This window comes from Pecten maximus, chromosome 7 (assembly GCF_902652985.1).
Source record: "Pecten maximus chromosome 7, xPecMax1.1, whole genome shotgun sequence".
Classification (NCBI taxonomy): Eukaryota; Metazoa; Mollusca; class Bivalvia; order Pectinida; family Pectinidae; genus Pecten; species Pecten maximus.
Window position 1 is genome coordinate 41675610 of NC_047021.1, and position 144179 is coordinate 41819788.

Consider the following 144179-nt stretch of genomic DNA (forward strand, 5'->3'; position numbering starts at 1 on the left):
CATGGTATATACTCAAATGTGATTGGTCGAAAAATTCTTTTCATTCTTCTGTGAAAGAAATTCCGAGAATGGCGCGAAAAATGTGACGTCACAATACGACAATTGACGTTGCGTATTGATTTGAGAAAAAGAATCCCAAATAAAACCCGTAAAATTGTACATAAAACATGTTTTGAATAAGAAAAAGACAATTAACTGAAATTAATTATAAGCATTGAGGTTGATTTTTAAATTTTCATCGGGGTATAGAAAGAATTTTTTTTGCAAACTTTCTGCAAAGTTTGCAAAAAAATTCTTTTCATACCCCGATGAAAATTTAAAAAATCAACCTCAATGCTTAATAGTTTGAACATCAATATTTAACATGTCTATAATGTATACAGAGTGCTTCCATGCTACATGCATCTAGTGAAAGTGCTTTTGGAAAAAATATTGAAATTTTAGTGAATTTTGGGGTTTATTCAAAACTTACTATACAGACAAGTCTGGACATGCAGACATATTTTTACCTGTACCTCCGTAATTCTTGTACTAAAATGTGTTATTGCTGGTTTATATTGTTCATGTCTTTCATATAGATATATATTTGTAAATTGCATGGTTGAGAATTAATAAAAATGTTGCTGCAATATTTTATATTGTATATTTCATCATGAACTGAGATTTATGATAGTTAAGTATCATTAATTAGTAGATAAAGAACGAAGGATATGTTTAGAAAATGTACAGTAGGACTGTCTGCTCTCCATTCTAATGACCAAGTATTTTATCTTCTGTATACAGCTATTCACACTTGAGATTGTTCATTGTTGGAGGGGCCACGGTGGCCAAGTGGTTAAGGTGTCCCGACACTTTATCACTAGCCCTCCACCTCTGGGTTGCAATTCGAAACCTACGTGGGGCAGTTGCCAAGTACTGACCGTAGGCCGGTGGTTTTTCTCCGGGTACTCCAGCTTTCCTCCACCTCCAAAACCTGGCAAGTCCTAGCTGTTAATAGGACGTTAAACAAAAACAAACAAGTTCATTGATGTTACTGTCAAACTTCATCATCTCGAAAATCTGATAATTCTACGACTCAAAGTAAAAGTTCAGGTCCAACATCGAAAAATCTTTATAAAATAAACTCGAATATTTGTGATATCTCATAATCTCACTGACTTGCAATTTTACATTACTTTTGGACAAGCCATAATGAAGACTGAAGGTGTCCATTTTCCGATCATTTCCATGTGATATTTCATAACCATTACTTTGTTTTCTGTTAAGGGGCATTCCTTCGTTTGAATAAAGTTAAGGTCGTCAATATTAAACTTACTGGAATATATGTATCTTTCCAAGTAGTAAAAGTTATAATCTTTACATTAATAAGGCAATTTTACTCTCAAGATGAACCAAAGTTCTTTGAGTTTTATGTACTGAAAATTCTTAATTCGACCCGAAGTATCACTAATTACCGCAAAGACATACAGTATTTGTATACGATGCGCCTTTTCCCTGTACATTTCACAGCGTTAATTTCATTACCTGTAGGCACAAACACTCATTTAATCATTGTTCGGACATAGATTTCATCAATGGAAATTGTACCTGATTCTGATGTCCGAACAAAGTAATGCCCCTTTAATGTATATGAATTAGCTTAGTTATCAAAGTTAGTGTTTTCCATCAACTTCCCCTGTGTGTGTGGATAATCAATATAATGTTTTATCATCCATATTATAAGATATACTTATTTTCTGTATTATAACCCAGGACAGATTTAAATTCATAATTCACAAAACACTTTTGTTCAGTATTATAGTTTGTATCATTAATAGTTTATTATCGGCATAGACATTATTTTCTCACATACTTCACAGGGTTATCCGGCGGTTGCTAGGGAAAAGATAAATCGATCTTACACAGGGTGGGATAAAGACAGCTGACACCCGCTATATGACGCTGCTCACAATAACGTAACGTCATCATTTTACGTTGAGTAACCAAGTCATAAATGATGGCTTATCAATTTTGATGCACATTCCATGGAGGATTGATGATGGTGCGATGAAAAACTTTCATAAAAACTTGCATTTGCTTGCAATTATGTGAGAAAAATAATCAAATATGGGTCTGTTCCTCGAACAAGGAAAGCCTCGTGCTGACTGGCCAAACTCTTACACTTGGGTTGAGATATCCCTGCCCACAGAACAGACCCATGTTAGATTCTATCTATCATTGTAGAATAAATTAGGGATACCGGTATGTAATCAGGAAAAAACATAGGATTGGGTGATTATATAGAAGGGATTTTGGTATTTTTTTTATTTTTATAAGTTTAAATTCATTCATAGATTTATCTTATGTTCATGTAGGGCCCTAGTTTCATGAAAGTCTTATTGCTCAATTAATACAAGTTTTGGAATTCAGGTAATTGTCAGAAAAATCCTTGATAATCTGCCCGAGTGTTCCAGTGTTTCTCAGGTGTTGCTCCAAAATATTTATCAATATGTCATGTATAGATAAGTCAGGTTTATTACATTTTTACCAGTGAAATATCTGAAATTGCCAAATTGGTAAATATCTATTACAAGGTATATCTTTTCACATCATCAGTAGTGTTAAAACTTTTCGTATGAAACATTCGCAATGATGCTTTCTATTGAATCCACCAATATTTTGGTTCAGATGTATGGAGCGTCATATGAATTCAGATATAATGCTGCTGTTTTCCGTACGACTAGAGTATTACTTTATGTTTCTGGACATTGCATCAAAATGTCTGGCCGTGGTGGCCGAGTGGTTAAGATGTCCCGAAACTTTATCACTAGCCCTCCATCTCTGGGTTGCGAGTTCGAAACCTCCGTGGGCCAGTTGCCAAGTACTGACCGTAGGCCGGTGGTTTTTCTCCGGGTTCTCCGGCTTTCCTCCACCTCCAAAATCTGGCACGTCCTTAAATTACCCTGGCTGTTAATAGTACGTTATTAACAAAAACAAACAAAGCATCAAATTGATAATGTCCGATATTTCAGTGGTAAAAATGTAATAAATATATAATAAATGTGAACACTCTTCAATTAGCTTTTGAGATTGACAAATGATATTGACCATTGTCTCCTACATCTATTGAATTTCTACCTCGGAGGATATGAATTATATTTCAGATGTATTTACAACTAAAAAAGATACTGTAGGTGAAAAATTTGTAAGCATTAATTTACATGCTGAAATGTGGTTCAGCAAGGTGTTCAATTTGGTTCTTGTTCAGAAATATAGGGTTCTAACCCAGTTCTGTTTGTGAAATCTCTGACAGAAACAGAAAACAGAAAAAAAATTTTTTCTAATTTAGAATTTCTACGTACTGTGACTATGGATGTTTCTTGTTCGATGTGTAATGTAACACTCTGGTACACTGTGTTATCAGAATATCATTTTAAGGAAAATAATCCCTAGAGATCACAGATTGTGATGGATACTGTACCAGATAGGCCCAAGGGCCAGAACATAAATGGATTTATGGCAGGAGTCACTGAACTATAATATACATCGGAGGCTTTTTGCTGGATAAAGACAGCAAATATTTCATTGTATTATGTATATTTGCATTACAAAACATAAAATTTAATTATATTTATGTTTCATAATAATAGGAAATTTAAATTAATTTCTGAAGTTTTTATACAAAACATTATATACCTGTCCCATTGTTTCTTCTTTTTTTGAACAAAAACATTTAATTCTCATGTAATTTCTGTTTGCTTTATAACTGTTCCCTTGTAAAATATTGAAATATTACATTAATTTTACAGTTACTTATAACATAACGTTACCTATAAATAAGGTTATATAGATGTGTAGTTACCTGTAATTATGTATTGTCATCTATAGATACAATTATATAAATGTGAAGTTACCTGTAATGATATAATTATACTGTTACCTGTAATCATATGATTATACTGTTACCTGTAATCATATGATTATACTGTTACCTGTATTATATAATAATACTGTTACCTGTAATTATATAATTATACTGTTACCTGTAGTCATATGATTATACTGTTACCTGTAATCATATGATTATACTGTTACCTGTAATTATGTATTGTTATCTATAGATACAATTATATAAATGTGAAGTTACCTGTAATTATATAATTATACTGTTACCTGTAATTATATAATTATACTGTAACCTGTAATTATATATTGTTACATATAGATACAATTATAGATGTGTAGATACCTGTAATTATATAATTATACTGTTACCTGTAATTATATAATTATACTGTTACCTGTAATTATATATTGTTACATATAGATACAATTATAGATGTGTAGATACCTGTAATTATATAATTATACTGTTACCTGTAATTATATAATTATACTGTTACCTGTAATTATATAATTATACTGTTACCTGTAATTATATAATTATACTGTTACCTGTAATTATATATTGTTAAATATAGATACAATTATATAGATGTGTATTTACCTGTAATTATATAATTATACTGTTACCTGTAATTATATATTGTTAAATATAGATACAATTATATAGATGTGTATTTACCTGTAATTATATAATTATACTGTTACCTGTAATTATATATTGTTACCTATAAATGTATAGATGTGTAGTAACATTTAATTTTACAATGTGCAACAGGAAGTTGATTTCTGTAATTAATTTGAAAAGACAGAGATAAACTCCACAAGGCTATTCTTCCGTACTGTATCAGAATTTTCTTTGTCTTATTAACCCTGGACCAGTGTTGACTTTTGCAAAATTTGTACTTAAAGCTTTATTTATTCTCATTATTAAATGTTCAGAGTTAAAGAACCGTCTTGTTTTTATCATTTCTAAGACATTTAATATTTGTGTAATTCACAAAAGATTTTCATTCTAACATGTCTACTGACATCATCTTGATGCCACCTCAACTCTCCAAAAATGGCGGGAATAGCCAATATCTTCAGCGTCAGGTGTCGACATTGTCAGGGTCGGGTGTCGACATTTTCAGGGTCAGGTGTCCACATCGTCAGGGTCAGGTGTCAACATCTTCAGGGTCAGGGTGTCGACATTGTCAGGGTCAGGTGTCGACATTTTCAGGGTCAGGTGTCCACATCGTCAGGGTCAGGTGTCCACATCGTCAGGGTCAGGTGTCCACATCTTCAGGTTCAGGTGTCAACATCTTCAGGTTCAGGTGTCAACATCTTCACGGTCAGGTGTCGACATCTTCACGGTCGGGTGTCGAACATCTTGAGGGTCAGGTGTCATCATCTTCAGGTTCAGGTGTCAACATCGTCAGGTCGGGTGTAAACATCTTTAGGTTCAGGTGTAAACATCTTCAGGTTCGGGTGTCGACATCTTCAGGGTCGGGTGTCCACATCTTCAGGGTCGGGTGTCCACATCTTTAGGGTCGGGTGTCCACATCTTCAGGTTCAGGTGTCCACATCTTCAGGGTCAGGTGTCGACATCTCTAGGGTCAGGTGTCCACATCTTCAGGGTCAGGTGCCAACATCGTCAGGGTCAGGCTCTAGTTGTCCAGTTGGAGCAGTTATTTATCCTGAAAAAGACCTGGAAAGCAACAAAGAAAATTTTGCCAGAAATGCAATTTTCATAAATGGGCTTATTAACAGACATGCACTGTTACTGTTAACATTCATTCTTATCTGTGTATATGGGTAGGCTGATTTCCAGACATGCGCTTGTTTCTGTATAATTATGATACCTTAATGGTTTTGGGTGCAAATAAGCTGTAATCGTTGACAGAGAAAGTTTGTAGATCATCCTTAGTTAAAAATGATAACAATAAGCCATTGTTTATATGTTTTCTTTATTGGTACATGTAGATAATGACAGTAGTGATCCAGTTACAAGGATTAGGCTTCCACAAAACGGAAAGGGAGATAATTTGGGTAAAACGGCTAAACATTTACCTCCAGCCCGGCCATCGTAGATATCTATTACACATACTTGTTCTACCATTCCTACTCTTACAGTATTCAACAAAAAAAATCATAATAATGATTTCTATGATATTCTCAAATAATTCCCTCTAATTATTTTAAAACTGCAAACATTTTTAGTTTCATTGATCTAGGTTATTTGCTTACGGCAGATGGGGACTACTCCCTCCATTTTATGGAGTATTCTAGTTAGAATGGCTGTGAGTCTTGTCTTTCAAGCTGAGACAAAAGTGACAAAAGTGACAACAATCTATGGTTTAACAAGACATACTACACTTTAATTATTATGAAGAGTACATCACAAGCTACTACAATGAGTTACTTTATCTTGGATAGATTTGATACTCTACAATATGGGATAAGTCTCATATAATCTGAAATGTCAGTTTTCCAAAAAATCACATTCATCAAACAATAATCATTTCTTATATAATTTTCCGAATAAAACTTGTGTATTCTCCCATTTTGTCTTGTTTAGGCAAAAAAAAGTGTTCTGTTGCGTCATATTAGACAGGTTTATCTGACCATAATGTTGTGACCAACAAACTGTCAGGTTAATTAATTTGTCATGCCTGGTGTTGACCCCACGACCTTTAGACCTAACGTGCCTGGTGTTGACCCCTGGCCTTTAGACCTTACGTTCCTCGTATTGGCCCCTGACCTTTTAACGCAACGTATCCTCCAAGCAATCCAACAAAAAATAACCACTCCCCATGTATAAATCTACAATGAATATGTCCCGATCAAGTACACGTTATCATATACAGCTATGCCTTCAAATCCTTTTCCTTCCTGCAAACGAGCACGGGTACATGCGCGTGATGAACTATATAGTCGCTAACACTGCCCATGACCGTCCTCCGGAACTTTCCCTGACCTCTGGTCCCTGTCACAATCATTCCCGCCTTTTCTTCTTCAGCAATCTTTACGATTACCTCCCCTGGTTTTCCTGATCCAGTCCGGAATCTTCCTTGGATCTGATTAAACAAACACAACACAAAGTCTATTTGTTTGCCGGGAAATTATACAATAAGACATTGTATTTTCATTAATTTATATCCAATGCAGGTTTAAAATGGATCATGTAAAACAAATTAATGTGATTTATAAATGGTTGTTAGTTTGGATTCCGTTCCCTCCCAATTATTGACCTCTCACCTTGCCCTCGACCTTTGCTCTGTACTTGTCCTCGATGGCCTTGACCTTAACTTCGAGTTCCTGTAGTATTTGTTGTACCACTCCTGGGCCTGTAAAACCATAAATATCGGACGATGTTGTGTACAGATGTCACCGTAGAAACAAGATACGTTAGGGCAAGCTTTAAAAAAGCCCGAGTTTCCTCTGACCATGCCACCAGACTCAGAGATCCGTCAGGCATGCCCTGACACCAGACTTATACATTCAGACAGACAGATGCCTGTCCTAATGTCCAAGTCTACTGTCAGGGTCAGAGGCCTGAAAATTTTCACTTGAAATTGACCTGAATTGACATGCAAATATTTTTCCTGTGTATTAAATGGTCAGTTATGGTTTTGATTTTTATTATTATGTCAGAATTTTTTTTTCAATAGTTGTGTCGTGAGGTGCACATATAGAGCTTATCTTGTGTTGTACTTTTTAATATATCCGAATTGTACTGAACGAAATTGTTGTTTTGTTGATAAATCCTACGCCCATTCCATATGTATATCCCCTCTTGCCTTCCCCATAACCCGTTACTTTTTGTAACGTGTTGAACTAGTGTAGACAATATGCAATATTGGGAAACTTCGGTACTTTCCGTTCCTTTTACGGAAAGTATCGAAGGTTCCCGATCGGGAGATATTGAATAGAAAAAGAAAACGATGAAGGTGAAATACCTACTTGCTAGATGAAGGTCGTACGACTCTGGAACATGTATCAAAACCAGTTGGTCGTTTTCTCGACGAATGTGGTCCATATACCCTGGAAAGAGAATTTTGAAATTTGGAAAGTGGAGCCCAGTTCGTCTAATGTGAACTGTGAACAGTCAACTATTTCGCACCAAAACAACTTTTATCCTTTTTTAAAATTTTATTTCTCTTATTTTATCTTATAAAACAAGAGTACTGAAAACCACATGCAACCGAAAATTGTTAATAGTTTATGTGTATTTGAATTACTATAGTATTGAAAAAAGAGTGATGTCATTTTTACCGAATTTTAACCTTGAACACCGAATGGTGTCATTCTTACCGAGTTCTAATCTAGCCCCTAAAACGTCTGAAAATGTGCTATATACACTAGGGAAGGTTCGAATGTACGTATTCTTCTATAATGAATTGTAGAAATGTAAGAAATCGGAAGATGCATCTAATTAGACACTGAAACGGGGTCATTGCCGTCGGGCCAAAGGTAAGATTTTCAGAAAAATTGCGATTTCTCTGAATCGAAATAGCTTTATATTCTCGACTTCCTGTTTTAGGAAGTGGTGTATTTTCAAACTTGATATTGTAAATCATTCCGGGTACAGTTTAATTTTATCAAATTTATCAATAACTGCACCTTACTGCCGTGAACATAACTGTATATGTTGTATTCTTTCTACCATTAAGTTGGTTTTACACCACAAGTTTATTAATCTTGAAACCTTGAAGTTTATATAATGTTTGCTTCGACGATGAAAAATGGCGAGAAATAATGGATCTTTCCACCAACGAAAAGGTTTCATTCCTACTACCAACTAAAAATCCACTTCTGTCAAAGTTTGAGATTTTTCGAGCCGGTGTTTGTGTAGCAAGATATATTTTACTTTCAATTTCATCATTGTTGAATCATTAGTCAATCAATGTCGCTATGCCACGCCCCGAAATCGGTATTACATGTCAATCAAAATGGCGTGATGTTTCACGAGACGAGTTAATATCTATTGAGCATGCGTGGAATTCTTAAAAGAGTGTCGTCTGCACAAAAAGGTAACCATCTTTAAAAGTTTTGAATCGTCAAAGTTTGAACGAGAAGACGAATAGAAAATGGGTCACTGAAGACATCGAACAACATTCTGCCAAAGAAAAAAGGTAAACTGTTTGAAATTATCATACTTTTGGAAAGAATATAATTATCTTAGTGTTGAAAACAAGTGTTCCGAAGTTCTTCTACATTTTCAAAACGATCTTAATCCGAGTCGAGCTGTCTTTAACGCGAAGGCAATTCTATCTAATTCCAAACGAGTTTGATTCACTAGACTGTCATCCCGCAAATATACGACATACTGGGGTTTATATCAAATGTCGTTTTATAAAAGGGACGCATGTCTCGTGACTCAAACTTTTGGTAATTTTAATTTCAATTACCGGCATTGGAGCTACATTTGTACTTTAATTAACAACACTTCCATTAATATCTAATCATTGAAACTAAAATAGATTAACAGTCCCTTTGTTCCTTACTTTACAATGTATTAATAATTAACCAATTACTTCATCCTGGTTGAGGTGAAGTGTGTGTGCGGGTTTTTTTTTTATCGAAATAAGGGAAAATAGCACGCTAATACCTCTTAAACCGGTCTTGGACACTGTTACACGTATACAAATCTTGGACATATGTGTAAAAAAGAACAAAAAATGAAGGATGTAAAATTTGAGATTATTTCCTGATGTTATTAAGGCCAAGAATCTTTACTGTATTAGATCTAGTGCAGTACGAACTATTAGCAACACATTAGAGCTCTGTAAAGTTTGTAAAGTTATTGAAAACGAAATCCAATTTTTCTATGAATGTCCTTTAGATGATGAAGTTAGAGCAATATATCTCGATAAAATGAAATAAAATATGCCAGAAGATGAAAATCTGATTATCATTTTGTCAGTTGATAACTCCTGAGATTATACAAAGAACTTCATAAAACAGTCATTAGAACAGAGGAGAGTGGACTTGCATCCTGTATAATCTAATACTCTGCTTATATTAATGTTGAACCGTTTTGTATGCTTGTATTTTATATGTATTGTCATCGAATTACTAATATGTTATCAGAATTGTGCAATAAACAATTTCACTGAATTGAATCTGCCGTGTCTTTGTGCACGGAATACAGCATCGTCGGGAATCTGGCGTGCAGAAAAAAGCATTGGAGCCCTTAGTTACGAACTTCCGCATGCATGCCATCGTTTGTCAGCAGTGTTGGATGCTGATTGCCGAACTAGAGCAAATGTGTGTTTAGCAGAACTGTGAAAATGGCATGTGTTGAGCTCAACAGAAAGTTGAAACGTAAGCCCTACATGTGAACGTCTTCAATGGTGTAATTGGTGGTCATCGATTTGTCATCACGTAGTTCTTTACGATAATTGATCGTATTTGATAAACGCTTTTCATTCTCCCAACTCCCGTGTCCTGTTTATCATTATATATCTGACTTTATGTATTTTACCATGTTGTACAAGTTCCCGTCAGACCCAGGAGTTGTATCGATCTAACCTCACCTTGGCTTTGTCATTGCCGCGGCGGGGTAAGGTTACTTCAAGTTTATGTGCCTATCCGGCTGTTAGTCGGCTGCGATATCGCAGCTTCTTCAAATCGATATAGGTACCGTTTTGCATTTTATGATCAACGCACGAGTCAACTGATTAAACATAATTATGTTATATAAACATATACAGTCGTTTCGAATTTAAATGGGAAATGTTTACGATCGAGAACAGAAAAAATCCAACTCGTGTCGAACTACCATAGCATTACATGTGACCTTTTGACCTTCTGTTGTAGATTACCGTCGATGTACAAGTAATTACACAAATATCATGTCAGTTTCATCAATATCATTAAACTCTCTCTTCCAGACCAAATTAACACGTCTGCCTCAGGGAAAATGGAGCAGTACACCGGGCGATGTTTGCACCTAAGGTTGAGCACGAGATGCTTCAGATTAATCTAAATCTGTGATGGGAGAGATAAATATCCATCAGAGCCCACAGCAGTAGTAGCGATACATTCTTCGCGCCATGGTGCATCATTGTTCGTGACTGTAATTTAGGCATAAGGTTATGACTACGGTATAACTTTGTCATTGGGACTTTGTCTGCAGGATAGAAACATTGCAGATGCATTTTCCCTCTCCCCGAATCGTTTTAGGAGGGTCCGGGACATAATCCCTCGATAAAAAAATTGAATGTGGATTCTCTCTGTTGCGATTTCCTGTGTTCTGAGAGCAAAACAAACTTCCTTGTTTTCATTTTGTTTTGAAACTGGATTTTTTTCATATTTTTAACAAAATGCATATTTCAAATTGAAATAGCCATCATTCATTGATGAATTCCGATAAACTCTAAAAAAAAAATGTATCAATCAGGATATAAGATTCACGCCCTGGAAGACCATGCGCGCTATGATGGATACGGACCATTAAGAGTGTTTCGTATAAAAACTTAGTTGTTTCGCAATTGTAAAAATGAATGACATGGACATACCCCGACATGTGTAACACCACTAGACGTTTTCGGTACGTCATGTTGTGGTGTAACTTTTATTAAATTTTGATCCAACCTGACGCCCAATAATTATGAGTGGGTATTGCAATCAATTTTCATGTTGCAATATATTGCAATATTTCAAGGGATATTGCGATATATCACGATGTATTGTATTTCGGTAAATTTGAATGAATTTTGAAGAACAAACGGATAAAACACGAACCATAAGAGAAACAATTGCTTGGTTTAATTCAGTGATGTACCAAACACTGCCTTATTTTGATGTCATACATACACCCAAAAGTATAACACATCCAGCAAGTTAACAAATATGTATAACACATCCAGCAAGTTAAATCGAGGTTTAGATAGAAAATTATCAGTGCAATGTTCCAAATTCTGCTATTAAAACCCCTGAAATAGTTAAGAAATTTGCTGCAATATATTTCGACACTGAAGATCATATTGCAATATAGACATGTCTATTGTCACAGAAAAATATTGCAATATTATATTGCCTTTCGCAATATTATTGCCCACTTCTACCAATGATGTATAACAGATATGTACACATACACCTAGACTTCAGCAAATTCTCAAGTCCCCTTGACATTGCTGTTGTTTTGGTTAACCGGTCTCTCTCTCTATCCTGATGGATTCCGACTAGATGAGGTAGAGTGATTCCGTCGCGGCAATTTTCTCTCCTAAGTCCGTAATATCCATTCTGTCACGATTTACAGTCAACATTGTAAATATTCATTGTTTTATTACAATTTTAAATGAGAGTTTTAATCCACGTATGAATAAATGTATGTATGCTGATTGGTATTGCTGTCCTTCTAAGGCACAGACTCTCAGTAACGATAACTATTGAATCATTATATACAGTCTGTAATATTCCTCCGTCTCGGTACATACAGAAGGTGCATTAACCATAAATGTTACACTTAATGTCGTCTTAGGATGGAGATCTTTGTTTTCTTCGACAATAAATATTCCATAATGTTGCGGACAATATATATACAGTGTACTGTATTTGATACCGAAGCAGGCTGCATATTAACAATATACCAAAAACAGTTGTCAGTTACAAATATACAATATTTTGTAACTGAACCAGAAAAAAAAAGGAAAAAAAAAACAGATACCAAAGCAGTAAAGATGTTTCTTACGAAAACAGCGCAGTGTAAAATGAATACATGTATATTACATACAATGCCTTAGATACCGAAACAGAAAGAAAAAATAGAAAGGAAAAAAAAAAAAAAAAAAACACGAAACAAAACACACAAAGTAGAACCTGGACGTGTTAAATAATCCGTAATTTTAACTGAAGATTGAAACAAGACCAAAATATGAACAAAACATTGATTTAAACATTTGAAAAAGAATCAGACCAGGTGTTCCGGAATAGTAAGTACCTTCTGTTAAGCAAATCTTAAGACCGGAAAACGGATGAAGTTAGTACCTTCAATTATATGTTGACGTGTTGTATTTTATCCAGTTTTATCGGGAGCTTGTGATATTACTGCTGCTGTTTTGTGCTAGACATCATAATCATAGTCCTCACTTTGTGAAAAGTTTGTTACGTTGACATTTATTTTTCGAATTAACTGTCCGCGATACTGCGCTACATGTAGTGTCGACATCTATACCATTATCTTGGGAATATTTGAGGAGCATATTGTATAATAAAGAAAATTAAAATTGATAACCACGTTTGGTAACTATAACGTGTGAGTTCTAATCAATACAGAATCGGGCCTAGTGTGTTGTAGCGCAGAAATAATTTCTCATTAATATCTCTGTTGAGACAAGCAGTTTCTGGAAAGCTTTCCAAGTCGCTAGCTGTTAAACTGCTATACAGTCTTTTCAACTGAATATCCGCGTAAGATTCCGAGATGGATGGAGTTATCACCAGTTTATCGAACAGTAATGTTTTCCAATGTCAAAGGCAATTAATCGTCATTATAAAATGCTCGATTTGATACTGCGATGTTCATAAAGTTATAGCTGTCGTGCCAAGATTACGAATATCGATTTGAAAGCACGCATGTTTATACCAGACATTTTCTGTGTTGAGAATGTATGCATTAAACTAGTGATTTGTGCAGGAATTAATATCTACCTTACATATTTATCACGCGATTCCCTTTAAAAAGAAAAAAAAGCCGTGGTACCAGACCGGGCCTAGCATATATATATAGCTACTTCATTATGTTGACAAACCGGATCGTCCAATTTTAAATCTTGACGGAGCTGCCCACAGTGAATTGTGATAGACTATAACAGCCCATCTATCATATAGGTTGCAATGTATTGTTCATCCCACGTGACAACAGCAATACTCATCGGTGTATTTAAGTGACAACATTAGTACTTACGAGTGCCTTAAGGCGACAACAGCAGTACGCATGGTTGTCTTTTAATTGGTACAACAGTACTCTCGGGAGTCTTTGCGTGACAACAGAAGTACTCACGGTTGTCGTTGGGTGACAATAGCAGTACTATCGTTTGCCTTTGGGTGACAACAGCACTACTTACGATTGTCTTTGAGTGACAACAGCACTACTTATGGTTGTCTTTGGGGGACAACAGCAGTACTCAGTTGCCTTTGGGTGACAACAGCAGTACTCACGGTTGTCTTTTGGTGACAACAGCAGTACTCATCGGTGTCTTTGGGTGACAACAGCAGTACTCATGGTTGTCTTTTGGTGACAACAGCAGTACTCATCGGTGTCTTTGGGTGACAACAGCAGTACTCATCGGTGTATTTGGGTGACAACAGCAGTACTCATCGGTGTATTTGGGTGACAACAGCAGTACTCATCGGTGTCTTTTGGTGACAACAGCAGTACTCATCGGTGTCTTTTGGTGACAACAGCAGTACTCATCGGTGTCTTTTGGTGACAACAGCAGTACTCATGGTTGTCTTTTGGTGACAACAGCAGTACTCATCGGTGTCTTTGGGTGACAACAGCAGTACTCATCGGTGTATTTGGGTGACAACAGCAGTACTCATCGGTGTATTTGGGTGACAACAGCAGTACTTATCGGTGTATTTGGGTGACAACAGCAGTACTCATCTGTGTATTTGGGTGACAACAGCAGTACTCATCGGTGTCTTTGGGTGACAACAGCAGTACTCATGGGTGTCTAGGCGACAACAGCAGTATCCGTGGGTGTCTTTTTGTGACAACAGCAGTACTCATAAGTGTCTTTAGGCGACAACAGCAGTACTCACGGGTGTATTATGGTGACAAGAGCAGTACTCATAGTTGTCTTTGGGCGACAATAACAACATTGTTTTGGTTGTTCTCGAACATATGAAAAAGGTTAGCTTTCATATGAGAGACAGATCGCGAGACATGGTCCTGGGTTGAAAAATAGATTATTAGGTCAAATGACGTAACAATGTCCATATCATGCATTTAATGACGTCATAAAATTTAATGAAATTAGTGACATCATAGTTTTGATAAATAATAATACGGCATTCAACAGTGATATGCAGAAAGTTTATCTTGGGTATTTTATGAATATTAATGAATACCCACCCCCAACCCCTACAACTTTGATTGAAGTATTATAGCAACATGAAGAACCGTCTCAAAACGACATCTTGTTTAATTTGAAGTAGTTTGTAATTTAGCAATTTCCATTGCAGTAATTGCAATGCCAAAAAGCAATCACAACGTCATGACCAATTCCTTCAAGTCTCGCCAACTCCGTTAGGCCTCAGAATTGGAATTATCCGGCCTTGATGGAATTGGTCTAGACGTTGAAAATACACGCTAAATAAACCTTTGAAAAGTAATGGGAATGATGTTTGACTTAGCGTTAGAAATCAAATAAGGCATGGCTGATTCCATCAACATCATGACCACATTAAAAATACATTGTGTAAACACTCCTCAATATAGATAGCAAATTGCAGATTTTATTGTAGATTTTATTATCAATAATGCAGTGAATGGTAAGTCATCAAATCGAAATTCCAAATCTGTCTACACGAACTACTGAATCAACTGGTCATGTATAAAATGAACCTGTTCAATACGGTATCCTATTACAAGATAGTATAGTATTCCTTATATTAAATGATTTTCATGAATGAACCATAATTTGACGTGAAAAGCATGGAAATCACTTTACAAATTTGTTGCGAATCGGATGTCTTGAAATTTGTGACAAGGATTGTATTTAGTAGCATAAGGCCTAACAAAATGCCCAGAAGCATTAATCACGGTTTACACACAGGGGTTCGTTACAAATAGTATATATAATTCGTATATGTACGTCCCATCTCATATACCATGTGTAATTAACCCGTGGTTTACACGGTGGTGATTTGACTCTACATCACGGCAGTATTATCACAGGGACACATCCCGACCTACGGTCTTCATACGAATATATACATTATGGACTAGGGGTTGATAATTTGTACCAAGATCTTGTGAGTAATAAATCACAACAAAATATCTCACAAACTTAAGGTGGTCGATCAATCCGTTGGAGCACAATTACATATCGAACGGTCTTTACAAGTTCATGTATTACTAAATACTCAACTAGTAATTGCCAGTGTTCAAACAATTAATGAGATGAAATGTAGACGTGACTAGATTTTAATAAACTATTTGACAAGATTACACTTACCACAGAACAGATTTCGTCCTTAACAATAATCTCCAAAAATAAATAAAAAAAAACACTTCAAGAATAAGGATCCAACCACTGGCGCCTACCATTGTTTATTGGTTCTACGTATAAATTGTCTTTTAATGTCCTCCCCATCCTCTTAATGACTCTCTGTGTGTTTGTCTATAGATATACTTTATCAAGCTAAACTTCATAATCCCCTATGGGTTTATTTTCATTGTATTTCCTTCCACTCTGCTCATGCAGTCATGTCAATAATCCAGTAAAGAATGTAATAAACATCTAAAATAGAACGTGAACCCAATATACCATCATCAGGGCATATATTCTATCATTCAACATAATTTTGTATGTCATAATTTATATATTAGGAAAAGACAGAGGCTTTAATCCTTTACAAGATAGACTGTCATTTTACTGTTCAGTCCCAAAATCGAACATTCACACCTTAAAACAAAGAGCGTATAAATTAATTTCCATAAATTTAAACTATCAAAATCAGTAGAGAAATAACGAAAACAATTTTAATTATCAAAATCCAAGGTGGCTGCCTGTCCACTCCATGGAAAAAGCGGAACTTACATGAAATTTACTTTTGAGAATGACCTATAGGAACTTTCGGAGAAATAGCGAAAATAAGCCTCCCCCTGTCAAAACTCGAAATGGCGGCCTTTCGACCATTTAGTTTTTTCATTAGTCTCAGAATCAAATGGACATGGGCTTAAAGAGAACATGCATATTATTAAACTTTGGAAAGATCATTCTGGTAACGGCAAGGATTGTTGACGGACCAAGGACAAAATGCGATTTGAACAGCTTACCATCTATATATGGTGAGGTGAAATTGATAGTATCTGTAGATAGCTCTGTCAATCTCCCTACAATCCAACGTCTTCACATTTAACCATTTCCTAAAGTATCTGGCGTCAACAGGGCGTTCGCTTAGGGGAATCATCAGCGGCGGAAACAGTCAGCCATTGTCACGCGACTAACAGGCCAGCGTGTTTTATCCAACACTGAATACAATAAACCAAGTATTTGATGTGCACAGAATTGATGTTTGTTTAGAACATCAGGTTTCGTTATTATGTCGGTATTCTTTGTTGCTAACACATTTTATAAATTTCATTTAGAACTTGAATGGTACCAACTTAAAGGGCTGAATAGGGCGGGTACATCTCGACACGACACCTCTCCGGCGCGGATCCAGGAATTTGAAAAGGAGGAGGGGGGGTGCAGGAATTTTTTTTTGGCGACGGGTCTGAGGGCTAAAATTTCGGAAAATGCTTTTGATATGAAACGTAACTGGAGTTCTGTACGTGCTATCTATCATACCTGACTGGGTTGTAGCATCAGGAATTCTCATCTCAACAGTCCATATAAAGTATGTATTTTGATGCATATGATACATATACGACCCTAGCGTTGGAAGTAATTGTAGCAAGTCTCTTTGGGTTGTAGGGGACTGTAAGATATGGTGGGGGTGACATTTTCATCCTTCCGATCGGAAGGGAGCATTGTAGCGCCGTCGTCCTCTCGTCATTCTGTCCGTCGGAATCGCAATTTCCAAGCAATACCTAAAGGGGGCCAATCAAACCCAAACTTCAGTTTTTTTATAGGGGAGTGCTTTCTTGGGATTTCTTTTCAGTTCAAAACATCAAAGGTCATAGTCACTTTTTTAACAATTAAACTAAGTTTCTGGACAATAAGTTCAAAGTGTATCGATCAATCTCAAACTTCGCATACTGCCTTCATATTGAAAGTGCTTGTGTTTTCAAATAAAAACGGAGGTCAGATGAAAGAGTAACCATTATTTAAATTGGCAAAACAGTTTCTGGACAATGAACCCGATCGTTCAGTGGTAACTTGTGAATTCCTTAGATTTGGCACAGCAATATCTTGTTAATTTTTTGGATTCAGAACTGTGATAACTTTTTAATTTCCTAGATTTGGCACGCTAAAATATACCCCAAAGCTAGATTTAGGCCCATGAAGAAATGTTTTTAGTCCTGAAGCAGTGGTCAAATGATTAGTTTTGTCTGGCAATAACCATACTTGTAGCTTGTTAAAATCCAGTTACTTCGTTCCAAAATATTCTAGTTCCATTCGACTGGACCCAGTCAATGCAGCGACTCGCGCATATAGGAGACCATATACATGTACATCTATAACTGCCTATTGTCACTAATGCGGTTTAGAAATTAAGATAATTTTATTCATCTCGAGCCTTCCTTCATTGGCACAGGGACTCGGCATAATTTCCAAATACATAGTCCATTAACATGCAAGGCTGGGATTTACGTGTTCGTGAGTACAATGAGCACAGGGGCGTAATACATGTCCCGACCCCACGGCCCGTATGACTACTTTGCGGTATGGGATAATTTTACACTATTCTTCGAAAAAAATACGTCAATACAACATCTGGTTCTGGAAGTGTTGTGTCGATCTCTGGTGCTCTGCACACAAGTGATGATCAATAATTCTACTATCCACAACACGGCTACAGCATTGGCATGGCTCGTTGTAATCAGCAGGTTCGGAAAAAGGGGACCTTCAATTTTCATTTTACGGAAAGAAATCAACTAATCATTTAAATTGATAAATGTGTTCGCCGTTATAAATCATTCATCAGATGCACGGTAACGTTAGGATAATTTCACTGATATTCACGGTACATTACACAATTCCATGTCGATGTATTCATGTTGTTTTACCTCCAATCTCAAGCATTGTTAGCTTGTTTTTATCAAAATTCGAATTTGTAATTTTCATAAAGCTAAAATCAGTTTGTATGGCTTAATATCACATCTATAGTATGTTCATAAAAGGTTTTTTAAACAACTGTTAGCACGGACTCATTACAACTGATGGTGCATTAAACAGTTGAAGGCTGGTAATTCAGTCTGATTTCAGACAAGAAAAGAGGCTGCTCGTTTCCCCTAATACCGATACCGTGGTTAGAGTTTAGGCTCGTATCATCTTAAGGTCAGACATACGCCTATCTATTGATCCTATATTAACCTTGATAACGGCGCGAGAAACATTTATAATGATGCAGCCTCTGGAGGTAAATGTAAACAAGACTCACTGTGGCGAATATTAAAACAAATATAATATCTGCAAACAATTCACAAACATGCTGCAATGTGTATCTGTATACTTACAGTCAAACGCCTGCTCGGCGTAAGGACTCCCGTCGATGGCGATCGCCACTACCCTCGTGTTGTCCGATTCAGCCATGTTTTGTGCACGATAGGTGGACAGCAATGACCGTTAGCGATGTGATTTGCCGGCAGCAGTGCTGTGTTAATATTACAGTAATGTTACTCTCGTAAGGCTTGGCGTGTTCACTAGAGAATTATAGTCGGTCAGAGTCAGACATGATGCGAGCGGTAACTGGTACGGCTCGCTATCGCATTGATTATATATACGTCCCAAATTTTATGTGGATACAGATAGGAGATGTCTGTCCATAAAATATTTTATGAATATGTATTTTTGACACAGAAGACTGGTATAAAGAAGTTTCAATACACATTCAAAGGCCAAGGGTTTACGGGAGTGGAACCCTTGCAATGCGAGGTGCGTTTATTCAACAGGCCACGAACGGATATACATGTACTAATATATCTGTATCAGATATTTCTAAATATCATATTTTTAGATTCAACAAAAGTTTCTTGATGAAGCGAATTTCAACTAATAGAACAGTCGCCACGTGCACATTGATATAGATGCAACTGGGCGATAGATAAAAAGACATATCTTTCTCCCCGAAAAATTCCAAAAAAGTTTATATACTGGAAGGCTTCCTGGATAATCATCTAAATGAATGACGTAACGCTATAAGTATAATGTGTTAGTTTCCGAGTCGGCGTGAGTCGGTATGAAAAGTGTTATTGCTTCATGTAAATTAACATGGCGCCAAAATGACACAGGTCACCATCGTGTTTCATTCATGGTCTTGTCCTTTGAACTTTTCATGTTTCAAACTTCTCAATTTGTCTTGAATGACCCTGAATGTCTTCCGGGTCGGTCCGATCGCCACCTTGAACAGCTTCTTCAATTCGACTGGCGCCATTTAGCTGAAAATTTGTGGGGTAAGTATAAAAGAAAGAAGCTCACAAGGTGTTGTTATTTTTCGACATCATCAGAATTGTGAACATGGCAGACGTGGCAGTCATAGCGGCCCATTCCGTAACAAGATTGCATAACTAGAACGTGCACGTACGTGTTTACATTGTATCCAGAATCTTGGTATTCAATGCGTCAGTTTCGGCACAGGTTTTCTAAAAGTAGAAAAAATGAGTTGCGTGTTCCACAAGGAACTAGTCACACGATGGTACATTTGTTTACACGAGAACAGTACGGGTTGGGAGTGGGGAATTAGAAAGACATTACCTTTATAAACGTGAATACGGGATTAATTGTTATCAGTTTAGACGAGAATATATCGTCCCTTATTTTAAACATGCTAAAAATGCGGTATCGGATGACCTGATCAGAGTAGAACAGAGCAGAACTGATCCCGAATGTATAACGTGATACAGGCAGACAGTCATGCCTACGAATACTGATGTGTTTTTTCTTCTTCATGCAACATGTCTATCCTTCTGACGGTCTGTCTCTTTCAGATGGAGCAAGCGTTTATTGTTTAGAAAATCATAGCTATTCATATATTCCGAATGAAATGTCCTTTGGGGGGCGGGGGGCACGTCCAACCGCATGTACCTACAGAGATAGGACGCTCGTCATTAATTGAGTCACAGGCACCTGTGATCGAGTCCATTTGTTTAGGTGCAAAATACCAACGCAATTCAGAGACAAAACCATCCCGTAGGATGACTGCCCAACGCGTGTCGCGGGACGGGAAAATACGCCCGTTCTGCAGTCCCATATCAATAATGAAATGCATTATTGTATTGGGTGCAAGATCAGCTGTCTAAATAAGATGTCACTGATTAAGTACAATTTCATGCCATAACAAAATGTAAAATTTTGAAAGAAATTGGATGAAAATTGAAGGTGAGAATATAGAGATACACATGCAAGGGCAATAACTTTAGGAAAAAATAGTCAAATCAAAATGTCACTCAGAATAACAACACTATATATGAAGCTGTCAACAAAAAGCCCAATGGGCCTGCATCACTCGCATGTAACATGTATTTACTTTGATGATTCTCTGCCTTTGTGGTAAATCAAGTGAAGAAAAAATGACCCCTGTAACCTTGAATAAGGGTTAAGGGTATGTATCTGCAAACTTTGCCAGCAACCTTCCCAGAATCCTAATAGCCAGAAATCTTGATTCCAAGACTTTCAGTAAATCATCAGAAAGTTTTTAATATAAACTTTATTTCACTCATATAAATAGACACATGAACATAACACTGTCACATAAAATCATTTTTCTGAATAATAATGAATTTCAAAAACAAGTTTAACAAGTTGTTTGAGTCCTTTAAAAAGTTGAACCCTGTGACTTCAAAAATGGGTCAAGATCATTTCTTTTTGGTGCCACCAAAAGACCCTACAAGACAGATATCTTAATTTAGTTGTTGGAGTGTTTTTTTACCCCTGTGACCTTCAATATGGGTAAAGATCCTTTAGATGTCATTCAAGAAACCTTGCAGATAGCTGATTCTAGGCTGAGTTAATCAGAAGTCCTGTGACCTTGAAGAACAGTCAAGGTAATTTCCTTCGACCTTGTCTGGCATTGTCACAGGTCTCAGTCTCGGTCAAATATCTTGATTCTAGACCTATATTTGTTTTTGAGAAGAAGTCATTTAAATTTAAAATTGATGCCAGATGGACATCAGACCATTACATAAATAAGATGTCTTAACCCTTTGTGCAAGGTTGTGTTTTGTTTTTGTTTAACATCCTATTAACAGTCAGGGTCATTTAAGGACGTGCAAGGTTTTGGAGGTGGAGGAAAGCCGGAGTACCCGGAGAAAACCCACCGGCCTACGGTCAGTACCTGGCAACTGCCCCACGTAGGTTTCGAACTCGCAACCCAGAGGTAGACAGTGAGCTATAAATCAATTAAACGTCATTCATAAACTTTAAAAGAATTATCAAAATCAACAGTGTTATTAAGATGACAGATATGGGTGATTTCAAGCCAACCCAAAATATAGAAGAATGTTGTCAATACCATATCTTTGTGAATGTCTGCTAAATAACACTGGTAGAACTTGAAAATTTGAAATATTTTGTTTACAAAAAGAAAACATTGTTCAATCCTGTCTCAAAAATGGCGATGATAGCTGCAATTTCAAAATTCTGAACATGCTGAACATTTCAACAACTACTTAATTCCACTGAAGAACTTTTTAAATGGCAACCATCATGAATTTTTAACAAGTCCAATATGTAACACTTGTTCAATATCATCTAAGAACTATTTCTGGGAAAACTGGTATGCTTTATGACTTAATGACATATACAGGTCAAGAATTGTTTACATTTCATAGAAGAAGGGTTTTGACCTATTTTCTCTCATTTAATCAACGTTGTACTATGAGATTTCTCTTCCCTGTACCAGATCAAATTACATTAGGCGATTTTGGGGAAAAGGAAAATATTATAGGGCTATTCCAGTAAAATATCTACCCAATGGGAGGACTACCGGTTTGTCAAACAGCGGTCACCAACAGAAGTGGTTAAACTAAAACAATAACATACGGTATACAACAAGAGGCACAGAGGGTCTGTATCATTCATTCTGAGCCCTAAGTAAGATATATAATATTTTACTGGAATAGCCCTTTTTGTACTTACCAAAATTTAAAACTCCTGCACTTAATTTCGACCTGAAGATCATCTGTTACAATAAGGAACAACAAAGAGTATTGAAATGATCATTATTTAATTTCTTCATGATCATTCAGCACATTTCATCAGTTGTATTTCATTTTGGATCATAGCTTTAACTATATATACAAAGATAAGTGTCCTTGTGTGCAGACCTATACCAACCTTTCTCCTAATTAACAATCAGGCTTTTACACTATGACAGGTTTCTCATGACATTTCTAATCCTAATCCTCCCCCCCCCCCCCCCAACACCTTCCAAACGGCACAAAACTCTTATACCAGTTTCTATGATAAGTTCAACCTAACACAAAACATTTTTAACAATTTTCTTTCACACTTCCCTCAATACAAGTTTTATACACATTAAGTTTTAAAATCTCACATATTTCACTTTCAAAGACTAATACCGAGGGCATACAAGTCCCTCCTAAGTAAGCTGACAGATACAAGAAACAGAGATTTTTACACAAGTTCCTCGGAGAGCTGGGACAAGATGTCATCACTCAGGTCTGTAAAAAGAAAAGAAACATTTTGAAGTATATTATTATCACATGTTTATCAATTTTGCTTTAAAATAAAGATAAAGATGTGGGAATCAAATATGAAATTGCAATATAACAAAAGTATTTGATTCCCCTTGACAGTAGTTTAGTTATAGAGGGTCTGGGTGAAATAATAAAGAAATTACTAACATTTTAGGAGAGGATTTAATACAAGCTTTCTTTCCCAATGAAGATTATAATTATACAATTTGGGAAACTTTTGAACAAAATACTGTTCAAACTAAACGTTTTACCAAAATCAATAAAACATTTCTGCAGAATCTACACTACACAAGGCATACCAATCTACTGGAGCTTGTGATAGGTTAAAACTGATACATCTTTTCCAAAGTTCCATGCATCACTGAATCTACTCCAAATAAGATGAAATCCTGTGATAAAGAATTCCGAAACCAGGATGTTTAATAAAATACATAGGTGATCTCTCCTGAATTGATTAAATAATTTACAATGGGATTAAAAGTTCCAAAAAACAAACTTACCATCCTGCCATAGACTTTCCACTCCAATATTAGACTTCCTTGAGGAATCTGGTACACTTAGATCTAATCCTGTGATTGTGCTGCCACCTGGAGGTGAATTATCTGATTTTTGTCCCACTGGTAAAGCCAGTGAATTATCAGGGGAGGTAAGAGATTTTGTTGACTTGAACTTAAACCCTTTTCTGTTTGGTGTATTCACAGCTGATGTTGTAGAGTTGTTTCGATTTGTACCGGTGGTATCCATCCTACCAGAATACTTTCCATTGTTAATCAAATGACTACTGACTGGGCCGCTGTTAACATTATGTGGAGGATAGATGGACATCGCGCTAGGACAACTGTCTGAACTGGACACAGTGCATTGACCAGTACTAGTAACAGAACTATTTACAGAGGATGACAGCAACCTGCCCACACCATCTGAAGATGCCTTTTCCTGGTTGAGGAATTTTGGTGTATTAGTACTTGACAATACAGCAGAGGAAATTTTGATTTTTGAAAGTCTGATGGGCTTTTTGATATGGCAGTAGGATGTCCTGGGTTTTGTGGTTGAAGTCTGTAGGGATTATCTGCAACAGGTGTGGAATGATTTAATGACACACCTCTACACCCAGGTATTACTGCTCCCTGGGGAGTCTTATTTCCAGGTGCTGAACCTCCCTGATAAGTCCTATTAATGGGTGCTGCTCCACTCGGAGAAGTATTGGATGTAATCGATCCACTGTTGTACGAGATACTCCCATTCCTTGGCATATGAATTGAATCCACAATACTGGAGTTATTTGTTTGTTGAGGATCAGGCATTGAAAATCTTGGTGTGCTAAAGTTAGCACCAGTGTGTGGAGTGGAGGATCCAAATGGTGGTCTTGTGACCCCTACTTCCATGACATTTGCTCCAGTGTTTCTGGAACTTTGACCTGGTCTACTGTGAGGAGTACTAGATCCTGTCCTTGATACCGGAGTCCCCTGTATGCCTGATAAGCCTACTCCCGGAACCCTTTCTCCAATATGGTACGACTTTGATGGCTCCACACTAGTCTTTCCTGCATGACCTACACTGAATCTTGGTTGTTGATTTCTAAAATCTGGTGTCCCCATGTTGAGCCTCGATTGTGGAGTTCTGATGTCTGGTGTCCCCATATTGAGCCTCACTGGGGGAGTCCCAATATTTGGTGTCCCAGTGTTAAACCTAGACTGTGGAGTTCTGATGTCTGGTGTCCCCATATTGAGCCTCGATTGTGGAGTTCTGATGTCTGGTGTCCCCATATTGAGCCTCACTTGGGGAGTCCCAATATTTGGTGTCCCTGTATTGAACCTTGATTGTAGATTTCTGATGTCTGGTGTCCCTATATTGGACCTTGACTGGGGAGTGTTTGTCCTGGGCCTCTGAGGTGTGAGTTCAGCTACCATTTCCCTCTCTAGGTTCTTCAGAATTGTGGGCAGTGGTTTATCCTTGTCCACGAAACGGAGCCGACTAAGACCTTCAGATTTATTACAGTAGACACAAACTACATTGGCTGGGGTGATGTTCAGGTAGTGGTTCCGTGATGTAGGGCTGATGACACTCACCTGGGTGAAACAAGGTAATGATATCAGCTATCAACTGTAATACTGTACAGTTACAAGAATTAAATCTTTCTACTGTTATTCAAATTATTATGTAATGTGAATTGGTAATTTTGACACATCGATTTTCTAAAATATGGTTTTCTTGCATCAGAACAGTAATACCATACCCTGAACATAAAGAATAAGATTAACAATATTCTACTGTTACTTGGCGACAAATCAGAACATTTTTAATTATTTCACCTGGATTTGTATAAAAATTAATAAATACAAGCTAAGCTATTTATATAGAGATTGTGGGTTTTCTACCTAATACATATTTTTATTGTGGCCCAATTGGATGGTTTAAGACGAAAAAAAACAACTTAATGCTCTCTAGAATGATTCCTTTTTAATTAAAATCCCTTCTTTCACATATATTTATGTGACCCAGAAAATGCCTCCTTTCAAATATTTAACAATGTCCTCAATACCCAGACACCCTACCTACTCAGTTCGTATTTGCCCTTTCCTTTATTCTAAGTGCACACACCCTGGAAATTAATCAAATATGTAATTTGGACACTGGATAATTCTATTTACGTGTACATTCATGTATAAATCTACATTCTAAACCAGTATCAAAGCATATAAACTTACATACATTAATACATGTTTGCATCATTATTGACTATAAAAATAAACATAATCTGATATTCTTATCCAGATAAAAGTGAGAGTGCTCTTTTTCCTCTACAAACATACACTTTAAATGTTTACAACATCCTGGACTATAAAAATAAATATAACCTATTATTCTTATCCTGATAAAAGTGACAGTACTCAATATCCTCCACAAACAAGAATAGGTACCTGTCTCAGGACTAGAACACTGCCTGGCTGGAGATCACATTCATACTCTTTCATCAGGCTCTCATGGATGGTCCCCTGAATAGTACCTATATAACAAATACAGCACATTCTTTAGTCCTCTTCGTCACTCAACTGGCTCAGGATAATTATTACTGGGTTTATAGTCCCATGAACAGCTATGGTTATTTTTTTTTCAGGTTGGGTCTCCTTGTAGCTGGTATTTACATCACTGAACATCATACAAAAGGCCTGCCTCATGCTATCCAGAGTATTTGGGGTTAAGTGGTTTACCCATGCACACAGACCCAACACGACAGGAGTGATGTATGCCAATTTGTTGCAATTATTTTTGTAACAAATTATTACTGTAATAAATTGGGACGTATTTGATAGGATTGTAGCATGCCAATTTGTTACAAAAAGTGTTGGAACAAACTGACATTCAATAAAATAGTCAGGTATGTCTCAACTTGTTACAGAAATAGTTGCAACAAATTGACACACAATATCCTGTCAAGTACATTCAAATTTGTCACAAAATTGGTGTAACAGACAAAATTAGGACATTGTCATAAATTGTTGTGCAACACGGGACAGTCTCCATCACATTTCTGTTTTCTAAGAATTATAAACTACCCTAGTACAGAACCACACACCTTTTCACCTGAGTTGGCGTTTGTGGATTGATTAATAACTGAGCAAATTGGCTCCCCCTTATCACAGTCATATGTTACCTGACTTATCCTTGAGCGTGACACTGGCATCTTTGCCTGGCCACTCCAGCGTCTCAATTACAGCCATCACAAACAGAACCTTTCCTTTTGGAAGCTGCTTTTTCTTGGCCTATAACCACAAAGAATAAAACTTTGATTCTAGTTGAAATAAACAGAAATATCCTTCTGGAATATATATGTGTAGTTCCCTGTAATTTTTCTTCCCCTGGAAACTCTTTCCCCATAATGACAGCATGGGATGATGCATGTATATAGTTCCAATAGAGATACAGTTATAAGTATAAATGTATAAAAAATATGCCATGTAGCATCATTATAGGGAAAGAGATACACCGCCCCAATAAAACTTCAGAGAAAGAGACATGTCACCACAGTAATACTTCATGAGAAAGAGAGTCAAACTTATTCATTTTAACCAGTTCCGAGACTGATCCAGCAATTTGTTCACTGCCTGATTAGCATCACCATATTAACACTAACTTTGTGGGAAACCGACAAGAAATTTTGAAAAAAAAGTTATTGATTAAATCAGCCAATTAGACTACTTTTGATCTTCTCCTCAGGCTTTTGAAGAAACAGCCTTTATTTCTGTTTGATCTACATTGCCTGAGCATGCTACATGTACCAAGACATCTAGGTTTAACTGGATTTGATGGCTATTTTGTAAATGTTGACAGATATTAAAATTAGGCAATTTTCAAAGCACCAGCACATATTGAAGCACTTGATGGTACTTAATCTCCATATTTCCGAATTACCCTTCATCATATACCTTCTGTAGGCTTGATGCAAGAGAGAATCGCTGAAGTGTGTCCTGTCCATCATCTTGTAGGTCCCTCATTAGAGTCTGCCAGGGACGTTCATTGAACACCTCCTCACCAGACTGGGATGACATGATCAAGTCTGTTTTCTGAAAACACATCTCTTGTTACTGTAGATGTTCACATTTGAATTTATTTCTACAAGTCACTGTATCTGATGTGGTAAATAATGCATAAAACTATGTAACAGTATTGTTCATATAAAAAAAAAATTATAATGCTCAGGGAAACAGTATTAAATCCAAAAGTATCACTTCAAAATTCCAAATTAACTTTAGTTTCTGTCAACACTGAAAAGATTAATTCATACCTCCATCTTTAAACTGAAAGAAATGTTTGTCCCATTACAGGACTAAAACCTTTAGATACTTAAGGTTTATCTGATTATGACTTGTTCCTCATAATTAGAAATGCTAGAAGACTGAGCAATTTTTTTAGCAACCAATTCCGATATTCATGGGCAATATACTTTTGATCGTTTAAACACTTAGTTATGATATTTTTATATTTTTTACTTCTTTTATACCTGTTGCAACTAAAATTACTACTTTACTGAGGTAAAATGTCAAAAGTCCTTTTTAGGTTACATAAAATATACTCAAAAATAAAAGCAGGATGGGCTTATTACTGAATGAGTAAACTGCTTTTACTGACTTTGCAGTGAACTGCAATATATACAGGTGAGCATTTTACCAGGCTAATTATTGCTAGATAAATACAAATTTGATTGTAATTACTCACTGTATGACATCATACAGCTATACTTAAAAAAAAATAATTCCTACCTCAATCCCTTGTTCCGGGCTGACCACATCATCTTTAACTTTCGATATGTCTGGACTGTCCAAGGTGTGACCTTGACCCTATATTATATGCAAAACAAATCTGAAATTATTTCATAGACAATTTTATATTCCAAGGACAATTAAATTTGTCAGACAAGAACATAATGACTTAACTACAACACTTGCTCACAAGTTTTAATATTTACATTTTCACTTCGCTCCGCCTCAATGTACATAGTAAACTCAGATCACTTCATTTCCCGTTGAAGATTTTGGGACGCGTGCTTCTGTTCTGAGAGACGAATCATTTTCTTGCCGGCATGTGAATACATTCACTGAGTTTACAATGGCGATCAAGTTCTGTACCGCCTCAGACTTGAATGTACTTTCACTTTGTGAATTGTGTAACATTGTTATAAACGTATATGAACACAAGTGGAATAGCCGATTTATGCGCTAATAAAAATGCCAGTATAATGCAGACAGTTTAGAAAACGGGATCTGACAGAACACTGACACTCTCGATAGCACCGAGCTCATGACCTACGTAGCGCAGTAGGTCTAACGTTAGCTGTATCTCGAATGCCATGCTTAATACCATTTCAGTGGTCACAGAAAATAAACCTCAATTTAAACACTATTTAACAACACAAAACAGACTGGTAGCAGAAGTATGCTATATCGAGAACAGGGACACATTATTGTCGTAATTTGAATCAATCTAAACATATGGAGGACACAAGTTTCCGGCCGTCGAATACCTCCAATATTTCTTTACTTACTATTATCAGAATTTACATCCCAAAACGCCAGTGCGACAATGAAATCCAATATTTCAAGAACACCATGTACATCACCAGCTAACCTGCGACTAAAATCCACATTAATATATTGTTACACTTTTTCTCGAGCTCTGAATATCCCGGCTATTAGACTGCATCACATCATTTTTTTAACCGAGTCCCTGTATTTGTTATAAATGAATATTTTACCTTGAAAATATCGGATCTATGTGTATCAAAATCGTAATAATCAAAACGTGTATGGCACTATATTTTGTGTTGCCTTGGCGACGAGAATAGTTGACTGTCTGTTGTTCCACTACTGTGCACACATGTACGATAAGTATAACAATGTTACAAAGTGACGCACTTACGTCTCACTTTTGCGACCGAATTTTGCAATCTGGTGGCGAAGTTTTAAATTTGGTTAACGTAAATATAAGGATTGATTGTCAATTTTGTTGCTTGCATAGACTGATGAAGGGAAGTGAACCTCGTGCAAATGGTACATGAACTGCTTCGCAGTTCACTTCATTTCCACGAGATTCACTTCCCTTCATCTGTCCATGCAAGCAACAAAATTGACAATCAATCCTTAAATAAATTCAATAGAATTATTTGCATTTAAAATGTTTTAATCTTTAGATATATGAGCAAGATGCAGTCTTTCTTACAAAACTTTTGTTACAAGATTAATTATGTTCATGTTGATTTTTATGAGTTGACTGCCAGTGCTGTGGTATAGGCATGATGTCAATCATTTTTTTGCACATTAGATTTAGAGTACACAGTGATTATAAAGTGTTTTACTTCTTAAAATACAATTTCTACACATCTTATCGGCCAGTTTTTTTGTTTTATTTTACCACAAACAATTATAAAACACTTCTTGTAAAGATAGAAACCAAAATATTTCATAACTTTGAAACTCATGATCATGAACAAGAGACTTAGATTAAAGATGATAGGACACATTATGAGACAATATACTGTAATGTGACTATGACCTGGCCACTAGAAGGAACAGAAAAGAGGATGGCAGAAGAAGACATGGAGGTAAACAGTGGAGCAAGAAAATGGAGCAAGAAAAGAGAAGTGTTGGAGATCATGGAACAAAATGCAGACAGAGACAGCACTGGAGATGTGGAAGAGCCCTGTGAAGGCCTTATTTGCCACAAGGCACAAAGTGTATAAGTTCAGAAATGAGTCAGATTCGAGTGTTTTCCGACCTAGTTCTATTGCCGGGTGATCAAAGCAGAGAGTTTGGCACTACATGTATATGGAATCAAGTACAGATATTTTACCAAAATACAAAGTTGTAAAGTCCTAAGTTCACAAGATTTTCTCCCCAACAGGTTTTTTTACAGATATTTATGCATAAATAAGGCGGGTATGCAGCAAAACATTGACATTGGTGTCTTAGTGAAATTCAAATGCATTGAGCCAAAGTGCACAAATTGTAAGGTTCGTAATGTCATATTGATGAAGCGATCGAGTAAACCCAGAGACCTCATTAATTAGTTAAATCAAATTTCATTATCTGATACATAATATCTTACAAGTCTGGGAAGGAGACCAGCTGGACCAGGGAATTTCCTCTTCCTCTTGTTTGTCAGCCTTCCATTGTTGCTGTGTGAGGTGGAATATCCACTTCTCACATCAGTATCAGATGTTGAGGTGTTCGCGGACGGTGTCTGTGGACTGTTTAAAAGTGGATCTCTAGACAGTACTACCTCCTGAGTAAATGGAACCAAGACTCTGGACGGCTGTGGTGGTATGCTCAAGCAGGGGCCCCGCAAACTGTCAATCAGCTTCCCTATGAAAAGACAACAGCCAACTGATGTTCATTATTTATCAACATTGATGCCTGAGACAATGGTATTACTCTGTCACATGGTGGCTCATAGAGAAGGCCATATATGTGCAAAATAATATCAATTTCCTCAGATCTGTACAGAATATTACAAGGTACTGTTCATACACTAAGGGCATCCATTAACCAGAGACCTTGGGTCAATGACGCAGCAAAATTTAATTTGACCCACGACTTTTGCATGCAGTGTGTCAATCTGATGCTTCACATTTTGACCACCACTGTAATTAGTCTATGTGTTGTCCAATACCCAGGCTCCACAAAGGGTATATTTGTTATGGTCAGTGTCACTAATTAGTAGAATACCTCTAGGAGTCAATTAAAAGAGCCACTCAACTGTGACTAATCCAAAAGTCGGTGCCGATTGCCAAATTGGGGCACAGGTGAAGCAGCCACTACCTGTAGCGGCCGATCTGCACTTTGTTCTAAGCAAACATATTTTAATAATTGAAATAAGTAAGCTACATGTATAGTAGATTCCCATCCCAACAAAAAATCTATGCAGTTTGAGCTCACTAATTCTTTGCAAGAAAAAAATTAAAAATAATCTTATAAAATGCTTTGTTCAGAGATCTAAACGATTTAATTTTAACGTTTTTTTTTTAAATATGCAAAAAATGAAACTCCAAACCTTGAAAAGAGTTGTTTCTAGAATCACTGCATCCACTGTCAGGACCTCTTTCCAAAGCGAGACCGGCTTGTCCAGAAGTGACATCATTGTTTGGGAATTGTCTCCCTTGATTTTCTGAGGGCTGATCATGGTTAGATACACATCTCTTTTTGTTAAAATTGATCTGGTCAAAGCTACATGGTTGATTTTTCTGTAACTCTGATTCAGAATTGTTGACTAGGGTCACATTTTCATTGCTAATATCATTTAGTGGTAAATCCTGAAAACAGAAAAATATGCATTTGATATGTAAGCAAAGGTTTTATCATAATGTCAAATAATTCTTGAATGGCTTTCTGTCAGATAATGAGATGCTGTAAAAATTGCAACTGCTTATTACTTTTAAATTTGGAAATGAAAGTATGTGCATGGATCTTATCCATATGCCTATTCAGGGATAGACACTAAGTTAAAAGTCCTAGTAGCCTGCAGGGCTACTAAAAATGAATTATTGGTAGCCCGGATAAAACTGTAGTAGCCCGAACAACGAGCGCCGAAAGACCTAGGGGGGTCCGGGGGTCATTCCCTAAGGTGTTTAAAATATCTGGTAGCCTGCCTGGCTACCGCTATTAAAGCCACTGGTAGCCCATCCCTTCTTGTGGTAGCCCCAGGGCTACCGGGCTACTGTTAGTGTCGACCACTGCTATTAACAAAAAAACAAAAAATTCAACTGCGTTTTCTGTTTGATTGATAACATTTAGTATTTCCCTTTATTGACTTAAGTGTTTCAATTTACACTTGAAGATAACAAAGTTAAGATGAAGTGACATGTACATATGAAAAAATTCAACACATATCATTATTATTGTTAATTTGTTATAATGGAAACTACCCCAGAAGGAGATTAAAGTGACAAAAAACTGACAAATCACAGATGTTAATTATCATTTTCAACAGTTTTGATTGACCCTGAAATTTTAAGTTGAACACACTTCCGAACAGGCAAATAAGAAGATGCGCTTTTTTAATTGACTGAAAAATCCTGTTGTATGCTGTATGTAAGCTTTTAGGTTACGACCCCTTACCATATAGTTTCTACTACCAAATCTTCTGAACATAAGTGTATAATGATGACGAGACAAAACTTTGCAAAAGTTGTAGATATGAAAATAGTAAACCAATATCAATCTAATCCAACAAAACCCTTCTACAACTATAAAATACAGGTACAGTACACCATGGCCATCTAATAAACTATTGTAGAAATTCTGCACAAGTCTTTTTAAAATGCAAGCCAGAGGAAATGTTTCAATTAAGAAAGAAGTTCTTCCACAAGGGTTCACTACAAACGATATGTATGAGATGGGTTTATACATCTTTGTAACGAACCCTAGTGGTTCATCACAGTTGCCCTTGTTGTACAGGGTGTTGTAATATATTATACTACATATTGAACTATATGTCATTAACGACATGATGTGCGCAACCAGAGATGCATCACCATAATACACGGGGTCGGCCTGAACTGGCCTTCGACGATGGGCAAACTCGTGCCCAAAGATTCAGTGGTTTGTTTACAAATGAGTCGAGACCGGAGACCCTGTGGCTGGCAAGGGCAACTTTCCCATTTGTTTCTGATAATTACCTCCCAGAAATTATCATCATCGTCTGGTATTTCGAACATTTGTGAAATTATTTCAGCTTCCTGTTTACAGTACAGCGCACTGAGCATCACCAGCAGGTGATAAAATATTGTTGTCAAATGCATCATTCATGACAGGCGCCCTTTTGTGGAATAAGCCCGAAACCTGTGATGTCATCACTTTCTGAAATAGTTCACACTTCCGGTTTCAGCATGTGCAAAAACGAAAGCACACACATTAAACATTGGAAAAGAATCGCAAGACTCAAACATTAACTGTGGTGATATTAGCGTTCGTTCCGCGGTCGTATTGGAAATAACTATGAGAGCTTTCTTGGTAACCTGGCTCACAGGTACTTGTGAACATGATGTTTTTAATCAAAATGTTACATTATAGACGAGTAAATTATTGTAAATGTATTACAATCGCATGATTAATTTGTAAAAATATTTGGTAAAAATGTATATCGTACCTTGGCCTTATAATTTATAAAGCCAAGGTACGATATATTTTTTTTTACAAATTAAGCATTGAATGGATTTTAATAAAATAATTAATTTTACTTGTCTATAATGTAACATTTTGATTAAAAACATCATAATTATGTCCACATACACGTACATAATGTATCATTTTGATTAAAACATCATAATCATGTCCACAAGTGCCTGTGATCTGGTTTTAAGAATTAAGGGCACCATATTTTATAAAAAAAAAAAAAAAAGAAGATGCTTCTTTTTCATACATACTTATTTTCTTATGCCAAAACTATCCATGTTTTTATCTTGCCAACTTACTAATGTGCGATGACATTTTTGCTCTCTAGTGATCAGAGATAACAATGCAAATTGTACAAGATACATATGTATGTTTTAGATTGCAATCAATTAAGACTAGAATTCATGCTATGCTCAACATGTGTAACAGGAGCCCAGTTTCTGCACTATAATGAAAATGTTGTGTTGTACATTTTTACTGAATAACCTTGAAATAAATTTGATCCTGAGTGAATGAGCTGAAAATTTTGTCAAATGAACATTGGATCATAGCAGATCTAGATACCAGTATAAATACATTTTTTGTATCTGTTCATAAGTCCCTGATCATAGAAAAAAGATCTAGAACAGACAACGTATTGACATAAAAGAATGTAATATATATAGATTTGAAAACAAAACAACAACAAAAACTGTTTAGTAATAAAAAAAATAATTACCTTATATCATTATTATTGCAGGCATGTAATCACAACATAAAAAAAAACATCTACATTGATCAAGAAAAGTCATGAGACTACAGAAAGTGTTGTTCCGTGGACTTTCCTATTCGTGTAACGTAGGTGCACGAACTGCCCTCTGTAATCTACAAGATGCGAGTATGAGAGTAAAGCTGGTATCAAGGTTATCTTCCTCTTCTACTGCTACATCAAAGCTAACAGCTGTATTGTGTCCAGATCAACAGAAAACATCACCTGTCTGTGATGTTCACATTACAAAATCGGAACATGTTAAACAAGCTCATGATCACTGTTACAGATTTGAAGACGTATCGTCGCAAAATATAACAAATAATTATCAGGCGAAAGTTTTCAACAATCCCTGGGGTCACTTCATAATGATCCATTTACTCACTCCAGAAATGTAATGAACACTTTGTCCAGTGTTAGTAACTTTCATTCCATGAAAAACTCTGATCTGTTCAGCAAGAGAAAACTGATGGATCCCTCAGTATGTTTTACACACCCTTCAAACCGTTTCCTGACTGTTTCTCCTAAAGGGATCCTGGATGCTTCCCCAAAAGGCATTCAACCATATTTAAGGCTGATCAGATTTGATAAACCTATAGGTAAGGCTAATTTTGAAGTTACATGTATCTAACAGGTACTAATTATTTTTTTTGTAGAGAGTTTATTTATTTATTTATTACATTTATTAAGTTATTTGTTTGTTTGTTTGTTTGGTTCAAACTTTGGTTGTTTTGCCAAATGATTCATAGAGGATGTATTTTTTGTGGAAATTATGAAATGGGCCATTCTTTACTTTATCGCATTTTACTTTGAAGATGTTAATTTTCATAATTTTATTTCCTTTTTGAAAATACCGCCAACGCTTCTTCTATGATTTATTGAACAATTTTGTCATACTTATTATAATATGGATCAAATATCTAAAAATATCCGTACTAGTGTGAAAAAGTCAAGATGTAAATGAGCTTAGTGGAAACAAAGTAGGGGTTTTTTTTTCTGAATTTATCTTTTACATTTTTTCTTCATCATTTTCTGAGTTTGTTTCTTGATAGATTTCAATGACAAGTTTGAATTCTTAGATTTTAAATCTCCAGGCACATATTTACTGTACTGGCCATGTACATGGAGTATTGCCATGGCCGCCAGCCCGGGTCAGCTTCCCGACTTTTGGCTTTTGACATTGTTTGGGGCAGGTGCCTTCTTCATGAGAGGAGCTGGCTGTATTATTAACGACATGTGGGACAGAGACATTGATAGAAAGGTACATCATGCATTTAATTTAATCATCATAATTAGACACATTCATGAAAATACCAATATTGTACAAAATCTGTACATGTAGTACCATAAAAATCAGTAATTTACGCCCCAATGTAATTTACACAACCCAGAATCCACATTAAAAGCCTGAAAAAGGGTCTTTAACATTGTAATGTATTGTATAAGGTATATAATTCAAGAAATCAGAATAAAAAACTTTGTATCTTAAATTGTATTTTGATATATGTTGTAATTAATGTTACCTGTATGATACAAGGTGGAGCGGACAAAACTCCGCCCACTAACCAGCGGTGAGCTGAGCATGTTCCAGGGCCTCGTCTGTTTGGGAGGGATGTTATCTGTGTCTTTGGCGATACTTTGTCAGCTCAATATGTTTAGGTAAGACGGTTATTGTAAATTAAAATGAACTGTGAAATTTATTGTTACCGATAGTGTTCTGAGTCAAATATTCTGTTACCCTTTGTCCAACCATCGATCTGCCTCGTTAATAAAAGTCGGGATAGTCTGAATGAAGAACAGTAAAATAGCTTTAGTTAGCATCTTTAATAAATTGAAGCAGGCATGGGTGGACTTATTACCAGGTGTGGGCTTATTACCAGACATGGGCTTATTACTAAATACCAATGAATATAATGTGATCACATCACTGACATCAGCATTTCCTTTACAGTATTGTACTAGGTGCATCATCCATGTCACTTGTGATCCTGTATCCGCTGGCTAAGAGGTTCACCTACTGGCCCCAAGCTATGCTGGGTAGGTACTTACATGTAGTTCTCAATTCACTCCCTTCTCCGGCCAAAAAATGTTCTCAATTCTTATCTCCCTTCTCAGGCCAAAAGATATTCATATACTGTTTCTCTTCCAGCCTTAGAGTTTCTCAGCCTATGCTAAAACTTGATGGATATTTTCAAGGAAGCAGAGTGTTTATCAAGTTAATCAAGAGCATCATACAAAAATACATACCCTAACTTTTTAAAGCACATAACAGGAAATATGACTTTAAATTTGTTTGGCCTTACAGCTTCTAAACCTTCTGTAGATTCTTCAAGATCTATGAACTATAGATAAAAAAATATTTGTGTAAGAAAGTATTCACCAACATACCCTAACACTTTTTGTAAACAGGACTAATTTGTTTGGCCTTACAGATTCTAAACTTCTGTAGATTATAAGATCTATGAACAATAAATAGGATGTCAGTTTCTGCTGACCTGTCAACAAGACATTCATAAGTATCAAACGAACTTCAGTTGACTTGGTCTGGGGAATCCACACATTAGAAATCATTGGTTATGTTACAAATCAGCAGATGATGTCCTTTATTATTGTTGCTTTATTTCTCTACTTTTAAAAAAATGTGTAAATACATGTATGAATTTAAAGTTCATGTAATGACACAGAATTGCAATTGTGTCTTGTGTTGTTTATTGTTGTTTTCTCTTTAATAGTTGCAAAAAGACATAATCAATTTTTTCCACTTGGCACTGAATATTGATATATATACCTGGCATTGATGATTGACCATAATTTATACTTCAAAATAAGATGACAAGCTTCTCAGAAATACAACATGTTAATTAAAGCATATAATGTTATATACATGTATGTTATTTAAAAAATGGAAAATTAGCAACTATTTAAGTATGCAAACATTTCTTTGTTTGCAATGTTTAATTTTTCAAGGACAAATTTTTTATTTCCTGTCAAAATTTGATGGGAGTATTAGTAATATAGTTGTATTTCTGTCTGGACAATGTAAAATACTGTTTGTCCAAAGCTCCCCTCTTTCAGTTTTCAACTGATCATTTCAGGATTCACAATTATGATATGTAATGATGGTTTCCTCAGCAGTAGTATGATTCAATAATTTTAATGAAATTTATTGCTCTTTGTTTATTTCAGTATCTTATTTTTTTTCTAGAGATCTTTAGAAATTGCTTTAAACTGATTTCTATGAAACGTGTTAGAGTTTGTTACCACTGTATATAATAAGGTTTCTAAAGCATTTAAATTGAATAATTTTTCTTGTTTAATTACATTTTCGTGTTTTGTGTTATGAATCTATATGTAACTTTTTCATCAGATGGGCCAGCACTAACCCAGATTCACTGCCATTATGGCGACGTTTTTTACAGGTGTGACGTTAAACTGGGGGGTTCTGCTATCCTGGTCAGCCATCAGTGATGGCCTCACTTGGCCAGTATTGCCTCTATATACCGCGTGTGTGGTATATACCGTCATCTATGATACAATTTACTCCCATCAGGTATCGCCTTCAAAATATCTCTAATCACATGACTTCATCTACGCATTAAAACTTAATTTAGCTTGCCTTGATTTGATGTTGTATATAGTCATGTTTGTCAGCAATCCTCATTCTGATCAGCACATATGGCTGCAGTATATTTCAATCCTTTCATTCGCACTCAAATTTATTGTAGAGTTGGTAATATTTGCGGCTGATTTAAGTTTCGCTTTATCCATAGTCATTAAAGATAATGCCAAATTAAATACCAAGCAAGTATACAAACAAATGTATAGATTCTAAAGTGTTTACTGAATAATTTTTTTGCAGGATTTAACATTTTGAAAACTAATTCTGACAGGGACAACCGCGGAATATCAGCTCCGTGAAATTTAACAACTTTACAGTGTATTTAGTATTTCCATTAGAGCTTGAGAGCCTGTTTGACAGCATGTCTTTAACATTGTTTTAGTTGCCTATTTTATAAATTCTATTTTAATTCATTAAAATGATACTCATTCCTAATAAAATCAGAACCAAATCTGTGTACGGTTTCTCAGATATAGATGCATTTATTGTCATTAAGTTATTTAAAAGGATAATTTTACTGGCAATTTCAATGAATACTTGTTGTGTCAAGTAGCAGTGTCTAAGAGGACAGTTGTAAATCATGGATAATATCATTTTATGATAGAAGCCACTGGCAGCACTATATAAAAAAAACAATTTCTCACATACGAGACCACTATTTTGATAATTGCTCCAATCAATTCATTGTGTTGGAGTGATTGGCATTTTCAGTATTAGTTACATTGGCATTGACCTTTGACCTCTTGACAGGGGGGCCGCGGTGGCAGAGTGGTTAAGGTGTCCCGACACTTTATCACTAGCCTTCGTGGGGCAGTTACCTGGCACTGACCGTAGGTCGATGGTTTTTCTCCAGGTGTTCCGGCCTTCCTCCAGTCCACCTCCAAAACTGGGCATGTCCTTGACCCTGGCTGTTAATAGGACATTAAACAAAATAAACCAAATAAACCAAAATTGACCTCTTAACTAAAAAAAAACAACTCATACAATAAATGCATAGGTTAAAAAGACTTCAAATCCAACTCTTTTTCCCTGCACTTACATTTCCGGACAAATTAAGCCTTGTCAGATGTGGGCATATTAGATGAGTAATGGAGATTTATGGCTGTATTTTAGGTACACTGGTCTAGAAGTCTATCCTTGCTGTGGTTGGAGTTTGGCGTTTATTAACCAATTAATGGAACAATTCTAAATAGAAATATGATGTTCATTGACATGTTGCTGGCTTAGATGTTGTGTGTTCATTCCCCTTAGTAGTTCTGATATACTGATGAGAAAACCTTGATGGACTCTGTTTTTCTGACTCCAATCTGTTTGTCTGTGACTTTCCTGTGAACTAATATCATCAAATTTGTCTTTCTGACTCTAATCTGTTTGTCTGTGACTTTCCTGTGAACTAACATCATATAATTAATCCACTTCCTTCTAGGCTCTTCTGAACAGTGAATACCATCTTATGCTGCAGGCATGTCTGAATTGCGGTGAATTTAGGACAAAGTTTTGGTACCATGATGATGTGTACCATTCTCACTGCCATGTTACATTACTAATGGGCTGATATTTGTTTTGGTTGCCAGGCTTGACCTTCAATTATGGCGCCCTGTTAGGCTGGGCTGCAGTGCAGGGCTCTGTTGATCTCTCTGTGGTGCTGCCATTGTATGCCAGTTGTTTGGCTTGGACTCTTTTATACGACACCATTTATGCCCATCAAGTGAGTGTTATGTGTATAGCTAGCTTACACTACCAATCTGCCTGCATACCAGTATATATAACATGTAGTTGTATTCCTGTTGTTATCTCCCCATTGTAGGAACTCTTGTGTATGATATATATTTTAAACTTTAAGTGGTTTACAGGAAATCTTCTATCTAAAACTGTTGTTAGACATGTAAATTTCATTGTGATAAAACAGACCTGTACATATAGATTTTGTTTTATCTTATGCATGTCATAGAAGTGTTGTTTGTATACATATGTAAATCAGCACGCACTTATAGTAGATATATATGTAAGTCTGTGCTGTCAGTGCTGATATTGTTTTGTTTGTTTGGTGAGTTAGGCATCCCATGAACAGCTAGGGTAATTTTGGCTGAGTCTTGTAGTAAGCATTGTAGTAGTTGGTGGCTACCTCATTGAACAACATATGAGTGGCTCGTCTTATACTATTCAGAGCAATTCGGGTAGAACGCTTGCTCAAGGACTCAACAATAACAGCACACAAAAACACCTGAAAAACATAAACCTTCCCTTAATTAGGGATCAACCCACTCTTGGATCTTCATCCGAGGTTTACTACTCTACAGGTCAAACTATCTCAACCTTTGACAAGTTTGATATTATTGGATTTATACAAAATTTTCTTGATTCAACACTTTGACAAACCAATGACGTCTGCAAGGATATTTTTTTTATTTCAATGTATTAATTTTGCTAAAGAGTTTGCATGGCAACATAAACCATTTACCTGTCCTGCCTTAATTTATCTATCAATCTTTCCTATGCTTTAATATACCTGCATGTATTTCCTACCTTTTACACTAGAAAAAGATAGAATACATTACTGTACATATGATTTTTGTGCATGAATTTTCACATTATTATCACCTCTTCTTTAACCACGTACATTATATACAATATATAATATTCTTTATCTCCAGCTTGTGGAGCTCTATATAAACCTCCTACTCATTAAACCCTTTGTAAATCTCATGGTTGTGGAGCTATTCATAGCTCTATTGAACCAATATAACCAGGTTATGGCTGTCTCTTGTTGTTGTTTTTTCTAATTTTACCTGTGAAAGTTAAATATAGCGAGAATCAAATCATTAAGAAAAATAGTAACAATTGAAATTTTTAAAGTTAAAATTTTGTTGTTGAATATCAGTGAGTTGAGTATGTTCATGATTAACGAAGATGAACTGGTTTTTATTTTTTTATTTTTTTCAAATCAGATATGTAATAATTGTCATTTCAGGATAAATATGACGACATGTTGATCGGTGTTAAGTCTACCGCCCTTAAGTTTGGTGACCAGACCAAATATTGGTTGTCAGGGTTCGCTGCAGTGATGGTCAGCGGTCTGACCACTACAGGGGTCATGTGTGACCAGACCTGGCCATACTATGCAGCAGTAGCCTTTACCAGTGGTCATCTCTTCCACCAGGTCAGTTTGATGTCACAAAATCATCTAACAAATCATTTAATAGTCCGCTGCAGGTCTGGTCAGATAAATAATGTTTTGAAGCTATTAATATATACTGCTCTATCAGTGCAATATTGATGCCTCCAAGTGATTTACAATTCACAACTTTACAGATTTTCAGTGTTAGCTTTACAAACCACAACTTTACAGATTTTCAGTGTTAGCTTTACAATACACCACTTTACAGATTTTCAGTGTTAGCTTTACAAAACACCACTTTACAGATTTTCAGTGTTAGCTTTACAAACCACCACTTTACAGATTTTCAGTGTTAGCTTTACAAAACACCACTTTACAGAATTTCAGTGCGAGCTTTACCAACCACAACTTTACAGATTTTCAGTGTGAGCTTTACAAATCAGAACTTAACAGACTCCAAGTGTTAGCTTTACAAAACACAACTTTACAGAATTTCAGTGTGAGATTTATAACCTACAACTTTACAGACTTTCAGTGCCAGTTTTACAAACCACAAGTTTTTACTGCTAGTCTTGATATATATTTTGTTTCCTATAGATTTGGTCAGTCAACCTAGATAATGCCGACGACTGTGCAGCCAAGTTCCGCTCCAACACACGACTGGGATTCATTATGTTCCTGGGGGTCACCTTGGGAACCCTGCTGAAGGTCACAGAGGGGGAAGATGAAAAGGAAAAAAAAGTTGCCATGATCTCTAAATAATGAAGATCTGTGATTGGAGTTAATTGACAATGCCAGCAATATTCTAGTGACTGTTCATTTGCTGTTAAATGTAAAACTTTTAAAAATTATATGTGGTTTGAAAAGGTATCAAAATTATGAAGTCTTATTTGTACTAAATAGATTTTTTACCATATTGTATTGTTGTTTTTCTGTTTCATTTTAACGGGTATAAATAAGTTTTCCCAATGGTTAGACACACTTCAACATCAAAATATAACACGAAAGATGGTGGATATTTCTCAACACACAATCTGTAATCTGTACAGAATATCAAAGTAATACTGCTTTTTCTGCTTCCATGTGCAGGAGATATATTTAGAATACTTGTTATATTATGTTTTAAAAACAGCTTGCAGACATTGTGACAATCCTATCATCTGGTGTATGCAAATTGCCCTGCATCAATGGTCCGTGGTCTGTCCATCCATAAGCAATCCTTGTTATCACTATTTCTTGAAAAGTACTTGAGGGATATTTCTCAAACTTCGTGTGTAGTTTCCCCTTGGTCCCTAGTTGTGCCAAAACCAATTTTGACTTTTGAAAAAGAGGGAAAAAAAAAGGCTGATAGGTAGCCATCTTGGATTTTGAGAATTAAAGCTGGTTATTGCTCTTTCTCAAAAAGTATCATACTGGAGGGATATTCCTCAAGCTTCATGTGTAGGTTTCCCTTGGTCTTTAGTTGTGCCAAGATCAGTCTGACATGGAACCAATAAAGATCATTCAATGGTGGGCACCAAGATCCCTCTGGGTGAATGCAGCTGGAGCAAATAGCCCTTCGTTGTGTGGGAGGTGAGCTTATCCACTTATCCCCAAGCATGGGCTTATACCTGCTAAAATACAGTAATGGACTAAGAAAATCTTTACCTGTCTTGAGGGTATGATAAAGAAATCTCCAACTGGAGTGCCAATATTCTTGGGCAATAACCTGAGACTCTGCCGAGGTTTAGACAATCAAGAATATCACCTGAGGGTCGAAGATTTCTATTACACTATCAAAGCAGGGGATGACACATTTACTCCAATCATACGTTATTTACGTATGGTACCGTTAATGCAATGCAACACAGTTTTGATGTGACATCAATGTAATGTTGCAAAAATGTGTCATTTGTCAAACCCTGAGGGTTTACTGGAGATATCGCACCCTAGAGAGTGACAGAGAAATTTTGAACATGAAAAATGGGAGACAAATCTGTGATCAATGGGAGAAAGTCTCATTCACTACCTACAGTATGTTAGTTTTAAGGGGTTATCTGCCCGTGAACATTTTGAGGCAGGTTTTCCTTGTAGTAGTTGGTGATTACCTCACTGAACAACATAAGTATCCAGAGCAATTAGGTTAAAATGTTTTTTCAAAGGACACAACCACAACAGTACAGACCGGCCGCCCGTTTGTCAGCTTCCTGAGAAACGCAAACGGACATGGGTAGGGAGTGTCGAACCACAAACCTCAAATCTTCTTCTGAGGTTATGTGGCCAGCAATCTAACACACTTACCTACAGTAAACGGTATATTAATACAAATAGTCATTATCATTTGGCCAAGGTTACTAGTGCAATTTAAAACAGAATAACCATTCTACTGTAGGTATGGTACAGTATACAATATTTTCCTACCTAAATCATTTGAAGGAAACAAATCACTGAACACATTAATACCTTTTAGGTGATTCCACCTTTATTTTATTTTAATAAAAAAGGTATCGCCATAGTTTACCATAAATACTAATTCAAAACCATTATCACAGTTTTCAGGTATACATGTAAATAGCTTTCAGCACTCCCATGTTTTAGGATAAACATTATTTAAATTTATTTTGCACAAATGTTATTTGCACACAAACCCACAAATTGTACATTTTTACATCAATTCACAAACAATATACATATATGTATTTAATACACATACTAAAAAAAATACCTGAATAAGTTCCTTATTCATCTTTTTATTTAGTCAATATTTTTCTGGGAAGAGTATCAATTAGTCCCCCACCATATGTATATGCTAAGAAAACAGATGAATTTGTGTTGGAACTAATTCTGCATTCACAGTTTGACAGACCTACCGCATTCAAATTGCAGTTGCTGGTATTAATGTTAATGAATTCAGAAATATTAATAATTTTAGTAAACATGCGATATCAGAAGTTAAATACAAGTGAACCCCATGTAAATTTCAAGTGACAAGAAGAGCAGCAGATCAGGCCCAGACAAACTCTTTCTTTAATGTAGGTCAAAGGTCAAAATGTAGGTCAGAATGACTTACTTTTGGTACATGGTATAACGCCTCATGTAGGTGAACCCATGAACCAAGTATGAAGTTCAAGTGACAAGTGTAGGAGATAGAGCCCTGAGGCTCCCCGGAGGCCAACTCGATTTGCAACCTTCTCGGAAGAGAAGCCTTCTCAGGAAGATCACATTCTGTATGTAAATCGAGTAAACCGGAAGAACATAACCCAAAACAAATAAGTTTTTAAGTTTTCTCGATCACTGTGACACAAACCTGTGCATGTATGTGCCATAAATCCTTCTCTAGTGAAACTCATCACTCGCACACTTAAACATGGTTACGGCCATCAGCTTCAAGACGGAAGAGGTAGAAGATCTTCCAGAAGCAGAAGAGCTACAAATCGAGTGACCGGAAGTTATATTCTAGAAGGAGAAGAGTGCAAATCAAGTTGGCCTCATGGAATAGGTAGGGACTAACAATGATTCCAGAATGTAAATACAACTTATTGTTATTACGTATGTTTTATAGCAAGTTAAATGAGTAATTTTGTTAACAGATGCCACCACAGATCAAAGTACACTGCCATGTTGTAGTTTCATACATTCAACTTGTTTTCACAATTTTCATTCACTAAATCTCTCTGGGACAATATGACAGACTCTAACATTAAACACTTCTCTAACACACACCAATCAGCTCCCACATATAGTATATCAAAAACAGACTCTCATAAATATTGTCTTCCGTCTGTCTGTAAACAATCCTTATCGCTTCTTGAAAAGTACTGGAGGGATATTCCTCAAACTTATGAATAGGTTCCCTTGGTCCCTAGTTGTGGCAATATGTATTGGACAAGTTGACATTAAAACACTTCTCTAACACATTCAAATAAGCTCCCACCTACAGCATATCACAGTCTCATAAATAATGTCTACAGTTCAGTAACCTTTTATCTTATGTAGGTCAGCCACTATTTAAATGGTCTATAAGATATGTAACTTTTCCTACAGAGATGTCTGAAATACAAAATATTGAACACCTCGCTTGTTAAGTTCATCAGCATCTACTCTAGATCTGCTTCCATAGGGTAGACAATGTTCTCTGTTCTTGGACAAACGTTACACACGACTAACAACACACTTGTATTGGATAAACATCATAGCAACTTCCGGAATAAGATTATGGCTTGACGCATTTTAATGAGAGATTCCAAAAGATTTTCAAATAGATGGACAAAATCTGGTTTCCCAGGTACTTTATCCAACATACTAAAACTGATTTTATCCCACGTTTCTATAAAACGAGTTTGCTCCCTCAGGAGTTATATTCTGAGATACCGCAATAATGATAATGTATTTTTCGCAAACATTTACTATGAAGCTCACCGTATCGCATTCATACATGACAGGCTGCACCAGATTACCACACACATAACCGATTATCACACATACACACACACTATTACCACACACACGCATGATTATCACACACACCAGGTTATCATGCCACATTGCTGCTACGCTGTGCTCTGGAGACCTTTCTGTAAAAGTTCTAACATCATCGGGTATATTGGTGTGAACTCCTTCCCTTGTCGTGACTTAACATGCTGGACATACCCTTCCAAGCTCCCCCTGTAAAACAGAAAACAGAGGTAAAAATTAGAAAATATCTTCTATATACACTGGTAAGGATTTCATTGCACAAGAGAAAAAATATTAGCCTGAATTTTTTTTTATGAAATATTAGATTGAAGTATTTCACACTTTCACAGAGTTACAATAGAATAGATCTTATACATTTTACTATGAACATCAGGAAAACCACGATAATCTACAAAGACCAGTAAATAAGAGATACAGTCACTACATATATATGTATACAAGTTGGGTAAAAACCATAATTAGAACAAGAATACTAACTTGATGAGTGTGAGTCTGTCTTTCTCAGAAGGATGGCTATCTAACCACTGTGAGTATCGGCTAATTGACCAATCGGCAGCCTGCAAATAGATTTAAATCTTACACAATGAGATTTTTAATCAAAGCATATAATCACAGAAAAATATCAAACAGAGGTTAAATTGGGCGGAGCCTGATAATGCCCTGGCCTTTCAACAAGGGGTGAAAACATTTGATACATTTTCTAATACAATTCCGGGGCAATGTTAGCTTACAACATGTGGAGATCAGAGTTCAGGGGGACAGTGTTAACTTACAACATGTGGAGATCGGAGTTCCAGGGGACAATGTTAACTTACAACATGTGGAGATCGGAGTTCCGAGGGACAATGTTAACTTACAACATGTGGAGATCGGAGTTCCAGGGGACAATGTTAACTTACAACATGTGGAGATCGGAGTTCCAGGGGACAATGTTAACTTACAACGTGTGAAGATCGGAGTTCTGGGGGACAATGTTAACTAACAACATGTGGAGATCGGAGTTCCGGGGGGACAGTGTTAACTTACAACATGTGGAGATCGGAGTTCCGGGGGACAGTGTTAACTTCACAACATGTGGAGATCGGAGTTCAGGGGGACAATGTTAACTTACAACATGTGGAGATCGGAGTTCCGAGGGACAATGTTAACTTACAACATGTGGAGATCGGAGTTCCGAGGGACGATGTTAACTTACAACATGTGGAGATCGGAGTTCCGGGGGACAATGTTAACTTACAACATGTGGAGATCGGAGTTCCGGGGGACAATGTTAACTTACAACATTTGGAGATCACAGTCTGGGGGACAATGTTAAGTGAGAACATGTGTAGGTCAGAGTTCCGGAAGTGCAGTGTTAACTTACAACATGTGGAGATCGCAGTTCCGGAGGTGCCCCTCTGGCAAACAAGAAGTGTAGACATGTGCTGTATGGGATGATTTCGCCTAGCGTCGGACTTCTAGATATGTGTTCAGGGGTCTGGAACAGCAATGGCCTGTAACAAACAAAACACAGGAGTCTATTACAACTTGTTACAGAATTCAATTCTAATCACCAAGAGAATTAACTGAAAAGGTATCAAAACTCACACTCTATTTCTTTTAAAATTCTTTTAAAAAATTCATAGACTAGAAAGTTGTATTTTGGCTTACTATTAAATCATCATCATAATCATCCAAAAGCCTAATCTTATAACATTCAGATGAAGACCTAGAATCAAACATTACAGAAATATTTTGGCATCTTCACTTTGCCTTCATGAGTCTGTTGATGAGGCCTTATAACTTTTATCTATGGATTTCGACTCACCTGAAAGCCCTTAAAAGCCTGTAGTCTTTGCCAATATCGGACACCCTTTTACAGAAAGGGGAGATTGCCAATTCCATCTGTGCAAAGTCAGCAGCTAGCCTCATTTTCCCGCCCTCTCCCAAGGGGCGCACTAGACTTGCATGTCTAACAAAGAGCATCACGCATCGACTTGCTATTGGCTTGATGCTGCAAAATAAACACACAATACAATGAAATTATTCATGATTTTACAATACTACTGCAGTTAAAATGTTCACAAACAGGAAATATTGGTTTTGCAGCAGGGATGGAACCGCTGACCCTTGCCTTACTGGTCTGGCACTCTGCCAACTGAGCTTAAGAGAAATTCCCTCTAGCGTGAAGCTAAATATCATTATGTACTATTACAATGACAAACTGCCACAATTTAAAGCATAAATAATGAAATAAGACCAAATTAAAAATCCACACATAAGACTACTATAGGAATTGCAGAAAAATATATAAAGAATCACTTTGACCAAATTTAACAGACCTCACATATCATTACTGCAGAATTCTACAATTAAACCCTAACAGTGGTATTATGAAAAGTAGTCTATTTGACATCATTAAAAGGTTGAGTACCTTTCTACGATAAAATCCTGGCATTCGTATTGAGATAGGTAGTCCGTCTGACACCTGGCTACGAAGTCCTGTAACTCTCGCATGTATAGAGAACACTGAGCCTCTTTCTGACTGTCTGCAGGCATCGCCCTAAAAAGGAAATAAATGTCTATTTTTTATCCCATACAATCATATTATTTCAAAAAGACTTTACCCCAACATCTGATAACCATATCACACAACATATAAATTACCCCTTTATATACATATATTTTACAATTACAGACCTTTAAAAGTAGTGAACACAAGGATTTATCATCCCGAGAAAAGTTAATATCCATGAAGTAGCCCTCATCTTTACACATACCATAATCCTATCTTTGCTTGCAATAAATTTCAGTATACCTCATCTGAGCACCCCACCCCCACCCCAGGTTTAAATATTGTAAGTGGTACTTATTAAGATATGCTTACCCTGAGAAATCCTCCTGGTGCATGGTGAGAATGATGGCCTCCACAGCGTCGGAGATAGAGGACAAGAGAGGATTTACGGCAGCACTCATCAGGCCGACTGTCACCTGAAATTAAACCACAGATAACTATGGACAGACACTGTGACTCCAATCCCTCCCCCAATATCATTGAACAGGTTTATGATTTATTAAAATCTCGGATGAAACAATATTGGTCTATTACCGGTACTATGCATACCGTATAGCGGGAAATTTTAGCGGTCATAAAATTTGGCGATTTGGTCATGAAAACTGGAAGTTAAATTTTGGCGAGTTAAAATTTAGCGATTTCCATTAAATCTAGGGTTTTAATTTGGCGTTGAGCATATATATTACCTACCGGTATATATAGATAATTATGTTATGCCCATACATTCTATCCATGCTGATGAAGTGTGTTGTCAAATTAGTGTTTATATGAGTATGTGTACAAGCAACAGTCAAAGAGAATTTAATCAACTGTATGCTATCGACGTGGTCATCTATTGTATGATGTGTATATACAGGTAAAGTGTTAACATCAGTCCATTGAATGGTAAGGGTAGATGGCTTTGTTTTATACTATTATTGTTGCAGTAATCTAGGTAATTTCAGCATTTATCACGTTTTGAATTTTCTGATACTTTTTCTGTATGTTATTTTCTAAAATTTGTTATGTGTGTGTGAATCTATTGAATATTCAATAATGTGCAGATAAAAATTACTAATCACCATTAGCAACCGCTTTGTTTACACTGTAATATTAATTGTAAAATATCCAGTACAGCACACTGTTCCTGAATGAAATCCAAACCTCAAATTTTTAACAAAAATATTTTTCACTGGAGATAACAAAAAAACAATTAAAATAAAACAATTAAAATCATTTCGTTCAATTAATGTAAAATGTATCAATCTTTTCGTTAATACTGAGATTATGTCACAAAGTGTTTAAAATTAATTAACCAAATTATCGGATATATTTCTCATCTGGTTGTGATGATAAGGTCTACAATGTACAGATATCTATAACAGGGTAGACCAGTAAACCGTAAACTTTACTTGTAACATTTCTCTTTAAAACAAGATTTGTAATTCCTGATTCGCAAGACAATATTATATTAAAGTGAAGCAAACCAGTCTAGAATGATAGTGTAATTTCATTCTTGCTGTAATTTGTTTGTTTCAGACTTCATTATTTTGGATTTTGTCTCAATATACTCCTAGCTCTTACCTCCAAAGCTTTCTGTATGCTTTCTATGGCTTCTTGGGGATAACTTGCCAGGCCAGCTAAGACCTGAAACCACAGAATGTTAAACTGTTGTGAAATACATCTCTCTTTCATAAATTCACTTGATAATAAATTTTGAGATCAATTCAGAAAGATGTATGGTTATAAATGATTGAGACAATTACACCCTTATAGCCATACTAGCTTTGGTTAAAAATGGTTAAAAAATTATCAAATAATAATATTATATACTCTTCAGGTTTTAATGTTTCAAAGGCTCCATTTCTTAATATTTTTGAGAATAGAATGCAAAATAATTTTTCTTTTTTTTTTAAATTGATACATTGAAATTAAAAATTATAACAAAAAATGAGGAACTGTTTAGAAAAATTGTGAAAATGTATTTTTTTTCCTTTTCAAACTTCTGGTAAAACTGTTAATTTGAATGATTAAAAAGTACTTGTGACACCTGTGTTACAGAACATGAGGTTTACCTTTGAAATGGACTGGTGTAGCAGGTAAAGTGTGTTTACAACAGCACAGTTACGACTTTGTCCGTGGGTAGGAAGTCCGATCACCTGGCTAGCCTCACCATCAGTGGCAAGCTACAAGTCAGAAGGAAAAGATGAGAAAGGAAGGGTAACATATTGACAGGAAAGTTATCAGTTTATTTCTTTATGATACATGTATCTTCATTTAGAAAATGTTCTTTAAAATATATCTTTTTTTTTTTTGCATTTTAAAATAATTTCACCTGTAACTACCCTTAAGAACTTGAAGCCTCATAAATGAATATTGTGTTCAGGCACTTGTTTGTTAAAGATTTTATGATATCACAAAATGTTTAATTTTTAACACTTTCATCACAATTTTTTTTAATTTTTCATGATTTCATCACAAATACCTGAAGATATAAGCTATAATCATACATTTTCTATAGAAGGTATGCTAGGGTTTATCATCCAATGAAAAGTAATGGTCATTTTGAGGCAGGGGTCTCTTTGTAGAAGTTGGTGACTACTTCACTGAACAACATATGGGAGGCCTGTCACATACCATCCAGAGCAATTAAGGTAAAAGTGTCTTGCTAAAGGACAAAACCACGACAGTACAGACTGGCCTGTTTCTCAGCTTCCCAATAAACACAAACCAACACTGACAGGGAGAGTCAAATTCCATTGAAGGAACAAAATATGAAAATAAAATGTGTCAAACTTCCCAAATTACAGAAATTCTTACCAGCTGTTCACTCTTGTTGCAGAAAAGTTCAATAGTTTTGGCCACATTCTTGGATACCGTCACACATAACTTGTTGTCAACACTGGCGACATTCAGTTCACTGGAGACAAAGTAACGATAAAGTGATACAAGTTATTTATCATACCAGACACAGTAAAAAATATGATTTGTCAAAATGTTAACTGATCCTGAAAATTAACAAAAATTTATAAAACATTTTTTTTTTTAAATACTCTTAGCATTTTGATTCCACACATGTCAGGTAAATAAGTGTATATTAATTAGATACATATCTATCCAGTGAACATTGGACTGGTAGCTTGCACTTTCGTAGTAAATTTCATTAGCATGTAAATGAACTGTTCTACAAATCATTTTTTTACCTCAAAACATGAGAAAGAAATTGGCAATTATTGCTTAATACATGTTTTTACATTCAATTTTGTTTTAATACTAATTAATGAAAAACCAGCTAATATAGAATTCTACTTGCTCTTTTACCCCACCAGTCATAAATTCTTAAGTTTTTCTGGACTCATTATAGCAAGAAAGAAATTTATGATAATCAATTTTAAATAATATGGACTTTTAATTCCAATTTACAAATATCTTGTGAACTGGTATCATTGACTATAATTGAAAATTGACCGAATGCTCAGCCTCAGTTATATAATTACCTTACAATAGTTTTCACTACACTTTCCACCTCCGAGGCTGTCGGAGGATTCATATTGCTGCTGCTGCTGAAGATGAGGTTGATGGGATCAAAGAGTCGTGAGAGGGACTTTGACAAGTAGGCCATCTCAAACTTAGCCAGAGTCAGTCTCAGAGCTGCCTCAGGACTGGAAATATAAAAGTATATGTTTGTTTACATATTAACCCTTTAGTTCTGACCATGTTAAAAACTATTCAATTTTCTAATTACAAAGCGATGACAATTAACCCCAAACAAACATTGTATCACTACCATTGAGTGAATGGCAAGCTCTACAAAGCTTCCTTTTAAAATTTGTGAACGAATGAACAGACTAGCATCACATACGCCCCTGATCACTTAGTAACGGAAAATAAAAGTTAAGCCTTAGGGCTGTTTCAGGAATACATTTATGGGACGGCACTTTGAAATTAGGGGACTCACCTATAGAAGTGATTTAAGATTTTAATTTGAGGACCCGCAAACATATCCACTTTTTTATGAACGGTACCCTGATATAGAAGCAATTTTAATGTAACAAACACATCAAACACACCCAACAACAGAATAAATTTATTTCAAACCACCCATTGATGTGATTTTAATGTGAACACACCCCACCAAATGTACTTTATTAAAGTGTCTTCCCCCCGATTATTTTGTAAAAATTATGTAAATTGAAACTATTAAAAGATATTTCTATTGTTGGTATGTTAATTTTCAACAAAGATCTATGTTAACTAACTCATATTTGTCCCTCCTGTTGGCCTGCAGGAACAGGTCTTCTTCCCCGCCCTCATCAGTCGTTAGATGGTCAGACACGTGTGACGCAGCGTTGAGACTAAACTGCTGTAGGCGGCGCCACAAGTCGTTGTACAGTCGCAGCAGCTTCGGGTATTCTCCTTCAAACGCCTGCTTGAGAAACATAGACCCTGGAAACGAAAACGGATCTTACAATAATTTAGTTTATAATGTTTTTTAAGAAAAGGATGGTATTATTATTATGTTAGTTTTACACCAACCGTTTAAGCTATCTGAAAATTCTAATGGTATAATCATGTATATTTCTATGAATGAGGGATGTTAGCTAGGTTAATTAAGCCCTGTGTATCTCTTTAAAAAATTCTAAATACATGTACAGTATTTATCCAGAAAAAAACCATGCCTAAATATAAGTCCAGGAAGTGGACTAGTATAAGCTTTCAAAAATGTTGTCATATACTCTATCAAATGAAACGAAATAAAGTTTACATCAAATATAAGTCCACCAAAATCTATTGATGTTTGGTAGAATTGCCCACACATTTTCCAGTAATAAGTTCGCCCCCAACTTTGAGTCTTAGGTTATGTCTGGGCTTGTTTGGCTTATCACAAGATCAATATGGTAGGGTTTAATCTGTATTAAACAAGGATGGATAGTATTGCAACAGAAATACAAAGTCCCCTGCCTGAGCTAGAAGTGCACCTATTCATTTCCCATTTTTTTTTTTAAATGTTTTTTTCGAAAAAACCAAATGTGGGATGCACAACTACATGTTATACTGATCATGTATACCAAGTTTCGTTAAAATCGGAGTAGTACTTTAGGAGGAGTTGTCCGGACAACTATTGCGTGACAGACAGACAGACGGACGGACAGATGGCCGGCCGGACGGACGTACGGACGGACGGACAGAGGGTAAACCTATAGTCCCCCCCGTTTTTCAAACAGCAGGGGACTAATTACCCACTTCCTATCTTCATATCTTAAACAGTACAAAACTTTAAAAATAATGTGAGAAATTCAGATCATCAACAGTGAATTAGAAGTTTTCTCTTTTCAGCTGAGGCATTAGATAAATACATCAGACCACTAGGATGTGAACTTGTGAGATTTCATTCACAGCAAATGATGTTTTACTGTAATATGTTCAATGTGAGTTTACCTTCCGATGCCTCAGTAAATTCTGTCGTCAACATCTTGGTGATACTCTCCCAGAAGTCCTGTATGATATTAACCTTTCCTTCCTGGTGCTGGGGAGAAAAGAAAACACTTGTAAAACAAAAGAATCCCTATCTTTGAACAAAATCGTAATTCCAACTTTAAATCTATAAACACAGAGTAATATATGATCATAAGATAGTACAGACACCCTTGAATAGACCAGGCGTTGCTAAGGTAAAGGTTTTCTACTTCATTGAGTACAATCACCATATACTCTACCTCAAATTTGGGAAATGTAATGTTCCCAAAAAGAGAACTGGGGAAGAAATAGATAAAGAAAATCAAAACACACATAAATATCTAATATACAGTACACCAAATAGTGACAAGAGAGAAAATCACCTTTGCCAGTTCTTCTATGAAGGACACATGAGTTACAGGGTCTCGCTTCTTCACCAGCACTTTCTGGAGGTGTTGAATCTGGGAAACACAGCAAAATTTCAAAATTACAAGCCAGTTCCTGGGTAGTGGAGTCATTAAGTTTCTGAAATCTTTGTGAGGACACATCATATCAAGAAATACTGTGATCAGGGAATAATAGTCAATTTCCAGTAAATTATTAAGGTTTTAATTTCAAGGAGTCATTTTCAAAGATAGGATATAATTACTTAAATAAGATACCTTGAATGCATACTTGATACTACTGACTCATATTTAAGGATATGCGACTTGGCTCAAGGCTTGCACATTTTCATAAGCCATTCGCTGATATTTTATCTATATCTATTTGAATGGTATCACAATTACTGCCAGAAGATTTGGGAGTCAAATCCCTGTGTTTTTTTTGGCTGTAGACAGCGGACGATAAACAGGTGATCAATCAAAGTGTCGGAGCTTAGGACTAAGGTAAGTTTTATTGGATTATACATACCTGAGCACAGGAAGCATATATACTGTCCATGAGTTTCTCCATGTTGGTCCACAGTAATGCCCGGAAGGCTGCTGTGTTCCCTGTGACAGGCATAGACGCTTTTCCTGGTCCACCTAAAAATAAAATCCAAATAGGACTGGTTTCGTTTGCATTGTTTAATATCCTATCAACAGCTAAAAGAAGGCCTCAACACGCATGTCAGACGAATGCTGAGTAAGTGTTTGCTTTTGGAGGCTGTGGTATGTTCATGGTTGCCTCCTTGAAACAGGTATCAGATATAAACACATCCTGTGACGGTTGCATTTGTTAAGAAATACATGACTATCATATTCTTTTGAATTATAAACATTATCGGTACTTTTACCCACAAAAGATCCTGTTCTGCATTTCATATTTGTAATATCTGTAAGTACAGGTCTTCCGTAGCTTCCTGTTCTGATTTTCAATTCATGCAGGAAACTCGTATATGCTATCCTGAAATAGATTTCTATTGAATGAAGATCTGAAATTCCATATTCTCATACAGGGAAATCCCATGTGCTACCACGAACTAGATTTTTGTGTTTTATTCAACATGTCCACCAATAATACAATAATGTTGTATCCTATTGTCTTTCTGACAAATAACTCACAAGGGAGGTAATTCTAAGATTAACAACTCCATCCTCACCTCTGGAGCCAATAGCCGAAGATTGCTGTTGGCTGAGGGCCTGCATGTCGAGACAGCTGCGGATGTTCTTGTGTAGCCCCTCTTTACAGCCCTGTCACCACCTTGTCCACAGTGTGGTGCAGGCATTGCAGGTTATGGAACACTTGAAGTGCGGTCGCCACCTGTGTTGGATTCTGTGGAGGAAGATGTCAAAAAAAATCATCATGGATACAATCCGATGTTGTAAAAGTCATGATCGATCATCACAGTTCCTCAAATGATTGAGAAATATCTAAAAAAAAACAACACAAGGAAAATGTGAAGGTTTAAGGTATAAATACCTATACATGCCAAAAGTGAGGCAGTGTCAATGGAGACATAAGGAAGTGGAAAGTTGTTTAGAAAGATGAGAAAATATAATATCTCAATTTAGTTGCATCGTACAATCATGCAATGGGGAAGCGGGTAAAATTATTTCGTCCCACCTGCAGTGCATCAAATATAATTACCCTAATTCAACGTCCTAGGGGTCTTATCATATGTTTTTAATAAATACACAAATAAACTCTATATAAAATATTTCAGATAATATTTGTGTAGATACCTGAGTTTCCAGTCCCTGATCTAACATCTTCTGGGCCTGTGTTTCTACGTCCTTCCTAGCTCCTCGGATAAATCTCCTGTCCTGTTCTATTATTTCTATACCGGCAAAATCGACTCCTTCACATATGTAATCTGCAATGAAGAAGCCATGTCAATCAATGTTTGGCCGATTTTCGATTACAATCGGTTCATAAAAAATAATTTGTGACTCATAATCCATTACTGTGAATTTCTTTCTCATGTATTGGGGAGTCCAAAAAGCTGTGATTTATAGAAATTTAAGCAGAGTTAACAGTCGTGTCGATTAACAGGAAAATTGTTTATGTGATGAAAGTTTCCGGTACAGATATTTGCATTGTATCATGAAATTGTTCAGTGCCATCTGAGCAATTCTAACAGGTTTATGCAAAAGCAGCCATGTCAGTTGAGTAACCTACCCAATTCATTGAGACTTTGTGCTGCCTTGGTTATCTCCCTTGCCCCTCCCTGCAGCTGGCTGTGAAGACGCTTGCTGAGGTACATAATTCGGATTATTCTCCTGAGTAAATCACATGTTTCCTACAAAACAAACAATCAATATTACAACTTGGGTCTCCAGGTGGACTTAAGAGGCCTGTTTGTTAATGCAAACAAAAACTGATTTATCTTTTTTTTTAAATTAAAATCATTTCAAGCATAAATCTTGACAAACTTGCAGATACAGGCCTTAAAATCTTTCTCAAGGCTCATCTGAAAGCAATTAAAATCACAAGGTCCTTCGATTCCTCATTTCAAAAAACAATTTGAAAACAAAACAAGGAGCCGCAAAGCTTGGCATTATCCCCCGCGCCCCGCAGTTGGTATGAAAACCCAAATACATGTATATATCAAGCTCAAAGTAAGAGTTATTAAGGAAAAAGTAATTCGGTATTTTTTATTTAGTCTCCATGGTAACAGAAAAAATACCGAAAATGGAAGGTCCGCAATAGCAAAAGGCACAACTAGTCTGATATATTCAGAAAGTTTCAAGGAGCTGCGTTGAACAGTTTTGGAGTTATAGCCCGGAAACAAAAGGAAACAGTAATTTGGTATTTTTGATTAAGTTTCCATGGTGACAGAAAAAATACCGAAAATGGAAGGTCCGTAATAGCAAAAGGCACAACTAGGGCACTAGTCTGATATATACAGAAATTTTCAAGGAGCTGCGTTCAACGGTTTTTGAGTTATAGCCCGGAAACAAAAGGAAATAGTCATTTGGTATTTTTGATTAAGTTTCCATGGTGACAGAAAAAATACTGAAAATGGAAGGTCCGCAATAGCAAAAGGCACAACTAGGGCACTAGTCTGATATATACAGAAATTTTCAAGGAGCTGCGTTCAACGGTTTTTGAGTTATAGCCCGGAAACAAAAGGAAATAGTCATTTGGTATTTTTGATTAAGTTTCCATGGTGACAGAAAAAATACTGAAAATGGAAGGTCCGCAATAGCAAAAGGCACAGCTAGGGCACTAGTCTGATATATACAGAAATTTTCAAGGAGCTGCGTCGAACGGTTTTTGAGTTATAGCCCGGAAACAGTAATTTGGTATTTTTGATTGAGTTTCCATGGTGACAGAAAAAATACTGAAAATGGAAGGTCTGCAATAGCAAAAGGCACAACTAGGGCACTAGTCTGATATATACAGAAAGTTTCAAGGAGCTGCGTTGAACGGTTATGGAGTTATAGCCCGGAAAAGAATCTCGGACGGACACACGGACGAACGCACGGACGGACGGAGCCCAATTTAATATCCCCCGCAAACGCGTTTCGCGGGGGATAATAATAAGAAACTTATTATAAACAATGTTAAGAAGAAGTAGTCAATTAAACAGCCTCTATTTAATATGATGAGATTTCTTACCTGTAAATTTCTCAGCTGTGTTGTCCTAGCTGAAATCTTGTTGAATGGTTCTGATACCTTTGTTCTGACCCTTTAAAAAAGAAAATAATGTTTGAATGAAATATTGTGTTAAATTTCCAGGGAAAATCTTGTGTACCATAACTTTCACATATTATGTGCACTACTTTGTCTTTGTTTCACATTAATGATCATGATTTTTGTTTATTTTGTTTAACATGCTATTAATAGCCAGGGTCATTTAAGGGCGTGCCTGGTTTTGGAGGTGAAAGTAAAGCCAGAGTATCCTGGAGAAAAAACCACCGACCTATTGTCAGTACCAGGCAACTGCCCCACGTAGGTTTCGAATTCGTAACCCAGAGGTGGACCGTGGAGGGCTAGTGAAAAAGTGTTGGGACACCTTAATCACTCGACCACCGTGGCCCCACACACACATTAATGAACATGAGCTCTAATTTTATGGCTAAAAATATAATGAACAGTACCGGAGAAAGGTGTTGGTGACGCTTTTTTCCGTTTTTTTTTTATTCAAACATGAAAAATATATCAGGGTCTTTTTTAACATCAAAGTAGAGAAGGGCCTGAGAACCAAGTAACTTTTGTTTTTTTTCCATTTTTTTTTTGCCTTGTCAAAACAGCAACAACTTTATCATGTGTAATGTTGAATATGACGGTAATTAATTAAAGAAGTGACAACAGACCTGTCCATTGCAGCGAGTAGTGACTGTATCCTCGTCTGCATCATCTGTAGAACTCCTAGAACAATACAGTCATATCATGATCATAAATACCTGTATTCAAGGTTCCTGATTCCTGCATATATTCTTGTGTTTTATAATTGTATAAAAATGTGGAAATGAGATCAGTCTCAAATCAGAATTTACCAATATAATTATGTCCTCATAATAAATAAAACTCATATATGTAAAATGCAAGAACTTAGATCTTAAAAACACACTGAGATGTCCTTAATCCAGATAAAATTAAATTTCTATGGAGTACAAGGATAGCTTTCATAACAGAAATCAAAGCATGCAACAATGTCTGTTGGGCAATAAATATAGCATTTGAACTACATGTTTATACCTTCCAGCGTTTCAACCCCTGTTGCCTGTGAAAGCAAGTCATCATGGTGGGCCACAATCTGAAATGAAACAAAACTTAATATGATACATCTATGATAAAAGTCAAAGCATTTGTCAAGAACAATTATTCTAGAAATTAAACATTATTTCTCATTGACATTCTGTAAAACCTAATAACTGTCCTACCAATGAATAATTTCTATTTTGTTTAATTAGGAGAGTTCACAAATAACTGTTTTTTTCTTATTTATCCAGGATTTTTGCATTAATACACAAAGTGTAATTTACCTGTGAATGGATTTCCCTATCAAGCAGAGCTATTCCTTCAGCTAACTTTGACAACTGCTCTGCAATTGCCTGTCCCTGGATCGTTTTATTGGCATATCCTTTCACATCAAAAGTTGCATCCAGGAACTGACTAAAAATATCTAAAAAATAAAAGTTTGGGAAGTCGTTATAAGTAGATGGTCAAAAATATATCTAGTACATAAAATTGTAAGTAATAACAGGGTAATGGGTTACTCCAATAATATTAGAGGTTTACACGACAGGAAACTTTTGACAGGCTGTCATGTAACCTCTAATCACCACCGCACGTAAAACCTGTTGCTGGGACCCACCTAATTAAAGTCGTTTGAAAGTTATCTTTACTCACATTTCATATGATCTGATTTACCTTATTCTATTTATCTATCATAAATACACAAAGTTACACAACGTGTGTCCATATCTATATCCAAGATCAGTGATTATTAGCCTCTTTTGTCGTTTAAGCGTAGGTCCCATTTGTATATACTGCCATACTTGTTTTGATTGTGACCTCTCGAGGTTATTTCCGGTTTATCTAAATTTGGAGTTGAAATAGACGAAACAAACGAAACGCTGTGAAAATATTATGTTACGCTATCCATTTTATTTGTATTCCATATTTTATAATAACCGGAACAGCAAAGTTGTTTTAGTGACCCAATATTTGAACACAGTAGGTTGCAAGTGAATTATTGTGGATATAATTATATTTAAGAGGTGTCCATCAACAGTTTGTGCATAAATGGATTTATACTTCATCAACATGTAAGCATTCACATATTTGTTAACATGAATGATCGTTTTAGATGGTTTATGACATTTTTTTGTCGCACCCCAGAATCAGGGCGCTGGCAGCTACAAGAAAAACATGCTGAGGTGATATGAGGTCGCAATATCCACCAATGTAATCAGGTGGAATAAGACCTCATATACGTATAGGAGTAGGTATGGGTCTGACCATCACTGCCCAATTGTAACATTTTTTTAGGAACGTGGATGTGGTGCAGTGGTTTAAGATGTAGGTATTCCTGACATGGCGATCAGGTGCAGTCACTCATGAGTTTGAGGCCCGTATCAGAGCAGGCGTCATGAAATTGTCTTCCTTCATTGTCTGACATGGTGTCAGGGCCAGATAAAACTTTGGCTAGGTAACACCGGCCCCATTCAAAATAAAAATAGGGTTTGTCAGAAGAAAACATTGCTCACCAAGTGGGTTTAAATTCAAAATTAGTTTCATAATTTGTTTTGATTTTTGAAAGTAATTCACGGGTAAGGTCAGGTGGCCATGGTCGAACAAGTCAAAATATATCCCCTTTACTAAGTGTGTGTGTTGGGAGAGAGGATACTCCAACAATGTTACAGGTTTTACACGGCGAGATACTTTTGACAGGCGTCGCAGTCGGCAAAATCATATCGATCCAAGAAGATTAATTTAATTTTTATGCCGTACAAATAATGGTTGCCCCTGAGACATGTCCGGGAGCATCGGCAAATGTGACAGTTTAATTTTGGCTCTGTGGTGCAACTGAAGAGAAACCCACCCATTATGTTTCTAGAAGTGAAAATATAACCTTCCAGATCAATGCATTTGGAAGTTTGGGCATATACTGACGTAACGCTATCCATAAAATATCAGAATATGCCGAAACCGACGTAAACATCCAATATTTACCGTCCGACTCAAGCTGCCGCAGTAACTTGTCGTCCATGTTGGATATTTCTACTTCCGTTTTGCAACGTTGCTTACGAAACTATGTAAATAATACTAATTATAAATACAAAACCTTATCTATACTCAACGTATCTATTTTCACTTATTTGGAAGATAAACTATTATTTTTAATCATTCTAACGTCAATGTTACAAAAATTAAACAAAAGTAAGTTTTTTTTACGAAACTAATCTTATGTTAACACCATAAACATTTGTTTACTTCCGTTTTGAAAGCCACGTGCAGCTGGTTGACATCTGAACACAGATACTTATTCTTAATTTCTTACCAGACTACAACTATACAAAAGAGGAGTTACCCATAACTAGATGTACTTAATCAAACTGTATTTCATTGTTAGCTTATTTTTTATTTAACGATGAAATCGTCAAGGAAAACATGATTTAATTTGAAGATCTTTGCAGAGACAGAAGATTTAGTGTTTTCTTGAATTTTGTTTGATAGTTTGATGTGATGTTAAAAGTTCATTCAGCATGACGTCGGAAGGTGAACTTCATGTCTGGAAGAAGCCGTTAGAACTATTTGAAGTACAAGAAAAACCCGTGAAAATATGTGCTCCAATGGTCCGATATTCAAAGTAAGTCGACTATATGTAGTATTTAATTTTTACTAGTTTATATTGTAATTGTTTTCAGTTAGTATAACATATCCTTGTTGCTTACATTTTTAATTATCTGGTGGTATTTTACCTGCTCGTTTCAATATTGATATCATACCTTATAAGGACACTTCTGTGTCTTATAAGGAAGTTAGATAGTAGAGCAGACATTAGGTAGCCTGAGTTTCCACTGGCCTTGACATAGAACGAATATTCATACCCTGCCTACACTGCCCTCTGACGACGACCATCTGTCAGAAATTGTCCGTCCATCGTCCAGAGCTACGCTATCACAGCTAGCCCTGACACTATGTTTGGTATCAGGGCCAGAGGAAACTCGGGCTAACATATAAGGTAGAAGATAGCAGAACAGACAGACAAAGTGAAAGATCTAGAACAGACAGATAAGGCATATAAATGGAAACAACAGAGGCTATTGTTGTAGTGGAAGAGTATTTGATACTTTTAACTACTTTTCCAAAAGTAACCAAAGTGTCAAATGCTTTTCCACTGCAACAGTAGCTAATATAAAACATGACCTGGTTAGGGAGGTGTGTACTGTAAAACCTGGATAGAGACCCTGCTTGGGCTGAAATTGGAGACACTGGTAAGGACCCAGGTAGAGACCCTGCTGGCTGTTAGGAGAGACACTGGTAAGGACCCAGGTAGAGTATAAGAGACCCTGCTGGCTGTTAGGGGAGACACTGGTAAGGATCCAGGTAGAGTCTAAGAGACCCTGCTGGCCAGGTGAGACTCTGGTAAAGTAAAGAAGACCAGGGTATAGCTATAGAGACCCTGTTATCTATAAACAGTGACCCAGCTGGTAAGGACCAAGGTCAAGGCCCTGCTGGGAGACCCAGGTAGAGTCTAGGAGACCCTGCTAGCTATAAGGGGAGACACTGGTTAGGACCCAGGTAGAGCTGCTGGCTAGGTGAGACTCTGGTAGAGTAAAGAAGACCAAGTAATAGCTATAGAGACCCTATTATCTATAAACGGAGACCCAGCTGGTAAGGACCAAGGTCAAGGCCCTGCTGGGAGACCCAGGTAAAGAGAAAGGTACTGGTAGGGCAAGGGAGCCTCTCTTGTGTATTATAGCCAGATCTAGAGAGCCAGTAGAGCCAGAAAAGTCAAACTAGAGTGCCAATTTAAACAGGAAGCCAGTGGAATCGGAGAGTATATTGAAGATATCTGTACACATTGTTGCTGCAAAATAATACGGTGTGGAACTAGATCTCATCTTATTTGGTTCTCATTCTACCAGGAACAGTTTAACTCGTAACCCCATGTGTATGTAACAGGTCTTGTGTGCTGCCTATACGACCAAGACCCCCATCAGATTCACCTTGTATACTTCTTTATTAACACTATATAAAGTCGGCGTCAGTTTTGCACATAAGGAGACAAAACATGAACATAACATGCACATTCACTACACACATGCATTTCGCACACAGGGGAGGTAATCCTGAAATGATAGCTGACATTAAATATTACAAAATCAAACCATGTTAACCATTTTGTAATTAGACGTGAAAAGGTAAAGGGTTATAATTACCTACCTAATTCTCTCTGGATACTCAGCTTTCTTCTCATTATAAGACCCTCACTCGCTTCCATCTGGGGCAATGATTAGTATAAGTTGATATAACTTATTTCATAATTGTTGAAAATAAATAAGATTTATGGTTTTTGTAAAATTACAGAAAATAATTACTGGGTAATGTACATTTTTATGATTTAAATAATATTGTTATGTTGCAGATTAGCATTCCGTATGCTTGTGAGAAAGTATGGCTGTGATTTAGCTTTCACACCCATGATTATATCAGAGTCCTTTATAAAGTCGGTGAAGGCAAGAGACAGTGAATTTACTACATGTAAAGGTAAGAAATATTAGACAGGGCAAATCTCACTATTTTGAAAAGAAGTGTGTCAAATGTCGAGTGGCTTGTAAATTTTTAGTCCCCATCATCAGATGGTAGGAAGTTCAAATCACACTTAGACTGTTTTCCATCTTCAATCTGTCCATCTTCCTCCTGGCCATCAGATTCTGGTGGCTGTTCATAAACAATCCTTGTTATCACTATTTTTTGACAAGTGCCAGAAGGAGCTCATGTAGGTTTGCTTTGGTCCCTAGTTGTGCATGTTCAATTTAAGACGTGTATATCAGACAACAAAATGACTGGGTTTTTTATTTTGAAAGTTTTGAAAGCTCATCATGAATCTTTCTTTTCATGTAGGTTCCCATGATTCCTTCAATTTTGAGAAATTTCACCAGGAAATATTCCATGGTTCTTTTGCAAATTACATTTGTGTATTCCCCAAGGTTCCTAGTTGTTGGACTGATGAAATAAACAAAATGGCCATGTATAACAGGAGGCTATGTTGAATTTTGGCAGTTGAAATTTACTAATACTATTTCTCTGATATTTATTTTTTGAGAAACCATATCTTTAGGGTGACAGAGAAACCATATTCTTGGGGTGACAGAGAAACCATATCCTTGGGGTGACAAAGAAACCATATCCTTGGGGTGACAAAGAAACCATATCCTTGGGGTGACTGAGAAATCACTCTTTGGGTTGACAGAGAAACCACATCCTTGGGTGACAGATAAACCATATCCATGGGGTGACAGAGAAACCATATCCTTGGGTGACAGAGAAATCACATCCTTGGGGTGACAGAGAAACCATATCCTTGGGGTGACAGAAAACCATATCCATGGGGTGACAAAGAAACCATATCCATGGGGTGACAGAGAAACCATATCATTTGGATGACAGAGAAACCATATCATTGGGGTGACAGAGAAACCATATCCTTGGGGTGACAGAGAAACCATATCCATGGGGTGACAAAGAAACCATATCCATGGGGTGACAGAGAAACCATATCATTGGGATGACAGAGAAACCATATCCATGGGGTGACAAAGAAACCATATTCTTGGGGTGACAGAGAAACCATATCCTTGGGGTGACAGAGAAATCACATCCTTGGGGTGACAGAGAAACCATATTCTTGGGGTGACAGAGAAACCATATCCTTGGGGTGACAGAGAAATCACATCCTTGGGGTGACAGAGAAATCACATCCTTGGGGTGACAGAGAAATCACATCCTTGGGGTGACAGAGAAACCATATCCATGGGGTGACAAAGAAACCATATCCATGGGGTGACAGAGAAACCATATCATTGGGGTGACAGAGAAACCATATCCTTGGGGTGACAGAAAACCATATCCATGGGGTGACAAAGAAACCATATCCATGGGGTGACAGAGAAACCATATCATTGGGATGACAGAGAAACCATATCATTGGGGTGACAGAGAAACCATATCCTTGGGGTGACAGAGAAACCATATCCATGGGGTGACAAAGAAACCATATCCATGGGGTGACAGAGAAACCATATCATTGGGATGACAGAGAAACCATATCCATGGGGTGACAAAGAAACCATATTCTTGGGGTGACAGAGAAACCATATCCTTGGGGTGACAGAGAAATCACATCCTTGGGGTGACAGAGAAACCATATTCTTGGGGTGACAGAGAAACCATATCCTTGGGGTGACAGAGAAATCACATCCTTGGGGTGACAGAGAAATCACATCCTTGGGGTGACAGAGAAATCACATCCTTGGGGTGACAGAGAAACCATATCCATGGGGTGACAAAGAAACCATATCCATGGGGTGACAGAGAAACCATATCATTGGGGTGACAGAGAAACCATATCCTTGGGGTGACAGAGAAATCAAATCTTTGGTTTGACAGAGAAACCATATTCTTGGGGTGACAGAGAAACCATATCCTTGGGGTGACAGAGAAATTGGGCAAATATGTTAAGTGAGACTGAGAATAAGTTAATTGAATTATTTTATTAAGTTAAAACCCTTAACAACATTACATTGTGCCCATAACCATGAATCTCAGAATATTGCAGAACTTAATTGAGTTCATTTTGCTGTAGCCAAGAACCCTTAAAATTGCCCAAAACTAACCATAAGTGTTCGTCACTGACTTGTAAAAGAACTTGACAGGAATGTTTGTTTTTTATTTGATAGAGGACCGTCCACTGGTAGTACAATTTGCAGCCAATAATGCGAAGGATCTGGCAGACGCAGCAGAAATCATAGCACCGTAAGGTCATTTAAATAAAAAACAATCGGTAAAACTCACATTCCATTTGTCATAAAAAAGCATACTGTTCATAATGTTTTAGACACATTTAAAGATCTGATGCATTCTAAACAAGGATGAATAGTATTGCAACAGCAATACAAAGTCCCCTGTCTGAGCTAGAAGTGCACCTATGCATTTCCCATTTTTTTTTTTTGAAAAATGGTTTTTCGAGAAAAAAACGAATGTGGGATGCACAACTTCATGTTATACTGATTATGTATACCAAGTTTCGTTAAGATCGGAGTAGTACTTTAGGAGGAGTTGTCCGTACAACTATTGCGTGACAGACGGACGGAGGGTAAACCTATAGTCGCCCCCGTTTTTCAAACGGCAGGGGACTAATAAAGACAGACATGACAGGAGAGGGTAAATGCAAGAGATTCAAACAGGGATTTGGTAATCTGATGAATACATGCACCTGTATTATTACTAATGCATGGAAGCAAGTATGACATGCTTAATGAGAAACATTCCTTTATGAATTTAGGATAGTCAACTAAAAAAGATACTGTAAACAAAGCATCCATTATTTCTTCAAAGTCAATTTCGCTATTTAGGTCTATAAAATATGTCACATATTTTGCATGAGGCATTAAGCCAAAATGCTGGAGGTTAATGCGAAATACTTCATAATATATGCTCACAATAGGCCATGGTAAGTTAAAATGCTGCTTTAGATTTTCTGTAAAATTGGAACTTTTTGGCTTTGGAACAAACCATGGATGCTTTTTATAGTGATTATCCATGAAGGAAAAGGAGCATTTTTCTTCATTAATGACATTTTATAGTATATAAGTACAGCATTTAGCATTTTACATTTAGCATTTTACATTTAGCATTTTACATTTAGCATTTAGCATTTGACATTTAGCATTTCACATTCAGCATTTCACATTCAGCATTTCACATTTAGCATTTCACATTCAGCATTTTACATTCAGCATTTTACATTTAGCATTTCACATTTAGCATTAAAAGCATATTGTACAGGCTTTCCATACAAATGAGCATCAAATAATTGAATACATCTTTGAGTTACAAAAACATTTCCAGAGTATTTCAAATAAATCCGTTGTTGAATTTTACAGATATGCAGACGGGGTGGACTTAAACTGTGGATGTCCACAAAGGTAAGAGTTATCTCCCATGGAACACAAATTTTATTTCATTTCATACAGAATGGACAAGCTTTTAAAAATAGTATAGTATTGCTTCAATTTCGCCAATACAACCCATATTTTCTACAATTGGTGTAAGTTGAGAGCTTAAGACCACCTTACTACCATAGGCTAGCAAGAGCTTCCCTTTAGTCTAGCAGTAAGATGGCCACTCTACGAGTGAGAGGTCGCCAGTTCCAGCCCCAGTGCAAGCAGGCTATTTTTCAGCATAGCCGTATAATTTTCTTTTGGCCCGGATATGACGCGACAGGTGGCATTACTGGTCAAGATGAAGAATGTGATTGGTCAATGTAGCGGTCAATGCAAAATACAGATATGCAGTTAAAAACGAAACAAATTAATATTGAATGCAAGCTGAATAAGTGGGTGAATCTTTTCAAATGACACATTAATAAAATTATATTCCTGATTCATGATTCAAACTGATATAATTTTGTTTTCTGTACTGAAACACATTAGTTCATTCATTTATTTCACCAGCAGTTTTATATTAGAACCACCAGCGTTAAAACTATGCCGTTTATCTTTTTTAAAGATATTTCTTGTTTTCATTACTCCTTCCTATTCCATTTGTACTGAACGACTTTGATCTGTTTCATTCCAGCCAGAACAAGTAACAGTGATAGGACCAGAATATCACAGCACATCGTCTTCAAAAAATTCGATCAATTAATATCTGAAGCTGATGAAAGGATATTTTGAGATGAACAGATATATTATTATTTTTAGAATATGCAGTCATGTAGAATTTAATATTACATGAATGTGATTGTGTATGTTTGACTTCTACAGATGGGCCATGCAAGAGGGTTATGGATCTTATTTGATAAAGAAGCCAGAGCTTGTTAAAGACATGGTGGCTCAGACTAGGGGACGTGTCAGTCGCGACGATTTCTCTGTCTCGGTCAAGATAAGACTCAGAGAAAATGAAAGGTAAACTTCTTTAAGAACGTCATTTTCTACAGTTTGTATATGTGTGATTGATTTTATCTTGGATGTTAAGCATAACCTGTCGTTTCCAGTTTTAGTTTTTGTCTCTGCATGTCCCTTAATTATAGTAAGTTTAATTTAAAAAACCTTTCCAATCTATCTGAAACCTTATTATTCTCTAAAACTTTACAAAAGGGCCCAAAAATGTGTTCCTAAAGCATCCAATTTAGACAGGTTATACTGCATATTGTATATTTTACTAACAGCCAATGTATCTGTTGTTAACATCCTGAAAATTACAGAATCTGATCAAATTGATAACTTTATACAAACAATGTACCATTGCTAGGGCCTGTTGGTTAAGGCAGCAATTCAATTTTTAAGTCGTCTGAGAAGAATTCTTAAATGATTTATTGCAATCACCTTTTGTCCGTCGCCGTGCGTCATCCAGCCGTAAACAATTCACATTTTTGACTTCTTCTCTAAAACCAAGAGTCTCAGGGTCATGATATAGGGCCAGTAGCATACTGGGATGAAGGGCTACCAAGTTTGTTCAAATGAATGACCTTGACTTACTTTCATGAATGCACGGGTCAAATATGTTAAAATATTTAAATGACTTCTTCTCAATAACCAAAAGTCCTACGGTCATGATATTGGTCCAGCAGCACACTGGGATATAGGGCCACAAAGTTTGTTTTAATGAATGACCTTGATCTTTGTTCCAAGTCACAGGTCAGATGTGTTAGACGTTGGTTGAAAAGCAAAAACACCATCAATCAATGTACATCTTAGAACTAAGGTGACCACTAAGGCCCCTGGGCCTCTTGTTTAATGTAACATTTCAAGCATAAATCTTGACAGACCTGGAGATATTTAATACAGGCCCTAAAATTCTATGTCAAATCTTGTCTAAAGAAACAGAACACAGGTCCATCCTTATTTCATAAATGAACAACTCTGGTCTAATCATCTTAATCAGTTTGGACTTTGAATGAATGAAAGCAGCCATGATATCGATAGGTTTGTATTTCCCAGAGAAACAGTGGAGCTGTGTCAGAGAGCGGAGAAGGCTGGAGCGTCATGGATAACTGTCCATGGGCGTACACCATCACAACGCTCTCAGCCAGTCAACCTGGATGCCATCAAACTCATTAAGGAAAATGTCACTATACCCTGTCGTTGCTAATGGTGACATCAAATCTCTCGAGGATTGCCATATGGTCAGGGAACACACTGGAATAGATGGTTAGACTTTGCCATGATATCATATTGGTTTTTTTTGATAACAATAAATCATTTTATTAGTCAAGTGTCATCAAGGTTCCTAATTTTAAAATTTTCAATAGGAAAGCATGTAAGATTGTTTTTAAAAATTCCAACATATTTATCCTTAAATAAAATACTGCTTTCCTATGGAGAAAATTTAAGTAAAATAAAGATGAACTGGAGTGAGGTGCATTATTGGGTTCAACCTGCGATAAGCCTAGGGGGTTAACACAAAACTGACTCAAAGTAGGGGTCAACCTATAACCTCTGACACAAAGTAGGGGGCCGACCTATAATCTCTGACACAAAGTAGGAGGCCGACCTATAACTTCTGACACAAAGTAGGGGGCCGACCTATAACCTCTGACACAAAGTAGGGGGCCGACCTTTAACCTCTGACACAAAGTAGGGGGCCGACCTATAACATCTGACACAAAGTAGGGGGTCAACCTATAACATCTGACACAAAGTAGGGGGCCGACTTTTAACCTCTGACACAAAGTAGGGGGCCGACCTATAACCTCTGACACAAAGTAGGGGGCCGACCTATAACCTCTGACTCAAAGTAGGGGCCAACATATAACCTCTGACACAAAGTAGGGGGCCGACCTATAACCTCTGACACAAAGTAGGGGGCCGACCAATAACCTCTGACACAAAGTAGGGGGCCGACCTATAACCTCTGACACAAAGTAGGGGGCTGAACTTTAACCTCTGACACAAAGTAGGGGGCCAACCTATAACCTCTGACTCAAAGTAGGGGCCAACATATAACCTCTGACACAAAGTAGGGGGCCAACCTATAAACTCTGACTTAAAGTAGGGGCCAACATATAACCTCTGACACAAAGTAGGGGGCCGACCTATAACCTCTGACACAAATTAGGGGCCAACCTATACCCTCTGACACAAAGTAGGGGGCCGACCTATAACTTCTGACACAAAGTAGGGGGCCGACCTTTAACCTCTTACTCAATGTAGGGGCCAACCTATACCCTCTGACACAAAGTAGGGGGCCGACCTTTAACCTCTGACACAAAGAAGGGAACAGACTTATCAAAGGGCTGTGAAAAATTGCATTTGTTGGCGTTTATAATGACCTGCAAGATGTTTGTTTTTTCGTTTGCTTGGTTTGTCAATCCATGAACAGCCAGGGTCATTTTGAAGTGAAACATCGTCAATAAGTGATGTGTTTATCTGTTAATTTATGTGTAGAATCCACTGCAGTCATTGCCGTATCTTTTAGGTGTGATGTCTGCTAGAGGAATGCTGGAGAACCCTGCCATGTTTGCTGGGTATGATACAACCCCTCTGTCTTGTATCAAAGATTGGGTAGGTATCCTTCCTCTTCTGTTAAAGATTGGGCAGAAAACTTCTGTTTAAGTTCAAAGATATATACAGTATACATGTGTTTAGCTAGGTTACAGCTGCATCGAGCAACAGGGGCTTGGCTCGATTTTATATATGATAGTCCATATATATATGTATTATAGACTATGATTTATAAAATTGTGCCAAGCCCCTGTGCATCGAGCCAAATATTGGACAAAGGGCAGCTTTCTAATGTGCAATATCAAGTACATAACATTGACACAATTTAGTAGTGATGAGCCTTTAGTGTATATTAATATTTTAATCAAGTAATTTAACTTGTCAAAGGTTTAACTGGTCTTCACTATTCAGAGGTGTCCAGTACCATTCTCTACAAGAGAAAGGTACTGGATCGTAATCCTTGGTAAGCGAAGATGTGTTTTCTATAGATTTGTATTTGGAAAATGCCTCTTGTAAACTAAACACAAACTTACCTGAGTTTAATACTATTACAGATGGAGTTGGCTATATCTGTTGGCACACCTTACCAGTGTTTTCATAACCACCTGATCTACATGATGGAGAAGGCTTTACCTCGGTCAGAGAGACGGATTTTCAACGCTCTGTGTAGTACAACAGCAGTACTAGACTATCTCAATCACAACTATGACATCAGTATATGATACCATGGAATATAGGATATTACAGAACTTTTTATCTTTGAAAAAATCCTTGTGTGTATACCGTTAAGTAGAATTTGATGTTGCATAAAGTCGATCAGAGACCAAAATAAGCTGATTTTGAACTCATTGGGGAATATATTATTTTTCTTGTATGCGATATTCATTAAAACTATACAAACATTTTCATTTCTTAATCTTCAATTCAACTGAGCATATTCTGGTAAAGTCATATATTTAGAACAAGGATGGATAGTATTGCAACAGCATTACAAAGTCCCCTGCCTGACCTAGGAGTGCACCTATTTATTTCCCATTTTTAGCTCACCTGGACCGAAGGTCCGATGAGCTTATGCCATGGTGCGGCGTCCGTCGTCCGTCGTCCTTCCGTCAACATTTGCTTCAAATCGCTACTAGTCAAAAAGTTCTTATTGGATTTTGACCAAATTTGGTCAGAAACATCCTTGGCAGAAGGGGATCAGATTTTGCATAAATGGTGACTCTGACCCCCAAGTGGCCTGAGGGGCGGGGCCCAATAGGGGAAATTGATGCAATTCCTTTAAATCGCTACTAGTCATAAAGTTATGAATGGATTTGAACCCAATTTGGTCAGAAACATCCTTTGGGGAAGGGGAACAGATTTTGCATAAATGGTGACTCTGACCCTCAAGGGGCCAAAGGGGCGGGGCCTAATGGGGAAATAGAGGTAATTCCTTCAAATCGCTACTAGTCATAAAGTTATGAATGGATTTGAACCCGATTTGGTCAGAAACATCCTTTGGGGAAGGGGAACAGATTTTGCATAAATGGTTACTCTGACCCCCAAGGGGCCAAAGGGGCGGGGCCTAATGGGGAAATAGAGGTAATTCCTTCAAATCGCTACTAGTCATAAAGTTATGAATGGATTTGAACCCGATTTGGTCAGAAACATCCTTCAGGGAAGGGGATCAGATTTTGCATAAATGGTGACTCTGACCCCCAAGGGGCCTGAGGGGCGGGGCCCAATAGGGGAAATTGAGGCAATTCCTTTAAATCGCTACTAGTCATAAAGTTATGAATGGATTTGAACCCAATTTGGTCAGAAACATCCTTTGGGGAAGGGGAACAGATTTTGCATAAATGGTGACTCTGACCCCCAAGTGGCCAAAGGGGCGGGGCCTAATGGGGAAATAGAGGTAATTCCTTAAAATCGCTACTAGTCATAAAGTTATGAATGGATTTGAACCCAATTTGGTAAGAAATATTCTTGGGGGAAGGGGAACAGATTTTGCATAAATGGTGACTCTAACCCCCGAGGGGCAAAAGGGGCAGGGCCCCATATGGGAAATAGAGGTAATTCCTTTAAATCACTACTGGTCATAAAGTTATAAATGCATGTTGTAAACTCAGAGAGTCTGGACTTCATTATTTCTTTAAAGCAGTTGGGATCCCCACGCTTTAACCATAAATAGCATTGTTTGAGGTTAACAAACAAAAGGAATTGAACATGAACATTATTTTGACATTTGGTCAAATCCAACCAGGTGAGCGATACAGGCCCCATGGGCCTCTTGTTTAACTATAGTTTCGTTAAAATCAGAGTAGTACTTTAGGAGGAGTTGTCCGGACACGCCTCAACCAATGAGAAGCCGGCGGCCATTTTGAAAAATGTTTTTTGAAGAAAAAAAATGTGGGATGCACAACTACAGGTTATACTGATCATGTATACCAAGTTTCGTTAAAATCAGAGTAGTACTTTAGGATGAGTTGTCCAGGCAAGCCTCAACCAATGAGAAGCCGGTGGCCATTTTGAAAAATGTTTTTTTTCGAAAAAAAAATGTGGGATGCACAACTACAAGTTATACTGATCATGTATACCAAGTTTCGTTAAAATCAGAGTAGTACTTTAGAAGGAGTTGTCCGGACAACTATTGCGTGACAGACAGACAGACGGACGGAGGGTAAACCTAAAGTCCCCCCGTTTTACAGATACAGTGGCAACAATACAACCACCTTGTATATCAACGAGTATTGAACACATCCTACTTCATAATTCTCAAGAACATAAAATACTCCCCAATGAATATCATTTCTGTACAGAAGTTCTGGAATAAAAGCCAACCGAACTACATAAGTTGCGATTCAAAACCATATTGAACATCTGATCAAACTTGAAAAGTGGCATGCAAAACCAATACAAACCAATCATAATAAATAATAATAATGAAAATAGAACAAATGACATACAAACCACCGACAAGAATTTGAAAACCCTCATTACAGATAGGCTAGAGCCATTGAAATGAAGATGTCCTAGAACAATGCCTGTCCCAAATTTTAAAGGGTCAGGATGACCTATAGCCATAAGCATCCAGCTTCATCCATTGTCTTCCTCCGTGTAAATTTTTCACATTCCAAACTTCTTCTCAAATTCCATCGGTGGGATTCAGCTCAAACTTACCTGAAATGATCCCCGATATGGTCCTGACCAAGACTTTGTCATTTTTCAGGTTGGTCCGATATCCAATATGGCCACCATTGCCACCATCTTGAAAAACATATTTTCCCTAGCTCCACTGGTGCCATTGAGCTAAAAATTGGTAGGGATGTTAAGGAAGGGGAGTCAACAAAGTGTTATTTTTCGGCCTCATAAAAACTTTGACACTGCAACCATTTTGTAACTTGATTGTGCAATCATGGTTTTCCTGAACAACACCTATTTTAAATTCAAGTTCCACTGGTGGGATTCAGCTTAACTTTAAATGATCATGAGATTGTCCTGACCAAGTGTTATTTCCAGAGTCTGTCAGTAATTCAATATGGGCGGAATGTCCATCTTGAAAAACTCATTTTTATACCCCCGCAACGAAGTTAGGGGGGTATACTGGAATCAGGTTGTCCGTCCGTCTGTCTGTCTGTAGACACGTTTGTCCGGACAACTCCTCCTAAACTGATGGGCTGATTTCAATGAAACTTCACACAAATATAGAGGACCATGTGTAGATGTGCGTGCCACTTTCGTTTTCTAAAAATTATGGTTGCTATGGCAACTGGTCACTATAAACAGGTTTTCTGATAAGAACCATAACTTTAAGTTTGTCCGGACAACTCCTCCTAAACCGAAGGGCCGATTTCAATGAAACTTCACACAAATATAGAGGATCATGTGTAGATGTGCATGCCATTTTCTTTTTCTCAAAATGGCAACTGGTCACTATAAACATGTTTTCCGATAAGAACCATAACTTTAAGTTTGTCCGGACAACTCCTCTTAAATCGAAGGGCCAATTTCAATGAAACTTCACACAAATATAGAGGACCACGTGTAGATGTGCATGCCACTTTTTTTTCTCAAAATTAGGGTTGCTATGGCAACTGGTCACTATATTACTGGGTTATCTTTGTTAGCCTCTAATTAAGAGTTCCAATTCACCATTGACTCGTGCAGATTGCGGGGGTATTAGTCAGCCATCCTGGCTACAGTTCTAGTTGAACCTCTCTAGTTCCACCAATTGGATTCAGCTCAAACTTGCCCAAAATGATCACGAGATCAAGTGTTATTTTTCAGGTTGATCTGAAAGCCAAAATGGCCACCCTGGCTCACAGTATCACTATACTTGCTACTGAGTATGTACACATCTTCAAAAGTCATGATCATTGGCCCTCATTAGCCAAACATCTAATGAGTGTTTTTTTTAAAAATCATCTTTCGTTATGGTCTGTCCATTCACTACTACTATCCAGTAAACAATTCTTGTTATCGCTATTCCTCATCTACTGATGGAATCTGGTAAATCCTGATGGAAATTGAATCACTTTATTCAGAAGTCCCTTGTGATTTTGAAAAGTTCAGATTAATCATTTAATCAAACAAGACCCTAGTTAAGAGTTGACCATGTGCCTGTATTTTGCAAGTTCACATGAGGTTGTACAATGTCTAATAAACAAAAAGTTTGAATTCTTCACAATTTCAAAACTTTCCTTTCAATATAATTTTGCAGATCAAAAACAACAAAGACATGAATCAAAGTTTCTGGCACTCTTTACTGCAAAAAAGCTTCCCTTTGCATTGTTCATGAAAGATTCAAAAAATATAACATAGCAACAAAACTTTACAATCTCCAGCATTTTATTAATTATCACATGTAGAGATGTTATCCTCTACCACAAATACATATACAAACTCCAGGACAAACGTGTTTCTCCCTAGGGCAACATCAAATCTCTTTACTAGTAATTTATATTATACAATATTTGCAAGTTTCATAAATTGCACATTTTTTTTGCACTTTTTGTGCCATCATATCGCTGAGAAAGGTGTCAGTAAAAGATCACCGAATTGAAATATGATCAATTGGACTAGTTCTTCATTTAAGAAAATGAAAAATATTTCAATTTGTTAAAAGATAAATCTTCTAAAGTAATCTTTATTATTAATTATTTGTCTATTTGAAATGATTGTTTCACATATTTTAGAAGCTTCATATATATAATGTATATCCTAGTTGAATTCCAATAGTCTTTCTTCTTAATTGTCTGCCAATAATTTCTTCCCGTCCACTACATTTACTCTAAAAGATGACCTTGGAGTGACCTTGAACTTAGAATACTATTAAATCCTACACCAGAAAACTATCAGGCCTATTGTAATCTTTAAAGATAAATTCACATAAATTCAAGTTAAAATTGACCCAAAGACCAAATATGAATGGATATTTGAAAGCAGACATACGTTATATAAAATTTCAAACCAAAATTATTTCTAAAAATTGGTGGAAGTTACTATTAACAAGCGTGCATTTTTCCATTCCCAAATGATTGAAATTAATCTGTCATAATAATAAAGCTGTTTCTTCCTAGAAATCAGTAAGACCAGAAAAAAACATAGCAAAAATAGCAAATTTGATTCATTTCTAGACAAAACCAGCCACGCAAGCAGATCTTAGAGATCTGCACAATCTATTTCTGCCAAAACAAAACATTCAAATATTGCCAGAAAGTTTGGTATTATACAAGTTGTACATAATTTATCACTAACTGAATGTGTCAAGATAATTATACAAGAGTATTGAAGATTTGAGCAAATGGTTGAATCTAAATAGAGTGTAACAGGGAAATAATTCACTAGTAAAAAGGCTATTTAACACAGAAACTTCTTCAAATCATTGAATTTCCTTCTTGTCAATGTAGAAAAACACCTTCTGGCAAAGATAAGAACATACAGTAAAGATAGGATAAATCTTGTATATTCATCAAACCAGACATTCAATATTGACCCCATAATATTGCTAACACCGATGATATGCCAGGTACACATGCTTGATGAAATTTTGTTCCAGTTGTTTATTCTAATATTGATCAATAAAATAGTATTTAATTGTCTCAACACTATAGCTCCTATTATTCTTTATTCATTCCAGTATCATAATTTTGAATTAAGAAAAAAAAAATCATATTCAAATTTGACATCGAAAAATCTGCTCGTTGTAATTTTTTCTGCCGTAAATAATTAGTAATGCACAGCATATTTGTGTTGTTTTTGTAGGTCAATTCAAACAATTGGAATATATAAATATAAAGTGTATTGAAAACCCATGATCATGTACTGTATTCTATATATTGAACAGATCATTTGCGAAAACAAATAAAAAAATTGTGTTATATTAAACCATATAATCTTAAATACGGCTTGATTTCTTCAACAAGTGATCAACTACACCATATCAACTATATATCTCAAAATTTGTTTTGATACAAAACACTGACACCTTGATCGTATGCATCAAACTGAACATTGCTGAACATTTTATTACAGTTGAACTATGCATGTCAAAGTCACTGAACCATGAAAACACATTTAACAGAAGATACCACAGTTAATAATTAACAGAGACAGGAGCGAAAGGTGACGAGATAAAATGCTCCACAGGTATCACGTTTTTGTAATCATGAAGTTCTGCTGGAATATTGAAATGAAATCATTCTATCAGATGACGAAAGGAAACTTCTTAATCATTATGAACGAAAACTGTTGAGAGACTTGAAACTAGCAAATCATAAACGAACACCCGTTTTGAAATTCAAACTCACAGGAGATTTTTGCCAGGGTTACAAGTTTCTCCTCATTATTTAAGACACCTGTATTGATGTGATCAAGGGAAAAGATCTAGATATAACAATTTGGACTAGCAACAATTCAATTACTCCACTTAACCCATTATATTACCGGGATGTTTTTGACAAAGTTAACAATATGTATATAACAGTAACGAAATGAGTAAATGAAAGTTGACTCGGGAGCCAATGTTACATTTCATAATAATACACAGATATCCTTGCTTTAACAACATCTAACCATTTTAATTTAGGGAAGTGTAATTCAAACATCGGGTACCAGAAACGACCTCAAGTACTTTTATCAAGTGTTAAAAATGAAAGTACTTAAGTTACAGAAACATTAATGTATTTTGTGAATTACACAAAAAATGCAGAATTCAAATGCATATATATAAAATAAATTTTGACAAATTACATTATCTAATAATACTGAACAATTTCAGTCAACCACCTTGGCAATGTTATTAAAGTATATCACGAATCGTATCACCACTAATCAAAGTTATCTTTCCAAACTACCAGTCATATTGGACACAAGCACGCACTTTGCATTTTTCATCAAACAATTAACAACATACAATGATTTTCATCGTTATCATTATTTTTTATTATTATTTGCAAGATATCATTGGATGACTTGATGGCTAATGTTAAATTCTGCAGTCAAAAAAAAATGCAAGTAGCATGCACATTATGTACAGCACTGGAGTCTAAAAATAGTGTTGGTGAACATTTCTCCTTTATAGCAATTAATAGGTGTCAATGCAAGCTTGCTTTATAATTAGGTGATATCCCAGTGCATAATGAATTGATCAATCAAAGTTTCATGTAAATATTGTGCTTCGTTTTCAGATTTCAGGAATGATTAGTGGACAAAACACATGTAAGAGAATCAGATAATACCTTATACAGAACTTGTTTAAGATTCAAACAAATCATCCTATAGAAATCTTCTGTTACACAGATGTGGAAAAGAAATTAAAGGGTATGACAAAAATATGACAACTTATTTTAATAATCACAAGACTGTTTCAAACCGTATATTCTTAGGCAAGACTGTTTCAAACCGAATATTCTTAGGCATTTGAATGATCACTTTAAAGAATGCCGAATAAAAGGGAAAAACTCTTATTTACATTGATCAGTGCCTTTTTCAAACTTTTCTCTTATCGCAATGCATGGCACGTAGACATTATCACAGAAAGTTATGCTAGTTATCGTATTAAGCATTTTGATGTGTTTTTTCACAAGTTAAAGCTTTGTTTTGAATTCTGCAGAAACAGTGTGCAATATCCTAATATATATTTGTCAAACAAAAGATCCTTTTAATTGATGGATTCCCCTGTAATAAGGAACCACACTACATTTAGACTGTTTACCATTAAATATCAAACACTGGCGTCATGCTCTGGATTTCTATTTCCCTTATCAATTAATACTAATCAAATTCAAAATATCTACACGCCATACTTTTCTTCTGTAGCAATTTAATCTAGACCCAAAAAAGTTACCAAGATGAAAATGCACAATATATCCTTAATGGAAGTTCTTTTAATGCATCTCATCTTAAAAATTCCTTCTCCACCTTTTCAAGTCAAAAACTCTTGTGTTGTATGTACTCAGACAAATCCAATATCCCCATTAAACATTTTAAATAACATTCAGATTGTCATTTTTGTTTCATTTTACCCATAACGAATAATAAAAACCCAATGAAACGTTAACTGATACATCGGAAAATCATTAAACATACTCGCATTCAACCACTTAAGAAAACAATACACCCTGCATCAGGTAGATAAGTGACATAATGGTTTGATTATATACGATTTCCTGGTTGGATATACATATATGCAAAATACAAATATAGTCATAATAATACTTTTTTGTTACATGGCCCTTGAAGAGCCATTTTGTTCCCTTTTCACCAGAGACAGACTAACGTCAATAATTTCATTATTTTGTCAAGTCTGTTTTGAATGAATGTAAGTTATCTGATATTGTAGCTAGGTGCATAAAACACTAACATATGAAAGACCTTTGGCAAAGAATGAGTTAACTGGTGGAGTCCTTGGCCTGTGCAGGCACAGACTGGGTTGTGGCGCTCTGTGTTGTGGTGTAGTTCATGTTGGGTAGGAGAGGGGGGTACTGACTGTAAGGATTGCTCTGTAGTTGATTAAATCCCATTGGCATAAAGCTTGAGGAGGGCAGGTATAGCGAACTCCCTTGAGGAAAATTGCTAGGCACTTGCGTTTGGACAGAAGTAGGAAGTATCTGGCCTCCTCCTGAAAACTGAAAGCTTGGGCTATAAAAGAACGGCTGTTGCTGGTACTGTTGTTGTTGTTGTTGCTGGTGTTGTTGTTGTTGTTGTTGCTGATACAGAAATTGTAGTTGGTGTGCAGACAGCTGTGAAAAGTTTTGTTGCTTTGGCTGTAAACTGCCCCCAAAGGTGCCTCCAGGATATGAAGACATGTCTGTACTCGTTTTCCTACTCACAGAAGTACTGGAATTCAGTTTTGTGTCACATTCTTCTCCTTCTTCCGAACTAAACACAGTGTTTTTAACGCCGTCAGAACCATCTAGTTTTTGGTCCGAACTTTCCCCACTCTCTAACGAATCTGTTCTATTGACGAGACAGTCTGCATCTACTTGTTGTGTAGAAGAATTTGAAGATAACTGTTGCGACTTACTGGTGTCATCACCTAAAGATTTGTCACTACAAGCCACCGGCTGTTTGTTATCAGATTGCACATTTTGACTATCCTTGGAAGATTTTGGATCATCCACCGCCACCTTTGGTTTTGATTTCTGAGCACTCATTGAGAATTTTGAAGACGAGGGTACACCTCCTGAAGAAGACACAGAGGAACATGTCGTCACCAGCTGAGTTGCAAGAGGATTTGGAAGCGTAGCAAAATTTAAGGGACTAAGCATGTTTCCATTACCACATCGGCCCATGCCTGGCAGAGGCGGGGGTGGTGGAGGCGGAGGCGGAGGAATCATAAATTTAAACTTATATCCTTTAGCTTTCATGAAATCTTTCAGTTCATCGTCATGCCTTTTATTAAGTTGTGTCATCCTATCTTGAAGTTCAGTCATTTCTTCTCGTTGCCTGGAATTTAGAAACAAAACTTACATATACGCATCATCCAAGTTTAAAATGAAAATGAAATGTCTCATAAAAATGTGTTAAATCAATAAACTGGAACATGCTGTCATTATCATTATTAAAGTTTAAAAAATGGAAATCGTTGTAAATTCTTGATTAAGGCTGTGGACTTTACAAAAGTTATATCCTCTAACAGCATGTTCCTGAGAGTTTATCACATTCTCTTCAAAACCTTGTGTATGGTGCATCACTATTACCGCACATGAATTAATTATATATAACTCACTGACTCCAATACACAGCAGTTTTTAATGTAGAAGTCTCTTATACAGCTAATGTCTTTAACCATCAACCACATGGATACATAAGTCAGGTTATACAATACAAATTACAGTAATTGCAGAAAAATATGGAAAGTAATGTGAATTCATGATTACCTCAACATCATGGTATTATACTCCGGATCTTTGACTAAATGTTGATAGGAATCATCTTTTAATTGCTTCTGTGTTGTCTCTGTCTGAATTGGTGTCTTTTCATCCGTAGAATCTTCAACTACATCTTCCAAGAACTCTTTTTCTGTGGCATCTTCCTCAGTGTCTTCTTTAAAGTCTCCAGTGGCGGACATGCCTTTCTGGTCCCCATCCTGCTCCTGACAAAACAACATTGACATTCAATAAAAGATCGACAAAAAACATCACATCCCAACAATAGCAAGAAATATAAAGCAGAAGTAATTAAGCAAAATAAAATCTGATCAGGTACAATATTTACATCAAAGCAAAATCAGAATAGCATAATTTACTATTAAAGGAAACTTAACAGAACTTCCTTTTTCATGCACAAAGAAAAAGCCAAATGCTAGCTTGACAACCTGTGGTTATCCATTATTTGTACACTTCATTATATAGTAACATGTACTGTACAACCAGATTCGATGGACAACTCATGAACAAGGTTTAAAAAGAACTGAATGAAAAATTAGCTAGCTTATGCAAATGAAACAAAAATGCCAAAAAATTATTTGGTAATATGGAAAAGAAAAGTGTATTAAACGAAAAAAAATAATTGGAACGGAGTCTACAAATATAAACAAATCCTCGACTTCATTATCAACAGAACTTCGTTCTGAAAGGGGATCAATACAACTCTGGAAGCAAATTTAAATACTGCCATATATATAATACTGATTTCTTACATAGAATAATAAAGAAATTAAAGTTTATAGCATGTTGTGTAGATTATGGACATTTGTGTTGTGATATGAAAAGGTTAGAGTGGATTTTAGTTACAACAACACTGTTATATTTAAAAGTGAATCTAAGTTCAATGTGAAATTTAACTTTAAAAAGGTTAATATCACACATTTAGGCCCCAAACTACCCAGTATATACAGTCAATTAGAACCTGCAGTGCTAGATTTGATGAACTGGATGAATGAACTTGGGTCTGTTGTTTACATCTACTATCATATATACCAAGTTGTTGATTAATTGTGATACATCTATGATATGCAAACAAAGTTGCTGATTTAGGTTTAACAATGGATGTAGCTTTATTTTACAAATGCAGAATTAAAACGAGATTAATTCTACATAAATTTGGTAAAAATGTTCCCCTCAACCTCCAAAATTTTGTTTATATTTCATTTTGTTTAAGTCAAGTGAGGCATGTATAAAATTATCTATTCAACAATAAAACCTTGAGGATAAGTGTTTTCTATAAGAACCAAACTCAATCACACATCCATAATAACTAAATAAGGATTTAATTAAAGATTTATGATCAGAATATCTGCATGCATTAGCTTCACAGATTTCAGCACAGTCTGTTGTGAAGTGAAAAAGTTTCCCTTGTGATCAAAAGGAACATTACTTACAAAGACATGTTAGTTGAGCGTTATTAGGGAGTATAGGTGTTCTATATAAGACTAGCAGCACTAACACCCTCTGGAGTACATGTGGTTTTTGAATTAAGTTTAAAAGTACCTTGAATTTGCTCGACGATAACCGTGGCAACACATTGAGCAACGCTGGTGAGGTTTGAATACCACTATCTACACTCTCTAATTTGGGACCCATCCCACGACTAGAATTATCCTCTGAAAGGGGAACGTCCAATTCCAGCTTCTGCCTGGGTAACTTGGCATCTTTCGCCTCCTTATGCTCGTGGTGACCAAAAGCAGGATCGCTGGCATTACCACACTCAGGGCAGTTAATATATGACAGATCAAAACTGCCTGTTGATTTGATTCGACGTCGTAAAGGATAATGCTGTTTTGAATATTGCCTAACATTAACACATGCAGGAAAAGTAGACACCATACCACCATCCCCAACAAAATATTTCATGCATTTTTTCTGATTACTTACTAGGTCAGAGATATTAAGTTGGCTAGAACCAGAAGGACCTTTAATACTAGAAGCCCCACCACCATCAGCCTCAGTATCACCCACCACCTCAGTCAATGACTGTGATGATGCTTCTCTCTTCTTTTCCTCTGAAACTTTAGTTACGAGAAAACGACTTCTCCTGTGACTTTTTGGAGTGTCTGTTGAACTAGATCTCATTCTCACATCATCATTTGCAACGTTTTTCAGTATGTTTTCTAATGTTGCTTTCACTTCCACATCATCGCTTTGTTCAGGTTTCGTTGTGTCTGCACCATCAGGAACATCCAGGTCCTGCTTAGTTAATGAATCCTCATTCACTTTACTAACACTAAACCTCGATGATTTAACAGGTTCAGTGTGTTTAGACACCAAGCCTGGATCTCCGTCCTCCTTAACATCACCTACACTACCATCATCTGACAGCTGGTCTATCTGAGAATGAGAAGTATCAGTTCCAACATCTAGTCCCTGTTTCTGGCCATCTTGCCCATTAGCACCAAGTGAATCCTTCTCCTTACTTCTGCCGTGTATCTTTTTCAACCCTTCCTCCAGACTCTTAATGCTGTACTCCCCTTTCTTTGGCATTGGAGAGGGGAGATCTGCTCCTTCGACCTGGTCAAGCCTTTTCCTACTTTGTGACGGTGACGTTGGCTTAGAATCACCCATAGGTGCACCACCATCAGTCTGAAGTGGAGGCAATGGCTGCTGTTGACCAGGTGCTTGTTGAGCTGGCGTCGTCTGCATCTGAGGATAAAATCCCATCTGCCCTGGTGGCATAAAAACCGGGGGCATAAACATCTGTGGTCCAAACTGATTCATCGACTGCGCATTAGGCTGCTGCACTTGCGTTTGTTGTTGTTGTTGTTGCATTTGTCTCCAGGCCATTTGCTGTAAAACCTGTTGATTATAGAACTGCATCTGCAACATGTATGGATCTGCGGAATACAGTGGTGGAGCGGGCATCATCATCCCTGGGTACTGTGCAAACATCTGTTGCTGCTGTGGTATATTACCAACACTGGAGTCCAGATTCTGACCCTGGGCCATAAACTGTTGTGGCACTGCTTGAGAGACACCCTGGGAAGGCTGGCCCTGCCCTTGGAATTGCTGCTGAAATCCAGACAGACCTGTCGCATCTATAGAAGGCTGAGGCTGTGATTGCACTGTTGCCCCCGACACACTCTGTGGAATTTGTTGTGGTAGCTGTGCCTGTGAAGTTTGAACAGATTTAGGTTGTTGATCCGACTGTTGCGGTTTCCCCTGGTTTTGGAGGTCCACCATACTACCGTGTGTGTCACCGACAGGGGTTGGAGCGGCCCCGCTTCCTGTTGTTGGTGTCGGGAATGGAGTCCCCTCCGGTAACTGAAGAGAACCTACACCTTGACCTGGGGCTGATTTCTGTGTAAGTTGGTTAAGTTTTTCATTCAAATCACTTATGTCCACAGGAACCTTTGATGATCCCTTTAATGACTTTTCTGAATCTGAAAGTGCTGAGCCATCACCCTCGACAGGATAATGGTTCACTGTTGTAGTACTGGATGATGGCAAAGACTTCTGTGTATTTTCCGGCGACACATAATTGTCCCATTCTCCTCCATCATCCTCAGAAATTTTGGAATCTAACACAGTCTTTTCTGGAACTCTGCTCACAATGAAGCTTCTATTTTTACTCTCCACCACTCGTGACTCCTCAGTTCCGGTTGCCTCGTCCTGTTTCCTCTCCGTTATCACATGAACTCCAACCTCTGATCGACCATCATCCGACGTCTGCTCCAGATCACCATCAAACAGTTTCTGAAAAGACAATGACATTGTTTTAATTTCATAACACTTATATAAACATTTTATGTATTGAGAAACCCCATGCAATTTCAGTTATCTATCTACAGAATTCCAATGCCCAATGGCAGGAGTACCACCCCACGAACAGAACTTCGAATAATAACAATGGAAAGAATTATTTATTTCTAAGGAATGGGGGCCCTAAGTAGATTTTATTACTACAATAATTAATTAGTAATCAATTAGAAAATTTAAGTAAAAAATCTCACCAAATAAATCCATAAAATGTGTATACAAAATTTTGCAAAGAAAAGAATATGCATTTTGTATGTTTTGAAATAAATCATTAAACGTGAAACAGCAAATTGCTTTGGGAAGACAATGACAAGTCATCACATGAATATATTCCAATGTCTGAGCAAAATAACCACTTAAGCATGTTGTAAATGTCTTATGAATGAAATGATTTCCAGTGATCTCTACATTAGAAACAGGGAAAATACTAATACAGTAATTGACATTTTTTTTTAATTTCAAACGAAGCCAAAATTTCCTTGTAGCCCAACAACATCATAACCCGAGGGTTTGGGTTCACACACTGAACAGGGGAGGGGAATGCTTATTAAATATGCATGTACACAAATATTTATTGAATGTAGAATTCAACACATTTTCAGCTCCATATTATAAGGAAGGATAAAACAGACACAATGGACAAACAATTTGAGTGGAATGATGGAAAAAGATGAAATGGGGTGTAATGAAATCAACAGTATGCTAAAGTGAGAATCATGAAGTTACACATATCTAAAATATCAATAAGAAAGTCGAAAATGTCAAAAATCTTTTTTATTTATTGAACATCTTTCTGTGAAGCCTAAGAATCACATGTTAATGCATAATGAAGTTTGAGATGAAAAAATGAGATTCAGCTTGACACAAAAAAAGGAATGTAAGCCTGTAAATGTGAAATAATCCAAGTATAAGGTACGGTATATCTAAAACAAAAGGCGTTAGCGTGTACATCTGTAAGCTTACATGCAACAGAAGAAATAATCTAATGTTGTGGTAACCTACTAAATGTAACACACCTTCAAGTATCTGCGCTTCCATAATCCTCTCATTTTGTTTTTCCAAACCTTTAGTAATATGCAAAGAAATTCAATGATCACCCTTGTTTTCCATGCATCGATTTAAAAGGGAAATAAAACTCTAAAACGCCAACATTCAATAATTTCTGAATTTTTGGAATCGATTACTTTCTCAAAATTACTGCAACGTTCAAAGAAATTTAACTGCACTGCAATGTACACTGACTAGCACATTTCCACATAAATATCAAAACTAAACTTTATAAACACAACATCACATAACAAGTTTTCCAGTAAATTTGTATTGCATTCAGACATTGATAAACAGTGCTATATAGATGTACAAGTCTTGTACAACACATTGAAATTTTCTTATGGGTTCATACCTTCGCAGCATCTGAATCGGTGAGAGGCCTGGCCTTTCGGATTGAGCTAGGACTAGATGACGGGGTGCTGACGTAGCTAAGACAGACATTTACAGCCTTGGCAGGGTCTTCGGTCACCATCTTAATCACTTCTTGGAGAAGTTTTATGATCATGATGGACTGTACCTCAGGTAGGATGTCTTCTTGTACCTGAAATAATTATTTATTAAGAATTTAAGCACATACACTCCTTTAATATTATGACAATTAGTGATAGTCAGTTTGACAGTGAAAATTGAAATGGAAAAATCAAAAGTGTTTCAAAATTGATTAGTGTAAGTCAGTTTAACAATGAAAATCGAAATGGAAAATTAAAATTATTTCAAGATTGATAAGCATATATCTCTTTGTATAATGCGTTTTTGGTTTTGTTCTGATTTTCATTCTAACAACAGTTTTGCTGGTTTCATTCACATCATGATATTAATTGTAGGATTGTGATATATCTTGTGACATGATTAATCTGGCAAATAAAGCCCTTTTAAAAGTAACACATCAAAGCACAGCAGTAAATATTTTGGGGAAAAAAACTAACCAAACTTTCAGCAATCTCATTTGGCTTGTCATTTTCTAACGCAAACTTGAAGGTGACAGTGTTTCTGTTTGACAAATCCAAGCGGCATTCCACTTCCTCGTCATCTGCTTCATAACTGAGAATTGTAAGTCTCGGGGCCCTTTCCAATGTCTTTCGTCGTTTTGGACGAGTTCGTCTTTTTCTATCTTCCCCTTTACCAGTCATTTCATTCTCACTACAAAAGTTATCGATAGTAATGTAAACTAATGATAACACTTCTCGGTTTATATAATTCTTCTAATTACCTGACCTACAAATTCAGACCATGCATTATTACAATATGAAGTCTCAATTAGCATTGTTCTTACACTGAAACAACAATAACTATTTTAAATTAACTCATGCTATCACTGTAAAACTCCTACCTCTCTCTGTGTTCGTCGTTAAGGTTTCCTGACGACAGACTGTTGGTGATAGTGGATGAGGGCGTGCCTACCACACTGCTCGACTGAACAGGCTTGGTTGATCCTGTTTGCTGCTGATGTTGCTGAGCAGCAGATATGTTCAGTTGTTCCAGGTTTGCCGCCTGATTAAATGAAAACCATTATCAACCAAAATAGATAACACCATAACATCAGGAAAGAATAATGTTGATTAGTAATGAATTATATTTGTAAATATTTTTTCACCATTAAAACTTAAATGTACAAAGGCCACAACAGCCAAACAAACATACAAAACAACACAGATATACAAAATACATTACACCTCTAAATACTTAACAATTCACTCAAATCATAAACTTGCATTCATCATAACAGTATGCTATTTGTGAAATAGAATTATCTTGCCTAATGGTATGAGGCTCATGAAATATCAAAACAAAATGGTATAAAAGACACCAATGACAGACAGTGGAGTACTCGTGGATATAGTGTTGGCTACACATTGGGATACCTAAAGTGCAATAAAATAAATTTGTGTATGTTGCATTTTTCGTGCAATATCAATATTAATCATACAATATCAATGAAGCAGGTTTTGGTATTACGGAAATGAAGACTAGAGGAATAGAATTCACACAATCATCAAATAAATGAATTTGGTAGAACTTCTATCTAACTATCAATAAGAATACATCACTATTTTATAACAGTAAATTGCAGAAAGAAGTGCCAAAAAATATGTGCTTCAGATTTTAACTACTGAAACATTGTGCAGTAAGAAATTATATATTATTCATGCTTTTGTGTTGTATGGGAATATCATTGGCTATATGAAATCGGTACTTGTACTTCTAAGAAGCAACTCATCACATTCACAACTACAACTTGGGAACTTACACATATATGCAATACAACAAGCATGCTGGTATTTTCTCAATCAACTTTCTTCTCTTGTCAATTAAAGAGAGACTGCTGTCTAATATCGGTACTCATATTCTATTATTATTTTTCCTTTAATCTATTGATGTAGATTTGCCTGATGTCATTTGGTTTTTAAATACAAAATAGTATTACTACATTAATTCATTATAAATGACCACAACTAAAACAGGATAGTTTAATATTATCACTACAACCAAAGGCTGCTTGACAAAATGAAACTACAACCAAAGGCTGCTTAACAAAATGAAACAATGTGATACAGGGGTGTACAATTCATACATAATTCAAGCAACAAGTAGAACTGTCTCACGGAGATATTTATATCATTAACATATATATACCATTTGGTCTACTCTAATTTTAACATATTTACCAATTTTATCAGAACAGCACATTGATTAATTGGCATGGCAAAATCATTTAAATATAGAAAGTGCAATAAGTGTGATAAGAATTTAGTGCAATGCTTCCAGCACCAAAAGCTCTAAAATAAGGTTATCGCTAAAATATGTATGTTTACAGTATATTGAATTCACATTTTATATTTACGTGTGGAATAGATTTCTTTAATGTTCAAAATAAAAAGAATTTTTTTTCTTTCTAAATCATATAGAAATTGTACACCCCTTGCATAAATAGAAATATTTCAAAGTTCTGCATATAATCAGTGATGGTTTTGTTAGTAATTAATCAAACATCTAGAGACTATGTTGAAAATGTTTAAAAGATGATGATAAAGTTTGTGAAACAATTTAGACCCAGTAGTCAGTGATAAAGTTTGAGAAACAATTTAGACCCAGTAGTCAGCTAATTGGGGACCTCAGTGTAACAGAAGAGTTGTACAGATCCAGTATTTGTAAGCTGTGGTCGATTGAAAGGGAATTCCAATATCACTTTCGATAACAACAGAAAATACCTGAACACACCAAAACAATAGAAACAAAAATAAAGCGCCATAAAAAAAGCTGCATATGACAACAAAGCAGAATAACACCACAAAACAAAAATGTAAATTTGAAATATAAAGTAATAAACAGGCAACTAAAAACGAAGAGCTACATGTTAGTAATACTACAGTTAATGCCTGGTTATCACACCTTCATCTGAATTCGACTTGTAGCCCCTGCAGCATTATTTTGTTGTGTTCCTATGGGTTTCATGGGCGACATTGCCTCTATGGGACCCGGGGATAACGTTGAATGACCAGGAACCTGCAGATGGGTGAATAACAATGAGGAATAGGATCAGACCAACAACTTGTGGCAAAAAGCAACTACATGGAATGAAACAGAATCGTCTGTGTTGGTCTAAACACAATACTATAAGGCGAATGCTGGTGTAGCCACTGAAATTCAAAATGAATATAGGGAAAATGACACGAGAACAAGGTTCTTATTTCGAAGTTGACATGATGAGAAGCGGAATATGAATGGCGTTAATTATTTACTTGCATGCTAAAACCTTTACAACACAGTTATAAACTTAAATGTCTGTAACCAACTTTCTAATATCACAAAAATGTAAAAATCACCAAACATTCTACCAATTTTTATTAAGAATATGTACTTCCATTGAAGCCTACTATCACACCTGTGAATGGTGAAAATTTATTTTGGGTTTCATGAAATTATTTGTACTGTGTAGTGAAAAGATGTTTCAGTTTTTTAAGATCCGACTTTGCTTGTACATATAAAAGAAAACTTTTTCAAGAGAAACTGGTCAAAATTTAGTCTCATTTCCTGCCAAATATCACCGATGACCCATGTCCAGATCATGTTGCCAGAAATTATCAATTAAAATGTCTTACAAACATTGATGTTCGACGTAGAAAGATACAAATGTATTTGCCTGGTTTGATGTTATTTTTAAAACATTATGTAAGGGCTCTAGGGTATTTAAATTCTCTTCAAAGGTTTGTCATATTCTTGATAAAAATATGTATCTAATATGCATTAAATACAAATGATCTTGAAATTCTATTAATTCTTGTACAGCATAATAGCTTTAGATAACTGAATTCCACCATAATACCAAATTATTCTTATTCATTCTTGAGAAAATGAAATGTTCAAATGAACATTAATGATTAGCATCTTGGTATTATGGTGGAACTTCCGAAAACCGAACCTTCTAAAAACCGAACACCTCTGAATACCGAACGAATTGACATTGTACGGAATTGGTCCTTCTTTATTATAGTATTAAAAAACTTCCAAATACCGATCCCTCTGAATTCCGAACACCGGACCGATTTTGCGTCCGGTTCCTGTTAAAATATACCAAAAATTACTTCTGAAAACCGGCCTTACCTGAGCGATTATGACACGAGGTCAGGCCAGTCAACCGTGAAACAACAACTGTGACGGGTATTGTGTGAAGCCTTATTGTATCGGGACCTACGTAGGTGATTTGTACAGGTATCCAATATATATCCCAAGGGGGCATTATGACGGATGGCCCAGTGTATAATCAACACGATAATTATGAAACAATGTCACACTTCATTGAAGCGCGTCAGTTCGTTTATCTTCTCAATGCAAGTAGAGCTAGAAGCCTGAGTTTCGCATTTAATTTAAATGAGGCCCAAAGGGGGTTGTTTTCGTAAAAGAAGCCACTGATGTTTTTTTAGACAACAGCGATGTCGGAAATACGACCAGTATCAACTGATCAATTGTAATTGATATTGAAACAAAACATCTTCACACCCTTTAATATTAGTCGATATGTAAAATATTCCGTATTGGACTATCGGCCCCATCCACATGACGGAAGCTTCACCGGATGTAACAAAATGTAGGTCGATCGTAAAGTGTAGTTGTACATGTGAAAAAACTGTTTAAAACTATAGTTAAAGTCATTTGCCTTTCTTATATATTCTGCAATATATACATGTACATTGATTAACTTTCATAATATGCATATTATTCAGACAAACCAAATATTGTCTACGTGTGTACGTGCCGGTTTGTAATCGGGTGCATTCTAATAAAAAATCGTCCGACCAATTATATCCGGAATTCGACCGGTCATTTTTCGATCAACTTCTCCAAACCGAACCCTCTGTAAACCGAACAAATAGTCATGTCCCATGCATGTTCGGTTTATAGAGGTTCCACTGTACAATGAATTTCACTGCAAATTCTTCAGTATTAGAATTTCAGGAAGCACACTCCAGTAGTAAGAATAAATGTTGTTAATCTGGGCTCTGTTTGATTATAAACTATACCTGTATACTCTGGCCATCTTGGACAGGTTCCCCCTCAGTCTTTTCTTGTAATGGCTTGGCAGTCTGCTACATCAAATGAAATCTTAAGGTAAGTATTACTGATAATTTTTCCTTTCTAAATGAAATGGTCACAACTCAAGATCTATCAAAATGATTAGACATGAAAATGATAGCAAAGTATTTTCACTTAAATGACTGAGCCACATTAGAGTTCATATTCAAAATCAAAGTACTGAAAGTACTGAAGACACAAACGAAAACAAATTATTTTAACTGCTTTTGTTTAGTGGGGACATGGTCAACTTTGTATGGAACATCACCAATACCTGATTAGGACTAGGACAAAATATTGGCAAGAAAAGAAATTCATATCTACTTTTGATTGCAAGTGCGTCTTGGCAGCTAATTTTCAGAATAGGTACTCGGGTAATCTTATTTGACATCTTCAATGGGTTAATGTATACGTAGTTGTAGATGTAATATGAAGGTCCTAGATTACCTGTAAAATTAATGAGGCCTTTCTTTTCAAACTTTTGAGGATCCCATGCCTATAAGCGCTTCACAAATTATCATTATCATTAGCATTTGAAAAAATATTTATACATTTGATGTAGCGCCCCATCTAGCTACCAGCTTTTAGATAAGAGAGAGCTCAGGTTAAAAACATTTGTGTGATTGTTTTAGGATTTTATCGTGTGTGCGAGCCCTGGTTTGAATGATGTTATGTCAAGGTTTTGAATGATATTTTGTGGCAGATTGTTCTATCCCTTCAGTGCCTTCTGTAAAATAGCGATAACAAACTTCAATTGTCAAAATACAATATGGCTGCCTGTCGGCCATGTTGTTTTCCGATTAGTCTCAAAATGCAATATCCATAACTAGGCACCGAGGGGAACCTACATATAAAATTTGAGAAAGATCCCTTCAGCACTTTCTGAGAAATAGTGATAACAAACTTCAATTGTCCAAATCCAAGATGGCTGCCTGTCGGCCATATTGTTTTCCGATTGGTCTCAAAATGCAATATGCATAATTAATGTAAGCACCAAGAGGAACCTACATATGAAATTTGAGAAAGATCAATTCAGTGCTTTCTCAGAAATAGCAATAACAAACTTCAATTGTCAAAACCTAAGATGGCTGCCTGTCGGCCATATTGTTTTCCGATTGGTCTCAAAATGCATTATGCATAACCACCCACCAAGGGAAACCTACATATCAAATTTTAGAAAGATCCCTTCAGCACTTTTTGAGAAATTGCGATAACAAACTTCAATTGTCCAAATCCAAGATGGCTGCCTGTCGGCCATGTTGTTTTCCGATTAGTCTCAAAACGCAATATGCATAACTAGGCACCGAGGGGAACCTACTTATGAAATTTGAAAAAGATCCCGTCAACACTTTCTGAGAAATAGTGATAACAAACTTCAATTGACAAAATCAAAGATGGCTGCCTATCGGCCTTATTGTTTTCCGATTGGTCTCAAAATGCAATATGCATAACTAATGTTAGCACCAACAGGAACCTACATATGAAATTTGAGAAAGATCAATTCAGTGCTTTCTGAGAAATAGCAATAACAAACTTCAATTGTCAAAACCTAAGATGGCTGCCTGTCGGCCATATTGTTTTCCGATTGGTCTCAAAATGCAATATGCATAACTAGAAACCAAGAGAAACCTATGAAATTTTAGAAGATCCCTTCAGTACTTTGAGAAATAGCGATAACAAGAATTGTTTACGGATGGAGGGACGGACGGACCACTGACGCAGGGCGATTTGAATAGCCCACCATCTGATGATGGTGGGTTAAAAACACCTGGGTCTGATAAACAGACTCTGGAAGCGTAGAATGCGGATGTAGACAGGGCAGGGTATACCATCACGACGGGCACATTAAACTAAGCACTATATTCAAAACTTAGAATTACATGCTCATATCAGCTCAGACTTGAGACAGTTTCTTAAGAGTGAACATGATTTTCATATAGCACTCTACGTTATATGTTTACACTCCATACTGTGTAGCTACAAATCATCTATACAACAAAAACACATTCATTCACATGTACAGTTCAAATCAATTTGAAGTGGAATTTTGTTTTTCACTTATGTACATTGCATCAAATATTCTCCGCAATAGTATATGTACCATATACATAACTGTAACTGCATGATACATATATATATGTATGTATGGTATATATATCATGTTAATTAATGTTAGTGAGATGTGAATGTAGCTATATGTATTGATATCATCGATTTCAAAATCAGAGGTTTTTTTTTAATCTGCAGCATCTGTCAGATGAAAATGTAGTTCGAATGCCCAAACTGGATGAACTGTACATGTAGTAGCATTCTTCAAAGTCCATTATGAATGCTTTTCATACAAATGTATTTCTTTCAATTGTTCATGTGTTTAAATTATTAGAACACTGAAGTAATTTTTATTTTCATAAAAATGGAAGTACTGCTTATCTTTAAAACTAAATTGGATATTGATAAGATAAATTTGCCAAAATGTTAAAAATCAAACCTTATTAAGTAGAATCTAAACAGTTGTAAATGGCTAAGCCCACTATTCTTAACAACAAAATTACTTATTTTGATTCTCTGTCAAATATAATCAGGTTACTTGAAGACTTTGTCAGAAAAGTTAACACATATATACATTATTAATAGTTGCTTTAATTAAATTAATCTGAATTTGAACATTAAACCGACTTAACAATTTAAATGAAAAAAATGTGTTTTCACCATTTACCATAATTGACAAGAAGAAAATAATTATTTAACTCAACCTATGATATAGTATGTAACAGTCATCAAGACAATACTATTATCTTTAGTCATGCCAAGTTATTTCACAATAGGATATATGCACAACACAAAAAAGTTTTACAAATTTTTGTTGTTTAGAATAATAATGAACTTAGTAATTTTTGCTGTTCTTCTCAAATAATATGTACTAGTGTTGTAAAGAAAAAAAGATTAAATAATAATAATAAATCTAAGTGATAATAAATTATTTGCATTGATTTATCAATACTTTACTGTGCATTAGTTTAAAGGTTAATTTAATTCAGAAGCTGAAATGATTTAAGACAGAAAAAACCGCAGATGTAGGAATATAACATTTCCACTGCCTTTAAATATCTCTGGTTAAATTTAGCAATCAGTACATTTCCATGAAAAATGGTGTTTTCTAAAGAGTTACTGCCCTTTAACCGTCCCTGAAGCGTTCAAAACTCCACCAAACATAATAAAGGTATATGTAGATGTACATCGTAGACCCCTTTCTTTTTTATAATATGCTTCGACTGTTATGTAATATTTCAAATGATAATGATAGATCATTTTCTATTTTTTTAAACCATCACGAATATTAGAAAAAAAGAATCGGTCACTATAATTAGAGATGAAATTTTCAGTGACGTCTACATCTGCATGCAGACAGCCACGTTAATGCGGTACGCGTTCTGTAAACGAAAAACTTCATGTGCATTACGTAGGATATAATCAATAGATCCGAAGTCAATATTAATATTCACAAGTCCATTTGACATTTCGAAACCCTATTCAGTGAGAATTTATTTAACTTTTTATTTGCAAACATGCGTATGGTACTCGACTGCCGTTGTTGTGATATTGTCATGATGAATAGACAACTTTTTTTCTTTCGTAAAAAAACATCTATATAATCTAACCATCTGCAGACTACATCAATCACATGCAAGTTAATATTTCAGTGAGAAAATGACATTCAAAGTTGGGTTTGATCACCTACTCTTTCTTTTATTATTGTTTACATTACTGAAAGATGGCGGACAAAATCGGATGCTGGATGAGTGATTTTTCAATGTACAAAATAACAACGATATTCCGACGAAACTTTATCAATATTATAACCCATTCAGTAACATGCCACCAAAGAAAAAAAACACATATATGTCGATGATGAAAATTCAGCGTGATGTTAGAAGATTTTTCTTCCGGGTCACAGGTAAGCAGCAATATGGCGCCAGCGAAAAGTCGATTGTATCATTCCGCGTGAAAACGCGGAAAAATATTCTTACGTATCATCGACAGAACATACTTAAATTAAATACTTTGAAAACTATCTATTTGTGAGGTTCTGTTGTTTTGTCATATATCTAACGAAACTGCAGTGTTGCATTTGACTCCGTAAGTCACGGGACTATTTTGTTTTTGCGATAGAATATGATTGTGAAGTGGCAGTGGAAGTTGTGTCAGAGCGAACGAAAATGCCAAAAAAAACCACATTGTCCTGTCAGCTTTTAAAATACAACAAAACAAAAGGTGATTTTTTTAGCTGTTATGTAAGGTTTTTTTTCGGAAAAAACAAAATTTTGTAACATAGGATGGGAGAACGAGATTGGGAACAGCAAGATGAGAGCCCTCAAAAGGCGAAAGAAAAAAAAAAAAAATAAACTTCCCCTTGTGCACGTTTTGGGCAACAAAACAAAAGGAATTTTTATTTAATTTTTTTTTTTTAGGAATATTTTAAATTTTACTATTTACTGAAACATTAAAGAGTTAAAAACAAGGTTAGAGGGAAGGGTAAAAACCCCAGAGGGCAGGAGATTTTTTTACTAACCCCAAAGGGTTGGAAAGAAAACTTACGTGGCCAAAATTCTTAATTGGGTAGTAGGTTTTAACAGCGATATTATAAAAATCAGCCCCGGACAAACAATTAATAAAGAAAAATTGGGGAGAAGGCCAACAAAAGGGAAACCTTTTGGACGACGGGGGGGGCTGGGGTTTTTTTTTTTAAGGACCCCCGTGGCTTTAGTAAACAACCACCCGACTAAGCTAAAACCCCTTTTTTTAAACCACAAAATTTAAACAAAATTTAATTTTTTTTTTTATCAAACCCAAAATTTAAATTTTTAAAAAAAGGGTTAAAGGCCGTTGGGGTCTAAAAGGGTTTGGAAAAAAAATTTTTTAAGAAAAATGAAAATAAAATTTTTTTAACCAATTTTTTTTTTTAAAACATTTTTTTTTAAAAAAAAAAACGGCAGTTTTCATACGACACTAAGATACACTGTTACATGTCATACACTCAACTAATTTTATAACAGATTTATAGTTAGTTTTTTTTACACTCCATACTGTGTAGCTACAAATCATCTATACAACAAAAACACATTCATTCACATGTACAGTTCAAATCAATTTGAAGTGGAATTTTGTTTTTCACTTATGTACATTGCATCAAATATTCTCCGCAATAGTATATGTACCATATACATAACTGTAACTGCATGATACATATATATATGTATGTATGGTATATATATCATGTTAATTAATGTTAGTGAGATGTGAATGTAGCTATATGTATTGATATCATCGATTTCAAAATCAGAGGGTTTTTTTTAATCTGCAGCATCTGTCAGATGAAAATGTAGTTCGAATGCCCAAACTGGATGAACTGTACATGTAGTAGCATTCTTCAAAGTCCATTATGAATGCTTTTCATACAAATGTATTTCTTTCAATTGTTCATGTGTTTAAATTATTAGAACACTGAAGTAATTTTTATTTTCATAAAAATGGAAGTACTGCTTATCTTTAAAACTAAATTGGATATTGATAAGATAAATTTGCCAAAATGTTAAAAATCAAACCTTATTAAGTAGAATCTAAACAGTTGTAAATGGCTAAGCCCACTATTCTTAACAACAAAATTACTTATTTTGATTCTCTGTCAAATATAATCAGGTTACTTGAAGACTTTGTCAGAAAAGTTAACACATATATACATTATTAATAGTTGCTTTAATTAAATTAATCTGAATTTGAACATTAAACCGACTTAACAATTTAAATGAAAAAAATGTGTTTTCACCATTTACCATAATTGACAAGAAGAAAATAATTATTTAACTCAACCTATGATATAGTATGTAACAGTCATCAAGACAATACTATTATCTTTAGTCATGCCAAGTTATTTCACAATAGGATATATGCACAACACAAAAAAGTTTTACAAATTTTTGTTGTTTAGAATAATAATGAACTTAGTAATTTTTGCTGTTCTTCTCAAATAATATGTACTAGTGTTGTAAAGAAAAAAAGATTAAATAATAATAATAAATCTAAGTGATAATAAATTATTTGCATTGATTTATCAATACTTTACTGTGCATTAGTTTAAAGGTTAATTTAATTCAGAAGCTGAAATGATTTAAGACAGAAAAAACCGCAGATGTAGGAATATAACATTTCCACTGCCTTTAAATATCTCTGGTTAAATTTAGCAATCAGTACATTTCCATGAAAAATGGTGTTTTCTAAAGAGTTACTGCCCTTTAACCGTCCCTGAAGCGTTCAAAACTCCACCAAACATAATAAAGGTATATGTAGATGTACATCGTAGACCCCTTTCTTTTTTATAATATGCTTCGACTGTTATGTAATATTTCAAATGATAATGATAGATCATTTTCTATTTTTTTAAACCATCACGAATATTAGAAAAAAAGAATCGGTCACTATAATTAGAGATGAAATTTTCAGTGACGTCTACATCTGCATGCAGACAGCCACGTTAATGCGGTACGCGTTCTGTAAACGAAAAACTTCATGTGCATTACGTAGGATATAATCAATAGATCCGAAGTCAATATTAATATTCACAAGTCCATTTGACATTTCGAAACCCTATTCAGTGAGAATTTATTTAACTTTTTATTTGCAAACATGCGTATGGTACTCGACTGCCGTTGTTGTGATATTGTCATGATGAATAGACAACTTTTTTTCTTTCGTAAAAAAACATCTATATAATCTAACCATCTGCAGACTACATCAATCACATGCAAGTTAATATTTCAGTGAGAAAATGACATTCAAAGTTGGGTTTGATCACCTACTCTTTCTTTTATTATTGTTTACATTACTGAAAGATGGCGGACAAAATCGGATGCTGGATGAGTGATTTTTCAATGTACAAAATAACAACGATATTCCGACGAAACTTTATCAATATTATAACCCATTCAGTAACATGCCACCAAAGAAAAAAAACACATATATGTCGATGATGAAAATTCAGCGTGATGTTAGAAGATTTTTCTTCCGGGTCACAGGTAAGCAGCAATATGGCGCCAGCGAAAAGTCGATTGTATCATTCCGCGTGAAAACGCGGAAAAATATTCTTACGTATCATCGACAGAACATACTTAAATTAAATACTTTGAAAACTATCTATTTGTGAGGTTCTGTTGTTTTGTCATATATCTAACGAAACTGCAGTGTTGCATTTGACTCCGTAAGTCACGGGACTATTTTGTTTTTGCGATAGAATATGATTGTGAAGTGGCAGTGGAAGTTGTGTCAGAGCGAACGAAAATGCCAAAAAAAACCACATTGTCCTGTCAGCTTTTAAAATACAACAAAACAAAAGGTGATTTTTTTTAATAGCTGAACTTCACTGTATGTCATTTTTTATCGTGAAGTTAAACAAATATTTACTGCATAACATTACGGAGTTACTGTAAAGCAACGTTTAGATTGGCCAACAGCAGTATCCGCCAGAGCCCTCAAAAGCGCTGACATAGACTCAAACTTACGTTTGTGTCTACGTTTGTGTCAACAAAACAAAAGGTAATTTTTTTATAGCTGAACTTTACTATATGTCATTTTTTATCGTGAATATTTACGATATTTACAAATATTTACTGCATAGCATTACGGAGTTACTGTAAAGCAACGGTTAGATTGGCCAAGGCAGTATCCGCCAGAGGGCATCGTAGATTTTGTCAGCTACACCTCAAAAGCGCTGACATAGACTCAAACTTACGCTTGTGTCAAAAATTACTTATTGTGAGGATAGATAAGGAAATAATAAGCATGACTGATATTGATACCATAATCAATTGCTGGTTACTAAACAATTAATAGATATCTTGATAATTATTGGGCGAGAACATGCTTCAGACATACAACATGAGTCGGATATTACCTGTTGTGGAACAGACTGAGGATGGTGAGCTGGAATCTTTGTTTCTCCATCAGGACTCCCCGTGGCTGTTAGTAAAACAAACACTTGTCAGTACTATAGCTAAACACCCATTTCTGCTTAAATTTCTATTTCTTTATATTTAATATCAATTATCTTATTTATTTTACTGATAATCTTTATCATACAACTTTCAAAGTCCCATTAAATTTTCCATAACACACTTTTAGAGCACTAACTAACAGGCCTTTGTTAAGAGCATTGACTAAACATAACAGGGCTTTGAGAAAAGTACAAAATTCTGATGGCAGAAAGATGGAAATATTGAATATGTTTTTACATATTTCACAACAAATTTTTTTTTAAATATTTTCATTTTTTTTTAATATTTGAAACCAATTCAACAGGCAATGGACAACAAGTAAAAGCTTTTTAAGCTCCTTCATATAGACCTCTTCATATGGTTCAAGCCTACACAACTATACAATACACCAAAAAGTGAATTGAGGAAGAAATGAGCTTCATATAAAAATATCTATAATGTCAAGGACCAGGAAGAAGAGACAGAACATGTTCATACCTAGTGCCTCTTCACTGGAAGTGTAGACTTGCTGTGTGAGCGACTGGTGTTGAGACAATGACTGGGAGACAGCAGATTGAGACTGGACAACCTGACTCTGGGACACACTGGGTTGCTGTGAGTGCGACGGTTGCTGTAGTTGTGTTTGTGATGGCGCCTGACTGTCTGCCATTGACACGTCTGTGGTGCTAGTGCTGTGGGAGATTGGCTGTTGCGAGGAATGAAGTTGCAGCTGTGATCCTCCATGTTGCTCACTTTTACTTTGAGCCTCTGCAGCTTTGCGACCTATATCTCTCCTAACCACACTTATCCTGTCACGAATCTGCTTGCTTACAATTTTAACGTCTTCCTCTTGAAGAAAGCCTGATTTGACCTGAAAAGACCACCAAATGACAATTATTTTACTTTTTACCAAAATTGTTCCTTAATATTATTGTTGCTAATATTATATGATAATTTTTTACCTTGTTCCTTCAAAATAGAGATGTTAACTTATATATAAGACTTTTTATTTCAAAGTTTCAGTGAAAGAATTCAATGGGTACTTAGCAACAAACTATTGCCTATATAAGACTTCTGTTAATATAGACTTTTTAACAATTTTAACTATGAAGCATATTTCTATCAATTTATATTTGTCTCTGAATTGGTTGGAGTGCTTCATTTCAAAACACAGAGTTATCTGTATTTTACTTTACACCAAAATGATTCTTTTAATTTAGTTTTAGAAGATTTAACATTTCATAAGCATGTATCAAATTATGATCGACATGTACCATTTCTTGAGCAACTTCTTCTGGCACATCAGTTTCAATGTCAAAGTCAAACTGAATGGCCTCATTTTCCTTGTGTCTATCTTTACGCTTCTTAGGGTCCACAACACGAAGCCGCAGCTGAACAGATGATAAGTCAATTTCTTCTTCTTCTCTCGTCACCACCTCAACTTTGAGTCCATTGTCTTCTAGGAAGAAGTTGTGTTGCAGCAAATCTTTCACAGTGTACCTGAAACATGACACATTATATTCTATGCAATGTGTTTTATTCAAAAACATAATCTCTCTTCAGAATTTTATTTTTTTTTCCATTTCTTAAGACACATCAATGATGGAACTGACAATGTATTTAGAATCTATACATTCATATGTTAAGAATAATTGATTTTTAAAACACAGGTATAACTGATCATTATGAATAATTCTCTACTCGATACGAAAATATACAGTCATAAAATGAATTTCACTTCATTACTATTTCATAGCAAACTATTCAATCCAAATACCATACTTGCTTATTGGGTTGGAAATAATCATAGAAAGATCCTTATTTATACTGACTTGTCAAACTGTGATTGGAACTGTCACGGAATCGAGATATAATTTGGAGAATGACAAGAAGGATAACTACCTGTCTTCTATTTTTGATCTGATACAAGCATCTATGATTTCCTTGATTTCAGCTCCATCCACTTTGGAAAATGCTTCTGGTCGCACTCCCTAATAAGCAAAAAGAATCAAATAAAATATCAATCTATGTCGGGTCAATAATACTTTATAAAATATTCTAATTGACAGTTAAATTTTGTATGTTAGGTCAATAATACTTAATATAAAATATTCTAATTGACAGTTAAATTTCACATAACGACAAACACACTACATACCATTTTTTTTATTCATATTGCTAATAAATTGTCTTTTCGGGAAAATCATTCAAATTTGAATGTCTCTGTAGTGTGATTGCCTTAAGGTCACAAAATTTCTTGTTTTTAACATTTACAACAGTCTGTACTCACACTTGTCACACGTCGATAGATCTGCGCCGCATTAGAGCATTCCTTGTAGGGGTACTCGGACGTTGCCATTTCCAACATGCACATCCCAAAAGCGTAAACATCCACCGATTCATCATAGTGTTCTTCATACATTTCAGGAGCCATAAATTCTGGCGTACCTTAAATTATATAAAGATGGTGCTTTGTACCGTTCGCAGCAGTCTACAATGGGAAAAGATGGGTAAAGGGAAACCCAGATTAGTATTTTTCATCAGGTTGCGTATGCCTGCATCTGCAAGAAGAAACAAAATTGAACAGTGGTAAAAGGTCATGCCTAGTACCTGATTACCTGCATTCTTACCTCCTTCCTCAGAATAAGGGAGTTGACAGTTCTATAAGAAAATGGAAAAAGGCAAAGCATAACAGTGTAAAAGTGAACAATTCACAACGGCAGCTCTTTGTTCATTATTCAGAGGGATCACCAACTTCCGGACGAATTTTGAACTTTCTTCAAAAATTTGATCAAGATGGTTTTAAATTTATTTTAATTGGAGTTATGAATTGCTTTAGAGATCCATGTTAAGATACCTTTTTTGTTGATTATATAAGATAATTATTGAATTAATAGGTTTTTCTTAAATTTCAAACTCAGAAATGTTTATAAAAATTGTTTCTAAATTAAAACATTAATATCAAATCTTGTTATCACCAACTGTAACATTAACAAATAAAAAATTTGATAAAAAAATTTAGCCCATTGATCACATAACTGAATACTTACACACGCTCATGCTATTTCTGTGTTCTGTCCTTTTTGGCTAAAATAAACTGTAGCAAGTAGGATAGGAGGGAAAACAAAAAATAAAAGTAATCTTGTACAAGTTTGCCACATGTGCATAAAATCAATATTTCTAAATTAACATTTCTTAATTAAGTACTTAACTAAAATGATAATGTCTACAGAATCATTAAACATACCTATCACACTTTTAGCAAAAGATTTGTTCTTCAACGTTGCCAATCCCAAGTCACCAATCTTGACAGAGCCTGTTGTACCAGTGATGAAGATGTTGTCACACTTGAGATCTCTATGAATAACTGGCGGCGTCCTCATGTGTAGATAATAAAGGCCCTTCAATATCTGTTTACACCAGTTCTTCAGTACCTTGGGGTAAATCTTTTTCAGCCTTTTGATGTACCTGAAATCACAAATATAAAATCATATAGATCAATGAAATTTATGGATACTGGTCATGGAAAACAGACACGTTCAATCATGATGTTTGCACTTCATTATAACTACTTTTACTCGATTTCATAATATAAGTTGGCAAAGTCAGTAACACCAGTATACTGACATCAGTAACACCAGTATATACTGACATCAGTAACACCAGTATATACTGACATCAGTAACACCAGTATATACCGACATCAGTAACACAAGTATATACCGACATCAGTAACACCAGTATATACTGACATCAGTAACACCGGTATATACTGACATCAGTAACACCAGTATATACCGACATCAGTAACACAAGTATATACGGACATCAGTAACACCAGTATATACTGACATCAGTAACACAAGTATACTGACATCAGTAACACAAGTATATACTGACATCAGTAACACCAGTATATAATGACATCAATAACACCAGTATATACTGACATCAGTAACACCAGTATATACTGACATCAGTAACACCAGTATATACAGACATCAGTAACACCAGTATATACTGACATCAGTAACACTAGTATACTGACATTAGTAACACCAGTATATACTGACACCAGTAACACCGGTATACTGACATCAGTAACACCAGTATATACTGACATCAGTAACACCAGTATATACCGACATCAGTAACATCAGTATACTGACATCAGTAACACCAGTATACCGACATCAGTAACACCAGTATACCGACATCAGTAACACCAGTATACTGACGTCAGTAACACCAGTATATACCAACATCAGTAACACCAGTATATACTGACATCAGTAACACCAGTATATACTGACATCAGTAACACCAGTATATACGGACATCAGTAACACCAGTATACGGACATCAGTAACACCAGTATACTGACATCAGTAACACCGGTATATACTGACATCAGTAACACCAGTATATACCGACATCAGTAACACCAGTATACTGACACCAGTAACACCAGTATATACCGACATCAGTAACATCAGTATACTGACATCAGTAACACCAGTATATACTGACATCAGTAACACCAGTATATACGGACATCAGTAACACAAGTATATACGGACATCAGTAACATCAGTATACTGACATCAGTAACACCAGTATATACTGACATCAGTAACACCAGTATACTGACACCAGTAACACCAGTATATACTGACATCAGTAACACCAGTATATACTGACATCAGTAACACCAGTATATACTGACATCAGTAACACCAGTATATACTGACATCAGTAACACCGGTATACCGACATCAGTAACACCAGTATATACTGACATCAGTAACACCAGTATATACTGACACCAGTAACACCAGTATATACTGACATCAGTAACACAAGTATACGGACATCAGTAACACCAGTATATACTGACATCAGTAACACAAGTATACGGACATCAGTAACACCAGTATATACTGACACCAGTAACACCAGTATATACTGACATCAGTAACACAAGTATACGGACATCAGTAACACCAGTATATACTGACATCAGTAACACCAGTATATACTGACACCAGTATATACTGACATCAGTAACACAAGTATACTGACATCAGTAATTCAGGTATACCGACATCTATAACATGTACATCAGTATACTGACATCAGTAACACAAGTATACTGAAATCAGTAATTAAGTATACTGAAATCAGCAACACAAGTATACTGAAATCATTAACACTGATATACCGACATCAGTAACACCGGTATACCGAAATCAGTAGCACTAGTATACTGAAATCAGTATCACCTGTATATATACTAAAATCATTAGATATTTTCACTAAATCATTTAACGTTGGTACCTACGTTTTTAATGTACCAGAAGTCATGAGCTCAGTAACAAGCACAATGACTTTCCTGTTTCTTGGATTTGGCTCTTCCCATGAGTCATAGAATCTGACAATATTAGGGTGTTGCAGTTCTTTCAACATTTCTGCTTCTTCTCTAAATCTTTGTCTCTCAGTTTTGTTCCATTTCTTATCCTGAAAAATTAAAAACTTGTCACATAATTTTGTCACACAGATTAAAGATGTTATTTCCAATTCATAATTTACTATAAAAGCTGGCATGGGTTCCTAGCAATTTCGAAAAAAGTTTACATAAAACATATTTATGGAAATAATTTTAATTTCAGTCAACCTGTGCAAAAAGCTTTGTGCCCATAATGATTTTGCTTGCAATTATCTCATCTTAGGAAGAACATCCGTGAATTGCAATTGGGATGAACATTTTCTGGTTTTGGTGTTGCTGAAAGCTTGGTTTAAGCTTATTGGTGACACTTTTTTGTAATTTCTGAGAGAGTTGATGTAAACAATGAATGCAAGCTACTCAGTAAAAGGGCACCTTATCCTATATATGTGACAACATATAATTTCTAAAATGCAACTCAATTGGTTTTTTTTGTTTTAACATATTCATATACAGATAATACTGTACTATATTCATATACAGATAATACTGTACTATGTGTAATACAATTTTTATAAGGTTGGAGTGGGAACTGAAGTCATTTAGTTAGAAATCTCACACTACAATTAAGAAATTCATAAAATTTCATTTTAATACCATATTCCAACTAATAAATGTACTGTCTGTGCACAAGAAGCTGTGCATGTGGTGCAAATTGATGTCAATAGACTTTTTATAGGGTCAAATATACATTACCATATGAAATTAAGTCAAAAGCAACAAAGTTAAAAAAAATATGAGACTACTTTTTTCTATTTCTCAGGATCCCAATCGATTCATAATTGTATATCTTTCCCAGAAAAATAATAGGTCAGCATATGCATGCGCACCAGATACTGATGCACAAAAGACAGAAAAAAAATATTTTCATAAATTCAGTCTGTACCATTACTGTTACACCCCACAAGAACACACATTATCATGATCAGACTTCAATGAAGAAACTTGCCAAAAAACTTTAAACCAATATATTGTTGACTGATGGCATGGACACAGGTAATATATTGCCACTCACCAGCAGGGCTTCCAGTACGTAGACCCTTGAGAGTATATGCATTAAATCCCCAAAATGATATTCAACTCTTTTGGGTCTAATTTGAACTTTTGTAGAGACATATATATGTATGCCTTAGCTTGACCCTTTAGGTTTCTTAGAAGTTTAGGTATATATATTTAACTTCTAAAATTGCTTAAAAGCAAGATTCAACTGGATGCAGGGTATATATATATATATATATATGTATGGGCAACTATTTGCTATTTGGTCAAATAAAGTGTTGAAAAATTGCAATGTATTGTGTAATAAATTATAAACACTTAATTAAAAAGTTTGTTTTTTGATACATTTTTTGGCACTGGAAGAACCTACATAGATGACCATATTAAACGATGTCAAAATGAAAGTATATTACATAGATAGAGTGGGTGTTTATTAAATCATTATACTGTAATAGACGCATCTCATGATCAGTGGAAAATTTAGGGAATTTGCAAATTTCTTCCACAGCCAACTAAATGTACACATTTATCTAGCTCTTGCCTGTTTGTAAGCCCACACGTCTACTGCAGTAGTTCAGACTGAAAATTATATTTAATTGTCCAACAAAAAAATAAGTCCATTGCCAGTTGAGTTAATTATTGCCCTGTCAGTGTTAATTACGTTTGTGCCCCTTACGAAGTACACTAGTCATATAATCAATTATGGATAGACTACCTGGGCTTCTTACATGATAAGTACGGTACATATGTGTTTTCACTAATTACAAGTTTTTAAACAGGTGCTGATGGTGAAAGAAGTGGCTGGTTGAATTTATATTAGCTTGTGCAAACACTAAAAGATAGCTGGTTCAATATTGAGAAATAGCAGAAAATTTCTGCCAGCAACCAGCTTTTAATGAGAACACAATATGCATACCGTAGTTAATCTAGAAGCCATGTGGAATAAATATTGTGTGTACCTGTAATTCACACCATGCTACTGCTACTCCTGTTTCGGTATCTAATCCTTTATACACAGTTTTGAAAGAGCCTCTTCCAATTTCCACATCAAATTTCATAAAACGTCCATCTGGTGAAGTTGCTACAGCTTTCTCAGCTTTTTCGTCACCTTCATCTTCCTTTTTGGCAACCTCACCATCAACTTTCTTCTCCACCTTTTCGGATATTCCTGCATCTAATAGAGAATCTCTGTGTGACTCACCAGATTCTAACTCTTTAATAGATGTACTACTAAGGACACCGAGACTAATAGCACTATCTGCAGTACTTTGAGAAGAGATATCTTCAGAATATATTGCAGGTTTGTCCGTGTCATTTATATCCAAATCAGTAGTGGAACCTTCGATAACAGGTTTTGGACTACTACTTTTCACAGTACATACTTCAAATGACCTCCTCTTTGCTGGTTGCTTTAATTTCCGCCCAGAATAGGCGCTAATTTTTCGCTCCTTCTTAACTATATCTTCGTTTTCCTCAACTTTCTTTATTTGAAATGAAGACTTAGTTACAGAATCATCCGAGTTATTACTGGTGTCACTTGTCCTCGATCTATTATCCATGTTCGGCGAACTTTTCCCTGCATGTTCCACATCAGATGAATCAGATTTTATGCTTGATGACCTATCTCGTTTCAACATGATACCACTGTCTTTTGTATGGAAACGTCCTGGAAAACATGAAGATTTTCCACTTTTCTCATACGACGATTCCACTTTTCCTGTAATATCCTCCGAAATACACTTTCTACGATCACGTATTTTATTACGATTGTTTGTTCTTAAAACAGGACTTGGATCAGCAGAATAAGACTGAGAATCTCCTTTATCAGACTTATGAGTGATTTTCTGGCCCATTCCTGTATGTAATCGTCTCTGTCGACCTATGGAATACGATGGTTTGACAGACCCCTGAACTGTCGTATCTTCTGCATTTTCAATCTGTTTATGAGATAAATCCCCATTAATAGCAATAGAAGAATGGTTTTTACTCATCTTCACTCAATTAACACTCAAAAGGAACTAAAATTGCACACAACAAACTAATAAATAAAATGGATCTAATTATCCAAGTCACACACTAGTTATGTACACTTAATAGCAACACTGAATACCAACGCCATGCTTTATGATCATGGATTTTGGTCCTAAATCACGAATACATCCAAATGTGACTCATTTTCAACTAGCAATCCCTCTGTGAATCCCTTTTGTTTTAGTTTCCTTGCAAATGGAATACATAGTCCGTTAGTGCCGACATGCGTTTAAAGAATCAGGCACAACGACATTAATTCAGTTAATGATGTTACTGAATAAGTATTCCACTGGTTAACAATTGCTACGTGTTCTGTTGTATGATAAAACAGTCGTACCACAAAAAGTGTTCACTGTATGACCTATTTTTTGGTAGACTTGAATGAAAAATAGATCCGTCAATAAAATAGATGGGAAGAGAGACTGCGTAAGGCGGATCTCCGTTTGCAGTGTCCTCTGAATAACGCCAACACCTACAGCACCTTGTGACTGATCCCAAGTCCGTCATATCTGACATAGTTTTATCATTCCTTTCAATATGCTCGGTAAACATGGTGAAGGAACACAAGAGGCCGAGATTGAGCAAGACATATCCTTTCTAGTCCTCACCACAATTTTAAATTCCGTCCTTCAGAGGGTACTAAAACCCTAACTGGAATAGTCTGCGAACAGACTAGCTTTTGTAACGATCACATATCCATATTGAACACAGGAACATTCTTACCAACACAAATGACACACAAATCCATGAGCCAATCTCGTAATGGCGATTTATCTCGTCACTCGAAAATAGTACCCGACGAATCCTGTGTATAGTGGTGTATGAATATTAACAGACAAGACATTTGTAAATTTTAACACTTCTAAGCAGTTTTGTATCCAAAATGATTACTAAATATTTATGATGTCAACTTTGTATAGCATTTTTATTGTAATAAGAAACATTAGTAAGATAAAAATATGTCTTTCAAGGAACTATACTCTATAAAATGATGCATTTGTAATTCGCCGGATATCAGCGAAGGCAAGGTCGTCTGCAAAGATTTCGGTCACGCGAGGTTCAAGACGGGGTAACTGTCAGGTTCACGCTCAGTCAACCAAACCAGGATATGTGGTGTACCATGTCAAGTTTATTGTATTATTCAAGTACATCGGCATTTTTGGACGTGCGTTTGCCTTGATATGAGAAAACTGCGCCGAATTAGATTTCTATTCAGCACGAAACATATATTTACATAGATCTACATAATTTTATTAGATAGATCAGTAGCATTATGTACCACATGGTACAGCGCCGTACGCTATAAATTAAACCTATGGTTTAGACAAATTAAAATAATATTGGACATTTTATTTACGGAGGTCTATACAACAGAGACGTAAATAACAATATAAATCTATATACTGTACTCTATATATTATTTTATGAAGTCTGTAGGCAACGACTTGGTTCAATAGAAACAAATTCTGAAACCGTAACTTGATATTGAAATTGAAATTGAAAACAAAACTTCACAATGGGTTTTTTAAAGCTACGTTATTAGCAACTCTTTATTAAAATGATGAGTGATAATTTTATTGACGTGGTGAACTAGATTTCTAATGTGTGCGAACTTAGTTCATTCGTGATTTCGAGGATGGTCAGGATATTGGCATACGGTCATGTACTTAAAGGTGTGTGAGTGTTGGCCTCGACTAGGTTTGTTTAAATGTTTAAGATTCCAGTGAGTCAGTCAAAACGACACGAATCTTATATCTATTTACCTGTGTACCTAGATCTAGGTTTATTCATCGTGAAGTGTGTGTATGTATTATCAGTTAGTAGAGTCAGCAGATTTCATTCATGGAAGTCTGTATAACTCGCTATAAATCCCCAGAGTAAACATAGACGGAACCTATAGACATGTGAATATCGGACATTGCAAGTAAGGACTAGAGCTAGGACACTGGGAAATCATTGAATGTACTCTTGTTTAAAGTACAGAGAACGAACGAGTTTGTCCGTATAGGACTATTCCAATATACTCATTTCCTTGTGGAATTATTTAGATATATACATGTATATTCCTTTACAGTATGTTATCAACATGTTTTAGCGAATTTCAAACATTCAGAATAAATAACTGGTATTATGAACTTGTCATGAAACCAATTTAACTATTAAACTTATACATGTGTTAACGAGTATATGATGACGTCACCAAAAAAGCATGCTCGGAAATTAACGTTTTCACGTGAGTCTGACGGAATTTCTATGTACGTACATCTTATTGTTACTCCATTTTATATAAAAACAAAAAACAAAAATATGAAAACAACTAGTTATTCGATGGTTTGATGTATATATTAACCGTTAAGATAACACCACCAATTATATATTTGATGTATATATTAACCGTTAAGATACCACCGCCACCTCACCCCAACCCCCGCCCCCGTCGCCACCCCCACCCCCGTCGCCACCCCTACCCCCGTACAGGTCTACATTTATCTACATATAATACATTTTTCATTCCGTCGTTTGTCGTACCTTACTTAAATAGGTCTGCTGTGAACATGCACAACCTGTTCACACAATGTATAAATGTGCACGGGAACAAATGACATGCACTTAGTGTACATGTAAATCCAGCTGCCTTTGCAAAGCAGATCAGACCAGACATTGTCACACGTTTACATATCTGAAATTACACAATAGACAGGGCCGACCGATCCCGTGACCCCGTTCGCTCAGTCGAACAGCTATGCCAACTATTTAGTACAGTATATATGTGTGGGTCGGACCTAACAATAGGAATTCAAGTATAATATCAACTTGGGACGGGTTTTAATTTGTTCTTTATAACAATTTAAATCCAAAAAATTATTTAAAAAACCAACCTTTTAAAACTTCCGTCTGTGGATTTCTTTCAACAAAGGTTAGAGTAAATATTTAACATGTTTTGGGGTTTTTTTCACGACGAATTGTTTAAAAATGAGATGACTGTTGATATAGATAACCACAAATTTATGTAAACCAGAAACAGAAATGTAATCTTTGGTATCCAGCTGAGTTCTCGTATTGTTTGCACGCGCGAAAGGCGCAAGAGAGTTCCCCCTCCCCCTCCCCCACCACCAGCCTCGCCGTCTGAAGTATCACCCTTCCATCCAAAGGTCTTCAGAGCTCATACAGAGAGCTGACTAACGCTGATAAAGGGGAAAGTTTGGTGATATTTCTGACGGTGCAATGGTCATGACTCACTTCATGTGAGGGTTAGTTGCAGGGGAACTACGGCAGTGATTAGGGTATTGGTAGCTTTGACTTGAGAAAAAGAGAGGGGGTGTCGGTGATGATATATGGGCTAAGGGGAGGGAGATAAAAAGATAGAAAGACCTAAGGGGAGGGATTCGGCAGCGATGGGGGTATAGTTATAGACAGACTTGACTCCGGGAAGAGGGGGTGTCGGCGATGATTGAAGCTAAAGGGAGGGAGAAAGGGAGAAAGACTGACAGGAAGGAAGAATCGGCAGTGACGGGGACCTAGCTGGGATGTGGGTGGGTATTTAGATAGACTAAGGTTAGGGACGGATCGAGGGGAATAGCCGAGTTTCCTCTGGCCCTGACACCATATGTCTGGTCCCTTCACCAGACATGGTGTCAGGGCCAGAGAAAACTCGGGCTAGGAGGGGAAATGATGCAGAATGTATTCAGGTTTTGCTTGGGGAGGGGAAGGGGAGGATTAGACAGTGGTGAGGATAGGTTTGGGGAAAGGTTCAGCAATGACGGACTTAGCACTCAGGGGTTTGTCGATTACGTTTTGTTGGGGGGGGGGGGGGGGGGGGGGGGTAGACATTGGGATTGGGCCCAAGAGGGAGGTGATAGTAATACGATAGACAGACTGAGCTATAGGAACACAGCAATCACAGGGAAACACTTATTATGTTAGTGTCGGTAATTCACTACCTGTAGATAATTCGCTAAGGAACGTGACCTCGGCAGTGATGGGGTTCTAGTGGGGAAGTGGGGTACACAGACTCACTGGGATGAAAGGTGATTTCACTAGTGATGGGGACCAAACCAGCGATGAGGTAAAATAGACACGGGAGGGGACGGGACAGGAGAAAGGGACGGGGCTTCGGGAGCGACGAGGGCCGGAGGGGATGGGGCTTACATACTAGGCGTGGAGGGGATGGAGACAAGCTTGAAGTGTTGCACAGGGATTTGAAGTGATCTATAGGGGTCGGACCCCGAGGTTAAATATTTCATGGAATGTGGCAAGCTCCTGCGGCTGGTTGGAGAAGAGAGTAGGGCTTGGATTAGGCAGTGACGTGGGGCCTAGATGGGCAAGGGATACGAGTGACCTAGTCACAGAGGGAAAGAACGAGATGAAAGGAGAAAGTAGTCTTGATAGAGGATGACCTGCGAAGAGACAAACAGCTATTGAGGACATACCGCGACGCGCATGCGTGTATTTCTCGTTAGATGTAGCTCGAAGGTACCTCGGGTATCAAGAGTATAGAACAAGACCAAGGTAGGAGGGTTTATGAATGTGCTGTGATACGGATAACCATTGGTTGATTGCGTACTAACACTGTATCTTAAGAATTTACAAAGAAAGGCCACGAATCCATCTAAGCTATCATAGAGCCAGAGAGCATTGCAAGTCCCTTTAAATTGAGCTTGCACAAGACTCACTGGATTGATTGGAAACTATTGACATACTGACTTATATCTAACACTAAAAGGACGTCACCGAGGGGACTGTCAGTTCTTTTGGATTACCAAATGCCAATGCACCCAATATTTCCCATGGTTCCTTCCCAATGATGAGCAATGCACTCTGGGACAAATTGCTGAAAACCGTATAAGGTACAAAAGGACTGGCAACGCCACAGGGACTTGGCACTATAATATATATATATATATATATATATATATATGGACTATCATTTGGAAAAGCGTGCCAAGCCCCTGTGGGCAACGCAATGGTATGGGACACTACCTATTTACACAAAAAGGCAATGATTCTGGCGCAGTCCTCGTTTTGGGATTTGGTGCAGCAGCTAAAATACATGTGCGACCTAGGATCGATACCGAGGCGCTGCAGAAGAAGAATATTTACAAGTCAGGTTTGCTTTGAATAATTTGGCAATATAAGACAAAGCTCCCGATAGATGATCATCGGAGACTGGAATCTTTCATTGCGATGTATACGTGTTGGAGGCTGACTCATTTTCCCCTGACAGTCCGCCGGCTGCACGTACATAGAAAGATAAAGTTATTGATTGGCGGGTACTGATCGACTGCAGGCTTTGTGCTGTATCGACTGAACTGTCGCCTGTACACGCACACTCCATAGAGACGGAGTTTTAAAGGCCTTACACACTTACGGGACCCGGTCTATGTGACAGGTTTTTGTACGTATATTAACAACACACATTTTATGTGTTTTTCCATTGCCCAGCAATGCTTAAGAAAGACCAGTGTACTAGCACAGGTGCTGCCACCTGTTATACACCATCATAAAACAGGGTCCAGAAAGGTCTACTGCCCCATTGAGTCTTTTGTTTGACACCATCATGCACACAGGGCTCAAAAAGGTCTACTGCCCCATAAAGACTTCTGTTGGATACCATAATATGCAAATTACCAGAAAGGCATATTGCCCCATAAAGCCTTTTGTTGGACACCTTCATATACACAGGGTCAATAGTGGTCTACTTCCCCATAAGGTCTTTCAAAGTGTTGGACAACATCATACACAAATTACCAGGAAGGTCTACTGCCCTATAAATCTACTCAAATATGTAAAATTCCGGCGGGAATGCGGGGACAAGTAAATGACATCGTAATTCTAACAAAAATTGAAAAGGGGGGGGGGGGGGGGGGGGGGGGTAACCGCCCGCTGATTCATGGATGGCAATCTACGCGAAATCCAATAATGGCACGCCCTTAAAATGAGAACAGGGGTAGTGACAACGATTAACAACATCGCATAAGTATGACGTCATATCGAATAACATAATGTATCATTTCCCGAATGAGATCGTGATGTTGGTCATAAAATGTTGCCATGGTCTTCATCAACCTATATTTAAAGAAACACTTATATTTTCGACATCTGCCACGAGAATCTTGATTTTTCAACGGTGACATGTTAACGCCTTTTATTGGAAGAGTATAGGTATTATTTTCTCGGGAACCATTGGCTATAGTCACTTTCCGGAAATTTACGAGAAAATATACTCGTAACTTACGGAAAGTACCGACCGTTCCCGACTGAGTAGTTGATCTACTTACTCTTCCTATTGACCTATTGACCTATAAATGCGTCAGTAGACCCCTCGCCGGATGACTAGTGAAGTGTAAACGGATCGTGTCCTTGATCGTGGTATCCGCCGGTGACAGATTCTGAATGTCTGACATTTGAGGGTATATCAGCGTCCACAACAAATATGATCAATATTAACATTCAGCGAAAATTTTATGCTGTTAAAGCGTTTCTATATCCACCGGATAACTGAATTGGGGAAGAGGGGCAAAATTTTATTTGTGATAACCGCTGTGATGAGTAACACTACCAGATCGTTACAGGCAAAGGTTGGAGTACGGCCGCTGCTGCTCAAGTCAATATACCGTAAATCACCCAGTTATCGGCATATGTACAGAATATATTCTCAGTCATTACCGTAAATCACCCAGTTAACGGCATATATACAGAATATATTCTCAGTCATTACCGTAAATCACCCAGTTAGAGACACAGAATATTTTCTCAGTCATTACCGTAAATCACCCAGTTATCGACATAGACACAGAATATATTCTCGGTCATTACCGTTAATCACCCAGTTATCGGCATATATACAGAATATATTCTCAGTCATTACTGTAAATCACCCAGTTATCGGCATATATACACAGAATATATTCTTAGCCATTACCGTAAATCACCCAGTTAGAGACACAGAATATTTTCTCAGTCATTACCGTAAATCACCCAGTTATCGACATAGACACAGAATATATTCTTAGTCATTACCGTAAATCACCCAGCTATCGGCATATATACAGAATATATTCTCAGTCATTACCGTTAATCACCCAGTTATCGGCATATATACACAGAATATATTCTCAGCCATTACCGTAAATCACCCAATTAGAGACACAGAATAAATTCTCAGTCATTACCGTAAATCACCCAGTTATCGGCATATATACACAGAATATATTCTCAGCCATTACCGTAAATCATCCAGTTAGAGACACAGAATATATTCTCAGTCATTACCGTAAATCACCTAGTTATCGGCATAGATACAGAATATATTCTCAGTAATTACCGTAAATCACCCAGTTATCGGCAAAGACACAGAATATATTCTCAGTCATTACCGTAAATCACAGTTATCGGCAAAGACACATAATATATTCTCAGTCATTACCGTAAATCACCCATTTATTGGTATAGACATAGAATATATTCTCAGTCATTACCGTAAATCACCCAGTTATCGGCATGGACACAGAATATATTCTCAGTCATTACCGTAAATCATCCAGTTATCGGCATGGACACAGAATATATTTTCAGTCATTACCGTAAATCACCCAGTTATTGGTATAGACAAATTAACCTCAAGATGAAAACTAAGTTTCAAATGCTTAATTTCAGGTATGTAAGTTAAATTACATAATTAAGATAATTTAGATTTTCGTATTATCGAGCGTCCGGAATATGATATGGACAAACGAGGTACACGTCGTCCGGATTGGTGGAAATTGGAACAGAAAGCTCATTCGGTACGGACAAACCAGTTTACGCTCGAGGAAAGTACAAGTTCGCAGAGATCATCTCAGAGCAGACCTAGTCGAGCCACAAGTATTGGAATGACAGTTTAATAGCTAGCTATACATCGGGGACAAACCCGATCGCACAGAGTTACAGCAACTACAAAGAGCATATCTACTGAAGCGAATGACGTGATGTGAACGTAATTCAAATTGATCCAGTGAAAGTAGGTCAATTTCATCATGCACTTTGGTCACATTGTATCCGGGATCCAGCACCTGCCTCCGACCCCAGAGTTAGTAGTGTCGCTTCCGCTTCCGCCAGACTGATGAAAGCTGTTTTATTATTCAAAGATTTAATCGATTGATTGATTGATACGGTTTTATCCTACAACCAGGATAATATAATTTTAGGCATGGCCTATGTGAGAGCGCAGAAATCCCGGTGCCCATGGAATTCGAGAAACAAGCACACATAATCTAGTGTACTAGAATAGTAAATCCCACGTTACAAAATGAATATATTGCCAACAGATCTATACACTGGTTTGTAATAAAGTATATATCAACAAGAATTATGATTTAGATAACTTACTACAAAAACTAATCGTAGAATAAGTCTTAAAATAGACTGATTGAGCGATGACAAGGTGACGGGACAGCAGATCTCGCAGATGAGCAGCAGACGACAACAACAAAAAATCGGAAGTCCTCTTTATTTTATGTGCTATATTTGGTAAACTTGTATGCAACTCGAACGGACCGGAGCTGCACTCGTAAAACACCGGAAATATTTTCGTTGAAAATTATACCGTTACGTTTTGAATATAAAAAATTAAGAACTTGTTCGTGATAAATTTTATTAACAAATTCTAACTAGTGTGAAGTCAAACATTTGCATATTTTTAAAATCTTGATATTTTGTAATCTCCCGAGAATGTGACTTTGAATACAGTCTTGCGCAACACTGGATCTTGTCGTGACTTCCTGTTTCCGGTTACTGAGAAAGTTTTTGAACTCTAAGTATATTGGGGGAAAAGGGGGGTTTCCGAGACATCTCTACCATTAAGTTCGCTACGCGAACGGGCTTTGCCCGTTCGAGCTGCGCTCTCTATTAAGACCAAGACCAAAATTTAAGGGATTTGAAGGGATTTTCCGCACGCGGGACAATTTCTGGCTGTTCTGTACCTTTAAAGAATTCTTTCTTATGTCTTTTAAAACTATTGTCAGCATCAAAATATCTTTCATGTGGCCAGTTTGAACAAATGAGATTAGAGAGAATATCTCGGCCAAAATTAAATCAAAACGCCTTAATATAGCACCTTTGGGAATTCGGAACCGAAGGGCATCGTTGGATCATATATTTTATGGAAGTATTCGTTAAAATACACAATTATATACACTCTTAACATAAGTTCTGCTGGGGTCGCAATTCCATAGCTTCGTTAGGATTATTTCTTGTCGATCAACACGTCAAATAGCTACAGTATATAGTTTCCCTATTATGACGCAATCGGGACCGTGCGAACGTTTGTAAATGCGATATATCTAGATCTATATATACTTACTATAAATTAAATACCGCATTGTTGATGTGGTAAACATAAAATAAAAACATAAGTAGATGCTTTCGTGCAATTTCAAAGTATCATATGAAATCCTTAATTCAATCCCTTTATACAGTTTTAAGATTTACAACCAATCCAATAGACGGTACAACATACACTATCGCTATCTCGACTAATTACCCTTTTTTGATGTTTATTTGTGTTTTAACAGCACACGATGGAAATCAAAGGACGGTACTAACTCGAATGGGACCACCTTAAGGTATTTTTATAATGCTATTTTTACTGAAATGACACGTAGCAGACATGATGACATATTTCCCTCTTTTATACGATACCGGAATGGACCATATACATATGTATATGTTTCCCTGTGCGTCATTTTGAGTGTTGAGCGTCAAGCACGGGCCATCAAAACCATTTGTTTGTCATCATGATCCGTAGACAGAACCGTTCGCTTTCATTCATCAATTGGCGGACGCGAATGGAGACATAAGAAAAGAGCCTAGAATAGTTTGTCCGAGGAAGTGGTGTCATCCGCCACTCTAAAACAATTTAAAACAACCCTAAACAAATCATGGAAAGATAAGAACATTATAATTCTGTCCAGAGTGCTATCAAAATCAACCGGAACCGGAAACACATATTGTGATGGGTCAGATAGGCGAAACGCCTATAGAAGACCTCGACAACAGGTAACAGGTAATAGAGAAGAGATGGGGGTATCAAATTTAGTCGCCCCGTACGAATCATGTAATGGTTGAGGCCAGTATTATGTGTGAGGCTGATACCTCAAGACATCATATCAACAGAGTATAAGTGCATATTATGTGACCTACATACATCATGTGATCTTCTACATACATTATGTGACCTTCTACATACATTATGTGACCTTCTACACACATTATGTGACCTACATACATTATGTGACCTTCTACATACATTATGTGACCTTCTACACACATTATGTGACCTACACACATTATGTGACCTTCTACATACATTATGTGACCTTCTACACATTATGTGACCTACATACATTATGTGACCTTCAACACACATTTGTGACCTTCTACATACATTATGTGACCTTCTACATACATTATGTGACCTTCTACATACATTATGTGACCTTCTACATACATTATGCGACCTACACACATTCTGTGACCTTCTACACTCTATAACCTACACACATTAGGTGACCTTCTACACACATTATGTGACCTACACACATTATGTGACCTACACACATTATGTGACCTTCTACATACATTATGTGACCTACACACATTATGTGACCTTCAACACACATTTTTGACCTTCTACACACATTATGTGACCTACACACATTATGTGACCTTCTACATACATTATGTGACCTTCTACATACATTATGTGACCTACACACATTATGTGACCTTCTACATACATTATGTGACCTTCTACATACATTATGTGACCTTCTACATACATTATGTGACCTTCTACATACATTATGTGACCTTCTACACACATTATGTGACCTTCTACATACATTATGTGACCTTCTACACACATTATGTGACCTTCTACATACATTATGTGACCTTCTACATACATTATGTGACCTACACACATTATGTGACCTTCTACATACATTATGTGACCTTCTACATACATTATGTGACCTTCTACATACATTATGTGACCTTCTACATACATTATGTGACCTTCTACACACATTATGTGACCTTCTACATACATTATGTGACCTTCTACACACATTATGTGACCTTCTACATACATTATGTGACCTTCTACATACATTATGTGACCTTCTACATACATTATGCGACCTACACACATTCTGTGACCTTCTACACTCTATAACCTACACACATTAGGTGACCTTCTTCACACATTCTTTGACCTTCTACACATATTCTGTGACTTTCTACACCCACCTGCCATCTTCTTCACACATTGATCACTTGTTCTGACATAAACAAGTAAGATTTTATCGCAGACTATTATTGACCATGGCTGTCGACCGGACACACGCCCACGTTATTGGTATGTTGTGATATGCCGGATTGTGACCATTACAGTTAATGGGGTGGGATACTGCTATAACAACCAGTTACATCCTCTCCTTAGCGGTATAAACCAGCTTTCTCCTTGTGTCTGATAAACACAGGGACGTCGATTGACGCAAACTCTTTAGCCCCAATGTCCGTATACATTATATTAATTCACGGACCATTGAGCTAGAAGTATTAAGTCTGTGTGCATACAATCATACATACATACTTTGTGACAATAGGGAAGGGAAGCAATGCATTCAAACTTTATTCATTTTACAAAAAAAAGGAGAAACAAGTCATATCAACTTAATCACGCTTGTTTGCCCGGATTGAAACGTGCAAGGGGTCTTACTGTGGGTGGAAACCAGAGCATCCGGGGAAAAGTCATCTGGTCGGGTTGGTGACCCCATACCTTTTCACGTCCGATCGGGGAATCGAACCCCGGCCGCCTTAGGTCAAACGCAAGTTCGTTACCACTGTGCAACCCGACCACACATGGACGTTACAATTGTATATTATGTAAATCGTGGTGTACAATACATTTTATCTGTAAAAGTAAATGTTTAAACTTTTGTTTGAAGAACTTCGTTATTCTTTAGGTTTAAGCCTTGTTTTCTCTGGCTCAAACATGCTGAACATTTTGGCATTTTATGCATACACACCAGTTAACTTCGAGTTTTTATCAATGTATTGTGATGGAATGATAATCACTTCGTAGGCGTCAGACTCGAAGGATGACATCATTTCATTTTTATAGTAATGATTTTTTTTGGGGGGATGGAATGTTAATTTCCTATTTATAGCTTCATTCACTTTGAACGTTGACCTTTGAACTCCAAAAGAATTGCCAAGCAAACATTTCGAGACGGAAACGAATCATCTCAAGGTTTGTTCAAACCAACAGGAACTTAACCTCTTCGAGAAACGTGTATAAATGAAGCTTGGCCTTCCATTTGATACTTCCGAACATAGGGACTTCTCACGAATCCTAAACTCGGTGGTCCGTATTTTCGTACATACGTATATGAACCGCGGATTTAAGTTATACCAAGTTCCTGTTTTTCACATAAAACCCAAGAAATCGTCAGGCGTATACGTGTCTTAGGCCAATGATAACTTGACCTTATAAGCAGAACAATTGCTAATGTATAGTGACCTTGACATCTGAATTTTGATTTGCCAACCAAGCACGTTCCGTAGGGAAACACAATGTATGAATGAGTTTGACCACACCAAACATGACCTTGCCCTTCTATCTCTCCAACAACGGAAAAGAGTGGTACGCGCGTGGCTATAACTTCGTCACTGACCTTCGATAAAGTTCGGTATCACAGGGACTTGGTACGAATTTCCAATCCACGATCCATGTATATTATCATAGTATCGTTAAAATACCTATCTATAGTCGGTTTGAAATTCGTGCCAAGTCCCTCTGTTCACATAGATATTTTTATTTCAGCCAGACCCTTTGCTAGTATTCTGTTTAGACTTGAAACAAATTTCCATGTCCATATGATGTATGTGTGTTTTGAATACATGTAAAATAAATGGACCGTAGGGATTTGAAATTTCTGTCTAATCCCTGTGAATCCGAACCGATGAAAGTGCTTTACTGAATCCGACGATTTTTCGCTCTGATGACGTTTTAGGTTGTGTGTTACTAACTTTCCAGATATCGGTCAACTCCTCCAGTATAATTGAGGACACATGATCGTGACCCCGTGACTGCTATAGAAATTCTGGGCCAGACAATCACCAGCCCCCTCTTCACGGCGATACAGAGATCGGGGCCACTGTGACTGACCTCCTCGTTACCTTTCGGTCAGTCACTCGTAGATAGATCTGGGAACGAGGTTTCCTATGTCTGGACGATCTATGGCAACTTGTTAACGGCCGTATTGTCGACCAAATATTTTATTTTCACTCAGCCACACTTTGTGCGGAACAAAAGATCACATTTATATAACGCAGTGATTCACATATTCTTAAACATTATGATTCACATTTTCTTCGACATTATCTTTGTACATATAGTAAATACAGTGATTCACATATTCTGAAACATTATTTTTGTGCATATGGTAAATACAATGATTCACATATTCTTAATTTTATCTTTGTACATGTGGTAAATACAGTTTCACATATTCTTAAACATTATGATTCACATTTTCTTAGACATTATGATTCACATTTTCTTCGACATTATCTTTGTACATATGGTAAATACATTGATTCACATATTCTTTAACATAATCTTTGTACATGTGGTCAATACAGTGATTCACATATTTTTAAACATTATGATTCACATTTTCTTAAACATTATCTTTGTACATATGGTAAATACAATGATTCACATATTCTTAGATATTACCTTTGTACATATGGTAAATGCAGTTTCACATATTATCTTTGTAAATATGGTAAATGCAGTTTCACATATTATCTTTGTACATATGGTAAATGCAGTTTCACATATTATCTTTGTACATATGGTAAATACAGTGATTCACATATTCTAAACATTATCTTTGTATACGTATATGGTATATGCTTTGAAATTGCACAAAACTCATTTCTACTTGGGAGTATTACAATGTAACAACTAACATGCTTTCATGTGTACACGGCAATTATTATAATGAACATTGAGTAGTAATATAATACATGGTAATACAAAATGTTCACTATGAAAAATACCATCATTGTAAACATACATGTTTGTCAAAAAAGATTTTATTCAATTAAGAGTTAAGAGCTTAAACATATTGGATAATTTCAATACCTTTTCTATAAATGTACTTACATTCATTTAATGTTTCACAGTGGAAGCTTATTTATTGTTTGATAAATCGATTACTGTTAAAGTGTTCTTTTCTTTTCTCTTTTTAAAACTCTTCTCTAGAGGAGCTGAATCCAAACACGTAAGAAGTTACTGACATCCCTATCAACAAGGAACGAAAAAAACAATTCATCGCTATGCCTGGTATGTATGGAATTTCACATCTAAGAAATTTATTTTGATAGATCGGTTTTTAATTTATTTATGTTCGATCAAACATGGTTTCGAAAATCGGTGAAAAAGTACGAAGGTTTTTTTAATCTGGAAAATGTCATATTTCCTAAGGATGAATTCAATGACGGAGACTTGTGTACATGACCTAGATAATTGTGATGTTGACAAAAAGACGCATACGTATACCTTTCCGGAATACTTGGTTTGGTTTTGTCATTCAAGGGTCGCCCATCATCGGATACCCACGGTTGATTGGTGTAGGTGCAATCAACCGTGGGTGTCCATAGTGCAATCAACCGTAGCCAGGTATCCGTAATGCAATCAACCATGGTTATCCGTAGTGCAATCAACCGTAGGCATCCGTATTGCGATCAACAGTGGGTATCCGTAGTGCGATCAACACTGATATCCGTAGTGCAATCAACACTGATATCCGTAGTGCAATCAACACTGATATCCGTAGTGCGATCAACAGTGGGTATCCGTAGTGCGATCAACAGTGGGTATCCGTAGTGCGATCAACAGTGGGTATCCGTAGTGCGATCAACAGTGGGTATCCATAGTGCAACCAACCGTGGGTATCCATAGTGCAACCAACCGTGGGTATCCATAGTGCAACCAACCGTGGGTACCCGTAGTGCAATCAACAGTGGGTATCCGTAGTGCAATCAACCGTTGGTATCCGTAGTGCAATCAACCGTGGGTGTCTGTAGTGCAACCAACCGTGGGTATTCGACGTCCGTAGCGTAGTGCAATCAACCGTGGGTATCCGGCGATGAGGGTTGCTTTGTGATTAAGAGCCACAGTTTCGTTCAGACTTCTGAAAAAAGGTTTTCTTGAGAATTCACCAGAAAGAATAAGACATTATCATTTGGAATTGTTTCTTTGATAAATAAAAACGTGTGTCACTATATAATATATACTACAATAAGAACTTACCTTGGGGCTTTTTAGAGCTTCATATATTTCATAAATATTTACAGTTAAAAATGGCGTTTAAACCGTTACGGACTGAATGTCCATCACGCGGTAGTACACGTGTGTGTCGGGCTGAGTCTGCATGCACCAATCATGCAAAATAAGTACACGTGCCCCGGGTTTCGTATCCTTTCGCAGTCAAGAGACTTTCTCCGTGGGGACGCGACCCATGTACTCCAACATATCCCGGAGTGCATTGAGAGAGTCCTCGTAATAGTGTAACGGGTTGTTAAGTTGTTGGCATTGGAAGGGCGGGGCGCAATATAAATCTAAATCAGAATAGATTTAAAATAACCAATTCTCAAATTATTCATGTCATTGTGTGTGTGTTTTTTCTTATTCTTTTAAAACTCTTTAAAACTTTTCTTAACTTTAACCAATTATCATTTCACTATGGTTGGAGCTTTCCTTTACATTAGCCATTTATCATACCTCATGGTTTGTGTCTGTCTTAACTACAACCAAAGAGAGGTTATGCCTGTCTTAACTATAACCAAACAGGGGTGCGTGTTTATCTTAACTATAACCAAACAGAGGGTTGTGTCAGTCTTAACTATAACCAAACAGAGGGTTGTGTCAGTCTTAACTCTAACCAAAGAGAGGTTTGTGTCTGTCTTAACTATAACCAAACAGAGGTTTGTGTCTGTCTTAACTATAACCAAACAGAGGTTTGTGCCTGTCTTAACTACAACCAAACAGAGGTTTGTGTCTGTCTTAACTATAACCAAACAGAGGTTTGTGTCTGTCTTAACTATAACCAAACAGAGGTTTGTGCCTGTCTTAACTACAACTAAACAGAGGTTAGTGTCTGTCTTAACTCTAACCAAACAGAGGTTTGTGTCTGTCTTTACTATAACCAAACAGAGAGTTGTGTCTGTTTTAACTATAACCAAACAGAGGTTTGTGTCTATCTTAACTATAACCAAACAGAGAGTTGTGTCTGTCTTAACTCTAACCAAACAGAGGTTTGTGTCTGTCTTAACTATAACCAAACAGGGGTGTGTGTTTATCTTAACTAGAACCAAACAGAGGGTTGTGTGTATCTTAACTATAACCAAACAGAGGTTTGTGTCAGTCTTAACTATAACCAAACAGAGGTTTGTGTCAGTCTTAACTATAACCAAACAGAGGTTTGTGTCAGTCTTAACTATAACCAAACAGAGGTTTGTGTCTGTCTTAACTATAACCAAAAAGAGAGTTGCGTTTATCTTAACTTTAACCAAAAAGAGAGTTGCGTTTATCTTAACTTTAACCAAACAGAGGTTTGTGTCTATCTTAACTATAACCAAATAGAGGTTTGTGTTTATCTTAACTTTAACCAAACAGAGGCTTGTGTCTGTCTTTACTATAACCAAATAGAGGTTTCTGTCTGTCTTAACTATAACCAAACAGAGGTTTCAGTCTGTCTTAACTATAACCAAACAGAGGTTTGTTTCTGTCTTAACTCTAACCAAACAGAGGGTTGTGTCTGTCTTAACTATAACCAAACAGAGGTTTCTGTCTGTCTTAACTCTAACCAAACAGAAGTTTGTGTTTATCTTAACTATAACCAAACAGGGGTTTCTGTCTGTCTTAACTCTAACCAAACAGAAGTTTGTGTTTATCTTAACTATAACCAAACAGAGGGTTGTGTTTATCTTAACTATAACCAAACAGGGGTGTGTGTTTATCTTAACTATAACCAAACAGAGGGTTGTGTTTATCTTAACTTTAACCAAACAGAGGTTTGTGTCTATCTTAACTATAACCAAACAGAGGTTTATGTCTGTCTTTACTATAACCAAATAGAGGTTTCTGTCTGTCTTAACTATAACCAAACAGAGGTTTGTGTCTATCTTAACTCTAACCAAACAGGGTTAGTGTCTGTCTTAACTATAACCAAACAAAGGTTAGTGTCTGTCTTAACTATAACCTAACAGAGGTTAGTGTCTGTCTTAACTATAACCAAACAGAGGTTAGTGTCTGTCTTAACTATAACCAAACAGAGGTTTGTGTCTGTCTTAACTACAACCAAACAGAGGTTTGTGTCTGTCTTAACTACAACCAAACACAGGTGTGTGTCTGTCTTAAATATAACCAAACAGAGGTTAGTGTCTGTCTTAACTATAAACTAACAGAGGTTAGTGTCTGTCTTAACTATAACCAAACAGAGGTTAGTGTCTGTCTTAACTATAACCTAACAGAGGTTAGTGTCTGTCTTAACTATAACTAAACAGAGGTTTGTGTCTGTCTTAACTACAACCAAACACAGGTGTGTGTCTGTCTTAAATATAGCCAAAGAGGTTTGTGTTTATCTTAACTCTAACCAAACAGAGGTTTGTGTCTATCTTAACTATAGCCAAAGAGGTTTGTGTTTATCTTAACTCTAACCAAACAGAGGTTAGTGTCTGTCTTAACTATAACCAAACAGAGGTTTGTGTCTGTCTTAACTATAGCCAAAGAGGTTTGTGTTTATCTTAACTCTAACCAAACAGAGGTTAGTGTCTGTCTTAACTATAACCAAACAGAGGCTTGTGTTTGTCTTAACTATAAATAAACAGAGGTTTGTGTTTATCTTAACTCTAACCAAACAGAGGTTTGTGTTTATCTTAACTCTAACCAAACAGAGGTTTGTGTCGGTCTTAACTCTAACCAAACAGAGGTTTGTGTCGTTCTTAAATATAGCCAAAGAGGTTTGTGTTTATTTTAAACTTTAACCAAATAGAGGTTTCTGTCTGTATTAACTATAACCTAACAAAGATTTATGTCTACCTTAACTATAACCAAACAGATTGTTGTGTCTATCTTAACTCTGACCAAACAGAGGTTTGTGTCTATCTTAACTCTAACCAAACAGAGGTTAGTGTCTGTCTTAACTATAACCTAACAGAGGTTTGTGTCTGTCTTAACTATAACTAAACAGAGGTTAGTGTCTGTCTTAACTATAACCTAACAGAGGTTAGTGTCTGTCTTAACTATAACCAAACAGAGGTTAGTGTCTGTCTTAACTATAACCTAACAGAGGCTTGTGTTTGTCTTAACTATAACTAAACAGAGGTTTGTGTTTATCTTAACTCTAACCAAACAGAGGTTTGTGTTTATCTTAACTCTAACCAAACAGAAGTTTGTGTTTATCTTAACTATAACCAAACAGGGGTTTCTGTCTGTCTTAACTCTAACCAAACAGAAGTTTGTGTTTATCTTAACTATAACCAAACAGAGGGTTGTGTTTATCTTAACTATAACCAAACAGGGGTGTGTGTTTATCTTAACTATAACCAAACAGAGGGTTGTGTTTATCTTAACTATAACCAAACAGAGGTTTGTGTCTATCTTAACTCTAACCAAACAGAGGTTTGTGTCTGTCTTTACTATAACCAAATAGAGGTTTCTGTCTGTCTTAACTATAACCAAACAGAGGTTTGTGTCTGTCTTAACTATAACCAAACAGAGGGTTGTGTTTATCTTAACTATAACCAAAGATATGTTTGTGTCTATCTTTACTTTAACTAAAGAGATGTTTGTGTATGTCTTAACTATAACCAAACAGAGGTTTGTGTCTGTCTTAATTATAACCAACCAGAGGTTTGTGTTTATCTTAACTATAACCAAACAGAGGTTAGTGTCTGTCTTAACTATAACCTAACAGAGGTTAGTGTCTGTCTTAACTATAACCAAACAGAGGTTAGTGTCTGTCTTAACTATAACCTAACAGAGGTTAGTGTCTGTCTTAACTATAACTAAACAGATGTTTGTGTCTGTCTTAACTACAACCAAACACAGGTGTGTGTCTGTCTTAAATATAGCCAAAGAGGTTTGTGTTTATCTTAACTCTAACCAAACAGAGGTTTGTGTCTATCTTAACTATAGCCAAAGAGGTTTGTGTTTATCTTAGCTCTAACCAAACAGAGGTTAGTGTCTGTCTTAACTATAACCAAACAGAGGTTTGTGTCTGTCTTAACTATAGCCAAAGAGGTTTGTGTTTATCTTAACTCTAACCAAACAGAGGTTAGTGTCTGTCTTAACTATAACCAGAGGCTTGTGTTTGTCTTAACTATAACTAAACAGAGGTTTGTGTTTATCTTAACTCTAACCAAACAGAGGTTTGTGTTTATCTTAACTCTAACCAAACAGAGGTTTGTGTCGGTCTTAACTCTAACCAAACAGAGGTTTGTGTCGTTCTTAAATATAGCCAAAGAGGTTTGTGTTTATTTTAAACTTTAACCAAATAGAGGTTTCTGTCTGTATTAACTATAACCTAACAAAGATTTATGTCTACCTTAACTATAACCAAACAGATTGTTGTGTCTATCTTAACTCTGACCAAACAGAGGTTTGTGTCTATCTTAACTCTAACCAAACAGAGGTTAGTGTCTGTCTTAACTATAACTAAACAGAGGTTAGTGTCTGTCTTAACTATAACCTAACAGAGGTTAGTGTCTGTCTTAACTATAACCAAACAGAGGTTAGTGTCTGTCTGAACTCTAACCAAACAGAGGTTTGTGTTTATCTTAACTATAACCAAACAGAGGTTTGTGTCTGTCTTAACTATAACTAAACAGAGGTTAGTGTCTGTCTTAACTATAACCTAACAGAGGTTAGTGTCTGTCTTAACTATAACCAAACAGAGGTTAGTGTCTGTCTTAACTATAACCAAACAGAGGTTTGTGTCTGTCTAAACTATAACCTAACAGAGGTTAGTGTCTGTCTTAACTATAACCAAACAGAGGCTTGTGTCTGTCTTAACTATAACTAAACAGAGGTTAGTGTCTGTCTTAACTATAACCAAACAGAGGTTAGTGTTTGTCTAAACTATAACTAAACAGTGGTTATATCTGTCTGAACTCTAACCAAACAGAGGTTTGTGTCTGTCTTAACTATAACTAAACAGAGGTTTGTGTTTATCTTAACTCTAACCAAAGAGAGGTTTGTGTTTATCTTAACTATAACCAAACAGAGATTTGTGTTTGTCTCAACTATAACCAAACAGAGATTTATATCTGTCTTAATTCCATCCATTTCTCACGTCCCTGTGCCGTGCCTTTCTTGAATATAATTTAATTCCATGCCCTGGTTATATGTACTTGTCTCAATTGCGGCCTTATCTGACAATTGACAAATGTCCATGAATAAATATGTTCAGCACACAAACTATGCCCATCCTTCTTGTGTATTGTCAATATATATTAATATACATCCCCGGAAAGAAGACATTACTTAAATCAGATAAATGGAGGCTGACTTCAGCGATCAACAGTGTGTTTTCATTACCGTCCAAAGATCAATTATTTAAATTTCGGAATTAAAAACGGTCCGCCGAACCGACTCTCAATGCCAAACCATCCCATTTAAAAAAAAAACTTCTTTGGAAGGCAATGCTTCTGCCGAGTGAGAAAAATCGATAAGTCCCATTACCAAGGATTGCCCAAGAACGGTTCTCTTCATATATCTGTTTGCGTGTCTGTTTTCTATTTACTTGTAAAGCATGTTTGGTTTCAGTTAATTATTACTCTAAGCTTTCGTTTCCTAATCAGAAGTTAGTGTTAAATCCTGCACCCGTAAGGGTGTTAAATGGTTCACAATATTTTACCATCCATGCTAATTTTGTTTCACATAACCCGGTATTTTTTTATAATTACTGTTTGTGTGTGGGCGTGTACATGAATCGTCTTTGAATTTCTATAGATGCGACATTTCAAACTGGTATCATTCACGTGGTGTCAAAAGTCTCACTGGTAAATAAAAGAATGACGTCATAAACAGACTATTAAAGCGTCAATGAAACGACATTCCTTGTTATCATCAAGTCATTCAAATGTTTGCTTTTTACGATGGTCTTCATGTTAGACAAAAGAAACATCAAAATGACCAAGACTGATTTGCGTTCATAGACATATGAATGGAATTTCTTTTGACTTTCAGCTCAACTGCATGATATTACCAAACGCTGTGGTAATGCTATACCTATGTAAATATATTAATAAAACAATAAATTACTCTTATGACAAACTGTAGGACCACAATTGAAGTGGTCGCCATTTTACTTCTTGATCTATTTAAGTGATGGACGCTATGGTAAGCGTGTATCCGATTAATTAATATATATTTTTAAGGTATCGGTGATTCGTATTGCAGAATATGAAAAATTCTCTAAAAGTGAAGATAAATTAATGAATATCAATAAAAAGGATACTACAAAAAGGAGGGGGGGGGGGGGGGGGGGGGTGTAAATGGAAAACCGAAAAATAAAGCTCCACTTTAATTATTTTCTCGTTCATGTCTACGCTATTGTGTCAATAAACAAGCCTATTATGTCTAGAAATTGAATGGTTAAGCAATCGAATCTTATGTCGTTTAAAAGTCCTGTACTTGTGAAGTGCCTTTTTAAGGCCACACTTCTCAAAGTCTACAATCTACAGAAAGGACAATTAAACGGAACAGTCAAAAGGGACACTGTTTCTTTAAGGCGTTATTTGACGACGGGGTTTTAATTAGAAGTCATAAATATTTTGCTAAAATGACTCCACTTTCGACTAGACGTTTAGCCGTACTCCCGACAGACTGTGTATTTAGTGAACCAGTATCGACCAGTGGTCTCAGTGAGTGACCAGCGATGGTCAGCGGTCCAGAATGACCAGAGGCACGTAATATTTACTGTACATGTTGTTATGGATGGGATGTTTACGTCTAAATTTCCAGACACGATGACATAATTGACCGTCTTAATTCGGTCTATATAACACTTCAGTCAAAACAAGTCTGGGACATTTTGTATAAAAAAAAATCCATAACCAAAGACTCCAAGCTATTCAAATTCAGAGATTGATTTGGATTTTCAAGTTTTTTTTTATTAAAATATAAAATATAAAAAGATAAATAGAAAATAATAATAAAGGTACAACACAGCATCCTCTACTTCCAAAACCTGGCACGTCCTTAAATTACCCTGGCTGTTAATAGGACGTTAAACAAAATAAACCAAACCAAACCATTAGGAGAAACAAATAATATTCTCGTGTACCCTGTTAAACAAACTCTAATTCTATTCTACACTGATAAGGAGAATCAAATAATATTCTCGTGTCCCCTATGATACAAACTTTAATTCTACTCGATACTGACAAGAATCAAATAATATTCTCACGCCCCTGTGCTACAAACTCTAATTCTATTCTACACTGATTAGGAGAATCAAATAATATTCTCATGTCCCTGTGATGAAAACCCTTATTCTACTCTACACTGATTAGGAGAATCAAATAATATTATCATGTCCCTGTGATGAAAACTCTTATCCTACTCTTCGCTGATTAGGAGAATCAAATAATATTCTCGTGTCCCCTGTGATACAAACTCTTATTCTACTCTACACTGATAAGAAGAATCAAATAATATTCTCACGCCCCTGTGATACAAACTCTTATTCTACTCTACACTGATTAGGAGAATCAAATAATATTCTCATGCCCCTGTGATTCAAACTCTAATTCTACTCTACACTGATTAGGAGAATCAAATAATATTCTCACGCCCCTGTGATGCAAACTCTAATTCAACTCTACACTGATTAGGAGAATCAAATAATATTCTCACGCCCCTGTGATGCAAACTCTTATTCTACTCTACACTGATAAGGAGAATCAAATAATATTCTCACGCCCCTGTGATGAAAACTCTTATTCTACTCTACACTGATAAGGAGAATCAAATAATATTCTCATGTCCCCTGTGATGCAAACTCTTATTCTACTCTACACTGATAAGGAGAATCAAATAATATTCTCATGTCCCTGTGATGAAAACTCTTATTCTACTCTTCGCTGATTAGGGGAAACCGGGGGCCGTGGTGGCCGAGTGGTTAAGGTGTCCCGACACTTTATCACTAGCCCTCCACCTCTGGGTTGCGAGTTAGAAACCTACGTGGGTCAGTTGCCAGGTACTGACGGTAAGCCGGTGGTTTTTCTCTGGGTACTCCGGCTTTCCTCCACCTCCAAAACCTGGCACATCCTTAAATGACCCTGGCTGTTAATAGGACGTTAAACAAAATAAACCAAACCAAACCATTAGGAGAAACAAATAATATTTTCGTGTCCCCTTTTAAACAAACTCTAATTCTACTCTATACTGATTAGGAGAAACAAATAATATTCTCACGCCCCTGTGATGCAAAACTCTTATTCTACTCTTCACTAATTAGGAGAATCAAATAATATTCTCGTGTCCCCTGTGATACAAACTTTAATTCTACTCGATACTGACAAGAATCAAATAATATTCTCGTGTCCCCTGTGATACAAACTTTAATTCTACTCGATACTGACAAGAATCAAATAATATTCTCGTGTCCCCTGTGATACAAACTCTGATTCTACTCTACGCTGATTATGAGAATCAAATAATATTCTTAGGCCCCTGTGTAAGTCTGATATTACTATGTGCTGATTCAGATATATCAAAAGTATGCTCTTGCCTCTGTAATACAAATATCCGAGGACGTAGTATTCTCGTGCCCCTGTGTACACATATATGATTATACTCTCCACTTAAAATATTACTAACTCTCGTGCCCCTGTGATACCGAGAACTATGTATGAGGTGATGTGTGCCGTCTGAGGTCGGCAGTGTAATGATGTATTCGAGGTTGGATTGCGAATTGTCGTGTGATAATGAGGCTCGTCCGGGTCATAAATAGTCTCGATGTCTACTTGGACCTCATTGTCACAGGGACACGGATCGGAATTTTGTTACAATAGTGCAGTTTTTTTGGCATTGTCAGACGGTTACTCGCATACTTGTGACAAGAGTGAGTAATAAATCGTGAAATCTTGAACTTATGGTAAAAGTGACATCCCTATATGTTGATAATCGTCCAATAAAATATCACACACACATCCAGATAAGTCGAGTGTAACAATTCATTACGCCCCAGTGCACATGACAGTGTGTTCCGTAACAGATTGCACATACTTAAAGGCGCGCGTATATGCTTTGGGGGGAAAGGAAACATAACATGCACGCGTCAAAGCGATTAAGCTACAGAAACTTTATAGTTTCTTATGGCGCATTGTCGCTCTTCGCATGCGCACTGTCGTTCTTCGCATGCGCATTGTTGCTCTTCGCATGCGCACTGGTTACAATGGGTGATCTGGACTTAGCTACGCGGGAAAAGCCAAATGAAATCACGTGGGTGCGAATGACGAGCTCGCGCAGCGTTCTGCTCATGCGTTTGCCTAAGACATGATTAATTTTAATGTTATTGTTTTACACTGATCTAGATATTTAAAAACACGGTTGCGGGCACTTTTCAGTTTCGTAATTTAGGGAAAGTCTTAGTTTTGTGATATATTTTAAAAATAATTACGCCTGATAATATCCAGTCGCCCTTAAGCGACACAAGGTCAACGCCACACCCTTGTATTGAAGGTGTGCCTTTAATATTAAGAATGACGTTTCCTACGTACGTTTGTATATCTGTATATGGACTATACGTAGGTGTAATCGCTTTATATAGATTCTGTTATCTATCGTTATCATCAGTACTTAATACAGATGTATACCTACAGTGTACACTGTACGCTGCACGTGCTCCGTAATATGACGCAATGATGGTTTATCAAGGGGAGATAACCCTAAATCTGACCTCGGATTCAATGATGTTGGAACCAATCACACATATACATATATATACCACGTTGGTATAGTAGGATCAAAATTAGACCTTTGTAGATCAGGTAAATATAGGGTCGGGCTAAACTTGTGACGTTCGTTTGATCTCTTAATCTTTCATATCTGATACAGATAAACACCGCGATAAAGGGGCTCTTTACCAGGACATTATTTAATCTTCAAAATAATAATTATATCCTTATTTTTTATCATGTATTTTATGAGTGACTCTATGCAATATAGATATGTATGTACAAACTATGGTATAATGACTTAAAACTTCATTTTACCAATCAGTCTGGTACTAAATATATAAGATATCCTTAAGGGTGAACCGAAACATTTTGAGCCTCTAGACGTCCCTATTAGAGGTCAATGTATGGCGCCTATATTATTTCTCGGGCGTCCTGGGTTGGTCAAGTTCATGTCATATCGAGGCTTTGGGATGAACAACAGTATTATAATTGGACAACTAGTGTAGGTAACTGGACATTTTTTTTAAATAGCATTATGTGGTTTGTGACACAATGTTAGTGTTGACATTTGTACTTCGCCTAAGAAGTGGCATAACCCCTTAACATATGACGCAATGCATATCGCCGTGTTACATAATACTCTTGAGTTCTCAACGTAATAAGCTTTTCAATCAGAAGGTAATATCAACATCTCGATTAATTCCGTCAAAGTTCGGAATCGATTCCGAGTCACAACGGGATTGACCGTGGTGTAACGATTGACCTTTAAGGTAATGCGTTACCGTACATGACGCCGTTGGGTGATATGTGTATCTCAAAACAACTTACTCACATATCAATGACGTAGTACCCACCTACTGTGAATAGTCTCGTCGTCTAGATTGAGCTTTGCATTATTGATAGATTTTGTGTGCCGACTTTCAGGGTTCAGTACATGCCGGGATGTAATTAAAGATACTCTACAGACTTTGCTGATTATAACAAACATTGTGTTGAAAGTGTATTTTATCACGCAAACCAAACGTGTATTGTAACAGAAAAAAAAATCTGTGTCAGAAAAATTAACTTATAAAGTACAGTGTCCCGTGCATGGGGGTACTCCACGCGGCATTATGGGTAAAGAGACGTTTTCACTGGACGGGTTTAATCTATGATGGTAATTAGTAAACTTTCTGTATATTCGAATATGTCGAACCAAAGATGATTGTCAATGTGGACTTTTATATTATACAGTTTTGATTTTTGAGAAAAATATAAGCCTGGCCACTTCAAAAGTAATAGTTTTCTGGTATAGTCGAAGGCACAGGGATTTGGCACTTCCAACACTGTGGTCAGTAAATACTTAATAATAATATATATAAACGGACCATTGGTTTTGATGATTTGTGTCAAGTCCCTGTGATCGTAGTCATACGTTCATTTATATAACCAGAAGGTTGTGTCATTTTTTATAGTTTATCTTGCATCGCCTTATAATATAAGGACGTCAACTCCATTTTGATAAAAAGAAAGGAAAATGTAATACGTCACATTCCTTCATAACTTATTGTGTATGTGTGTTGATATCATCAACATCTCCAAAATCCAAGGGTTTCAGCCGAGATGACCCGTGTCTGATTCTTTTATGAATAACAAGCATACCAAGCAAGACATGTCCCCTATCGGACCCCTATACATGTTACATTGTAATGATTTGTAAAGATGGAGTCCTCGAGTGTTATAAGGTTCTAATTAATTCTAATGTAATTAGACAACAAAATTGTAATGTTAGTATATTGACAGAGGAGTTGTGTAAAATTAAAATGGGATATTAAAACAATTATTATGGTGACCATGACCCTACGACCCTGACACTCATACTCGTTTAAGATATTCTGATTCTTTATAAGTGTATGAATTTTCAAAATCCCCCAGGGAATGAAGACGCAAAAGCACTGACAAGAATTTTCTGAAAATAGTACATTGACCTTGATATTGACCTTGACCCAACAATCAGGCAACTCGAACTTGACAGGAAAAAAAATTGATCCATTGTATTTGTGTGTATCAAGTTTGATCAAAATCCCTCAATGGATGAAGTTAGAGTGGTGCTGACAAACTCTGGGGTTACGTATTTACATAGACGGACGAAGAGGAAACCTAAGTACCCCACCTCCACAACCCGAACCCCCATCCCAGCTTCCGTGACTAAGAGAAGACAGTGGAACTCTTGGATTTAGGAGATGTGTTTCCTCAGACACAATCTACATTAGAGGGTTGTGTGGTGTTAATTCTGTAGATACCCCCTAATGTCGGGGCATACAAAACGTCCAATTCATTCATTGAACACAGCCGAGGTGACGAGTCGGGTAACCATTACGTATACACGTCTACACATCTGATTTCTGTTAGCCCACCAGACGGGAAGGTATGGCTCCCGGTCATCTGTTTCAGACGTCTGTTTGTAAGGAATGCTAATCCTTTCAGCGCTTGTAATGCACTGTAAAGTGAGTGGGCTGTGACTGGCTCGAGTCGTGTTAAATAGGAGCGCAGCTGGCTGTGCCTAATGTGAAAGGTTACGCGAGATTGGATAAAACTGGATTGAACTGGAAGTCAGGGTCAAGTATAAATAAACAAAAATGAGCTTTAACATCACATTTAAACCATTCCGTGAAGTACGTTCGGAAATGCGATATCTACAAGATAAACTTTAACATAAGATTTGCTTAGTGTTATTTTTTTTTTTTCAAAATCTCACCAAGTTATAAGTGACAAGAACACTTAACAAGATTGACAAGTGGTCTTAACGGCTGAAAGTGACCCGTTTATTATTCAAATCCGAGAGTTAAATTAACATAAACTCCATTTACTGTTTAATTTTATAGATTTTAGTTTGTCTTTCTCTTTCGTCTTGAATAAAGTGACTTGGTGCAAACACATAAGAAATAAAGATGTGTAAGATTGGAATCGATTCCTGTCAACGTAGACATTTTAGCGGTAATTTTATCTTAATGGTACACCTATGTTGGCGGTAATCTTATCTTAGTGGTACTCCTATGTTGGCGGTAATCTTATCTTACTGGTACTCCTATTTTGGCGGTAGTCTTATCTTAGTGGTACTCCTATGTTGGCGGTAATCTTATCTTACTGGTACTCCTATTTTGGCGGTAGTCTTATCTTAGTGGTACTTCTATTTTGGCGGTAGTCTTATCTTAGTGGTACTTCTATTTTGGCGGTTATCTTATTTTAGTGGTTCTCCTATCTTGGCGGTAATATTATTTTAGTGGTACTCCTATTTTGGCGGTAGTCTTATCTTAGTGGTACTCCTATGTTGGCGGTAATCTTATCTTACTGGTACTCCTATTTTGGCGGTAATCTTATCTTAGTGGTACTCCTATTTTGGCGGTAGTCTTATCTTAGTGGTACATCTATTTTGGCGGTTATCTGATTTTAGTGGTTCTCCTGTCTTGGCGGTAATATTATTTTAGTGGTACTCCTATTTTGGCGGTAATCTTATTTTAGTGGTTTTCCTATTTTGACGGTATTTTTATTTTAGTGGTTTTCCTATTTTGACGGTATTCTTACTTTAGTGGTAATCTAATTTTAGCGGTCATCAGTATCATGTTTTCCGCAGTATGCTTCAGTAAGGTATCACTATAAAGCCTACATCGAAACATGAACAGTGTCCTAAAACACACACACATACACCACACGCCTGTATCTCGCACATAGAGGGAGGCCGTCCGTAAATGACCCTTGCTGTTGGTAAGACTTTAAACAATACTAAACCAAAACCAAATCACTGAACATCGAACGATATCAATTCAATGGTATTGGGAATTTTGAATTCCCGCAAAATAAGAAACTTCTAACGAATATACAGACACGTGCTTTGGCAACAATCACTTCAATAACCGCAGGAATCGGAATATTCCGAATCTTGACGGATTTAGCCGAAATATCCCGATTTTAGTTCCATATCATGGTACTCACAATAAGAATTGGCACATTTTTGTTTTGTAAAAGACTTAATGCCAAGATTTCCTGAGTATTTACGGAAATGTTGAGTTCAATTCAATTCAATTCATTTTTACCTTAAACCTTACGGCTTATCGGTACAAATATACAGTATATACCTGGCAGAAAATTATATACAATATAAATATTATGATAGACGTAAGAAGACAAGACGAGTTGGACCTGGCAGGAACAGATCAGAACAGTTAACTCCGAGATTACATCAATTATGCAGTTTATTAAAAAAGATGGAAATAGCGATTATAAATATTGAAAAAAAAACCCACCCCAACAAAATAACAAAAGACAAAAAAAAAAAAGCAGCAAAAAAAAAAAAAAATCCGAGAATGTAGAATTATCAGTATATATATTTAGTGAACTCGATTTTACATTAAAATTGTCACACGAATTTTAACTTTGTATGCGATGTCACGTGATGATCATTTATTAAGTACTGCCATTTCTTTGAACACCTGTTGTAAGTCGGATTTGTAAAGTGATATTAAACATATTTATGTATCCGTTTGATCTAAGTCTCAAACGAGATGTAATCAGTTATTTATATTGATTAAAAATACGATCGATGTACCCACGTGCGAATAGTAACGTAGTCCAAATTATTCCCCCGAAATCTTATCGCCCATTTACGGAAATCCCCGAACCCCGATCCCGGGTCTTACACAAGACACAGAGTTGTGTTCATGGAGAGGGTCTAGGAATTGGGTTGGGGAGGGGGATTGGGGCCATAAGTTCTCATAAAAGTGCATTGCGGTCGCGTCTATATGTTTCTCCAAGATTGCATTGCGTGGTCCCGAATAAAAATATTGCAGTCGCCTTGCGCAAGGATGCCATGTGATATGGATATGGTGTTAGGGGATAAAAGTAGATATCCCTCGAGATAGCAGGATGATCTGATGGTGCAATATATTAAATTTAATTTAATTTAATTTAATTTAATTCAATTTTATTCCAAATGCCTTACAGCCCATAGGTAAACATGGATACAAAAGCATACAAACACAGTTATCGGTTTGGAGAGTGATATCCCGTAATTAAAGGGAATGGGGGTCTATATTCGGGATCAGTGACTTTTAATAGGCCGCGGTGGTCGAGTGGTTAAGGTGTCCCGACACTTTAACACTAGCCCTCCACCTCTGGGTTGCGAGTTCGAAACCTACGTGGGGCAGTTGCCAGGTACTGACTGTAGGCCGGTGGTTTTTCTCCGGGTACTCCGGCTTTCCTCCACCTCCAAAACCTGGCACGTCCTTAAATGACCCTGGCTGTTAATAGGACGTTAAACAAAAACAAACCAAACTTTTGATAGGAATTGTTGAGCGGAGTTAGTGAATGTGTGTAGTAACCTGATAATGTGTTAGCCATGTACAGGGGTATAATTTTTACCGAAAATTTAATACATTTGCTTAACGCTCAGAATTTTAGGGGAAGGGGAATTGGTCAGTTTTCAATGAAATGTGACCGGGTGGGGTGTCCTGCTAGATGTCTTGGGAGAGGCATTTCAATGAGTAGCACTAATAATCTACATCAGCACGAACATATCGTAGCCTTCCAGAGTTGGGGGAGGCCGTCCTTATGTGACCATTGCAATGCTTGCCGGCCATAAGAGATTATCAGGTCACTGGTCCAGAATCAAAATAATATTTTATAAAACTTTATTCTCAATCAAGTTATATACATTCTCTAAACACATCATGGCCACCATCATTACATTGTGGACATTGTAAGCCAGCAATGTCGGGCCGGTCTACATCATTATGACAATATGGACATTGTAAGCCGGCAATGTCGGGCCAGCCTTCACCATCATTACATTGTGGACGCTGTAAACCAGCAATTGACCTATTTACATTTAATCGTAATAAAATCCGCTAAAACTGCCGTTATCAACATTATAACACTTACAACAAATTATCGTGAGTGACCAGACGAACATGTAATTATGCCTCTAACATGGGGAGTGACGGAAATCCGGAATATGTATACCAGAACCGGTTCTGTCTACTATTATAAATATGTCTATTCTATAGTCATTAAAACGTTTGACCAACATATACTCGTTATGTTACAACGAATCTCACAACAAAATCCGCTGATCATGCGATAATAATTAAAGGTCTTTTGTTGACAAAAGATTCTTATCGTATTTTGTATGGATTTCCGGTTCGTAATTTTAGACAGGGACTTTTGTTTCATGGAGGTTCGGTGAACCGTAAGTGTTCCGTGTAGTCAGCAGAACTCTTTATCGTTCGAGCGTTTACCGTAAAGGTACAAACTAATTTACCTTGTGTAAATCATAATGCTTTAAAGGTACATTTGAAATGTCGACCCAGTTTTATCCGGAATACACACCTGGACGAAGTAAAAAGTATTTCTCGCCAGTCAGTTCTGCTTCGCATCCCCCTCAATTGTTGAAGACGGATTGTTGAACATGGATATGTTTTGTGAAAATGACACGAAATCATGTGTAAATACTGAAAACAACCATCGATGTGTGTTGAATCACAGGGACTTAGCACGTATTTCAACACACGGCCCATATATAAATACATGTATATGGACCGTGCGCTCGGAATTCGAATCAAGCCCCTGTGCGTTTATTGCTGTCTATGATAGCAATTTATTCCTCTAGCGCCACAGGTCATAAAGACCGCACCTGGACACGAATGACCATTAGGTCATATGTTCCACCACAAAGACAGTCTAGCCTACCCACAATGCATTACACGTGTACAACCGTGCTCAAGATATATTCTACCCACAAGCACACGTACTAACCTAATATTAATGTAGATAACAGACTTCGTCGCTTTCATGTTTTAATATACCTCATAAATAATTCGTGTTCTAGAATCGATCGAGAAACAGAATACAATTAGAGCATTTGAAACGCTATTGATTTTTAAAATTTTACCGTTGCTAATTACTTTACACTTCATAAGTTAAATATTTTTTCTCCGAATTGTCCTTCCTGTGCTGTACGTGATCGGTACCATGAAGTCAATACAGTAACGTGAAGGTATAGCCTACTGCCGAACTTTAATGTGCAACGATCGACGCCAATCGGAACAGCTCGGCTGATTCCCGGCGTCAAGTTTGGATTCCGAGTGCTGGCGGAAGAAGCCGAGCTGTTGCGATTCCGATGCATGTATCACCGACTAATGCCGGTAATTTTATTGTGTCCTATAAATGTGTGTGTTTTTATTGTTGTTTTTTGTTTTCTAAAATGGAACACTTTCCTGCTGGTCTCGGACCGAAAACCATCTTTTATGTCATTATTTTTCTTCCTTTTCTTCGTTTTTCTATATCCATTTGATAGAGAGACAGAAAGTGATGTTGATGGGTTATATGATGAAGCCTTATCGGACAATAAACCAGCCGTGACGTTCAAACACCCTTTCCTATCTACGTACACAAAACACGACTATGAATTCGCTAACAATGCACATTTCCTTGTGTATGTATACCTTCTCTGCCTTTTTATGTTTCTAATAAATATAACCATTGTCAAACCTCATATGCAAGTGACTCATGCGCTTGTCAATTATACAATGTATTTACTTCGTTACCAACACAGAATGATAAACATGTGTGCCCCGCACTTGTAAAATAAGAAGAAATGTTCTATATTTTGGACAAAACCATTATGATATAAGGGTATGTTGACTGAACAAGACATGCTTTTAAATAAGGTATCTTTCCCATTAAGGTTTTAAAGCTTATATATCATACTGTTTAAATCATTGATATGACAAGAAGTGTTTTGTAAGTAAAACCTTCTTAACAAATACACTCTAATGATGAAATCAAGCACATACTTAAATTGCGCTTAATTGAACACAGCTGAATTCAAAGACAGGGGCGTTGAATACGAGTCAGTATGATCACTTCCATTGTACGTAACATGTTTATTTGACTAACACGTCAAGAGAACTGTATTAAAATTTTAATAACGTGTTACACCCTGAAATATTTTTTAAAATGTTTCCACAAATGTAATTATTATTTTATATCCGAAGCAAGATTACGAAGGCATTCATAATTACAGATTTTCAATTTATATTTGCTGAAAATAATACTAGAAACGGTTTCATTTGATTTGTACACCATTAAAGAAATATGACATCGAGTGCACAATGACGTCATTAATGCGTTGCCATGATCGGGGAAATGAAGTATGGTGAGTCGCCACTAAAACTAAGAATTCCCAGAATTCCAGAATTCCCTGTTGAGCTTGGCGATCATAGTTTACGGATTTACATTTCCGTCGATAATATCATCAGTGAAATGTATATCGATGTCGATTTCACCTTGCGTCACGTGGTTTTTTTTATCCTACGTGTCATCTGACAGGTTTCCAGTCAGTGGTGTTAGTATTAATGGTGACATATGGCATACTCGTGTCTCGTGATTTATCGTGAACGGCGAGACTGAAAGCGAAAGACACATGGATTCTTGCACGTTTTCTGTACGAATAGAAACTACAATGCAAGATTATAAAAAAAATATACCACATAAAAGTCAAGCTTCTTTTGTTTGTTTGGTTTATCACCAGGTAAGCAACTGGCGTAATTTGATTCGGAGAATCTTTGTAGCTAACTTTTCGAACAAAGAGGTCATTCTATCCCGCGGATTTGGTTAATAATCTAACATGTATACGTATTTTAATGATAAATATAGGAAATTGAAGTTTATTTCCGTTCATAATGATATCACCGTTCCCATTCGGAAACCTTCGGCATTTCCCGTCTCTTCTCGGAAAGTCTTCCCGATGGTAAGATGTTCTAAAACTGTACAAGAGACGTGTCCAAGTCAGTACATGTAACTTGATATATCTTGTCGGTATTAACGAGTGTTGACCATTTGCTGACCAGTGTCCCTCCGACAGACATAATACGCAGATTAACGAGGCTTGACCGTTCAGTGACCAACATCTCGGTGTCTGATATATATAGATGGGAGTAATCAGTCTATTTCAGACACTGGTCAATATTCCTGTTAGGCCACGCAATATAGATGCTGGTTTCATGTTTTAAAAATATGCAAAATAATGTAAGGTAGATAGGTAGGTAGGATGTTTTAAACGTTTCGGGAAGGTAAAATAAAAATCAGAGTTGATAAGAAAACAGGACGAAGATAGTTTTGACCTGAAGGCTGGGAGACAATTTTAAATAACAAAAACGGAAATAAGTTAACTATGGGGAATTTTTAGGTGTACTTTATATACTTAGGCCCGCTTTGTTAGAAGACCCTGATAACGTGGACAGTGTGATACTAAAAGTACAGTGTTGTGTTAGGGTAACGTTTGGGTGATTGGTGCCAAGAATGCTACACAGATTGCCCCGATTGTGTTCTTAATATATATATATAGGTATTCTATCATATATACGATGTGTCCTCCTAACCGTAGGTATACCTGACAATATGTAGGTCAAATCCGGGGCTTGTAAAACATTTTGTCAGTTTAACGAACTTTGAAAGTTAAAATTTTAAACTTTGATTTAAAACTCCTAAAAATGCATTTAGTATGAAAAATATGGAAAGCATGAAGATGAAAGTATTTTGAATTCAAAATCATATTTGTCTTGTTTTCAGTTTAATCTATGTAATATAATCTGTATACTAAATTCGTCTCAATAAAAAGCGTCAAGATGACAATGCGTGATACACGATACCCTGTCCCTATATGGGTACAACTCGATTTGGAGCCAGTTGTGTAAGCATTGTTTACACGCCCTTAGTATTTAGATATGGAACATTTCGCTGATGATACATTCATGTAAACAAAAGTTTTGACATCTTGACACTATAATGTAATATTTTGTTTTCTTGTTCAGAAAGTTCATCGTATTTCTTATAACAGCCTGCTAACAATCGGTTGTGTATTTTACGGTAACAACTCATGTATATTTAAGAAGAGATATTGTACACACGAACTGAAAAAAAACAAACTTATCTTTGTGTGGTGTCTCTGGCTGGTCCGAACATGTGATATTGGTTCGATTTGTTTACAATGATGTCATATAAGCCATCAATAACATTGTAAATGGGAATTGTTTACGTGTAATTTCATCGAGCTTTCAGCATAACAACCCCTGGTGACATGGCGGTACAGTGGTAACACACTGAGACTTGCCTTTCACCCAGACGGCCGGGTTCGATTCTCCGTTCGGACGTGAAATGGCATGAGGGCCACCTGAGTTTCCCCCCTCCTACTCCGGTTTCCTCCCACAGAAAGACAGTCCTACGCTTCCATCCGGACCAAAGAGTGATTAATAGACATAAACTTGCATGTTTCACAATTTTTGCAAAATAGATAAAAATAACATTACATGAATGGTATGGAAAAACCGATTTCCGGAACATGAAAATCCGGATCATGAAAATCCGGAATAAAAAGTTTTTCTACATGTATGCCCTATGCTATGATATTGGAATTCCAACGAAATATACTAGTAAAATACATCAAAGCATACTTGAATCTTCATTATTGCTCGGTTAATGTAATTATGTAGACAGTGTTCTGCACGTGTTAAACAGAGGTGGGTTTGTTTGATAGTTCTGTTTATTGGCCAAGAATATAAACACGCTGACATGGACCAGAGACGGAACGGCAGCAATAAACCAAGCCAAATATTAGATAACACACATGTAAAATTATGCTTAATGAATTAGTTTACTGTTCTAATTATCGCTTTGTTAATTGAACCCGTGTATTTTATGAGAATCCATTGTGGTGTTTCTACACTCAAACTTGGCGTGCTACCATGACCTTTGACCTTAACATAGCACGGATCGATGGATTTAGGATCGAAGCCAAATCAATAGTGTTGTCAGTAATTGGCATTGCTTGCATTTATTTGGCTTGTTTAGTCACACCAAACTACAACAGAACGATACATTTGAAACTTCACTGCAGACAGACGTGCCATTTGAGATGCAGACCGGCACAGTCGGTATTAACTCACAATGACAGCACGTCAGGCTATTTTTGTAGTTCCACGGCGCGATATATATTGGTGACTCTAGATTATGTTATGATACAGACTTGAGTGTTTGCTATAGTCGAGTAAGGTGATTGAAACACCCTTATCAGCTGTTTAATACACACGAAGCCTATCTATTTCCCGATTATCTCATAATCTCAAAGTAAAAAATAATCAT

At 36.4% G+C, this 144179-nt stretch overlaps 6 protein-coding genes across 16 annotated transcripts; 2 read left to right on the plus strand and 4 right to left on the minus strand.

Moving 5' to 3' along the window:
* Nucleotides 1–5814: 5814 nt before the first annotated feature.
* Nucleotides 5815–19472, minus strand: LOC117330869 (universal stress protein in QAH/OAS sulfhydrylase 3'region-like). 3 transcript variants are annotated; one of them, XM_033889413.1, is made up of 4 exons: nt 19223–19472; nt 7828–7908; nt 7123–7211; nt 5815–6941 (listed from the first exon to the last, which is right to left on the minus strand). In XM_033889413.1, the coding sequence occupies exons 1-4, from the start codon at nt 19296–19298 to the stop codon at nt 6732–6734; spliced, it is 456 nt and encodes a 151-aa protein (XP_033745304.1). In that variant the 5' UTR covers nt 19299–19472; the 3' UTR covers nt 5815–6731. The 3 variants fall into 3 exon arrangements, with proteins under 3 accessions (XP_033745304.1, XP_033745306.1, XP_033745307.1); XM_033889415.1 differs by lacking the exon at nt 19223–19472 and adding an exon at nt 10404–10457; XM_033889416.1 differs by lacking the exon at nt 19223–19472 and adding an exon at nt 10352–10371.
* Nucleotides 19473–22912: 3440 nt separating this feature from the next.
* LOC117330870 lies at nt 22913–33785 on the minus strand. Of its 3 annotated transcripts, none has more exons than XM_033889419.1 (10): nt 33594–33785; nt 31970–32228; nt 31025–31281; nt 28684–28761; nt 27850–27987; nt 27078–27186; nt 26344–26429; nt 25154–25491; nt 23923–25069; nt 22913–23386 (listed from the first exon to the last, which is right to left on the minus strand). In XM_033889419.1, the coding sequence occupies exons 1-9, from the start codon at nt 33717–33719 to the stop codon at nt 24310–24312; spliced, it is 2151 nt and encodes a 716-aa protein (XP_033745310.1). In that variant the 5' UTR covers nt 33720–33785; the 3' UTR covers nt 22913–23386; nt 23923–24309. The 3 variants fall into 3 exon arrangements, with proteins under 3 accessions (XP_033745310.1, XP_033745309.1, XP_033745308.1); XM_033889418.1 differs by having other exon boundaries at nt 25112–25491; XM_033889417.1 differs by having other exon boundaries at nt 23923–25491.
* Nucleotides 33783–42493, plus strand: LOC117330871 (4-hydroxybenzoate polyprenyltransferase, mitochondrial-like). Of its 3 annotated transcripts, none has more exons than XM_033889421.1 (8): nt 33783–33882; nt 34829–35436; nt 35932–36098; nt 36375–36496; nt 36789–36874; nt 38257–38387; nt 41428–41616; nt 42172–42493. In XM_033889421.1, exons 2-8 carry the CDS (start codon nt 35235–35237, stop codon nt 42334–42336), a joined length of 1062 nt encoding a protein of 353 aa, XP_033745312.1. In that variant the 5' UTR covers nt 33783–33882; nt 34829–35234; the 3' UTR covers nt 42337–42493. The 3 variants fall into 3 exon arrangements, with proteins under 3 accessions (XP_033745312.1, XP_033745311.1, XP_033745313.1); XM_033889420.1 differs by lacking the exon at nt 38257–38387 and adding an exon at nt 40031–40164; XM_033889422.1 differs by lacking the exons at nt 34829–35436; nt 38257–38387 and adding an exon at nt 40031–40164 and having other exon boundaries at nt 33809–33882.
* A 1520-nt stretch (nt 42494–44013) lies between these two features.
* Nucleotides 44014–61291, minus strand: LOC117330872 (conserved oligomeric Golgi complex subunit 5-like). Its single transcript, XM_033889423.1, is given in 23 exon segments — nt 44014–46218; nt 46507–46586; nt 47393–47522; nt 47837–48022; nt 48443–48571; nt 48896–48999; nt 50147–50209; nt 50638–50748; nt 51383–51482; nt 52060–52224; nt 52822–53008; nt 54002–54089; nt 54403–54480; nt 54932–55044; nt 55602–55695; nt 55697–55774; nt 56185–56315; nt 56621–56741; nt 58064–58133; nt 58762–58816; nt 59147–59204; nt 59434–59573; nt 61127–61291. Coding segments are annotated over 23 exon segments (2433 nt in total). The 5' UTR covers nt 61164–61291; the 3' UTR covers nt 44014–46103.
* Nucleotides 61292–61392: 101 nt separating this feature from the next.
* On the plus strand, nt 61393–71530 carry LOC117330874 (tRNA-dihydrouridine(20a/20b) synthase [NAD(P)+]-like). The gene is given in 9 exon segments (XM_033889424.1): nt 61393–61763; nt 63546–63667; nt 65860–65935; nt 67066–67107; nt 67948–68088; nt 69124–69259; nt 69261–69333; nt 70601–70686; nt 71181–71530. Coding segments are annotated over 9 exon segments (948 nt in total). The 5' UTR covers nt 61393–61659; the 3' UTR covers nt 71349–71530.
* A 3818-nt stretch (nt 71531–75348) lies between these two features.
* LOC117330875 (serine/threonine-protein kinase WNK-like) lies at nt 75349–108760 on the minus strand. 5 transcript variants are annotated; one of them, XM_033889426.1, is made up of 16 exons: nt 106907–108760; nt 104787–104962; nt 102693–102913; nt 101736–101893; nt 101348–101436; nt 100720–100945; nt 99944–100316; nt 99367–99431; nt 91370–91432; nt 89241–89354; nt 87181–87341; nt 86777–86990; nt 86203–86391; nt 82539–84737; nt 80988–81202; nt 75349–80553 (listed from the first exon to the last, which is right to left on the minus strand). In XM_033889426.1, exons 1-16 carry the CDS (start codon nt 107936–107938, stop codon nt 79497–79499), a joined length of 6552 nt encoding a protein of 2183 aa, XP_033745317.1. In that variant the 5' UTR covers nt 107939–108760; the 3' UTR covers nt 75349–79496. The 5 variants fall into 5 exon arrangements, with proteins under 5 accessions (XP_033745317.1, XP_033745320.1, XP_033745316.1 ...); XM_033889429.1 differs by having other exon boundaries at nt 82923–84737; nt 91370–91435; XM_033889425.1 differs by having other exon boundaries at nt 91370–91435.
* Nucleotides 108761–144179: the final 35419 nt, after the last annotated feature.

Excerpts from the sequence above, each read along its gene's own strand:
- LOC117330869 (XM_033889413.1), bottom strand. The coding sequence starts at position 19,298 with ATGGCTGAATCGGACAACACGAGGGTAGTGGCGATCGCCATCGACGGG. Across the intron at positions 7,909-19,222 it reads CGCCGAGCAGGCGTTTGACT|GGTATATGGACCACATTCGT; the intron begins GTAAGTATACAG and ends TTCTCTTTCCAG. Across the intron at positions 7,212-7,827 it reads GTACGACCTTCATCTAGCAA|GCCCAGGAGTGGTACAACAA; the intron begins GTAGGTATTTCA and ends ATGGTTTTACAG.
- LOC117330870 (XM_033889417.1), bottom strand. The coding sequence starts at position 33,719 with ATGATGCATTTGACAACAATATTTTATCACCTGCTGGTGATGCTCAGT. Across the intron at positions 32,229-33,593 it reads ATGATGATAATTTCTGGGAG|GATTTACCACTAAATGATAT; the intron begins GTAATTATCAGA and ends TTCTGTTTTCAG. Across the intron at positions 31,282-31,969 it reads TAGAAACAACTCTTTTCAAG|GGAAGCTGATTGACAGTTTG; the intron begins GTTTGGAGTTTC and ends GTCTTTTCATAG.
- LOC117330871 (XM_033889420.1), top strand. The coding sequence starts at position 35,235 with ATGAACACTTTGTCCAGTGTTAGTAACTTTCATTCCATGAAAAACTCT. Across the intron at positions 35,437-35,931 it reads CAGATTTGATAAACCTATAG|GCACATATTTACTGTACTGG; the intron begins GTAAGGCTAATT and ends TTAAATCTCCAG. Across the intron at positions 41,617-42,171 it reads GTGGTCATCTCTTCCACCAG|ATTTGGTCAGTCAACCTAGA; the intron begins GTCAGTTTGATG and ends TGTTTCCTATAG.
- LOC117330875 (XM_033889425.1), bottom strand. The coding sequence starts at position 107,938 with ATGAGTAAAAACCATTCTTCTATTGCTATTAATGGGGATTTATCTCAT. Across the intron at positions 86,392-86,776 it reads ATGAGATTGCTGAAAGTTTG|GTACAAGAAGACATCCTACC; the intron begins GTTAGTTTTTTT and ends TAATTATTTCAG. Across the intron at positions 80,554-80,987 it reads TATAATACCATGATGTTGAG|GCAACGAGAAGAAATGACTG; the intron begins GTAATCATGAAT and ends TCTAAATTCCAG.